The sequence below is a fragment of the Muntiacus reevesi genome, chromosome 3, assembly GCF_963930625.1.
Source record: "Muntiacus reevesi chromosome 3, mMunRee1.1, whole genome shotgun sequence".
Lineage (NCBI taxonomy): Eukaryota > Metazoa > Chordata > Mammalia > Artiodactyla > Cervidae > Muntiacus > Muntiacus reevesi.
This window is the reverse complement of record NC_089251.1, coordinates 115265962-115409287: the sequence shown is the minus strand read 5'-3', so window position 1 is coordinate 115409287 and position 143326 is coordinate 115265962. Positions and strand designations below refer to the sequence as shown.

The following is a 143326-nucleotide window of genomic DNA, read 5'->3' as shown; positions in this document are numbered from 1 at the left end:
TGAAGAAAAAGAGGAAGGACCTGAGGAAGGAGGTGATGGAGGAGAAGTAGGAAAGATGGGGGAGGGAGGATGGGAGAAAGCCTCGGTGCTGGGCAGCAGGGGATGAGGGGGATACAGAAAAGAGGCCAATAGGCCGAGTGGATTTCCAAGCCCTGGGCAGGCCGTGACTTGGACCTGATACCACATCGACCACCAGGTAGTGGAGCATGACCACTGTCTCCCCAGAGAGAGCAGGGGCTGAGGGAACATGGAGGAAAAGCCCTCTCCACCTGGGGGGAATCAGAAGTGGCTTCTCAGAGCCAGACTGGGACCTGGAACTCCTTTACCAACATTCAGGCTCTTCACTCCTGCCTCCTTCCCTGCCAGGTCCACCCCAGCCCAGACCCTGGGACAACTCATGCTCAGTACATGTTTGTTGAATGAATAATTGAGCAACAGGGATACAAAAGCAGGATAAAAGTGCCCACTTCGACAAACGCTTGAAAAAGGCTATCAGGAGCACAATGTGGGCTTTTTCTCCCGAAGGTGAAATAAGGAAAGAAATGAAATCTCTTGTGTTATGGGGAGGAAGGCCAGGCTGCTCCAGGGAGAGGGGTCTCCTTCAGCTGAAAGCTACCAGGGACAAAAGCATCCATAAGGCGTGTCTCAGGGGTGAGAGGCTTCCTCAGCCCCTGCCCCACTCCAGGCTCCCTCTGCCTCCACCCCGGACCCTGGTACCTGCCTCCAGCGGCTGCACCCTCCATTTCATCCTGGAAAATCTTCCCAGAATAATCATCTGACCATGTCACCATTCTGCACTGCTCTGCACCCTCCAACACCACCCCTTGAACAGCTCACACCTTCACCGCCTCACCGCTGCTCAGAAACCCTCCATGGCTCCCCTCTACCCTGAGAACATTGTCTGGTCTCCTGTGCGACTCAAGCCCAGCCCATCTCTCCAAAGCCCACACCCGCTCCTGACCCTCACATGCTCTCAGCACACCAGCCTCTTTTCTCACTGGTCTTCAAACACCTTGCTCTCCTTCTCTGGCTCACACGCCATGTCCTCTCTCTCATGGGCATTTTCACTCCTGATCCGGCCAACTCCCGCTGTCCTGAGAACTGCAGGGGCTTCACCTGCTTGGGGCACTCATGCACTGACGCTGCCCCCATAGACTTACAGCTCCTTAGAACTGGCCTGCGTCCCTGGCCACCGCATCCCAGCCCCCAATGAACCACCCCAGCACGTCAATATCTATCTGTTATCCCCACAAATGAAAGGGGCCAATGACCTGGTGATGGACATCACAAGGGCAAGAACCAGACTCAGGAGCCCCCAGCCAGGAGCTTCTTCATCCCCCTGCACTTGGCTGTGTGCCTTTAGAGACGAGCAGGCTGTTTCTTCTGAGCCTGACAGCCGCCTTTTCCATCTGCTGAATGAGGAGCCAGGGCCTACAGGGGAATGACTTGCCCAAGCCCACAGGAGCCCCATGGCTTTTGCAGTTTAGCGGATCCAGGCCAGCTTGGCCAACATCAGAGAACATACTCTTCCCCACTGCACCCTGGGGCCCAGAGCAGGTGTCAAGTCTACAGCAGAAAGAAGTGGAGCGTGATGACTAGTGCTTCAGCAGACCCTGGAAGACCTCAGGGGGGTGCTGGTAAGATGAGAGGCAAAGACCAGCCTCTCAGTCACTCACATGACCCACCCCTCCCATCTTGACTCTGGCCTCATCACTTAATACTGCTCCAAGGTCCCCTTTTCTGACCACCTAAGGTTCCCTTTTCCCAAAGCCCCTCGTTCCTCTAAGCCCCCACCCTCAGGCTCTCCAGGACCCAGATGCAGAGCCGGGAGCCTTCTGTCTGACCTTTGAGGTCCCCTGTGGTCTGGTCCCTCAGCCCCCTCTGCCCTGACATTGTTCCCAGCCGCCAGAGTGGTCCCCAATCAGGAAGGGGCCCATGTCGAGGGGGAAGGGGCACAGACATGGGAGGCACACATGCTGGCTTCTTTATTGGCGGAGTCTGAGAGAGTCAGTAAGGCACGGAGTCCAGGAAGGGGGTGGGCCGTCCTGGGGTGCGCGGTCTGGAAGGTCGGGGCCTCAGTGCTGGGCACCCCCTCGCGGCGAGCACTTCCGCTCTGAGCGGCTCTCAGTATTTCTCTCCTTCCAGACCCTCTCCTGGGGAGCCTTAGAACAAGGGGCCCTTGTTTCACAAGAGGGTGAGCGTGGGCAAGTAGGGGCAAGGGGAAGGAGGCGGCGGCTCTGGAGTGGGGAGCTGGGGGCAGTGGCGGGGGGATCTGATGCTCATCCTCCCTGAAGGCACTAAGAACAGAGGGGCCCAGCTCAGGGGCAAGCCCTGGAGGTGGGGCGGGGGCTCGGCCTGCTGTCACGAGCCCCAAGGCACCAGGTTGGACCAGCTGCAGGGGCCTGCCTCAACTGAAGTCGCGGTTGGGCAGGAGGAGGGGGGCTACCAGGGTCCACAGATAGAGGAGTAGCCCCGTCCAGCTGGCGCAGATCTTCACCCACACGGCGGTCCACGTGCTGATCATCTTCCGGGTCTCACCGGGTCTGGAACACACCATCATCCCAGTGAGCCTGGCCCCAATCTCTGACCTCAGTCCCGACCCCGACCTTAGGATCCAGTTGTGACCCCTGACTTCACCTCCGGTTCTTACCCTGTATCTCTAGTTCTATCTCTGATATATTTGACACTTGGCCTTGGTGTGGTTGCCATTCAGTTGCTAAGTCTGACTCTACAACCCCATGGATCGCAGCACACCAGGCCTCCTCTGTCCTCTACTATCTCCGAGTTTGCTCAAATTCATGTCCGTTGAGTCGGTGATGCTGTCTACCCATCGCATCCTCTGCAGACCCATTTTCCTTTTGCCTTCAGTCTTTCCCAGCATCAGGGTCTTTTCCAATAAGTAGGCTCTTCGCATCAGGTGGCCAAAGAATTGGAGCATCAGCTTCAGGCCTTAAGACCCTAAACAGTTTTTGACCTTGTACTGTAGACCTGATCCTGACCTCAGTTACAACCCTGACCCTAGAACTAGGTGTGATATTGTGACCTGACACTGGTCACTAACCCTGTGATCCTGATTCTGTGACCTCGCTCCTGGTCCCTGACTTTGGGATCCTGAAGCACCTGACTTTAGTCTTGACTCTGAACCTCAATCCCATAATCCCAAGCCAGAGTTTATGACCACAGTTCTGGTATCTCTGACCTCAATTCTGACCCTTGGCCCTGTCCCCAGAGTCCTGGCCTCTGACCTTGTTACTCTGATCTTCGCTCTTTGACTTGGCCACTTCAATGCTGGCTTTCTGGCCTTGAAACTCCAATTTTAACCAAAAGACCAAATCTGTGACTTTATATGGCTTCAGTCCCAACTCTCAACTTCATGACCCCTGTTCTTGACCCTGTGATTCTGATTCTGACCCCACACCCTGCTCCTAACCCTCCAACCATGAACCCCAAATGGGGTCCCACAACCCCAAACACTGCACCTGATCTGCAAACTTGGTCTGCCCTGCCCAGACCCAGCCTCACCTCCCATGAGCCCCACTTCTCAGGCCCTCAGCGAAGGTACTCGCTACTGAGCAGACGGGGCACTGGCAGGGAAAGTGAGGCAGAGATGGGGCAGGCTCTCTGAAGGGTCCTAGAGACACCTCCCCGCCCACGTCTCGAGCCGGCACCAGGCAAGTCCCAGCACGGGGCCGGAAGGGAAGGCACACAGCTCACACACCGTGGGCGCAGAGGCTCCGTCCACGCACCTGTACCAGTTGGTGAGTGTCATCATGATGTGGACAGAGGCGAGCACCAGGCACAAATGGAAGAAGGAGTAGCTGTAGGTGACGCCGTCCTGCTCGTTGTCGAAGGCCCGGCCCTCGGAGACCACCACCTGCTGCTGCTGCGTGGCGTCCAGCACGGGCGGGCACTCCTCCGTCTGCATCAGGCTGTTGACCTGCCGGTGGTCCGAGGAGCGCAGACTGTGGGAGGCGGGGGGAGAGTGTGGGTACGGCTGTCGGGCCATCACCACCAAGCTGAGCGGCTGGGCAGCACCAGGGAGCCTCACACACCTCGACACTGGGCACAGTGACCCTGGGCACCAGGGTCCCCGAGCCTCGGGAGCCGGTGGCCTGATGGTTAGGCCCTCAGCCCTGGAATTAACAACTTGCCTTGACTCTCAACTCTACCCCTACTTCCTGTGTGACCTCGGGCAAGACACTTAACTTCTCTGAGCCTCTGATTCCTTGCCTATAAAATCAGAGATAACAGTACCTCCCTTACAGGGGTGGTGAGAGGATTAAATGGAATATCAGTGTGAACCCCTAGCACTGTGCCTGGCACAGAGTAGACACCAAATAAACAGCCCCTGTTATTCTGACTGTTTATCTGCCATTTCGATAAGCATGAGTTGAGAATCTAGTATTGCAAAGGCTCATCACAGGTATTACATTCATTAATAGTGTTCACAATAATGCTCACCTGCTGTTACATTTGGTTTCCTTTTATTCATTTTAAGTAAGTAGGGTTACCTATTGCCTCCTCTTCATAATAAAAATAACAGTGATGATTTTTTATCATTGCTTTTCTATAATGAGGTCTTGACATTTCTAACTATACTGAATAGTTTGAGACACATATACAATTTTGAGGACCCAATGCATATCTTGAAAAAAAGTGAATAAAGACCTGGACTGCAGCCCATTCCATCAAATTGAGAAAGCACCCTCTGGTGAGCTTGGTGTCCTGGCTCCCATACCCTCCCCTCACTTGTGGCTCAGGGCTCCCAATCATGAGTCCTTCCCAGAGACCAGTCCCTACCCCCACCCTCCGCTTACCTGATGAAGACAGTGCATAGGATGAAGACGACAAGACCCACGATGCTCGGCGCATCCCACCAGTGGGTCTCATAGCCCTCGGGGCCTGCCAGGACCGTCCCATTGCCAAAGTGGGTCAGCAGATGAGGGTTGCATTTCTGGTCTGGGGATGGGAGCATGGTCACCCTCAGCCCACTGCAGGCCAGGTCTGAGCAGCCAGGGAGCTCAGAGGATGGGCTCAGATGTACAGACAGACACATAACCAACCATCCAAGTCCTAGCGATAGCACTCAGACAAAACAACAGAGGTAGCGCCGGGAACAGATAGGGTCCCCCCACTTCCCAGAAGGACTGAGTCTTGGAATGGGCAGAGGCTGGGGTGTCCCTGACATCTTTGAAGGTCCCCAGCCTAGGAAAAAGACCGGGCCTCCCGGAACCCAGGCCTCTACTCACCGGGGACGTTGGATAAGGCCAGCCAGGTGACAAACATGGTGTAGAGCGTGATGACCGAGGCCTGCAGCAGACCCGAGTTGGGCTGGGCATCCTGGCGAGAGTAGTCCATCAGTGTGACTCCTGTCAAACCTGGTACACCCCACCCCACTCCCACCTAGCCCACTCACACCCAACCAGGGGGGCCTCAGAAACCCCCACCACCCTGGGGCCATCCCACCCCATACCGTTTGGGAGAACATATCATCTGGGCCACCCACTGCCCAATCTCGCCCACCCAAAGGTTAAGCCCTAATTTTTTCTCTTAACAGATGACCCGACTCGTTCCCCCGCTGAGAAAACCCTTCAAGGGCTGCATGTCTTCACACTTCGAGTTAAAGCTCTCCTCCCTCTACCCCACCTTCATCCTCACCTGACCACCCACTCCCCCCACTGTCCCCGCCACCTCCTCCCTGCCGACTACTCCTCAGCCACAGTGGCCACCTCTCTCTCTCAGCCTCTGCCAAGTCCTCTCCAACCTCAGGGCCTTTGCACTCACCATGCCCTCTTTCCAACATGTTCCTCCCTCATATTTCTGCACTGGCAGCCCCTCTTTAGAATTCAGACTTCTGCTTAAACAGGACTCCTCAGAAGGCCCTGAAAACCCTGACTGCAGAAGCCCCTGGCCCTGCCAGCCCACCTCCCTTCCAGCCCACATTCCATTTATTTTTTTACATAGCACTTACTACCCAAAGTTATCTCACCTAGCTTCATTTCCTCACCAGGCTTGTTCTTTCCCAGTTCCCACCACACACGCTTGAAAATATGAATCTGAACTCTATGATTAAGAGCACAGGCTCTGGAGCCTGTCTGCCTGGGTTCAAATCCCAGCTCCACCCCTTACTAGCCATGTGACCTTAGGCAAGGGTTCCTTCCTTCTTTAAGCCTCTGTTTCCTCATCTGGAAAGTGGGGATGATGATGGCGCAAGGACTAAATGACATAATGGATGCTGTTAACTGTCAGCTATTATCATTCCTCCTCTTACTCACAGCTGTATCCCCAGCATCTAGAAGAGTGCCTGGCACACAGTGGATGCCCAAGGGGTATGTGCTGAATGAATACTGATTGCTGCATGACCTGGAACAAAGGCATCACCCTCTCTGGGCTTCTAATTTCTTGCTGGCAAAAGGAAGCTCTGGCCCAAAGGAAGGTTCCCAACCTTTCTGCTGAGGACCCTCAAAGACTATCTAAGCTACCTCTAAAACCACTGATGGGTTGATAGCCCAAGATAAAATACCACTGGACTCAGAAGGCCTCCTTTCTGAAGAACAAAAGATAGCCTTGGCAGCCCCCACCCATTATCCCAGATAGTCTGGGACTGGAAACTGGAACTGCACCTTCCAACACCACTTCTTGAGGTGTCAAGGAATCATCACTTAAGTGACCTTTCCTAATATTCTCCTGATTTGCATAAAAACTGATAACATTGGAATAATGAAAACAGCCAATGTCTGATGGATATCAATAGGCCAAGCACTGTTCTGTGTTCACAAACATGGTCTCCATCTTGAGAATAACTCCAAAAAGTGTTATTGTCCCCATTTAACATCTGAGATGAGAGAGGCACAGGGAGGTTAAGGCATTTTCCCAAAGACAGCCAGTGTGTAAATGCAAGAGTTGAGACTCGAACCCAGGGAGGCTGACCTGGGAACCCACACTCTTGGCCCAAGCCTCTGGGAGAGAGAGAGATGGAAAGATCTGGCCCCCAGCCCCCAGGTTTCCTACAAGGAGTCCCACACACCGAGGGGCCTGATTTCAGGTTGGGCAGAGACAGGCAGGGCTCTCACCTGGATCTTGGGCAGAACAGCAACTATGGAGACGCAGACACAGAGAGTGAGGTTGAGGCCAATGAAAACCTTGCCCTCATAGCAAGAGCCGGGCTGGGTGTAGTAGACGAACAGCAGCGCCACGGCCGCGATCGACAGCGCGTAGAAGAGGAGGGTGAAGAAGAAGAGGCCTGGGAGGGAGGGGCAGCGGCAGCTGGGTCTGGATGCACAAGGACCCCCATCCCTCATCGGGCAGTCATCTGGCCCCAGCTTCCTCCTCCAAGGAGTGTCTGCCAAACTTCCGTCCGCACCCAGCCTTTGTGAGTTCCCGCCCCACCCTGAACTAAAATGATTCACGTGCCGCAAATAAGCTCACCATAAATATAAAGACAATGAATAGAGAACAGTCTTTCAAAGAGTGAACTAGATGCGTGGTGATCAGGGAGGTGTGACAACCAAGCCAACCCCAAGTGGTGAGCCTTTCTTCTTGGCCGATTCAGAAAATCAATCTGAAAAGGGACCCATTCTGCTACTGGGGATTCAATAACCAGGGGTCATTTGAAGTTTGGTCTGGCTAGGTGTGGTCAATTCTGCAGGGCCTGCTCCGCCTGACCCACCTCAACCGCCCTGCCCACACATATCCTTCTCTCCATCTGCCACGGACGGCTCAGTTCAGGTGCTAAGGCAGGAGGCAGCCTGAGATGCCCTCCAGGCCACCGTCCTTCAGGGAGCACCCCCACCTCAGTAAGCCCGGCCCCTGCACGAGGCCACGGGGTAGCACTGACCTGCGTACCAGGCGCGGGAGTCACACTCCTCGGCCTTGCACAGCCACCGCTGGTTCCAGGAGTGCGCAAAGTCGATGAGCAGCAGCAGCTGGATGAGGAGGAAGATGAAGGAGCCCACGACACCAAAGTAGAACCAGACTGGGTGGGGAGAGGGGAGGGAAGAAGGGGGTCCAGCCGTGGGGCAGCAGCCTGGGGTAGGCACCCTCCAGGGCCTCTTCTCACACTCACTTCCATACATTCAACAGTCATTCATGCTACAACCTGTATTGATGTCCCCTCCTTCAGGGAGCCCCAGGCCACACACAGAGATGCCTTGTGGCAGGGTACAGGTTGGGTATCAAGGCAGGTCCCCTTAACCCCCAGAGTTGCCCAAAGGCCACACGGCCAAGCAGCAGAGACCCGTCTCCTGGGTGCAAACAGCAGCACCCACCAGTGTTTGTCCCTCTTGGTAGCCCCCATCCCCCCCCACCAAGGCCACCTACTGTTGGAGAAGGAGCCATCAGGAATGTAGAAGGCGCCCACGGTGATGCCCACGAAAATCAGGAACTTAAAGAACCAAAACCTATGGTGGGGAAATGGGTAGGTCAGACTAGAGAGCTGAGTAGGGGGAGAGGAAAAGCTGGCCCCCCAGAGTCCCACCCCCACAGAACAGGTCCTGGGAGAGATGGCAGGGGCCTTCCAATGGTCTGATGGGCACAGAGAGTCTGTCCTGGCCTTAAAAACAGTCCCAAGGGGCAGAGGGAAGGACCAATAAGGGGTGAGGATGGCCACCTGGGTTCTAGCCCCAACTGTGCCACTAAATTGCTGTGTGACCATAGGCATGCTGTTGTCTTTCCTGGGCTTTACTTCCTTATCTGAGAAGTGGGTACTGCTCAATGAACTGATCTCTGAGCTGCATCCTCCTGGCTTCGGCAGCTCCTGAGTCTGAAGGTAGGGACTGGAGATGCTGGAGACAGGCAGAGGATGGGGAAATCCACTGTGGGAGGGCCTCGGGTAGGGCCCCTCCTCACCCGTTCTGGATGGCAGCCCTGGGGTCTCGACTGCTGCGCACGCAGACCATGAGCAAAGAGAAAAGGAAGAAGAAGGCCGCCATAGCGAAGCACATGCGGTAGACAGCGCGGTGGCCAAGCAGGGAGCCACAGTCGATGTGGCCCTGCAGGACGACATGGGGTCCGGTCCCCTCATTACACACCCAGGGCAGCTGTGGAGACAGACAGAGCAGTTCAAACACCATACCCCACCCAGAACCCAGGGTGACTCTGCCCAGGCCTCCCCCCAACAGGCAAGAGGTTCTCCCAGGAGGCCTGGGCTGGACGGCAGTCTGTGTCTCCCACCTCCATCCACCACCCATCTCCATTCCCACCCACCTCTGCCACTCAAGTCCTGTGAGTGAGCCCCCCAGGGACAGACGTCCAGTTAGATCTTGTTAATTTCCCTACTATCATCTCACAACCCCAGGACTACACTGCACTGTCCAAGGCAGGATTTTCCAAAGCTCTTTCCACCCACCAGTTACATCAGGATCCGCTGAGGTCCCCTCTCCTACGGAACTAGAGTCTCTAAGGTGGAGTCTGAGATTCTGCATTTCTAGCACACTCGCCAGGGGATTCATGCCTCTGTGCACACTAGCGTGTCAGAACCTCTGACCTCATTGTGCCACAGACTATGAAACACTGAGATGAAGGAAAGACAAGACCCTCAAAACTGGGCTTATGCATCGAAGCGGGAAGAGACTGCCCTGGGCCACTGTCTGGAGCAGGGGCAATAACGATTCATGAGACTCCCCAAGGGGACCATGGCTTATGAGAAAAGAGGAGGATCAAACCCTCCTCCCAATGTGAAGAAACAACCCCCCTAATGCTTGGATCATCGGTGCGCTGGACACTCCTGCCCATCTTTTTTTTTTTTTTCACTTTTCGGCTTTTTTATAAGCAGGTGCACCTCGGGCTCAAGGTTAACACGTTCCACCAAACATCAAACTGGTGTTTCTTGAAAACAGGGCGTCTGGCTAAAGCATGTCTCCAGGTTCCCTAGTAATTGACAAGGTAGTCGTGTTCCTTTATGGGCAGACGGGCTAACAGCCACGGATGGTGCCAGGGCGGGGGTGGGATGTGCAAATGGTGCTAAGCGGGAGGTGGGCTTTGGGGAACACGGAGAGGGTTTCATCCTCAGCGGTCCACTGGTTTCCATTTGTGATTCACTCCAAACCCTCCCTGTCCTGCCCACCTCTTGATCAGCTGGGCCCTCTGGTAGCTGAGCCTTCGCCAGAGGCCAGGTCCCGCAGGCGGCTTACCTTGTAGAGCTGGCTCTCCACGCCAGGACTCAGCATGATGACACACACCAGCACCCCGAGGAAGAGGAAGACCGTGAAGAAGAGGCGGCTCAGCGTGGAGTTGTGGCTGCAGGGGCAGCAGCTGCACAGGATGCAGGGGGCAGAGCCACAGAGGCAGGAGGCCTGCGGGGAGGGCGGGGTCGGCCCCTTACTCTCTGCCTCCTCTCCTCTTCCCCGCCAGAGCACGCGGCATCTTCCTGGGGCCCACTGCCTGCCGGCTGGTCAATATCTCCAAACCTACGCAGAGCCCTCCCGTGCCACGCTACGGAGGGATACCTATTCCCCAGATGTCACACTGTTTAACTCTCAAGCCCGAGGGAGAGGCCAAGGAGACCAAGGCTGGAAGAGGCTGGCTTGCCCAAGGACACACAGCCAACAAGCAACAGAATGCAGATTCAAACCTGGATCTATCCTCAGGGGTTACTGTGGCTTCCCAGAGAGAGAGAGCTGAGGTCACACTGTTTCTTATTTCAGATGAAGCAGAGTGGAAAAAGAAAATCTAAAAGGTCAATCCTGTCGCTAGTTAGCCATGTAACCTTATACGGTTCACTTACCCTCTCTTAACCTCAGTTTCCCCTTTCATAAAATGGAAATCAGAAGGGTACCTGGTTCTCACATGGCAGTCTTAAGAATAAAATCAGGATTTTAAATTTTAACTCCCTCAGGCTCCCTGTCCTCCTTGCCTGCTTTATTTTTCTCCATAGGACTTAGACAACCACCTGATTGGCTTCACAGTTGACTCACGGGGCCTGCCTCTCATTGTTAACGTGTGAGCTCCACCAGGGGGGTTTGTCTGTCTGTTCACCGTGGAGGTGCCAGAAATGGAAACCAGGACTGACACATCATCGGGAGTTCAGGGACTATCTGTTGAACGAGTGTAAAGTGTCTGGCATGGTACCAGACATATGTTAAGACCTCAAGAAACAGCAGGCGCTGATCACTCAACATCTGCTGAATGAAGGGAATGAAGACCATGAGAGGGTGGGATTCCCGGCCTGGTGCTGCAGCAGATTGGACAGCAGGGGCGTCCAACCCCTTCTGTCTCAGGCGCCTCTGCCTCCGTCAGCCCTTCCCTTCCGGGGGTTGGCTGAAATCGCTTAGGGGCTGGTGATGCCACTCCATCACCCCACAGAAGCCAGTTCCACAGCCCAGCCTTGGAGGAAATAGGCCCACATCCAGATACCTGTGGGTCACCGTTTCTCTTCCTCTAAACAGCTCTGACTCCTCATTCAGGTATGTGAGAGTCAGGAGGGCTAGAGACACAGGCTCCACCCTCCTGGAGTTTTTGAGGGCAGGAAAGAGGCTCACCACATTCTTACACCTGTCATGGTAAGTGTTGCCATGAGAGTGACCGACGGGAGCCTCGTTTAGACGGGAGGTGGCGCGTCACTGCCCTGAAGGGATGCCATTTAAGCTGAGCTGAACAGTGAGGATGCACTCTCCTGGCCAAGATGAAGAAAGTGTTCCAGACAAAAGGAAGAGAGCCTGCAGTGGCTCTGGGGGTGGGCAGGCGCTGAGTGTTGGAGGAAGGAAAAGAAGGCCTTGTGGCCAAAGCTTCAAGAGCAAGTGGGTGGTAAGGTCGGCCAGGCTGGTGGCCTGCAGCCACGTACAGGACCCTGGAGTTCTTCCTATGAGCAACGGGCCTCCACGGCCACTGGGCACCACCTCCCAAAGTGGAGACGGACAGGAACAGCCTTCTACTGAGTGACCAGCTTTGCAGAGAGAGGCTGAAAGGGTCCCTTGCTCCTCTGAGACCCTGTCCCCTGCTTTCTGGACTGGTCACAGGGGTACCGCACACTCTGCTTGCGGTGCAGCTGCCTTCTCGTCTCCTCCCTCCTCTCCCCTTAGACTGGAAAGGCCCATGGGAATGCTCCTTGTAACCTATCTCTCTCATCCACAAAGCCAACCACAGCATGGATGTTAAATGAAATGCCTGCAGAATGGAATTCTCCCTCAGGGTCCAAATCATAACAATCCACCCATCCATCAATTCGGGTTGTATCTTGCAAACGCTGCCCAGAGCCCTGACTCCTATCCATGGCTACTTGGCGGGGTGGGGTGGTGAGAAGATAAGCAAATGCCAGAAAAAGTGTTTTATAAACCTTAAAGAGCATTCTGAGATCAGAGAGGTTAATAGACTTGCCAGAAATCACACAGCAAGTGAATGGCAGTAATAATAGTGATGGCTTCCCTTTATGATGAGCTACTCTGTCCCAGACACTGGTGAGCACTTTGTCTAGATTAAGCCTCACTGACACTATGAAGTATGCTGTAACCCCCCATTTACAAATGGGAAACTGAAACTCAGGAAGATGACACAACCAAGGTCACGTCTCAAGTAAGCTGAGGAGCTGGGATTTGAGATCAAGTCTGTCTGCACCAGGGTCTGCTAAGTCATGGATGGCAGTATCGTTTAATTTCAAAACACCCCAGTGATGAAAACAATCCCTCCAGTGCCCAAGAAAACCAAGGAAGCCCAACAGGCACTGTTCATGGGGTTAAAAAGCAGAGACATTACTTTGCCAACAAAGGTCCATACAGTCAAAGCTATGGTTTTCCTAGTAATAATGTACGAATGTGAAAGTTGGACTATAAAGAAGGCTGAGTGCTGAAGAATTGATGCTTTTGAACTGTGGTGTTGGGGAAGACTTCGGAGTCCCTTGCACAGCAAGGAGATCCCACCAGTCACTCCTAAAGGAAATTAGTCCTGAATATTCATTGGAAGGACTGACACTGAAGTTGAAGCTCCAATACTTTGGCCACCTGATGCAGAGCCAACTCATTGGAAAAGACCCTGATGCTGGGAAAGATTGAAGGCAGGAGGAGAAGGGACAACAGAGGATGTCATGGCTGGATGGCATCACCGACTCGATGGACATGAATTTGAGCAAGCTCTGGGAGATGGTGACAGACAGGGAGGCCTGGTGTGCTGCAGTCCATGGGGTCACAAAGAGTCGGACATGACTGAGCAGCTGAACAACAACAGACATTGATCTCAGAAACCAAGTACCCAAGTACCCAGGTCAAGGCCTGGCTCTGGCTTGTTACCATTTCCATCTGAGACATTTGAGACACAAGAAAAGCTGCCACACTGCAGTCAGGGAGGGTGGCCTTGCAATTTACTCAGTTCTTAGAGATCAAAATCCAGGTATTTCTGATACCTGAAATCTCAGGTTTCCAAGGACCTGGCTGGTAGCCAGAGAGACCAGGTCTGGGAGACAGAAATACACACAGCCCCTTCCTCCCACCCTGGCTGCTTCTGGAGCATCCTTGCAGTTGTTCATACATCCTAATCTCCACTCCCCACCTCTGGGGATCACTCCAACCACAACTTCTTCCTACACAAATACCAGCCCATGGAGTAAAAGCAGACACACGCACACGCACAGTGACACTGTTCACACGAGGAAAACAATAGGGGGAATTTGAAATTAACTAAATGCCCATCACTGCACCATGGTACTTCCTTAAGAGGGATCTTTCTGCTGAATGAAGCAGATGTGTTGGTAACACTTAAATAGGTATACAAAACTGCTGCTGCTGCTAAGTCAACTCAGTCGTGTCCAACTCTGTGCGACCCCATAGATGGCAGCCCACCAGGCTCTGCCGTCCCTGGGAAACTAAATATAGTTAAATGTAAATTATACCCCAATAAAGTTGATTTTACTATTTAAAAAAAAGAAAAACTTTAAATTAAGAGAAAAAACGAAAATAGGCACAAAGCTTTAAGTTGCATGAGCTTATCAGAATATCAAGAAACCGCAAATGACCTCTTTGCCCCACACCAGCGGACAGTGGTGATTACTAACCCCATGGAATGGTACAGAAGCAGGAAAGATGAAAATCCCTAGATTGACAGCAACACAGGCTATGCTTGGGATGCAAAGTGAAAGAACAAGGTAGGTTATTACACCATTCCTACACTCAGATTACAACACACCCCTCCCCAGATGCACGCAGGGGAAAGGTAGCAATGGAAAAGCACCAGAACTTAGACTGGTAGACTCATAGCATCAGCCAGATTCTCAGAAAGGAGAACTCAGAACTCAGGAAACCCTGGGCCTGAGCGTCTAATAAGCTGCAAGCTTCTGTGGCACCCCCGAACTGGCTGAGCCACCCTGAGAAGAGGGCAGCCCAAGACTACTTCAAGCACACTTCTTTCCCCGATGCAGTGTGAAGAGGAGCAGGCCCTGTCGTGCCCCTGCCGCCAGCTGGCAGGACGACTTTAGACAAGTCTCTTTTTGCCCCTGTGGGACTCAGTTTCCTCAGCTATAAAATGGGCTTCCAGGCAGGTCAGTGAAGTGGCTTGGAGCCCATCAGACAGCCATGGGTTTTAGCAGCTTCCCCACTTCCTCAAATGTGGTGTCCCATGCTTTACCACTGGCGGGAGCTTACAGAGCAGCCGCTGCACGCCAGCTTCAGGCTAAGTCCCACAGAACCCTCCCGACATGCTGAGAGGTGGTACCACAGTTATCTCCACTGTTCAGACAAGGGAGAGGTTCAGTCACGCAGCTGAGAACAGACCAAGCCAGGACCCAGACCAAGCTGTCTGATGCGAACACCTTTCACACTCCCTCGCCTGTAGAAGACCATCCCTAAGTATCTGCCGACTGTCCAACTCGCCCGGTGCTGACCTGCTTGGTGACTTCCATCCCTACTGGGTCTATCTTATCTCCTCCTGGCCAGGACTCACCTTCAGTCCAGCACAAACATTAACCAAGAGAGCCACTTGTGGACTTCCCTGGTTGTGCAGTGGATAAGAATCCACCTGCCAATGAAGGGGTCCCGGGTTCAATTCTGGGTCTGGGAAGATTCCACATGCCACGGAGCAACGAAGCCCGCGTGCCAAAACTACTGAGCCAGTGCTCAAGAGCCCGTGAGCTGCAACCACTGAGTGTGTGTGCTCCAACTACTGAAGCCCGCTTGCCTAGAACCCACGCTCTGCAACAAGAGAAGCCACCACAATCAGAAGCCCTCACACGGTGACTAGAGGGTAGCCTCGCTCTCTGCAACTAGAGAAAAGTCCACACAGCAATGAAGACCCAGCAGAGCCAAAAATAGATAAATAAATAAAACTCTTTTTTTGTTAATAAAAGAGAGAGCCACTTGCATTCCCTACATGCTGTGACAGATTTGCATCTGACCAAGGGGAGCCACGTATGCCAAAATGTTCCCCCTAAAGATGCCTGGCGACTCCCTCATTAGAACTTCAGTCCTCTCGGGCAAGTGTCCATTGAAACATTGCTACTGGTTACCCAGCAGCGCCCAACAGCACCACTTAATACTGTGTGGCTGTGGGGAAATTGTCTTCCCTCTCTGAATCCAGCTTTCTCAGCTGTGAGTAATATTAACTTCCTCACTGGGGTCGCCGTGAGGACTAAATGGAAGGATACATACAAAATGCTCACTACACTGCTGGGCTCTGAGTTCCGGGCCTACAGTAAGGACCCAGTCAATGGTGGCTATCATCAGTACCACAATCGGCAAAATAAGTTAACTCTGCCATGGTGGGGGGTGGGGGGTCGGGAGTGGGGTGTGTGGGTAATCAGATGGCACAGGTGAAGGGTTCAGCACAGCACTTGGCATGCAGTAAGTACCCGGTAAACATCAGAGGTCAGAATGTCAAGGGGAGGCTCTTAATAGGAGGGGCAGGTCCCTTGCAGACATTAGATACCTGCAACCTCCCCAACCTCCCGATTCTACTCTGGGCCAACCTTGCCCCTCAGCACCCAGAATATGAAGGGAGGGAAGATGTGGGCAGAAGCCTAGACTAGGGATCAGATATTAATCCTGACTGTGCAGATCTTCCTCCTTTCACTGTGCAACCTTAAGCAAGTGGGCTAACCTCTCTGGGCTGCAGCTTCCTCATCTGTAACCCATGGGTTGGCGCAGGCCTGTCTGGTGCCTTCTGATTCAGCACTGCAGGAGCCTGACTCAGAGTCCAGCAATTGGCTCCAGAGGGAATTCTCCACCCACCTTTTAAAAATGATAATAACAATAGCTCCTGCTTGGAGAGCTTACTATATGCCAAGAACAAGGTGGGGCACTTTTAAATCTTAAGTGAGGCAGATGGAGAAACAGAGGTACAGGGAAATGGCTGGTCTCCTTTCAACAACCTCCCCCACCCCCTGGCTAGCTCAGCCAGAAGGAATTCTAGTCAACTCCAAGGAAACTCTCCCTCCCCCACCAGGAAGCAAACCCTTTCTGGCCAGAGCTCCAACCCAAAACTTGGTGTCACCGGGCAGGAAGAGATCTCAGTAATCAGCTCCTGCACACGCACACACACACATACACATACACACACACACACACACACACACACCCTCACATATGGGAACATGGAGGCCCAGAGGGGACAAGGGTCCAGGGACCTCCTCTATAGCCTCTCTATGCAGATACCCTTCTCGGAAAATAGCTGTAAAGTACATCTCTCTAGATCCCCAGCTGTGGGCCCCTACACCCCATCCTATCATTCACACACATCGGGGACAAAGGAAAGTTAAGTCTGGGATTCAGCAGCCACCAGAACCCCCTCCCCCTTCCTCTCGGCTCCTCTTTGTGTAGGGCAGAGGGGGAGGGGGCTGCCTGAATGAACCTCAGATTTAATGAAGGGAAGAGGGAAAGGAAAGGGGGCTGGGAAAAGGAGAAGGGGCCTCCCCGCCGGGGTCTGGCTGACGCTCCTCCCCTCTGCCGGCAGCAGTGCCAACCCGGGCTGGCTGCTCCCCAGGTCCCCGAGCAGATGACCAGGTAGTCCCTCCCCCCAGACCCCACCTCCCTCGGTTCCTGGGTGTCCCCACCCAGAGTCGGGCCGGTGTTGGCGGTACCCCGCAAGACGGACTCAAGCTCGCTCCAGATCGGCTTAGAAAGGCAGAGAGGGTCTTCCTCCCCACCCCCCACTTCGGCCCTGGGGCCTAGGAGGGAAAGGTCTGGGGTTCACTGGAAAAGTGCCCAGGAGTCAGGCCGGAGCCAGACTGAAAAGCAGGGACAAGGCACAGACAGACTAACAGACCGGACTGGCAGACAGACCCTGGCGGGCAGAGAGACTCGGGCAGAGAGACCGTAAAGACAGACAATGACAGATGCTAAGAGGCTTCGGACGGACAAAGACAGTCGGACGAACGAACGGACAGATATCAGACACACACAAAGGGACAAACGAGGCAGACGGGCAGGGACAGACAGCCTGACTGACACACAGAGGACACCGGCGGAGAGGGGCAGGGACCGGCAGGCACACAAAGAGAGCGTCGGGGAGGCAGACGCGAGGCGCACGGCCAGGACGGCTCCTAGTTGGGCCAACTGGGGCTGCAGCGCCCATCCCCGCCCCGGGCTCTGGGCCTCAGTCTCCCCAGTTCCCTGGAGGGGCGCCCTTCCCCTGCCCCGGGGCGCCCCACCCCTTCCCCCGCGGTAACCCGATCGCCGGACACCAGCCGTCTCCGGCGCCCGCGGGCCCGGGATGGGGGTGGGGGGACTCGATGAGCCGGGGTACCCGAGGAGCCGGGGTACCCGAGGAGCGAGGAGGCGGGGTGCGGGCCCAGAAAGACAAGTTTGGAGGAAGGAAAAGGAAGAAACTATTTGGAGGAAGAAGATAGGACAAAAGTGCGAGCCCGAAGAAGGGGCAGGCGGCGCGGGCGGGCGCCGGGGTCAGGACTCACGCAGCTGAGCAGGGAGCAGGCGCCCAGGCAGGCCCCCATGTTTGCGGCGGCGCGGGGCGCGGGGCGCGGGCCGAGGGGCGCCGGCTCCTGTCCGGCTCCAGGCGCCGGGGGCTGGCCCCGCCCCTCGGCCCCGCCCCGGCCCGGCTCCGCCCCACCTGCCGAAACCGCTCGCGGCTTTCCGGCGGTGCTCGGGGCCTCCCGGGACTCACCTGGGGCAGGTGCGCTGGGCGGGACCGTAAGGAAAGTGGGGGTACCGGGGATTCCAGCTGCCGCGCAGGCCGCGCAGCTGGACTCACGTCCGGATCTAAAGTGATGGTTTGGAAATAGGGACACCTGGGTTCGATTCCCGGCGAGGCCGCAAACACGACCTCAACAACACTTCTCCCTACCCCAAGAGTTGGTCACACGGGACTCCTCGGCGTTTGGAATAGAGCCTCTGCCCAATACCGAAGTGTTGCATGATTGGACAAAGAAATGGGCAAGTCACTTCCCCTCTCTGAGCCTCAGTTTCCCCGTCTGTGAAATGAGGATACCTTCCTCAAAGAGCCAGGTGTGCGCTCCCCGCCCCCGCTTCTAGGACGCAGCCTGGCACGTTATCATCTGTCCTCCCCTCCATCCACCTGTTCTTCAAGCTCGACTGACTCCTGGCTTGGGCCACGTGCTCCCCAGAGCCCCCTGCTCTTGGTGATTCATCACTCCCCAGGAACGCCCAAACCTGGCCCCCAGCTCAGGAGCTCAGAGGGATGAGTGGGTCCCATTCCTGCCAGACCATCCCGCAGAGAGGTGAGAGAAACTCAGAAGTAGGGCCCTGTAATTACATTCGCTTCACCCTCCAGCCCTCTCTCCTCACCCAACCACAGATGGGATAATGTCAGGGAGGAAATCTGTGTGCTTCGAAGCTGGCCCCAGGGTCAGAGATCTGGGCCTGCCTGCATCCTTGATGACTCACTGGGCGCCAACCTGAGCCATTCATTGTGTTACAAACATACCCTACACTTTCCCTCCTCCACACTTTTGCTCACAGGCTACCCTCCCCCTGAAAAGTCCTTTTTATCCTCCTCTCAACCCTTCAAACTCTTGGTCCTACCCCGTATCTTCTCAGTGAAGAGGGCAGCCACCGCCCTGAAAACACTACCTGGCCCCAGTAGGGATAACTAGCCTCCTGCATCTCAAACATGGGACTCCTCTATGGCCTCACAAATAACTAAAGTTACCACACAGCTAAGCTCATGACAAACTCTTCCACCTGCGTGCTGAGTGCTCACTCTTGTCTGACTCTTTGTGACCCCATGGACTGTAGCCTGCCAGCTCCTCTGTCCATGGGATTATCCCGGCATGAATACTGGAGTGGGTTGCCATTTCCTCCTTCAGGGGATGTTCCAGACCCAGGGATCGAACCCGTGTTTCCTGTGGCTCCTGCATCAGCAGGCGGAATCTTACCACTGAGCCACCTGGAAGCCCTAAACTCTCCCACCTACGTGGTCCCATTCAAGCCCTCCAGTAACCCTGAGAAATTAACTCCCATTTCATCCCGTTTACAGATGAGGAAAGAGGTTCAAAGAAGTAAAGTGACATGCGAGATGTAAACGGAGCACTTAATAAAAATCAACTGTGACTATTGTGGTTGCTACTATTTCTACTCAAAGCCACCCAGCTCATAAGGGCAGCACTAGAAGACCACCCAATCTGGCCCCAATCTCAGAACCCAAGGCCTGTCCCTGACATCCTACTGCCTCTGGGTGAAAGCAGATGTGACAATACCCAGTGCACCTCTTTTTCTGTCTATTCATGTCTTCAGCCCTAGTCTGAGACCCTTAAGTGACTTTGAGCCACCCAAGGACTGTTTGATTCACCTCTGGTGGGTCCCTCCCTTGACCTGGGCACAGCACAAGGCCTGGCACGGTAAGGCAGTGAAAGGGCCCCAAATGAATGAACTCATTCTGAATGTTTCCCACAAGCCCAGTGTCCTCATGCTGCCACTCAGCAGTCTGAAGTGAATCCTTCTCGTGGCCATCCACCCCAGGGTCATCTCCTTTTGACACTTCTGCCCCAAGGGTCAAATTTTCCATCCCTCAACCCCTCCTTTTCCAAGACCGGGTCTAGTAGAAAATGGCCAGTGGTCCAGTGGCTAAGATTCCGTGCTCCCAACGCAGGGGGCACTGGTTTGATCTCTAGTTGGGGAACTAGATCCTGCAAGCCGCAGCTAAAAATCCTGCATGCCACAAAGAAAAGATCCCACAAGCTGCAACTAAGACTCAGCCCAGCCAAATAAGTAAATAAAAATATTCTCTAAAAAAAAGAAAAAGAAGGCCTTCCTTGGTGGCTCAGTGCTAAAGAATCCGCCTGCCAATGCAGGAGACACGGGTTCAACTCCTGATCCGAGAAGATCCCACAGACCTCAGAGCAACGAAGCCCGGGCACCATAACTATTGAGTCTGTACTCTAGAGCCTGGGAACCGCAACAAGAGAAGCCGCCTAGAAGAGAATCCTGCTCACTGCCACCAACAATAGCTCTGGCTGGTTGCAACTAGAGAAAAGCTAGTGCAGCACCAAAGACCCAGCACAGCCCAAAATAAATAAATATAAAATAAATCGCCAAAGACCTCAACAAGCAATACCTGACACCCTGGTTCTGTCACCGCCTCTCATACCCTCTGCCGTCATGGAGGTCACTTCTCCTCTGAATTGGGCCTGATTATCCTGCTTAACCTCATAGAACAGTTGTGAGTGTCTGGAAAGCATTTTAAGAAACAGGCAGTCATCTGAAAAGAGGGAGGGATTAATAAGCTTGCACGTGTAGAGAGACAGCCCCTTCTGACTTTTTTTAGATTGAAACTTTCCAGAACAGGAAAAACAGAGGTCGTGCCCTCACCCTACCCACGAGAGAGGCAAACTGGGCTCTCACATCCCTGCGCTGCCCTGTACAGAGGCGCAGATCCCTCCCCACCCCATGCAATAAACTCACTGTGTTGCTTTGTCCTGGTGCCTCCTCCTCTGTCAGCCTCATCCTTCTCATCTGTAAAATGGAGATAATTGTTTCTGCTGCAGTTATCTCGGGGGACTAGTGAGGAGGTGGATAAAGAGGCTTCATTCCTCAGTATCCTGACCAACCCACCCACCCTTCTCCCCGTCTTAAATCTCTTGCAAGGGACCAGAATCACTCTGTCTTTTACACCTCCAAGGGCAAGATTGGAGTCAGCAGTTGTGTGATTCTGGCAAATCACCCATTCTCTTGGAGCCTCACTGGAGGGTTGGGATTCAGGATCACCACAGCTCTTCCAACCATATAATGCCATGTAAACTATGTCCATTGAGAGAAAACTGCAGTGATCATTTGGTCCATCCCCCTGTGCCCATCACCCAGCCGAGACAGATGCTAAACTGTCCAGATCCCAAGGAAGCAGGCTCTGGCTTCTTGGGCCACTCACCCCAAGAGTACTCTTATCTGATCTCACTGGGGCTCAGTTTTCAAACGTGCAACATGGGAATAATCCCCTGATCAAGCCCCTGGTGCCCCCTAGCATCCTCCCAACCATCCTTCCCATCCCTCTCACCATCCTCCCGTCCATGGGGACTCAGATGCACTCTGGCTTTGAGCCTCCTGTCCCCTTGCCTTCGCTCTCTGCACTGGCCTCTACTTCCTGCTTCTGACCCATTTACAGAGCAGGGCTGAAGCTATTCCTTATGAATATTCATGTAGGTAATGAGGGCTTAGGATCTGGGGAGAGGCATTAATGAGACACCATCCACCTACTGTCCCCACACATAGCCCCCTGTCAAGACTGCCCTCCATCCCAACAGGTGCTTGGGAGTTTGACGCAAAGATTGAAGTAGCCGCAATAATAATATCCACAGCAACCATTATTAAGTGCTTACAACATACCAGGCACCCAACTAAGGGCATCTCCTATAAGACGCTTTAAAGATGGGAACTATTTTCCCATTTAACAGATAAGGAAATCGATGCTCCAAGAAGTAACACTCACATAAGTCATATGTGAAACATGCACAGTGATTACACGCAGAGCAAGGATGGAATCCAGGTTTTGTCAGACTCCAGAACTGGTACTCTTAACTTGTGCCACACATATGCTTGGGGCCAAGCTCAGGAGCACATGGTCACGGGGCCACACCTGGGCCTCACATTCCAGCAAATGTGCTCACAGTGGTCTTCAATGACCAAGGCTTTAGAAAAGGGCTCAAGTGCTGGAAGTAACTCCATCTGGATAATGGGAAGACAAGTAGACGTGTGTGAGACACAGTATGCATTCACACACCCGCACACACAGTGTACCTGTGAGTCTAGAGGGTGTGTATGCCGGTAGAGTGCGTTGTGTGTGCCTGGCAGTGAGTGTGTGTGACACAGATGCCCCTGAGGTTGCCCGGAGATGCACCGTTCTGCCACTGTTGTTCCTTTTCCAATTGACCAGGGGGCCTGCTGGGTGACAGGTCAGGGCGTGTGGTGTGGTCAACACAGTCCATGCCCTCCTGGAGCGACAGTCTGGTGGCTTTGTACCCAAATTTGGCAACACTGAAGAAGGAGCCTTTGTGGGAGGTCTTCTTCATGGGATGCGGCTGGAAGGTAAGGGACAAGACTCTGGGGAAAGCAGAAAAGTAGGCCATGCCGGGCGAGGAGCTACTGAGGACCCCCTGACACTTGCCAGAGGTAAGGGACTCTCCGAGGGTTACAGGTCTGAAAAGTCTCTGGATGCTTCCCTCACAGATATCAAAAGTCTGCCACAAATGCACATGGAGGCACTGTGTGTGTGTGTGTGCACAGGTGATTATGTGTGATATTTCTATATGCGAGTTCATGTCAATAAGGAGAGGACATGCTTGAATTAGAGAACATGGGAGAATCGTGTGTGGTGTGTGTATATGGGTTTCACATATACACAGGGGTGTGTGTGTAAGTGTACATGAGTGTGTGGACAGCAAGGTCTATTACTGTCAGGGAGAAGGAGGAGGGAAAAGAGTGTCATTCAACCCAGGCTCACATTCATGAACCTCAAAATACATCAAAAAAAGATGGATGGGTGGAGGGGTAGAGAGATGATGGACAGATGGATGAATGGATTCAGATGGACTGATGGGTGAATGGAAAGGGAGATAGAAATGTGATAAAGCAAAGATTGCAAAATGTTCATTGTAGATTTCAGAAGGTGAGGATATCGGTGTTCACTGTACAGTTGTTTCAGTCTTTCTGGATGCTTGAAATTTTTCATAATAGAATGTTGGAAAGCAATGTACACACCAAGAAGGCTGGATGTCGAGTTCCAGGGACTCGTGCACAAGATGGAAAGAAGACTCTCATCGTACAATTTGAAACTGTTTCCCATTGCCAGACCACACAGCACTGTGAACTCATCTTTTATAACTCTTGCAATTATCTTATGAATCTCTCAATTGCATTGGATTTGTGAGTGTGTTTGTGCATGTTAAAGATATTAATTTATTAAATAAAAATGTGTGTAGCACACCACAACTGTGGCCAACCTGTTTCAGCATGTCTTCATTTTTAACTAACCAAGAGCCTCAAAAGTCAGGTTCGGGCCTCTCTTAGCCTGTGAGCGTCCCTGCTGTGCGGCGTGTGCGTGTGGGCTTATGCGTATGTGTGCATACAAGCAAATGTAGGGGTGTGAGTGCACGTGAGTGGGTGAGGCTAACACCCATGGGAGCGCCCACCCAGGAGCTCAGCCTCCTCGAAAACCCCATGAAGCCAACACTGTTCCGGGAGAAGGGAAGGGCAACCACCAGCCCCAGGGCAGCCTTGGGGACTGAGAACTCTGTCATCTAAGGCTTGGAAACGCTCAGGCCAAGCGGCGTCCCCTGGGCAGTAGTAGGAGTGTGGGCGGCAGAAGCTGAGACATTTCCCCGGGAGGGCGGGGCAAGGCAGGGTGTCCATCGGCCCCGGGGCGCCTCCCTTCCTCCCCACACTCTTGCTGCCTCCTGTCCAACCACTCTTCCTCCTCTGCGCTGTGCCTGTAGGCTCAAAGGGTCAGCAGCTCCCATTGCACAGAAGGGGAGACTGAGGCCTGGAGGGAGCAGAGCGGCCCAGGCCACACAGCAAGGTAGCAGCAGAGTCAGAACTGAGCTCCAGCCTGTGTCCTGTTCTCTGCGCCACTGCCGGCCACCTTCACGAGTCCCACCTTCCATAGGGGGAGAGGGGAGGGGCAGTCACTGTAGGTGAGGGTCCAGGCCCAGCAGACCCAGCATGGAAGGCCCTAGAATGCCCCTCTGCCTGTGTGGATCACATACAGGATCCAGGAGGCCACGTGGGTACCAGAGACAGCCTGACTGGGAGGCTGGACTTGCGTGCTAATCCCAGCTCTGCCACAGACCCTGTCCAAATGGCCTTGGACAGCTACCTGCCCCTCCAGGGCCTCAGTTTCCCCTGCAAACTGCTCTAGGTGAAGTACAGCAGTGGCTTTCACTTATTTGGAAGCAGAACCTCAAGCAGCAACGTGAGTTGCTGCCCCAATCAATATGCAGGGATGGCAAATAGGTATTCAGTCAGTGGACCCCCTCATTTCCCCTCCACCGAGGAGCTAAAGGAAGTCCCACCCAATCGCAGAACCAGGGGTTAAGAGACCAGGCTCCAGCACAGAACAAGGCTGGGCCACTTACCAGCGTGCAAGGCTCTCCAAGCCTCAGCTTGCTCCTCTGTGAAAGGGGGTTAAACAGTATCAACCTCCTAGGGCTGTGTGAGGTTAAATGAAGTAAGTCACGGCCAGTGCTTGACACGTGAAGAGCAGGTGAAAACTTCAGGCAGGGACTTCCCCAGTGGTCCAGTGGTTAAGAATCCACCTTCCAAGGCAGGGGATGTGGGTTCAATCACTGGTTGGGGAACTAAGATCCCACATGCCATGGGTCAACTAAGTCCGAGCATTCTAGATCCCGCACCCCACAACTAAAGAAGCCCCTGCATGCCACAATGAAGAGCCTGTGCGCTGCAATGAAGACCTAGTGTGCAGCCAAAACTACACACACACACAAAAAAAAACTTCAGGCAACAGTGGCTGTTACTACTAGTCACCCCCAGATGAGAACCATGCATAAGCCAGCTGGCCTCACCGTGAGTTGTATCTATTGTTCTGGCCCCAAAGCCAGTGCATTTTGCAGCTGCTACCCCAGATTCCTCAGCCTGCCTGTCTCTGCAGCTGCTCTGGAATAGCTGGGCAGGCAGAGGCTGCTTTGAGGCCAGGCCTGGCCCTGGGGAGGGGAAGCGGAGGACACCCTGTAATCAGGACGGGCCATGGAGCAGGGTCTGGTTCATCTGGATGACCAAGCCTCCGGGAGGCCATCATTAGCTCCCCTGCCTTGCCCCAGGCCCTGACCCGGCTCCTGAAACCCCAGAGAGAAGGCAACAGGTATTTAGTCAAAGCCTTTCATTCTCAGGGCCGTCCCCCAGCTGCCTAGGGACACAGGCAGGGGGGAAAGTCTCCCTGAAGCCAGGGGCCTCACCCCACCAGGCAGCCATCAGCTTCAGCAAGGACGGGCGCTTGGAACTGGGAATCTTGCGATGTTGGAGCTGAAGGAAACTCAGAACCACATAACGTATAGAAATACATACAGTGGAATATTATTGTCTCTAAAAAGAGGGAAATTCTGACATGCCACAACATGGATGAACCTTGAGGACATCATGCTAAATGAAATAGACACAAAGGACAAAGAGTATATGATTCCACTTATATGAGGTCCTTTGAATAGTCAAAGTCATAAAGACATACAATAAAATGGGAGCTCCCAGGGGCTGGGGAGAGAGGACAATGAAGAGTTATTTAAAACAAACAAAAAAACACATCTAGTGTCTGCTCTTATTTAACAAGTGGGGAAACCAAGGCTGAGATGTGGAAGGAACTTACGTGCACACAAAGGGTGAGTATTAAGAGACGCCCCCTGACTTTCTGATCCTTTCCAGGCAAGCCCCACTCTCACCCCCACCCCCACCCCCAGCTGGCCATTCCACCTCCTAAACCTGACTGCAGCTTCCAGCTGACTCTTTGGCACCCCTTCCAGTGCAATTTCTTCCATTTTTTTTTTTAAATAACTTTCCTCCTTTACTCCAGGTTTTTTCCTCCCAGTTTTAAAATATTCCTGTCCCACAGGAAAGAGGGACCTCATCTGTTTGTTTCACCCCAGGATTCCATCTCCCAGATTCGCATCAGGCAGGACATGACCCAGGGTGAACACATGAATTTTAGGAAATTGGGAAAATACAGGAATACTTTTAAAAAAAGAAATCACCTGTGGTCTCCCACCTTCAACATGCTTCAATGTATCTTGTTCTTTCTTTAAATTTATCTTGTGGAAGTATAGTTGATTTACAATGTTGTGTTAATTTCTGTTGAACAGCAAAGTGATCCAGTTATATATATATAGACATATTCTTTTCCATGTTCTTTTCCATTATGGTTTATCACAGGATATTGAATGTAGTTCCCAATACTATACAGGCTTCCCAGGTGGCGCTAGTGGTAAAGAACCTGCCTGCCAATTCATGAGACTTAAGAGACATGACTTTGATCCCTGGGTGGGGAAGATCTCCTGGAGGAGGGTATGGCAACCCACTCCAGTATTCCGCCTGGAGAATCCCATGGACAGAGGAGCTATACTATACAGTAGGATTTTGTTTCTTATCCATTCTATATATACTAGGTTGCATCTGCTAATCCCAAACTCCCAATGCATTCCTCTCCCACCCCCTTCCTCCTTGGCAACAAGTCTATTCTGTGTGTCTGTGAGTCTATTTCTGTTTCATAGATAAGCTCATTTGCGTCATATTTTAGAATCCACAGATGAGTGATGCCATATGATATTTGTCTTTCTCTTTCTGACTTACTTTGCTTAGTATTATAACCTCTAGCTGAATCCATGTTGCTGCAAATGACATCGTTTCATTCTTTTTATGGTTGAGTAGTATTCTATTGTAGGTATGTTCCACATCTTCTTTATCCATTCTTCTGTGGATGGGCATTTAGGCTGTTTCCACGTCTTGGCTATTGTGAATAGTGCCGCATTGAACATAAGGATGCATGTATCTGTTTTAATGTGATATATCTTATTCTAAGCGCTATTAACACTTAAACACAATTTTAAAGAAAGATTAGCACTCACTACATGAATAGTTTTGTGTCCTGACTTTTTCATGTACCATTTCACCATAAGCATTTCCCTGGTCATTAAGATGTTTTCTTGGGGAGAGACCACTTGGGGTCTGGCGGAGCTGAATTTCTGGCAGTCCTCCAGTTGGGGGCTAAGTTGGTACTATGGAGCTGCAAAAGGAAACTTTACCCCGCCTTGTGCCCCTGGCGGCCTGGGAGTGGAACCTTCCCCTTAACGTGCCCGCCTGTATGGAGCATCCGTTGGAGGCTGGGAGGTACTGGTCGGGTCGGGTGTTCCTGTTCCAGTTTCCAACTTGAGTTTCCAGCTTGAGCAGCCAGCTGCTGGGCTGGCTCCCTCTGGCCATTTATGGACCCTTGTACTGCCCCCAAGGAAGATTTCTACTTCACTGGAGTCCAGGCAGAGGCCAGAGTAGCTGACTCACTTGATACCATCAGAGCCAGAGGTATGCTAGCGGCTTCCAGCTCAGGTGCTGTTGAATTGTGGGTACTGGATAAGAATGAGACATTCATCGGCAGCAAGTTCTACAAGTATAAGCAGATGACCTCGTGTCTACAGGGTCCTGGGCTGTGGCACACACGCTGTCAGAGGAAACAAAGACTTGTACATCAAGATCCGGGACCTTGTTCAGCAGGTGGTTCTGAATCCAGACCGAGTTCACTCTGGGCAGGTCACCTGTGTTGCAGCCTCTCCCCACAAGGACTCCATATTTCTTTTCTTTTAACTATTTTTCACTTATTGGTAACTCACATCATTCTGAATAGCATTTGAAGCCTTGTTTCAAGCAGAATTAGAAGCCAACCCAGTAATAGTTGAGATTTATGATACGCTCACCGTGGTTTTAATTTCGGCCATAGATCAGTTTTGAGCTATTACAGAGAGAACTCTTAGTGTATTCATGATACATAGTAGCTTTCATATTTCCCTTTACTCTAGCAAGGGACTCCGTGTTTCTTTCATGCAGTGAGGACAGGAGAATTTTACTGGGGATACCCCTGTCCCAAGGCAGCATCAGCCTACCTTCCTACCTCCCTGGCTTGATATCCTCGGCAGAGAGAAGTCTTTGTCTCCGGTGATAAGAAGCGATTGTTTCCCTTGTGGACACCAAGAGTGCAAGCTGTGTCCCCAGCACAGGTGCACACTCCCAGGGCGTCACTGGGCTGGTGATCTCCCCACACAGGGCCCCCTTCCCGGCCTCTGTCGGTGAAGCCTGCTCACCCAGGCTGCTCACCTTTCCAAGGTGTTTAGAACCTGAGCCCACAGAGACTTTGTGAGCAGTGCTATTTGGCCCCTGCTCAATCACTCCCTTCTTACTGCAGTGGGCTGGGACCATCAGGTCGGCCACCGTATCCTGCCCACAGAACCCCTCCTAAGAGTGTTGCCAGGTAGACTGGATTTTAGACAGAAAGCAAATCCCCCATGAGTATCCACTCCCTTTGCCCCTGTCCTCTCAGCTTGTGAGACAACACAAGAGCCTTATGTAGTATGTGATTTTTGTTTTTGTTTTGCGATTTATTTATTTATGGCTGTGCTGGGTCTTCATTGCTGTGTGTGGGCCTTCTCCAGTTGCTGTGAGCTACTCACTAGTTTCAGTACCCAGGCTTCTCATTGCAATGATTTCTTTTGTTTCAGAGCACAAGCTCGAGGCACACGTGCTTCAGTAGTTGTGGCATGTGGGCTCAGAAGTTGCAGCTCCTAGGCTCTAGAGCGCAGTTGTGGTTCATGGGCTTAGTTACCCTGCCACATGTGGGATCTCTCTGGACCAGGGATTGAACCTGTGTCCCCTGCACGGGCCGGCAGATTCTTTACCACTGAGCCACCAGGGAAGCCCTATACGATATGTTCATATCCCAGATCTGTGCAGTTAATAGGCATCATCTCTCAAACTGGGGGAGGGCTGGATTCTGGGGTCGTGTAGTCACAGAAGAAAAACATCCTTGAACATGGATATGTATGTGTATGGGTAGATACATAGGTTTTTTTGGCAGGGGAAATAAAAAACCCATCCTGCATCTCTCCCAGACCCAATTCCCACCCCCCCAAAGTCAGCAAAAGGGGTTTTGTTTTGCTAAATAAAAAGTTTTTTTAAGTCAGACCTTTTTTTGTTTGCTTGTTCTGGCACACCGCGCAGCATGTGGGATCTCAGCTCCCTGCCGAGGAATCGAACCCATGCACCCTGTGTTGGAAGCGCAGAGTCTCAACCACTGGAGCACCAGGGAAGTCTCAACAGAAGGTTTCTTTGCTTCATATGTAGCTATGCATGAGGAACTGGCCATGTCTGGATGGGGTATGAGATGTGGGCACGCCTGGGTTCTTGGAAGCAACTCATAGACTACTCATAGAGATAGGAGCAACTTTATTTTTTTTTATAGAGTCGAATTCAGCTCTATCACAAGCAGTGTTTACATTCACTTTCAGCTCGGCTCACCTTGCAGAAAAGCCAGGACACTCACCACAGTTTTGCTCATCTCCCTGCTATTAAACTGAGCCAGAAGCCTAGTTTCTGGCTAAATAAGAAGTTTGGCTGGCACCTATGTAATGTCCACCCCTTACTCCCATGGAGTTGTGTATACCCTCAAAAGAGATGAGTGTATTTCTGCCACAGATGCCATTGAGAAAAGTTTCAGGATGGAGAGCTTAAGGGCATTTCAGTTAAAAACAGACACAGACTTGCTCAGGAATGTCTGCCAACTGCCTGGGCCCTGACCCTCTTTGCCTCTGGGCCCCTGCCTCTGGATACAGGAAGCCTGGATGCTATCTGGGGGGACTCTGAAGATTTTAAATGCAGCATCAGAGAGAATTGGAAGTTCTGGTCAGTGAAATAAAAAGTTGATTTGTTGGTTTTTGTTTTTCAAAGAAAGGATGTTTTCTTAACAGCACCGAGAGTGATTCTGTCCATGGGTGTCCTTCACTCAGAAGTCACCGTCTCAGCAAGCCTCCTGGGACCACTCAGCTTAAAGTGGCCCTTTACTCAATCACTTTATTTTCTTCATGACGTGTATTACTATCTGAAACTATCTTAGTCCCTACTCTGTTCCCTAGTGTCCTTTTTAAATGCATTTAATGTATCTATTTATCTATTTATTTGGCTCACCTGGTCTTAGTTGCAGCGTGTGGGATCTAGTTCCCTGACCTGGGATCAAACCCAGGCCCACTATATTGGGAGCTGGGAGTCTTAGCCGCTGGACCACCAGGGAAGTCCCCTTCACTTGTGTCTTGTTTGCCTGCTTATAAAACTAGCCATGATGCAGTTTAAGTCCCAGGACAAGAGGAACTAACGGACCACTGGCACTTAGCATGCAGCTCCCCTTATCAAACATTCATGGACTGTGTGCCAGGCAGAGTCCTAGTTCCTAGGAGCACAGCAGTGAATAAAACAGACAAAAACTTTACACGTCACTGGGGAATGAATGAACGAAAGGATGAATGAACTGGATGAATGAATTGGACAAATGAATGAATTTACCTCCTGTTGTTAGACATTTAGGTCAGTGCGCCTTAAACTTTCCCCTGATTTACCTCTCAGGAAATGTCTTTAAATTCTCACATTTGATCATTCAAATAAATGTAAAGTTTGCATTCTACACAGAGTGACCAACTTGTCCTGTTTTGCCTGGGACTTTTCTGGTTTTTAGCACTGAAAGGCTCATGTCCCAGGAAAACCTTTAGTTCAGGGCAAACTGAGACAGCTGGTAACCCTAACTCTTCACTCTAATATATTCATGATTTCAAAAAACAGCTTTATTGAAATATATTCCATATACAACAAAATCCACTTGTTTTAAAGTGACAAATCAGTGGGTTTTAGTATAATCACAAGGTTGTACAATCACCACCAATATTTAATCCCAGAACATTTTCAGCACCCCAAAAAGAAATCTTGTGCCCAAGAGTCCTTCCATTTCTCTCCTGCTTTTGGTCATTTGTGGACAACACCTCCTCCTGGATAACACCCAGGCTCACCTGCCACTGCATGGACTCACTGATGGATTCACTGATGGAATTCACAGATTTCATCACAGTCTGAGGGAATCACTAGTTCTTGGGGCCATCTTCCTGGGCACACAACCTCTGAAGAAGAACCCCCTGGTTAGGAAGGGCCCCTCAATTGGTTTAATGCTCTGCTGTCCCCACTTTGAAATTCTGAATGATTTTTTAACAAAGGGTCTCATGTGTTTATTTGGCACCGGGACCTGTCCATTATGTAGCCTGTCTGGCTTGTTTACCTTCCGCCTCTCACACAGGTTAACACACTCTTGACCTCAGAATCTGCCCTACCCTCTTATGCCCTAGTGCCTGGTGGAAGCTGAATGAACGACTACTCAAAATGCATGAATAAAATGAAAGAATCACGGGAAGAAAGGAAGGAAGGGGGAAAGAAAAAGAGGAAGAGAGAAGGCATGGAAGGAAGGAAGGAACAAACGAAGAAAGAAATTCACATGTTATACCTCGAGGAATAAGGTAGGAGGAATTTTCAGTGTAAACAGAAGTCAAAAGAACATTCCAAGCGAGGGGACAGTGTGGGCAAAGGCACCCATGGGTGAAAATTCCCAGAGGGCAGAAAGGACCAGGAGGCCCTGGGAAATGTGGTTGCACTGGCCTCAGCTGGATTCCGGGGGGTGGGGAAGAGGGGGAGGCAATGGCTGCTCTCTGAAAGAAGCTCTTTCCCTGACTGGGGGCAGGGAGAAAGCCCTGGAACCAGGAAGAGGGGTGCTAAATAGTGCCTCCAGAGGGACCTCTTCTGTCATGGGTGGTTGGAGAGGTCAGGCCAGGAAGTCCAGGGGAGCCGGTGGGGGTAGCATGGCTCAAATCTAGGCCATCAAGGCTCAGTGATCTTAATGACTCCAATGGAAATGCCTTTGCCACCACTGGGACAACCTCAGGGCTTTGGCTCAGGGCTCTGCACCTCTTGCCTGGTGCCCTAGAAGCAATAAGGCTTCTCGGGGCCCTGGGCCCCCCCCGTCCAGCCCACCCTTGGCAGCTAGATAGTCCTCAGGGTCCCAGGACTAGTGAGAGGTTAGAAGAAGCCTCGGCAGGAGGGCCCCAGCTGCCTGCAGGGGCAGGAGATAATGACCTCTTGGGGTTTATGGGCATAGAACTTGGCCCTGCCAAGCTCAAGAGAAGAGGCCCAGAAGGGTGCAACCCACTTCCGCCCCACAGAGTTTAATATTGCCAACCTGGGTCCGTCTGCTCCTCCCCTCACCTCCAGACCTCGAAGCCACCGTGGCTTTCTTTCTGGCGCTTGATGAGTCAAGTTCATTCTCGCCTCAGAGCCTTTGCACTTGCTGTTCTCTCTGTCTGGAATGTTCTGGATCCCCCAGATCCAAGCTTGCCTGCTTCTTATCATTAGTGGGGTCTTGCCTCAAACACCACCTCCTCACTCAGGAATGCTGGAAGGGTCCACTCCAGCTGGACCCATGGCCAGCCCTTCTCCACTCCATGACTTGTTTAATTTTCAGACTGCCAGTCTCAGAATCTTACCCCCTATTATCTACTAGCTGGGGCAAGTTACTGAATCTCTCTGCTTCTATTTCCTCATCTATAAAATGGGGGCAATAATAACACTTTTGTCATTATGTTGTTGGAAGGAGTAAGTGTAAGTAAGTAAGTGTAAGTAAGGAGTAAGCACAGGCACATAGGATTCCCTAAATGGTAGCCATTGTGACCATCACCGTCTGCACGCCCCAACTCCCCCTGAGAGGACGGCCTGTGTCGGGCTTGCTCATAGCTGCAACCCCAGGGCCCAGAAGAGTGCTTGGTACAGAAAAGCCACTTCAGCAATAGGTTTTGATGTAACTGATCTCTTTGTTTCTCTCTTAATATTTTTCCCTTTTCCTATTCTCCCCACTCCCCATGCAAGAGAGGCTGTTAAGTGGACTAAAGGCCTCCCAAGGCTAGAACGAGAGGAAGGATGGACAGAGTGACGAGAGCAGAGACATCGTGGCTGCTGAGAGGTCCCTGCAGGTGGCAGCCAGAGCCCAAAGGAGGACCTACCAGAATGACCCCAGACCACAGCGTGACCCCAACTCAGCAGAACGATCCTTGTGCCCTCCACAGAAAAAGTGGAGAGGGATGTTGGCCCCGAAGGCCATTCAAAGCAAAAAAGGACAGTGGTGTCACCAAGGTGACCCATGCAGACCATGGAGACCCACAGGCCTATCCAAGCCTTAGCTCTATGTACATTCCTCTCCCCAACACCAACTCAGACACAACCCTGGGCTAACGAAAGAGAAAGTTCTACTTCTCACACCCTGAGTCCTGGCCTGGCAACCATACCTGGCCGTCAGCTAGGAAGTTGCATCACTGTGGCTCACTGACCTCTCTGGGTCTCAGACTGTCATCTGTAAGGGGGAGGCAGTTTCTCCCAGATGCTATTCAGTTTCCAGGCTTGATGAAAAGCGTGTAAGAACTTTATGTGCTATCTCATTTAAGCCTCTCAAAACTCCTAAGATAAGAACTACTATATTCTCTGCCTGACAGATAAGGGAAATAACGCCCCAAAAGACTCGTAACAAAACAAACCTGGTGTGGGGGTGGAGGGGCTGGTTTGGCTGGAATCCGCCTCACCTAACCCCAGGCCCACCCTGGGTAAGCAGAGAGTGACAATGTTTTCTAAACCACAAAGACCTGTGCTAGCGACAGGAGGCGGGGGAGGGGGTGGGGGGTGGGGGAGGGGGTGGGGGTGGGGGAGGGGGGGTGGCCCCGTGCAGAGCAGGAAAGAAGCGGAGTGTGACTCAGCCCTGGCCGATGTGCTGCAGGGAGACGTGCGGTGTCTGCCACTTGGGGGTGTGGCGCGGCCCAGCCTGGTCTGAGTGGTCAGCAAAAGGGCAGAGAAGCCTCGCCCCCTCCAGGCCCCAGTCAGCTGCCCAGGGAAGGCACCTGACTGGTCTCAGGAAGGCCGGGTCAAGTGCCAGCTCTGCCTCTGGCGCTCAGAGTGACCTCTGCAAGTCCCTCCTCCCAGAGCCTCAGTTTTCCCACCCGGCTCAAGTGCACAAGAACCTTGGCGGGAGGCTGAGTGAGCTGGCCACGCTCCTAGTTGGGCTCTCTATTGCCCCCTGGTGGACAGACTGATGCATGCTCCCATCAGTTCCCAGGTGAGAACCTGCAGAATCGCCCCTCCCTTCTTGATCCCTGACCCTGAGTAGGTAGAGGCGGCACCCACAAGTCTCGCTGTCAAGCCTCAGAGGAAGGCAAAGGTCCCAAGGGGATCTGGATGGGGCAGGAGAATTCCCAGGCCCTGGTTCTGCTCCTCAATCGCTGTGTGAGCTTGTGCTCACCTTCCTCTCTCTAGACCTGCTTCTCTTGTCTCTAAGAATGGGAGTTACAGATGAAGCCTGATCTGGGAAGCATAAGGCTTGGTTTCCATCCTTCTAAGGAGCTGCGTGTGTGTGTACTAAGTCACTTCAGTCGTGTCTGCCTCTTTGCAACCCTATGGACCGTAGCCCATCCTCTGTACCTGGGATTCTCCAGGCTGGAATACTGGAGTGGGTCGCCACGCCCTCTTTCAGGGGTTTTTCTGACCCAGGTATTGAACCCTATCAAATCCGTGTCTCTTATGTCTCCTGCATTGGCAGGCGGGCTCTTTAGCATTAGCACCACCTGGGAAACTCTTAATGAGCCATGTGAGCTCAGGCAATTTCTTGCACTTCCCTGGGCTTCAGTTTCCCCATCTGCACAACAAGCTGATGGGACCATATGGTCTCAGGACCTCTCTGGCTCTGACATTTAGGGATCTGAGTGGGAAACACGTGTTTAGGGAGATTAAAAGGAGGTGCAAGGGGCCCCAAGGAGAGCTTCCTTGAAGGAAGGACTGAGTAAAAATTATCTCCCAGGGCTTATAGACGGTCACATGGCATTGAATATATATTCAGGTTTTTTTAATCTGACATATTTACTGAAAAAACCCTCACCTAGGACCAGATCCTGTACTGGTCACTGGTCACACGATAGCATAAAAGACAGACACAATCCTTGCGCTTGAGGAAAAATTCACAGCCAAGTCACAGGCACTGATTAGTAAGCAAACATTCACACTCTTGTCTGAACAGGGACCATAAGATTATGGACAAGTCATAGCCATAGCAGTGTTGGAAAATGAAAGATCAGAAGGGAGGTGACATGTGAGCAGGGTTTTGAAAGGTGAGGATGAATAAAAGAGGTGCTGAATTCTAAAATTAAACAATTTTTTCAGTCACATTGACTTGTGCAAAGATAGCGATCTTAGTGAAAATTCTGCTTTTCCCTGGGAAAGAGGGACAAGCAAGTTGTTGATGGAGACAGAAAAATAAAACAAACAAAAAGGGCTTCTCCTCTGGGTGCCTAAGTTGAAAATAGGCATCAACAGACGGTGACAAGTGAAGTGAGTCTAAGACACAGAGTGGGATGCAGAGAGGGGCTGAGGTCAAGGGTCAGAGATGTCTGGTGAGCCTTAATAATAAAAGAGAAACCTCATATTTTGATTTGAAGGACTCAAAATGGCCAAGGCAAACTAGCTGCATCTGTGTGGCCTTGAATTTGACAGAGTCATTGCTTCAAGTTTCTTCCTCTGCTCCAAGGCACAAACCAGCTCAGATTTTCCAGGGTAAACAGCTTCACCACAGTCTGTCTAGTCATGGGGCCTCTTTTGTTGACAATGTCCCATGGGGTGTGTTTGGATGAGACAAGAAAAGCAGTACACCAAACCTGCTCACACCAGCTCACAGGAGTCAGCTGCTAGAGTTTTGGGAATTTTGCAATTTCAGGTTGTTGAAGAGTCATTGTTTTAAAAAATTAAATGATATGAGTTTACAATTAAGAGATATTAAAATACAGATAAACAACAAGGTCCTATTGTATAGCAAAGGGAGCTATATTCCATATGCTGGGGTAAACCACAATGAAAAAAAAATATATATGTAATTGAATCACTTTGCAGCATGACAGAAATTAACACATGGTAAATCAACTACAATTCAGTTAAAAAGAAGAAATGTTAAAATAAAGATAATACTCAAAACTCATGACTTCCTAATGATTTTACTACACTTTACTGTTCTTTTAAGGTTATCTGCATCCACTGTAGCTGAATAGCGGAACTCTGGCATAAAGATGTACTTCCGCACACCTCTTTCCAAGTCGGCTTGGTGATTCATTATGTTAGTAACTTGAAGTTGGCCACAGTGGGAATTGGCAAATGTTACAAATTGGGACTTGATTCGCTGTTTTGTTGACTTTCTAGATTAAAGAAAGTGATGGACAAAATATTAACAAAAGTGCTGAAGCTGAAAGAGGTCTCGGTTTAATGAATGTATTTAGAGGGGACTGAGAGAGAGTAGTATAACAGTAGATCTCATATCAGCTTTAATGACAATAAATTTATTGGGAGGACAGTTAGCCCAGCAGGCTAGAATGCAGCTCCATTTCAAACTGTGGTTGAATTGCAACTACAGGTTAACTAGATATATGAGAGTTCAGCAAAAATTAAAACCTGGAGAATCAATTGACTACATGGAATTTACAATCAAGAGTTTCTACACTGTGCTGTTATTTGTACATTGTGTTCTGCACCTCCATTTTATCAGTAAAATTTATAATAAACATATGTGTACATGTATATAATGTATACATTTGGATTTCTGAAGAACCAGTTGTCAAATATTTGCTGGCACACCCTTGGACAGCCCAAGTTTAGTAAAGTCCTCTGCAAAGCACATTTCTGAAACTGAGCAAAGGGCTCATGTGCCAGCAATGCAAAAAGACAAACTCTGACAGAGGAAGTCTGCTGCAAAGTGAGGGTTTATTTCAGGGCATCAAGAAGGAGGGGGAGACAAGACTCAGATCCACCCCAACATGGTCTTTGAGTTAGGGATTCTTTTTAAAGCGGAAGAACAAAGAAGCTGGGATTAATCATTGCCTAGTGAAGATTCTTTGTGGCTCAGCTGGTAAAGAATCCACCTCCAATGTGGGAGACCTGGGTTGAATTTCTGGGTTGGGATGATCCTCTGGAGAAGGGAAAGGCTACCCACTCCAGTATTCTAGCCTGGAGAATTCCACAGACTGTATAGTCCATGAGATTGCAAAAGTCGGACATGACTGAGTGACTCTCACTTTCAGTGATGGTTCTGTAGCATTTCTTAATTAATTGTAGTTTCGGAAGTCAAGATGTCTCCGGTTTATGATTATTTGACCAGGTGATCCACAGCTGGGGTGGAGGTAGGGGTCAGTTGACTCATCTTACCCTGGAAAAACAACCTAAATTTGTACATTAATGAGCATATCTTGTAATGGCAACTGTAATACATTAACAAAATGTTATTGACGACAGCAGTTTTAGTCATCTGACTCTGGTTGATGAGTGTTCAATTAGCACAGGATTGAGGTCAGAGGTAACAAGAAAGGGAATAAAGTTTTGGATAGAGAGATTAATCATAAACTCGGTAAGGGAACTTGGCTTCATTTTCACTTGGGGAAGCCCTCTCCACAATCGGAAGCATTTTCAAGACGAAAGACAGATGACTTCATGCTTCCATTGGGGACACTCCCAGGACATAGCGTAGCTCTGTGGCTTTGGGATCTGTCCTCTTCAACGACGGCAATAAGACCAACACGTTCAGGGGTTTATGGTACTTTTTCATTGTCCAGTTTAAACTTAAATAAGGTTATTTGACTGCACGTAACAGCCATTTCTCAAGCTAACTGACACGACAGCAGGAATTGTCCTAAGGATGAATGTAGGGAAGAGAAATTACAGCCATTAGCAGAAGGGGCAGCTCCCCTTTCCCTCCGCTCATCCCTTGGAGGCTACGTCATCCTTCTCTGCCCCTGTACACAGCTTCCTGCATCTTTTCTTTGGTGCAAACAGCAGTGAATGTGAAGGCAGCTGGTTTACAGTCTACAAGTTTACCAGTTCTTAGGTCAGAGATCATCCTGAGTGGGTTGACAGGCGGGGCCACAATTCTCAAAGGATCTGATTGGCTGGCTTGGAGCGTGTAGGCATTCCTGGACCAGTCAGTCAAGGCCAGGGGTATGGATGGGCGGGGCCAACAATTCAGACCGGCCTCGAGGGCCACCCTGAGTGGGGAGGGTGAGCCGGGGCTGTGCAGACTCTTTGTGATATTTAAGGAGGCCAGTTGGATGCCCAGGACTCACTGGCAGGGCGAGTTTCCCTTCATTCCAGTTGGTGAGAAAGTCTTCTAGATTAATTGGCCACCACGTGGGGTCTCTGATCCAAGCATGTAACTGACACCATTGTCAGTGAAAATGCCTTCATTACATATATGTTTTTCTTTGCAACAAGATTTTTAAAAGGAGTAAGTCTCTAGCTCAGACATCTTCTATATAGTGAGCTTGGAATAAAGACAGTCATCTCTATGTGTCTGCAATCTGGTGACCATCATGGGGTTTCTGGGGTTGCCATGGATCTCAGTCGAGGTGATGCTACAACATAACCATCTTTTTTCTTCATTTCACAAGGGGCCCCAAGAGCCCTGGGTCCACAGTGCCTGGTACGTTCCTGGTCCAGCACCACGGCAACCACTGACAGAGAAGGCTCTCTCGAGCAGCCAGCCAGGGTTCAAATCTCAGCTCCCTTACTAGCTGAGTGATCTCAGACAAGTCACTCAAATTTTCTGTGCCTGAATTGCCTTATATGTAAACTGGTGATACATAACCATACCTCTCGTCAAATTGTGGACTGAATGAGTGAATATAAAGTGTTAGAAATGCCTAGCACATGGTAAATGTTTAACAAGTGTTAGGTACTGTTACTGGCATTTCACCATCAGCTGTGCCCTTGCAGGCCGGCATACAGCGTGGGTAGAGGAGCTGGCTCTGCCCTCGTGTCTATCATTCACCCCCAAGCCTGCAGGCAGGGTGGGAGTATGTGGAGGGGGGAGTTGTGTGGAGTAGGAAGGGTAGGAGAGATTATGCAGCCCAGATGAAGGGCGGCTGGACCTACCCAGCTGGGAGGGCCGCTGGCTCAGCGTGAAGCCCAACAACCCAGGGGCCGGTGTGCCTCGGTGGTGGTGGGTCTAGGCATGCAGCCAGCTTCCCGGGTGTGAGACCTATGCAGCCCAACAGGGCCCTGCACTCAGAAGGGCCTCACTTGTCGTTTAGTGCTTGGAATTCTTACTAATTCTTATTTATTTTTCTTTTTTAATTTTCTTAGCAACTTTTAAACAAGGGGCCCACTTTGCACTGGGCCCCACCAATTATGTCACCAGTCAAGGGTTGGGGACATGTGAGCAGGCGTCTGGATGTGTATGTGAGGTCACATGTGGCTGAGTTACTGACAGGTTCCTGGACTGTGTAATCTATAGCAACTGATAAAGAGGCCAGATGAGAAATTCAGGCAAAGTTTTACTGGGACTTGTGCTGCAGCTAGAGGGAGCAAAAATAAGAAACAGGTTCCTTTGCTCACTCCCTGAAGGAGGGCAAGCTGGTTCCTTAAATGCGGTGAGGGCAGGGGTGGGTTCATGGGTCCGGTCAGAGGGGTGGCTTGGGTGGTCTGCTCACCCCCCTTGGTGGTGCTGTGTGCAGGGACCGTGCACAACACCCTGCTTTTTGCTCTTGACACCTCAGATGTAGCAGCTGGGTTTCTGGCCTTTTTGTATTTTGTTTTTCATAATTTGCCCCAACTGTGCATGTACACAGTTATTTTTAGTCTCTTATAGTTTGTATTTTTTTGTTTGAGGAGACATTTGTCCAGGTATAAGCACTGCAACAAAGGGTCTCAGGTCCCTGGGTCCCAGCAGTGTGTGTCTGCGGTGTCTCTTCCTCTGGACTTGGGGATTAGAATGCTGGTCTTTGTGAGAATTTCAGAAATACACAAAAGAGCTACAAAAAAGATCTTCATGACCCAGATAATCACGGTGATGTGATCACTCACCTAGACCCAGACATCCTGAAATGTGAAGTCAAGTGGGCCTTAGGAAGCATCAGTACGAACAAAGCTAGTGGAGGTGATGGAATTTCAGTTGAGCTATTTCAAATCCTGAAAGATGATGCTATGAAAGTGCTGCACTCAATATGCCAGCAAATTTGGAAAACTCAGCAGTGGCCACAGAACTGGAAAAGGTCAGTTTTCATTTCAATCCCTAACAAAGGCAATGCCAAAGAATGCTCAAACTACTGCACAATTGCACTCATCTCACACGCTAGTAAGTAATGCTCAAAATTCTCCAGCCAGGCCTCAACAATATGTGAACTGTAAACTTCCAGATGTTCAAGCTGGTTTTAGAAAAGGCAGAGGAACCAGAGATCAAACTGCCAACATCTGCTGGATCATCAAAAAAGCAAGAGAGTTCCAGAAAAACATCTGCTTTATTGACTATGCCAAAGCCTTTGTGTGGATCACCACAAACTGTGGGAAATTCTTGAAGAGATGGGAATACCAGACCACCTGACCTGCCTCTTGAGAAATCTGTATGCAGGTCAGGAAGCAACAGTTAGAACAGGACATGGAACAACAGACTGGTTCCAAATAGGGAAAGGAGTACATCAAGGCTGTATATTGTCACCCTGCTTATTTAACTTATATGCAGAGTACATCATGAGAAACACTGGGCTAGATGAAGCACAAGCAGAAATCCAGATTGCTGGGAGAAATATCAATAACCTCAGATATGCAGATGACACCACCCTTATGGCAGAAAGCAAAGAAGAACTAAAGAACCTCTTGATGAAAGTGAAAGAGGAAAGTGAAATAGTTGGCTTAAAGCTCAACATTCAGAAAACTAAGATCATGGCATCTGGTCCCATCACTTCATGGCAAATAGATGGGGAAACAGTGGAAACAGTGGCTGACTTTATTTTGGGGGGCTCCAAAATCACTGCAGATGGTGACTGCAGTCATGAAATTAAAAGACACTTGCTCCTTGGAAGAAAAGTTATGACCAACCTAGACAGCATATTAAAAAGCAGAGACATTACTTTGTCAACAAGGGTCCGTTTAGTCAAAGCTATGGTTTTTCCAGTGGTCATGTATGGATGTGAGAGTTGGACTATAAAGAAAGCTGAGAGCTGAAGAATTTATGCTTTTGAACTGTTGTATTGGAGAAGACTCTTGAGAGTCCCTTGGACTGCAAAGAGATCCAACCAGTCCATCCTAAAGGAAATCAGTTCTGAATATTCATTGGAAGGACTGATGCTGAAGCTGAAGTGCCAATACTTTGGCCACCTGATATGAACTGTCTCATTGGAAAAGACCCTAATGCTGGGAAAGACTGAAGGCAGGAGGAGAAGGGGATGACAGAGCATGAGATGGTTGGATGGCATCACCGACTCAATGGACATGAGTCTGAGTAAACTCCAAGAGTTAGTGATGGACAAGGAGCCTGGCATGTTGCAGTCCACGGGGGTCACAAAAGGTTGGACACAACTGAGCAACTGAACTGAACTGAACAAGGAGGTAACCACCCCACCCCAGACACAGGGAATAGCCTGTTTTCAGTTCCTCCCTACACCCCTGAGCCCACACTCACCCCCCAACCTCTGTCTCTGCAAAACTCCAGTGTCCCACAGCACCCCTCCTCCCGCCCCTGCGGGAAGATAGGAAGGGCAGTGGACCTTCTAGATCACCAGTCCCAGGGACAGAAAAGCGGAAGCCATGCTGGCTGGGCTAACATTATGCACCATCATCTCCACATATGTCACCTCTGTCCTCCCTACCTCCCCAGACCCAGAGATCAGGGAAGGGTCAGTCTCCCCACTTCCCAGGTTGCTCTGTACCTCTTGATCAGGGCTTCTTATGGAGCAAAGCTGAAACAGGCAATCAGGAGTCCCTGTTCTGGGTCTGGCTTTGTCCCCAACTCATTCTGGGACCCTGGCTGCCCTCCTGGAAACCCCAAAAAGGTGGATGTTATAACCCCTAAATTCTTTTCAGCAGTTACATCTTACCTGACTCTTGGGTTCCCATGGCCTGTGACGGCCACTCTCGGCTCTGCACAGTGGGACCCTGACCCCGGGCCAGCTCCAAACCCCTGCCCAGTCTGACCCAGACAGTCACTGCCTCCTGGATCTGAGAGCACCCAGTCCCCTCAGACAGATGGGAAAGTGTGGTCCTGAGAGGGAATGTGGTGGCGGTGGTGTAGCTGCTAAGTTGTGTCAGACTCTTGTGACCCTGTGGAGTGTAGCCCACTAGGCTCCTCTGTCCATGGGATTTCCCAGGCAAGAATACTGGAGTGGGTTGCAGTTTCCTTCTCCAGGGCATCTTCCCGACCCAGGGATCGAACCCACGTCTCTTGAATGGCAGGTAGATTCTTTACCACTTGGCCATGAGGGAAGCCCCTGAGAAGAAATAAAACACACCAATTTAGGTGCAGAGCCCAGGCTCAGAGTAAATCTTCCTGCCAAACCACCTCACCCCACCCCACCCTCTCCAAGCCTCTGATGCCACACCCACCACCCCTGCCTCCAATTCCAAGCAGGATTCCATCTCTCTTGGGAAACCCAGCGCCAATAGCACCATCTTCAGCCCCACCTCCATCTTTCCTCCAGTCACAGAGGGTTTAAGGACATCACTGCATTCATCCTTCATCATACAGATGGGGAAAATGAGACCCAGAGAGGGGCAGTGGCTGCTCCAGATCACTAGTGGGGGTACCAGGAGCCTCCTGACACCAAATCTTGTGGCTCCCCTTTATTTCCCATCTCCTCATCCTTTAATGTGGGACTCCAGACCCAGTTAAGCATCCAGAGACCCTGGAATCCAAATCCCTCCCTCCAGCACAGGGACCCCAAGGGAGCAGGGAACACTCTGTCTTTGGAAGTGGGGCTGGAACAGAAAGGTAACCCGGGATGGGCTCTGCCTCTTCTTTGCCAAAACTCCTTAGACACCCATCTCCCCACCACCATCTCTGCCCCCACCTGCAGGCTGCAGAAAGAACAGGCAGGGTGGGGCAGTCAGCTCTGCCAGGCCCAGAGACCCAAGTGTCCACCCTGACACTCTTTACATCAGCTTCCCTGGCCCCCTGGATGACATAAGTACGTTCCAGGCCCCTTCCCGGCTTCCACCAGTTCGGCTCCCTTTCACTTGTTTCATCTCCTGGACTTCTACCTAAAAATTTGTTTGCAGTGTTCTCTGTTGTAAAATGGCTCTCAACCCACATTGCCCCCTCATGCTATTCAGATGGGGAGACCACTCCAGAAGGCAAGTGGTTTGTCCCAGGTCACAGAGCAGAGGGTGCCTTCCCTGGGACCCCGTCTCCTGCCTCCCAGGGCATTTCTTTCTGCCCGGGGCTGCCTTTCAGATCTTCCCCTAAGCAGAGTCTGGAAGCATGTGTGTGTTTGGGGTGGCAGGGGGCAGGGGGCGTGTAGAGGGCTTCATGAAGGCCAGGGGTGGATGCCGGGTCAACCAACGAACTCTGATAGCAGACTTGTTTTCTGTGGGGGACTATCAGTGCCCTGGAAGGGGACAGAGGGATCAGTGAAGCACAGCATCTACCCTCAGCAAGCTCTGCATCTGGGCCTGAATATGGAGAACACGAGTCCCTCCAAAGCTAACTCTAGACACCTCCCCACTCACACTAAGCTTCTCATCCTTGCCCACGAGCCCTCAACCTTACCACCCTGCCTTTTTCCTGAAGTTGCTGTATCTTCTCCCCACTTCTCCCTCCCACCCCAGTCCTTCTTGGCTCTTCTCCTCTCCCTCCCGCATCAGCGTTTATCCCACCCTGGTTCACAGCCAGCAGCCTGGGAAAAAAGAGCACAGGTCAAACAAGGGAAGAGGTAGGACAGGCAAGTGGCCCAGCAGGACCAGGCTGCAATGCCCACACTTTCCAGGAGGGGGCGCACTGTCGTCCACAGCCACCCATCCCTCCCGGAGCTCAGCCCTGCAGGTGCAACCCAGATTCCAGAGCCAGGACCGACATCTCCTCTTCACAGTCACGTGGCAGGAAGGCAGGGATAAGTGATCCCCAGCTTCCAAATGGGAAGACCCAGGTCCAGAGAAGGGTAATGATGACTGGACAGCTGGAGTCACACAGCAGGGATGAGGCGGAGTCCATGAGCTCTGCTTCTTCAAGTACCATGGACTCAAAACTACCTACCTCCTCCTGGTCCTGGCCAGGTCTGCTCTTGCGAGTGGGACTCCATGCTGGGATGCTTCTGGAGCTCCTGGGTCCAGGGGTAGTTTTTCTTGGCCCACGTATTCTTGAATTTTCTACAAGATTGACCTTTCTTTTCCCAGGACCCCCTGTCCTGCTCCCAGTATCCTCTGCCTCAGCTAAACCATGGGGTTTAAAGGGGCTAAATAGTCCTGGGTACCCCAGGTATACATCAGCCCCCAGGGGGATCTCAGCTCTGCCAGGGGACTCAGGCAGCACCTGTCCCCCAAACACTCCCTTCTCTTTGGCTTCTGCCAAAGACAGCCCTGGGCCTCACTATGTACCAGGCTCTGCTCTAAGACATGGTGTGTTAGCTCTCTGAACCCTCAGGTGAGGCACAGAGAAGGCAAGTGACCTGCCCACATGGCCAGTGAGTGGCAAAGCAGGACTTAAAACTCAAGAAGTCTGATTTCAGAGAAAGACTGTCAACCACTGTATCAGAGACCTCTGGCCTCCTGACACCCATTCTCCCCTTTTTCTAGACTAACAGGTAGTTCAGAATAATGACCACGTTTCTCAGTCTCGCTTGCACATGGATGTGGGTCTAATTTCTAACCCAGAGAGAGGAGATGTGTATAGCTGCCAGGTCATGCCTTTAATTAGGAGAGGTGTGTCCCCACTTTGCTTCTCCCCTTCCGGCTGTCTGCCAGCATGGCTGAGCAGACCATGACGGCTGCCACAGCCTCCACACGAGTGCCAGAAAACTCCTCCCTTAATATGAGTCAGACTGTGGTGCTGCCCTGCCCCAAAACCTTCAATGGCTTCCCATTCTTTCAGAAGAAAAGCCACTTCCTCCATGATGGGCAAGACCTTCTCCTGCCTAGCCCTAAGCTATCCTCCCTTCCCAGATCAATCAGCAGGAAAATCTCACCCTAATTTAACTCTCCCCACTTCCCCTGCTTTCCCACTACCTCTCCCCACACCCGGCAGACTCTAATGTATTCACCAAGACGCAGCCCAGTGGGTATGGTGGGTAACATCTATGCCAAGCCTTTCCGGGCCCCACTGGCAGAATGGGCGGCTCCCTCCTGTGGGTTCTCTTGGTCTGTGTACAGCCCGCTGGAATAGTGACAGTCTTTCTGTATTATCATAATTTGCACATGCATCCACTTCTCCCATCTCTCAAGAATGAGAGTTAAGTCTGGGATATCTGTTGGTTGTCAGTGACCTGCACAGGTCCAGGCATCACACCAGTGGCAGTCAGGTTCAATGAGTGAGAGAGAGAAGGATACAGGGTGTGAGTGCGTGTGTGTGGTGTATGTGGGTGCCCTGAGTTGGCTGAAGGCCCAGGACACGGACACAAGGAGGACGCCTAGTAATAGCCCTATCCCAAGCCCCTGGCCTACTCTTGCCTGGAAAATCCCACGGATGGAGGAGCCTGGTAGGCTGTAGTCCATGGGGTTGCTGGGAGTCGGACACGACTGAGCGACTTCACTTTCACTTTTCATTTTCACGCGTTGAAGGAAATGGCAGTCCACTCCAGTGTTCTTGCCTGGAGAATCCCAGGGATGGGAGAGCCTGATGGGCTGCCATCTATGGGGTCACACAGAGTTGGACACGACTGAAGAGACTTAGCAGCAGCAGCAGCAAGCCCCAGGCCAGACCTGGTGCCTAGATAGACTGACCTCGAGAAAGGAGATGGGGGCCCAGGATGGGTTGGTAGAGAGGTGTGGCTCCAGCAGGCTGTGGCCATGCTGTCCTCTAGGGTCTGCTAGCCAAGGCAGACAGGCCCTGCCTGCCTGCCTGTTGTCAGGCATCCTGGCACTCGGATTTCAGTGATCGCCCCTTCAGTGACCAGCGAGTATTTCAGGCTGGGGCTAAACATCACCTGCTCCCTTGGCCCCACAACTTGTAGGGCAAAGGGGAATCTACCAGTCTATCCACTAAGGAGGGGCAGGGATGGGGCAGAGATGATGGAAAAGTTTGTCCCCTCATCCCTCTAGCCCCACCTCACCCTCTTCCCCACTTGGACGTTCCCTTCTTGAACTACTGACTGCGAAAGGTTGAAGGATTAAAGAGATTATCTGGTCCAACTCCTGCCATGGAGTTGGGGACACTGAAGGGAAAAGACTGACCCAAGTTTGCAGAGCAAGACAGGGCAAAGATGGTCACAGAAAAAGGCAATGTAGAATAGTAGTTAAGTCATACAAACTCTGATGCTGAAGCTCCAATACTTTGGCCATCTGATGCAAAGAGCTGATTCACCAGAAAAGACCCTGATGCTGAGAAAGACTGAAGGCAGGAGGAGAAGGGGGCAACAGAGGATGAGATGGTTGGGTTAAGTGACATCACCAAATCAATGGACACGAGTTTGAGCAAATTCCGAGAGGTGGTGAAGGACAGGGAAGCCTGGCGTGCTGCAGTTGATGGGGTCGCAGGGTTGGACATTACTGGGCAACCGAACAACAACATACAAACTCTGAAGAAAGTATGCCTGGGTCCAAACCCTCACTCTCATGTGTAAACAGGTGATGGGGAAAATGCACCTACATCCCTGAATCGTCGTTAGGGTTGTAAGAGCTGAAAGACAGAAAGTTGTTAAGTCCAGTGCCTGGCACTTAGTAAGGGCTGCACGGACGTTAGTGGTCATCTTCTGCACCACACTTTACAGCATACCAAGCTTCTCTACACCCAGTCTTGTTTCCCCGCTTCCAGCAACCCTGAAAGGTAGATATTACGAGCCCCATCACACAGAGTAGGAAACAGGCACAGACACTGACAGGCCAAGTTCACACAGCTGATACGTCTCAGCTGCCCACCAGTGGGCTTTCCATATCCAGCTCCCCGCCTCTGACAGTTCACACACTGGTTCATCAAGTAGAGATGACATGGCGAGCTGGCCCTTGGCTCCTGACGCCTCCCTGGGCTCGTGTTACCCATGCACTGGATGACCCCAGTGCAGGGAAGGCTAACGAGCTCATCTGACATCCCTCCTGCCTCTGATCCCAGGCTTCTGATTCTTAGTCTTGCCACCCCCCACCCCAGAAGGGGAAACCGCTTGCCACAGGCTCTGGTCCTGGTCGTCCCCCAGCCAACCCAGCCCTTCCCACAAAAGACTCTTTCCTTTTCCTATCTGGTGTCTGTTCACTACAGACCCCAGGGGTGCTGCCCCGCACTGACTCCCAGCCAACCCCAAGATCCCAGGCCCCTAAAAAAAGGCCCAGCCAGGCTGACAGCCTTGGCTCTGTATCTGCTTCCTGGAACATGCCTGGCCCCAGACTCCTGAGGCCAACAGCAACTCCCTGCCAGGCCCCCTGCCATGGCCTGCCAGCTCTCCTCACCTAAGAACACAATCCAGCAGTCACATGTCTGCACCAGCCAGGTTCGCTGGGCCTCCTGGAGCTGCTGAAACTTCCCAGAATCTTGGGCAAGCTACTCCTGAATGAAGTGCACTCGAGGGAGTGACCATTGAACCACCTGTTTGGCACCAGGTCACATGGCACATGGACACGACCCAGGACTCAGGGTGGTGTGAGGTGCTGTTTCATAAGCACTAGGTTTACCTTTCTAATTATACTATACTTAATCCAATCTTAATCATCTGTAATTTTTCAGAGGCACATTTTTCATCTGATAGAGGGGTAATCTGGGGAAGGAGCCAGGAGCAGCCCCAAGTCTGGGATCTGGTTTATTTCCTGGGAGCCTGCCTGTCCCCAAAGAGACTTGGGCTACACCTGTGTGTCCAGAAGGGCACTTCTCCCCTGAGAGGACTTGGGGCCCTACTCTACACCGGAAATGGCCCTCAGGAATGGAATGCGAAAAGAAAGAGGACAGGAGATGGGATACTTTGGCAGGAAGAAAGTTGAGAGCAGTCGACGAGGTGGGGGTGGGAGGGGGACTTTTCAAACAGAGAGAATACTGACAAGGACAAGTGGCTTTCTTTGCTTGAGAGAGCTCGTTTGTCTGCTCTACAAAGCCTTGCCAGTCCCTGCACCAGGCCCTGTGGGCACAGGGGGAGCCTTCACAGGGTTTCTGGTTTAACAGGAAGACAGTGTGCGTGCGTACCACGTCGCTTCAGTCCCGTCTGACTCTTTGTGACCGCATGTACTGCGTCCCGCCGAACTTCTCTGTCCATGGGATTCTCTAGGCAAGAATACTGGAGTGGGTTGCCGTGCCCTCCTCCAGGGGATCTTCCTGACCCAGGGATCGAACCCGAGTCTCTAATGTCTCTGGCACTGGCAGGTGGGTTCTTTACCACTAGCACCACCTGGAAAGCCTCAATAGGAAGACAGGTTCTGAAGCAAAAGGATTCCATGAAATTAGGATAACTGCTATGACAGGGAGGTTTAGGGCTTCCTAGAGGCAAAGAGAGTTAAGCTTAAAAGCTGAAAAGTGAACAGGCATTAACTAAAAGGACAGGGCCTGGGACTTCCTTGGTGGCCCACTGGCTAAGACTCCACACTCCCACTGCAGGGGGCCTGGGTTCAATCCCTGGTCAGGGAACTAGATCCCACACGCCGCAATTAAAAAAATAAAAATAAAAAAAGAGATCCCACAGGCCACAATGAAGACTGAAGATTTTGTATGCCTCAACTAAGACTGGGGGCAGCCAAATAAATAAAACTTGGGAAATAAAATAAAAAAGAGCAGGGCCTGGGCTGAAAGAGTATTCCAGGCAGATAGCAAGCGAGAAACATGGCGCCCCTTCAAGGCACAAAAAGGGCAGAGCGGCTGCTGCGTAGGGGCCACAGCATGGGGGCTGTGGGGCCTGCCTCTCCAAGCAGGCTGAGAAGAGAAATAATTAACCTTTGTAATTGCATGCCCAATCTGACCTTATCGTCCCAGAGTCCTTGGGAGGTCAGCTGGGTGGGGACTGCTTTTTGCATATGGAGAAAGAGACCCAGAGAGATGGTGATCTAAGCCAAAATTAGTAGGTAAATAACAAGGGCAGGATAGGAATGCAAGCGAGTCTCACTCCTGAGACCCTAAAGCTGGGGAGCCAAACAGATTCAATCACTCACTCATGTGTTCATACACTCACTCCCTCAGTGTTCAGTAGTCATTCATTCATGCCTACTATCTGCCAGGCATGCCTCCTAAAGCAGCACTTAAAAGAGTTTGGGCTGATTCTACCAGCAACAGGGAGGACAGCCGGTTTCTGAGAAGGAAGAGTGACTGCCCTCCACCAGGAGCTGCATCCCATCCGCCCCCCCCCCCCACCCCACCTCCCACAAGAAGAGACATTGTTCTCCTTCCAGGGAGCACTCTGCCACAGGCAGCAGTTTCTCAAAAGCAAAGCAGTGTTGAGAAAACCTCTGTCTTCTGCCATCATTTGTTCTCTCAGACTCACAGTATCCAGAACTCTAGGGGAACGAGGAAGTGATTTCCCAGTGACAGAAAGAACACTCCATTCCTCCCACCATGGCAGCTGTCCCCTCGACACTCTGAGTTCAGGAAGTGCAGAGCTGTGGCTCTCCCGTCCCCCCTGGGTCCCCACTGAGCCCAGCAGGGCTCAGGCAATGCTCAATTTATTTAGAGACAGACAGAAAGGGAGAGACGAGGAAACTCCTCTGCAGCATCTGAAGGCCCCCAGTGACATCAATGAGGAGAAATAGATATATTTGGATCCTCTCCTATGGGTCTCAAAGAGCCTTGGTTTATTCTTGAGCACTGCTGGGTCAACTGCCCTGGGGAGGAGACCCAGAAAGGAGAAGGTGTGGGGGTGGGGTCACCATTCATTGTTACTGTGTGTGAGGCTTACCATCTGTTATTTCTTTCCATCCTCATGACAATTCAGAAAAGTAGATGGCCTCCCTCCATTTGGGAAGAAAGGAGATTCAAAAGGGGGAAGGCACTAGTTCGGGGTCTCTAGCTAGTAAGTGGCAGGCTTGGGATTTAGGAGCCAGGCCTCCTCCCAAAGATACTGCTTCTGAACAGACCATGCACCAAGGGAGGAGCATGAGGGTGCAGAGGGAAAGTCTGTCTAAGACTTGATTTCATGGCAGGCAGAAGCAGAGAACCCCGCCACCGTAACTAGCCAAAGAGGAAAATTCCCAGTTATTGGGGGTGGGCTGAGGGTGGTCAGCATCCACAGACTTAGGCCCTGAAGGGGCAAAGGGAGGGTCTCCACGTCCCTGGGTCACTGGAACCTCCGAGCTCAGCTTCTTTGGCCTCTACCTCTCGCATCTCTTCTGTGCCAGCAGCACATCCCCTAGCGGAGGCGTCCAGATGGCAGGGAGGGCCAGGGAACAGCTGAAGATGCTGAGTAGGCCTCCGTCGCCCTCCTTCCCATGGCCCCATGGATCATCCGGTGCTGCCGGCCCATCTCATTGGTTCTCTCCTGGTTACTCATCTCTCCTCTTCTCCATCTTTCCAGCCTGTGGTTGCTGTGGAAACAGAACAGTGACATCACTATAGGGCGAGGGCTGGGGTGATGCTGCTCTTGGCAGGGACTGGTCCCTGCTGCCTGCTAGATGTTAAACCCACATCTGGATTTACCAAGGGCAACAAAACGGGGGGACAGGAAAAGGGACAGGGCTCACACATTCCCTCCCCTTGTCCCGCTTTCCCCCAGTGTAGTGAGCACAAGAGGGTGGGGAGGATGCAGGTAATGAGAGGGATAAGGAGAAGGCCGCATATACCTAGAAGGGAGGATAAAAGTCATGTGGGAAGGAGACAGGGTCTGGCTTGGGAGTCAATTCCAGTGAGCCAGGTCTGAGCATGTGAGGTGTGGGGCGGGCAAAGGTGGGGTAGAGCTGCAAGAATAACGGGTCTGGGGTTTGTCTAGAGTTTCTCAAAGCACCGTGCTGCTCAGCTTAGACAGGGCCCACGAGAGGATGCAAAAGACTTCTGAAGATCTCTAGAGCCCCCTCCTCACAGTTACAGCAGTTTCTAATCCTGTCTCATAAATAAGAAAACTGAGGATCAGAGAAGCAAAGCAATCTGCCTTGTGTGGCCTGGCAGGTCAGGAGCAGAGCTGAGAGCAGGTCTCAGGAGTCCAGAACTAACCATGGAGATAATAATAATTATCCTATAATGATAATAACAGCAGCAGCATTGAACACTGATTCAGTCTACCCTGCTTAGCATTTTAAATGTATCTAAGAGCCTCCAACACCTCTATGTGGTAAATACTGTCATTTCCCCCATTTTGAGAGGAAGCTGAGACTCTGAGTGGCTTAAGTGAATTGCCCACATCCACATAGGCAGCACCCACTGGAATCAAAACTGGAACCCAGATCTCTCTGCCAGCAGCTGCTCACCCAGCCCCAGCTCTCAGCACTGCTTTATAAAGACCATGTAGGGAGAGCGCTCTGGCCCCTGGCTCTCCAGCCACTCCGTGTCTGAGAGAGGAGGCGGCCCTGTGTCTAAAGATTGTGACCTTGGGTTAGAAACCAGCTCGATCCCCTCCTCCTCCTGCACCTGCTCCGGCAGTGACGTCACTGGGGCTCAGTGCCCAGCCCTGAGGCCTGTCCCTGCAGCTTTGGCAGAAATAGGCCCGCTCAGTTCTGGCAAGTGGACCTGTCCAGCAGAACCAAGAACTTGGGGGAGAAAGGGCTCTTCCTCCCTGGCCTGCTTCCCAGAACGTTAGGGGGAGAGAGGCAGATGTTCTCCACTTCCACATAGAGAAGCAGAGGTCCAGGGAGGTGGCCCGCCACACTGTACATGTGTGGCAGAGCTGGAGGGATCCCAGGGCTCCTGGGCCCCACCCTGCAGATCTCTGCTGGCTCAAGTGCAGTTGGGCACCATTCCCTTCCGTTTTGCGTTTTCCTTCGTAAGTACGTGTCATGTTCCCAGTTGTTTCTCCAGAGCCTAGCCCAGGGCCTGGCACAAAGTAGGTGCTTTAATAGCTGTTGGATTAAAAAATGAAAGGGTTCCTCTAAACCTCAAGTCTGCTCCTTTGTAAAAGGGATAATAATAACACCTACTTCAGGAACTTGGTTTTAAGTTCAATAAGACAATGCACTTAAAGCCCCCAGCATGCAATAAACAGCAACACAAGGTGGATCTTACTATTAAAAGTGCTTTGGAAACTGTAGTGTCAAATAAGGTAGATGAATGCCAGTCTCTGAAAGTGCAGGCTGCCTGTGGAAGGCTGCCTGCCGGTGGAAGGTCAGAGAAAGGACGGCAGCTGGGGGCCAGCGGCAGTCAGGCAGAACGGAGCTGTCCTTGAGCCTTGAAAAGCCGGCTGGAAGGACGGAATTTCGGAAGGAGGGTGAGGAGGCAACGGCCGACCGACGGGAGCAAAGGCTCAGAGCTGTGCGCAGAGGTCAGAAAAGCCTGGCGCACCGGCAGGGTGGAGGGGGGAGCTGGACAGCTGGGCGGAAAGGCGCGCGGTAGACATTCCGCAGGGAGGGGCAAGCACGTGTGGGGCAGACGCGGCGCGACCGACAGGGTCACGCTTTTGCCGGGAGCGGGCGGAGGACACACGCTGCCCCCGGTGCCTCTTCCCGCCATCGGGCAGAGTGGGGAGCCGTGGGAGAGCGCGGGGTCTGGGACCAGCTAGACCAGGCTCGCCATCTGGACTCCCCACTCACCGTCTCCTTATTTCCTGCGAACTTGTCAGCCCCACGCTGTCTTGGTTCCCCTCAACTGTAAAATGAAGATCGGGATGATGCCTGCGCCGCGAAGAGTCGGCCAGTGCTTTCCCGGCGTGGGCATCATGCCCAAAGGCGAGTTTCCTTTCTCCTCTGGTCTCTCATCTCTGTTCTGACCCCAAGCTTGGGGAGGGACCAGGGGACAGATGTCGGTGGCCTGCGCCCCAGCTCGCGGCACCGTGCCCCCAACTGCTTCCTTCTCAGAATCCGAAGAGCGCCTTGAGGTCAGGCAAGGGAGCAGGGCTTACCAGCCCGGGGAAGGGACTCGGACCTCGGGACCCGCGCTGACGTAGGCAAGTTGGGTGACACCGGCTGCCCCTTCGCCCCTCGGAGCATTGGGGGATGGGCGACCAGCCCCCGGCGAGAAAGGGCCCGCTTGGGGCTTCCTATTTCGGGCGCGGGGGTGTGGGCCACGCCCCCGTCACGTGACACAGGGGCCTTTTAAAGCGGCAGCGCGGGCTGGGAGCTGCTGGTCCCAGAGTCCTTGTGCGCGTTCTCTGTCGTCTCTTTCGCAACCTAGCCCAGCTTCACCATGGTGGACGCCTTCGTGGGTACCTGGAAGTTAGTGGACAGCAAGAATTTCGATGACTACATGAAGTCACTCGGTGAGGACGGCTCGGGATGCTGGGCTTGGGATGGATGCTGTGTTAGGGAGGGGCTGGCCGCGGGCCCGGTCGGAGCAGTTCTCTAGCCCTGGCTAGATCTTGCATGCCTGCTGCATCCCTCCTGGTCAACGTTGGGGAGCCAGGGGACGCAGAGAAGGTGGCAGCCTGGGCTAGGGCATGCGAGAACTGTTGCGAGGGGGCTTTTTTTATTTTTGCCTTCCCGAGGCGCATGTGGGATCTTGGTTCCCTAATCCAGGATGAACGGTTGCCCCGCTGCAGTGGAAGCGCGGAGTCCCAACCACTGGATCGCCGGGGAATTCTGGGAGGGGACTTATTTAAGGGTCTGAACTTGGTCAGAGAAATTCCCAGGCAAGGAGGCGCCAGGGGGCAGCTTGTGTCCGTTGATGTTGGGGGGCAGGGAGGCACTTTCGAGGAAGTAGGGCTTATGATCTGGAGGCAGGGGTGTGGGTAAAAGAGGAGCACTGATTGAAGGTGAGGAGGAAGGAAAAGAAAAGAAGCATGGGCAGTTTAGGAACTGGAAACTGAACCGTGAAAGGGAATAGAATGGATGGGAAGTGTCCTAAGTAGGTTGTCCCCAGGAGAAAGATGGAAGGGGGAACAGCTGTGAACAGGCTTTGAGAAGAAGGTAAGATGGGCCTGCAGAGTTAGCAAGAACCCCTGCTCCTCTGTGTTGGGTTAGTTAGGGTAGATTGTTGCTGGAGGTTGCCCTCTTTCTCACCAACCAGCCTAGTGGTAGGGTAGGGAAAGAAGCCCCATCACCAGCTGCAGCCCAAGGATAACTGCTAATTGGGGAAGTATCTGGTTAGGGGGTGCAGCAAAGAGGCCTGGAGCAAAGCCAAGACCTAGTAATGGCAGGGAGGGTCTTTGGCCTAGGAGGGTGTGGTGCCAGGATGGAGGAGAATGAAGATTCAAAGAATCTTGCAGAGAAGGACTCCAGAGGTCCCCATACCTTGGTTCAACAGATGGAGAAGCCAAGATCCAGAAAGAGTAGAAACTTGTCAAATCAATTCCACAGCAGAGCTGATGTGAATACCTAGATTTCTAAATCCTAACAACTCAGAGCAGTTCCCACTATAGGCCCTGGGGGTGGGAGTAGTAAGAACTGCTTAATCCATCATTGACCTCAGCCCTTCCCCTTCTGATATGAGCTAGACGGAGAAGGTCGTATCACTTCTCTGGAATCTCCAGCTATGAGATTATCCCAGTTCCCCAAGCTGGGATGGGGAAAACTGGAATGTTCATGGTTGAGCTAGGTTCCACACCTTCCTCCCAGGGGACGCCTGGATTATAGCAGTTAACCAAGGAGGGAGGGGGTGGGTGCTTGACCCCAGGCACTTCCCACCTGTTCCTGACCCCTGAAATAAGGACCACAGGTGTTGACTTTTGAGGCCAAAGTGCTCAACTGCCCCTCTATGCTAAGCACTATAACCAATGACTCCAGGAAGGCAATAATTTTTGGAGAAGTAGGAGGCCCAGGGCAGTTGTTAGGGAAGATGGGATGCCCAGAGCTAGCTCCACATCCCCAATCCCCCTAAGTCTTTCCCAGCAGACATTAGAACTGAAGACCTAGGTCCCTGAAGTGAGTTGCACCATCCTTACCACCCTGGATCTCTTATTTTCTCCCAACTTGGGTTAGGTCTAAGAATCCACCCAGCCTGTTTGTTGTACAGATGGAAAAAATGAGAAGCTGTAGGGGAAAGAAGACTCTCCTCAGCTCTCAGTAAACAGCTTCAGCTTCATTTCTAAGTAGAATCCATCTCTTCCTGAGTCTCCTAATTCTGTAACTTGTTCTTAGCTCAGTCCCTCCCTGACTCCACAGTGCCTTCCTTCCTCAAACACTCCACACCTCTGGGTAGGTCCTAAATAAACACAGCTCCTTGCACAGTGACAAGGTCCTGCTCTGTGCTGGGGAGTGGGATTAGCCTGACTCACTCTGATAACAGGTGCGTGATCAGTCGTGTCCGACTCTGCGACCCCATGGACTGTAGTCCACCAGACTCCTCTGTTCTTGGGATTTTCCAGGCAAGAATACTGGGGTGGGTTGCTATTTCATTTTTCAGGGCATCTTCCTGACCCGGGGATTGAACCTGCATCTCTTGCACCTTCTGCATTAGCAGGCAAATTGTTTACCATGCGCCACCTGGGAAGCCCCTGATAACAGGGGGCAAGGCCAAATCCCTCAGTGGCCAGGCAGGGTGGGCCAGCAGCAGCACAGCTGCAAAGGGTGCCTGAGCCCCTCTTATGTTAAACCAAAAGTTCTCAGAGGACGAAGAGGCCCAGCCTAGTTAGTGTCAGTGATCTCAGGCACACTTGGCGGCCTCAGGACCTGGATGAAGTGCATGCTGGGAGACAGGATGGCCCAGGAGGAATAGTGAACAGTTTTGGAGCCTAAATTCAAATTTCGATAAACCACTGATCCTTTCACTTTGGACAAGTCACTTCACTCTCAAAGCCTTGTTTGTAAATTGGGGATAATAAAGCCAACTGTTGAGGGCTCTTATAAATATTAAGTAAAACCAGCCATGGAGCCAGGCACATCCAGGGACTTTCCACCCACCACCTCACCAAAGCCTCTGCCCTTGGAGAACAGCTCAGCAGAGACCGTTGGAAGGGGAAGTTGGAGGCAAAAGGCCAGATACTAGGGAAACCACGACCTGCAGGGCTCTTTGTTCCACGCTCTCTGCAGCATTGGGGAAGCCTTGCTGAGGCCGAGGGGAGTCCCCACAGGAGACCTGGACTGGAGGTCTGACTGCCTACCACTTCGGGTCTCCTAAAACTGCACACTGAGACCAACACTCCCTCCTAGATCATGAAGAGGTTTTGAAAATGTCTTTGTTATCATTTATGGGGGATGAGCACCAGTGCATCTCAGAGCAAAAGCTTTCAGAAGTGGAAAATCCTTGTCCATAGGTTCCAGAAAGCAAAGTCCACATTTCTTTTCTTTCTCCCTCAGCCTGTGCTTGGAAAGCTACTCAGATGCCCTGGACGAGAGCCTTTTTAGCTGAGCAGTAAAGTGAGCTCTGCAGTCGAACATTCTGGATTTGAATTCCAGATTTGTGACCCTGGGCTTCAACTCACTCTCAGTTTTTGCATCTGTAGAGATACTAGCATCAGTCCTGCAGGGAGACTGGAAGGACTGAGTGAGACTTACATGTGTGGTTTTCACCACACAGGAGGCACTTCATGGTAGCTTATTTTGCTCTCCGCTCTGCCACTGACTTGCTGTGAGGCACGCTTGTCCGTTAAGTTTCTCATGTCTCGGGGAATCAGCAATGTCTCTTTACTGCACAGAGCTAACGGGAAAAACTGAATTACAAAACAGCCACGCAACGTCTTTTGAAAGTTCTCACCCGCCTCTTCTCCCTTCCCCACATTCTGGTCTAAGAGTTGGTCACTGAGCCCCTCGTACCTGGCCTCTCACTCCAGCTCATGCTCATACCCTTCCCTCTGCCCTCAGGTGTCGGTTTTGCTACCAGGCAGGTGGCCAATATGACCAAGCCTACCACAATCATCGAAGTGAATGGGGACACAGTCACCATAAAAACACAAAGCACCTTCAAGAACACAGAGATCAGCTTCAAGCTGGGAGTCGAGTTCGATGAGACCACGGCAGATGACAGGAAGGTCAAGGTGAGTTGAGGAAGGGGCCATGGGGGATGGAAGGCCCTGAAGGGGAATAGGGCAGCACCCTATTGCTGCACCTTGAGGGGTGAGCTGTTGTGGGGGATTGAAGCTGGCCTGTGGAGTGCTGGGATGTCCCAAGTGTTAAAGAAATGTGAGTCCTGTCCTCTTGTTCTCTTCCCTCTCTTCTTGGGAAGCATCTACCTGTTGCCTGTGGGACTGGATTGCACAGAGCCAGGATATTCTGACCTCAGAGTCTACACTAGCTCCAGCTGGGTGACCTTGCACATGGCCTGCAACGGCTCTGGCATTCCTTCCCCTTCCATAGATGGAGGGGAAGTTATGTGGACATGGCTGTGACCTCAAGTACTTTAGGAACAATGCCCAGAAGTCAGGGTCCTCAACTGAACAGGTGATCCTGGCTACCAAGAGCCAAGGAGACAGCTGAGGACAAGAGGTAGAGACCTACTCAGATGCTTCTTCAGCCTCCACCTCCCGGGCTTGGTCAGTGACCCTGAGAAACCATTTCCAGTGCTGCCAGCCTACAAGGAAGAAAAGTTATCTTCTGGATGGAGCACTGTCTTTGGTGTGTGTGTAGTATCTTCTTGCCAAGGCTCCACCCCTCTCCTTCGAGGGAGGGACAGGGCATCCACCTCCAGTCTCAGGACTTGTCTTGGCAGCTTGCCTCAGGCCTCCCAGCCCCTGAGCCAGGCATGGAAGAGAGAAAACAAAGGGGTTTTGCCCTTGACATGGTGTTCCTCTAGCAGTACCTTTCCACTAGACCCTATCTCTTCTTCCTCACAGCTGCCCCTGAGGACAGGAGAGGGTCTAGTATCCTCCCTGTGGAGGAAGCTGGAGCCCAGCCCAGGATCACATAGGAAGCTGGCAGCATAGAGGGGATGGTACCCCAAAATCACAGCCCACCTTGGAGAGAAGTGCTTACCCTAACATATACCTTCACCTCCTTGAACTAGCCTATCTTTTTGGAGGGCAAGAACTCCAATTAAACCCAATAGTAGTTCTCTGGGATGCCTTGGCTAAAAGTAACTTGCTCTGAATGAACCAAAAACTAGAGGTATGGGAATGAGGAGGAAAGTGGTGGTAAGGGTGCACATCTACCACCCCTCAAGCCCCAAACACATACACACAGCCTCTTTAGATCTGCTGGTCAGTCAGGGTCCCCCAGCCTGCCTCAAAGCCCCCAAATTTCTAGAGAGACCTGGGAAAAGTTGCCAGATGAGAGCCAGCTGATGTAGGCTGGCAGCACCCAGAAGACAAAGTGGACATTGACCAGGGCTGTGGAACACCCCAAGGGACCCAGTCCCAGGACCTGGCAGTTGATGCTTACTTAGCTGGAGAGGAGAGGTCACATGATATGGACCAAGGGGCATAGGAATACGGACAGGACAGTCTAATTTTCCAATACCTCGCATCCCCAAGGTTCTTTTAGACACTATGTGTGATCACCATCAGGGAGTCTCAGGATTATTCCTCCTCACCGGTCTTTCCCAGGGATTAGGCTGGTATCCACCTCCTGTATCTTAGAGGGACTGGGGCTGTGGGCATCACCCAGGGTGTGGGATAAGTGCCCATCTTGAAGGCTGGTGGCACCTCTCAGAGCCAGACTGTCTGACTTCACTGTACTGCCCACTTCTCCCTTCTTGCCCAGCAGCTGAAGGCCCCCCTTCCAGCCAAGCAGCAGTGGTGAGCTAGATGGCTTGTGGGACTAGGCTGGAGGTGGGCTGGCTGAACTCTGGTTCTCACACCATCGATAGTTTGGATCAGAGGCTAAGTCCTCTGTGGCCCCGGTGACCAGACCTCTTCCTGCCCCTCAGTCCTAGCTCAGATCTCAGCTCAGGCCTCTACCCTCTTTCCACAGTCCATCGTGACGCTGGATGGCGGCAAACTTGTCCACGTGCAAAAGTGGAATGGACAAGAGACATCACTTGTGCGGGAAATAGTTGATGGGAAACTCATTCTGGTAAGACAGATTAACTTTGAAGCCTTACCCAATTGGTTTCTACTGTCCCTTCAGCCAAGCCTATTGTGCAAAGCCAAGGTCATGCCCCGTGACCAATGGAGAGTGGAGGCAGGCCTGGGTGGTATTAGGACTCGTAATACCGTGGCTTTGGGCTTGTACATGCCTCTGCGTAAATCTCAGCTTATAGGGTACATGATTTTGGACAAGTCACCTTCTCCAAATCCAACTGTAAAGTGGGTTCTAATAACGGCAACCTTGTAGGACTGCTGGGAAGTCTGAAGGAGAGAGTGGTTGCAGAGCACAAAGCCTCGCTGGTGTGGGAGGACTACAGTAGGCACACTCTACAGCCTTCGTTTCATCCTCTGCATGGCCCCACTGCCTTGCCCAGGGAGAGGTAGAAAGCATGGCCAAAGGTGATTCCAGCCCTGTAGGAGAGGCTCCCATCTCCTAACCCTTTGGGCAGGGACAGGCTGGTGATGGGTTGGGCCCTGACAGCACAGTCCTTTCTACTTCATTCCAGGCTCACTCACCTCCTCTCACTGCTTTCCATGCTCGGCCTATTCCAAGTACCTGACTGAGGCCTGGGTTGAAAGCAACAACCAGGCTGTCAGATCTGTCTGTTTAAGGACCTCACTCAAAGAATGTAGCCTTGACTGAACACCCCCCAAGGGTAGAGACAGCAGCCACTTGTGGTCTCTGCCTCCTTATCCTGTAGGGTCTCAGGTTTTCGCCTCAGCATCTTCATTGCAGACCTTCTTGGGTCAGTGTAACCTGCTCACTGCATTCTTGTACTCACACAGGGCAGGGGTCCCTGCAGTTTAGAATGAGGTACCTGGCTCTGCTGGGAATGTGATATACAGGACTAAATACTCGCTGGGCAATCAGGCGATGGTGAAACCATGGGCCTGGCTGTATGATGCCAGGCAGGATGATGGGGGCTCTGGCCTCTGGCCCTGGCACCACCCTAAGTTTGGGAAAGAATGGAGAATAGATGGCCTAAGATAGTCCTTTCCCAAGAGTCTCTGGACATTTTTATTCACCTTTTTATCTACTATGTGCAGGCTCCTTCTTAGGCACTAAGGATGGAAAGGAATGGTACAAGGGAAAGAGAAACACTCTGGGGTCTTGAAGTTGCCTCCTCCCTGAAAGCTCATTTTCCCAAATCTCTGCAAGAGGAATTATGATACCTAACTTAAAGACTTGGGTGGATTCCCTGGCAGTCCAGTGCTTAGGACTCAGCCCTTTCACTGCCGTGGTCCAGGTTCAATCCCTGGTATGGAACTAAGATCCTGCAAGCCACGTGGCACAGCCAAAGGAAAAAAAAACGCTTGGTGTAAGCATTAAGATAAAAATATCTGCCAAGTACCTGGCATATAGTAGGTAGGCAGTAAATGAAAATTGTTAATACAGCAGCAGCGGGTTCTCCCCATCAGAATGGAGTGTTCCCAGTACCTTCCATGCCCACACCCTTGCCCTAATCTGACTGTCTTTCTTTCAGACACTCACCCATGGCAGTGCAGTTTGCACTCGTACTTACGAGAAAGAGGCATGACCTGCCCTCTCCTTCCACTGACTGCTGTTCTGCCAGTTGGCTGCTCCTGGACTCGGCACCAGACTGCCTCATTTTTCTCCTCTGGCATTTTGTATAAATCCACCTTGACTGGAGAAATTCTCCTGGGGTCAGGTGGCACCAGCCTGGATCCAGTTCCGTTCTCATTGTGTCTGTTTGTTTTTTTAACTGCATCCAAAGGGTGCTCTGAGGTCAATAAAGCAGAGCCAAGGCCACCCAGTTGCCTTTCCGCCTTTGGTGACATGATTCTGGGAGTCTCAGTTTCTGTGTGTGTCAGAGAGTAGGCAGAAAAGACTGCTACTCAGAAAGCAGCATCAGATGAGAGACTGAATGGACAGCCTCAGGGACAGTGACAGCTGATCACACGTACAAAAAATAAAACAGCTGTACCTACAGCCTGCCTTCACAGTGCCCCACGCCCCCAAGTCCAAATGAGCTAGTCCAACCTGGACTAATTGCTCAGTAACAGGACTTCTGAACCATCACCCCTGGCCCCCCTGCACTGAATGCTGGGGGTCTGGACAGTTGCCCCTCTCTGTGGAATGCTGTGGTCTCTCTTCAGAACACAAGATCCAGGCTTGTGCCAGTGGTGGTGGGAGAAAACGCCCACTGGCCAAGATGACTGCTGAGCTTCTGCATATGTGCCAGGCCAGGACTCATGGTTACAAATTCTTACTGGTTCTCCAGTCAGCCCTGGGGGAGAAGTCATCTGATCATTACAGAAGTGAGGGCTTATAAGTGATCTCCTAAGAAGGCTGTGACCTGCTAGTGCCTCTGGCTCTGTACCTTAGCTGGGCCGCTCTCCAAGGTCTAAAGTGACATATTAAATGTTTTCCTGTCACCTAATGCAGCCTCAGTGACTTTTAAGTCTGTAAGTTTACAGGAAGAAGGATTATACTAAAAAGGACTCTCGGCAAGTTTAAAACCAGACACACTTGCATTTAGTACCAGGAATTTAAGCAGAAACCTGAAATGGAACCAATTGACTCACACTGTAGTAAATACAAAGTAAAGCAATGATTTCGGCTTGAGCTGTCTGGTTCAGTGGTCTGGCGGAATGTCACAAACAAGCTAAGTCACTGCAAACAATGTTTTTCTGGCTATGACCACTGGCTGTCACTTCTAACATAGCAGAATCATGTTGGGGGATGGAAAAAGTGAGCACCACTTCTTACCGCGTTCTCCCTCATACTGCCGATCTCCCTCTGCCCGTGTGCTGGATGTAGCAGAGACCATCCACCAGTCAGGCCAGGGTAGGCAGGCCAATAGGAGGGGCCAATCACTCTGTTCAACTATAGCCAGACTCACCCCACAGCAGTTCCTGTGGCTCTAGCCTGGACTCCTCTACAGGAATCTGGCTCTGGCAGTGGCAGCTGGAGAGGGTAATACGACCTCCTGCTGAATGAAGTTGGGTGAATGAATGGGTGAGCTGCAGGGGTCACTTGCAAAGGGACCAAGAGTGATAAGGAAACAACTCATTCAGGCAGATGCTTTTGATACCTAACTCCCAGACTTGCCTGTGGCACAAGGGGACGCCATCTCCCATGGGAGAAAAGAGGGTGGGAGGCCATATTCTCACACTGAGTCTTTCTAGGAGCCAGGGCTTCAAAGCACAGGCTCCGGATTCCTTCTCTCAGCCACCCTCTCTACTCTCCACTCTCACTCCTTGTGCTTCTTCTTGTGCTTCTTCTTCTTTTTCTTCTTCTTTGCTGCCTTGCTATCCTTTGATGTGTGCCTTGCCCTCTTGCCTGTATCACTCTCAGAGTCTGAGCTGTCAGAGTCAGATGATTTCCTGTCTCTATGTTTCTTTTTCTTTTTTTCCTGAAAAAAAAAAAAAATTAAGAACTCAACATTATATGTGTGTATTTGCTTTAAAAAAACATGGCATGTAATCATTAGGGGATAACAATAAATTAGAAAACATTTATAATAAAATAAATTACATCTTTAAGTACTAACAAGAAAAAGTGCTCAAAACAAATGGAAAAGGATCAAGTCATAATGCAGTATGTATTCTAAGTGCTAAGGTATATAACATATATACATACATATGTAATATACATTTACATATATAAATTATAATATTTTGCACAGTAAATTATAATACACATATTTAACATACTTGAATATACTTAAAATCACAGAAAACTGTGAAAAGGACACAAACAGGCAACAAGTGTTAGTTCAGGAATGAACTGAATACAGGGAAGCTGGAGTCCTGCACTGTCCTTTTCCATTTTTTTAAAATAAGCATTGACTACTTCCATTTTTAAAAAGCACAATATATTAATGCTGAAAGTCAAGTCCTTAGAGATCACTTGGTCTCTCAAGAGACAGTACCTCACACGTCTGAGAATAAGAGAATAATAGATTGAGAACTCCTGACTCCCAGGCTGGTTTCTATCAGACCCAGCTGCCCGGGGAAATAACCGCCATCAACTAATAAGGCCCTACCTGCTAGCCTTGAATATTTATCATCTCTAACTTTCACAATCAACCTTACAAGAGTAAACTGATATAGAACTTTCTCAACACTCCACCTACCCCACCATGCTGCCAAATTAACAGCACAAATGCACACACAGAATGAGACACAGACCCGCGGGCTTCTGTAGGGTACTCAGAGCAATTTTTAAGCATTGCATAAACTTTTCCTTGGATTGCAAATGTGTATGTTGCCTTGATAAGGTTTCTAAGAAGAAGAGATTATGGGAGGAAAAAAGACAGTAGAAGAGGACAAGGCTGCTGCTCCTCCCATAGGCTTCCAGTCACATCCTGAGAGCTGTGAAGTCTACCTGACAGACCAGGTCTTGGGAGCTGGCTCTGAGAAAACAGTGGACCAAACACAGAACCAGGTGTTAGACCCAGACTTGAGTTCTGGCTTTGCCACTTACATTACTCTTATGTAACCTTGGGCAAGTCATTTTACCTCACTGTGGCCTAGTTTCCTCAAATGCAAAACAGAGATAAGACCAACACCTATGTCACACGGCTATGATGAAGATTTAAAGAGACAACATCTGTGGCTAGAGAAGCTGAAAACCACTTGCCTCTGATCACACAGGCAGGGTTGGGATCTGCATATAGATCATTTGACTAGAAATCTGAATTTTTCTCTGTAGCACATGGTCCTCTTCCTGTACAGTGATGGGAGGCCTCATGGTAAATGGTGGTCAGAACAACAATTTTGGAACAAGACAGAATTAGGTTCAGATTTCAACTCTGCCACTTACTATGTGACTTAGAACAAAAGATTTAACTTTTTTGAACTTAAGTTTTCTTTTTAGTAAACTACAAATAATAAATGCCCACTTCAAAAGATGCTATGAGGATTAAACATGGTAAGAACAGTCATTAACTATAGCTCCTGACACACAGTAAGTACTCAGTGATAGCCAGAAGTATCATACTATTCTCTCAGAGAATTCCCAGGATGTTCTGACAGTCTGGTCAAGTATCTACAGCAGATAAGTCAAAGTTCTGAGAGAAAATTTTGGTTTAAAATTCTTTCTTGGAGTCTCCAGTGGAGCAGAGAGAGGGGAAGTTTGCCAAGTCCTGTTACCAAGCTGTTACCAGGTTACCAAGCTGTAGGAACCGTGGCTGGGAGAAGCTGAGAGTCGGCAGATCCATGGTTTGGCTTATAGTGTTGCAATCTCCTGGATGGCAAAATCATGGACACCAATCACAGGCTATATAGGCTTGGTAGCCTTGTCAGTTTCTGCCCCTCAGGTAGGACAGAGTCCTGGAAAAGTAAATAAGCAAATGCAGAGTCTGGCACCAACTCCCCCAAGCCTGGCCCACCCTGGATAAATAAATGAGAAAGGAGAGTAATAATGCTACTTTACAACCAAATAGCACTTTAGTTTATCTAGCTTTCCACATCTCATATCTAGTAATATTAATCTGGTAAGGTCAAAATTCAGGAATTATTATTGCCATTTTACAGAGGTAAAAACAAATGAGAGGTGAATTGAGTTACACCAAAGACAAGAACAGGGCTTCCCTGGTAGCTCAGCTGGTAAAGAATCTGCCTGCAGTGCAGGAGACTCTGGTTCGATTCCTGGGTCAGGAAGATCCCCTAGAGAAGGGATAGGCTACTTACTCCAGTATTCTTGGGCTTCCCTGGTGGCTCAGACAATAAAGAATCTGCCTGCAATGCTGCAGACCTGGGTTTGATCCCTGGGTTGGAAAGATCCTCTGGAGGAGGGCATGGCAACTCACTCCAGTATTCTTGCCTGGAGAATCCCCATGGACGGAGGAGTCTGGCAAGCTGCAGTCTATGGGGTCGCAAAGAGTCGGACATGACTGAGCAACTAGGCATAGCACACACAGCAAAGACAAGAACATTAAACTTTCAAATCCAGAGTTTAGCATTATTTGTACTTTGCTTTCTCTCAATGATGAATGCTCAAAAGGAGGAAAGAAAACAAATCACTAGAGAGCCCTGGCATACTAGAATGTGGCCTCTAGCTAGCAAGGAGGACTCAGGGAGATGGTCTTCTCCACCTCAGTCTTGACATAGAGGCTCTTTTGCACTTGACATAGAGGCTCTTTTGCACTCTGAACAAAGAAAATCTAGTCCTCCACCAGGCTGGCACCATTTTCACTGTGTGTCTAATCTTCAGCTGGAGAACAAAACTTACTTCATATGTTGTAGTTCAAGAGAAAAGTTGGGAGTTGGGGTAGAGACGAAGATGGAAAGTCAGGGTAAAACTAGCTTCTGGTCCCTCAACTGCATTCAATGGGAAAGAGGAGCATAAGATAAAGGGTAGTGAACCAGGGGTGTGAGCTCATGGCAGACAGGCCAGAAGGACAGGGGAAAGAAGGCAATGCTCAGAACCACTCTCAGAAAAGCACACACCCTGTGCTACAGCAGTTAGTCCATCCATGTTCTCTATAGTTCTGAAAAAGGATAGCAGTGACCTAGCGTGAGATAAAAACAAAAACTGAGAAAGGGGATATAACAGCAGTTAACACTTACTGAATACCTAGTTTTCTAGATATCGGGCTGGGCACTTAGCGTATGTACTTCATGACCTTCACAACAAACCTATTAAGTGGGTATAATCATCTCTATATTTTCAAAAAAGAAAATTCTAACTTCAGAAAGGTTTACTGAGATACAGTGCCTTGCCCAAGTGGTAGAACCTGGATTCAACTCAGGCTGGGCCCCAAATCAGATGTTCTTCACATGGCTTCCCAGCTGACTCAGTGGTAAAGAATCTGCCTACCAACGCAGGATATGTTGGAGACTCGGGTTCGATTCCTGGATCGGGAGGATCCCCTGGAGGAGGAAATGGCAACCCATTCCAGTATTCTCGCCTGGAGAATCCCATGGACAGAAGAGCCTAGGATGCTACAGTTCATGGGGTTGCAAAAAGTCAGACACAACTGAGCAAATCAGATGCTGTTTATAGCTCTGTGTATATTAAAGGCAGTACCTAAATTAGCATTTTTTAACCCAAAGGCACTGATTAGCCAGAAATCAAGCAAGCAAGCATATTATTCTTTTTTATTCTCTCTTTTTTTTGGTTGCACTGGGTCTTCGTTCCTGCACACAGGCTTTCTCAAGTTGCAATGAACAGGATCCGCTCTTTGCTGCTGTGCGCAGGCTTCTCATTATGGTGGCTTCTCCTGTTGCACACAGGCTTTAGTGGTTGCAGCACAGAGCCTCATTAGTTGTGGTCTGTGGGCCCTAGAGTGTGTGGGCTCCCGTAGTTGCAGCTTGCAGGCTCTAGAGCGCAGGCTCAGTACTTGTGGCACCTTGGCTTAGCTGCATGTGGAACCTTCTGGGACCAGGGATCAAACCCATGCCCCTGCACTGGCAGGCCGATTCCTATCCACCGTGACACCAGGGAAGTCTTTTTCTATTTATTCTTAAGAACTATTCTTGAGAAAGCACTGGTTATTTATTCTCTTATTCTTGAGAAATTCTCAAGAGAAAATTTGATTCTCAAACTGCTTCTCCAGGGTGAATTTCTGTAAAGTAGGATGGAAGGTGATTCCTGGTTAGAATTTGCCTATAAGCCCCACTTTATCAAAGCTGGAAAGGGTAAGACCGGAAGGAAAAAGTTTATTAATCAACTCACAAATATTTACTGAACTTTACTACCTACAAAGCATTTTAGAAAGCCATAGTTACATACAATGTTGCTTAGGAGATAAGAACAGACAGATTTTTAATATAATTCAGACAAACAGAGTACCTTCTAAAACCATAGTAGCAGATGCAAAGTAAACACATTTAGTAGCTCAGTAGTAGTGACGGGCACCATTCTTCCAAACCTGAGCCAACCTCGTCAAACAAGGGAAAGAATAACTCCCTATAACCATACAGTACACTCATTCAACAAATATTTGTTGAGTACCTTCTATAAGCCAGGAATATCTACTAATTTGTCTCTTGTAATACTTGAATGACGTTAGAAATCAGGGATCAGAAGCCTTCAAGGTACACACTAATCAAGGAGAAACACTAATTAAGATACTAGGCAGTCAATGGAAGTGATGTAAGAAAAGTACAAGCAACATACCACGGACACATAAGGGAAGAAATCAATTATATCTGAGGAATTTGGAATGGTCTCATGAAGGATAGGTAATGTGTTGTACTTCTAAAGGATGAATATGGCTTTGGCAGGTGGAGTACTGGTGGTAATGCTGACGGAAGAAGGGAAGTGAGGGTCTTCCAGACAGAGGGAAGACAGATGAGGTAAATGCTTGAAAGATCCCATGTGGCTTATTTACCATGTACTGGGTCTCATCACTTCTTTCTTACTCAAAGACATCAGTCCAAGAATTGTCCCCTCTCCTCTGCATCAAATTTTCCTTTTTTAGTGGCTCATTCCCAGCAGTAAACAAATGTGCTCTTATAGTTCCCATTAAAGAAAAAACCAAAACCCTCCTAAGCAATTTTAACCAGGTTAAAATTGTTAACCTGGTTAACACCACTCTACTGAAACAGGTTTTGTCAAAGTTACCAATGATCTCCACACAGCCAAATTCATGATCAATCCTTAGGCCTCATTTACTTGATCAATCAACTGCATTTGACACAGTCTATCTTCCATAAAACACACTCCTCACTTAACTTCCACCACATTCTCTCACTCTCCACCAACCTCCCTAGCTGTTCTTTTTCAGTCTCCCTTGCCCGTTCCCTTGCTTTATAACCTCTAAAAATTGAAACACTCTGGGGCTCAAGTCTTCCAACCTGTTCTCTTCCCTACATTTACTATCCAGGCAATCTCATATGTGAACTCAAATACCATCTATCTATAGATGGCTCCCAAATTTATATCTTACCTGAGCCTTTCCTTTGAACTCCAAAACTACACATCTAACTGCTCACTCTACACATCCATGTGTGTACATGATAGGCTTCTATGCCTCACCCCCACCCAAACCTACTCTCCCGCCCCCAGTTTTCATTGATGACAACTAAACCCAACTGCTCTCCATTCCCAAACTTACTTCTTTATTCCTTCTCTCAGCTCAGTTAGTTAACCGAAAACCTTGCAGTCATCTTCAATTGTTCTCTTTCTTATCTTACATCTGATCACTCAACAAATTGTCAGCTCTGCCTTCAAGATAAATCCACACTTCAACTCCCTTCTCACCACCTCCACTACTATCATTCTAGTCCAAGCCGCCGTCATCTCTCATGTGGATTATTGATACTGTCTATTATCTAGCTTGCTACTTTCACCTTTGCCTTTTGACCATCTAATTTCCATACAGTAGCCAGAATAATTCACTTAAAAGAGAAGTCAGATCATGTCATCCCTCTACTCAAAACCCCTAATGACATCCATCTCATTCTAAGTGAAAGCTGAAGTCCTCATATTCTCATATAAGGCCCCGATTTCCTCTAGCTCATTCACTTCCGATACTGGCCTCCTTGCTGTTCCTTAAAAATGCCAAGTTCATTCCCAGTACCTAGCTATCGTACTTGTTGAAGGGCTCTCTTACCACTTCTGTGAGTAGCTTGCTTTCTCACTTCCTTCAAAGATCAACTCAAATGATGCTTTATGAGAAAAGCCTGCCGTTACCATCCCGTCTAGAATGGGAAGTCACCTATTCCCTTACCCCATTCTACTATTCCCTATCTCTCATAACCAAATTAATTTTTATCCATAGCACCTATCGGGCTTCCCTGGGGGCTCAGACAGCAAAGAATCTTCCTGCAGCGCAAGAGACCCAAGTTTGATCCCTGGGTTGGGAAGATCTCCTGGATAAGGGAATAGCTACCCACTCCAGTATTCTGCCTGGAGAATTCCATGGACAGAGGAGCCTGGAGGGATACAGTCCATGGGGTCGCAAAGAGTCAAACACAACTGAGCAGATTAACACACAACACACAGCACTTATGACTACTTGAAATGTTAGTATTTACTTACTACGTTCATTATCTGTAACCCTCATTAGAAAGAAAGTGCCATGAATTTTACCTGTTTGGTCACTACTGTACCTGCAATGACTAGAACAGAGCTTGGCATATAATAGAAATTCTTTTAATGAATGAGGTTGGAGTAGAGTGTGTGACAGAAGGGATTGGTAAAGAGATGACACTGGGATGTTGGACAAATTTTCCATAGAAAAAAGGGAATCATAGAAGGCTTTTGAGCAGACTACACTGGATGACCCTCTGTGCCCCAGCAGAACAGGCCCAGGACTGGCAACCTCTCTCGAAGGTAGGCACCAGAAGTTCTCTGGACAATAGAACAAAGCCAGCACTGCAGCCAAGGGATGGCATTTCTATTTCTGTTTTCTATATATAGTACAGCAGAGAGTAATTATAGTAGCCGAATCAGAAGAAAATTATATTCTGGATCAAATATAGATAAACTTCACTATAATAAGTGGGCAGCCTAACCCCAAGGTAGATGCTTCCTCATAATAGAGCCTGATTTAGAAAGACTCATGATGGCATATGATAAGTGAAAAAGGCTAGCAAAGCACAGACCACAGGTTCATGGAAAGAGTATCCAGGGCTTCACGATAAAAGCCTCTATTCCTATTTTACTAGCCTCTTCATGGCCCATTTCCATTTGCAACACAGAGCTTCCTCTTGTTCTAATTATGGCCAACAAAAATGACTTGCAATTTTCAGACACTGGGATGAAAACTGTCATGTAATGAATAGGTATAGCACTGAATTAAATCAATGCATACTAGATTTTTGTACAAGGCTTCCCTGGTGGTCCAGTGGTTAAGATTCAGCACTTCCACTACAGAGGGCATAGGTTTGATTCCTGGTCGGTTAACTAAGATCCCACATGATATGCAGAGTGCCCCCCAAAAAAAGAAAAGGAAAAAAAAGTAAGATATTTTATAAATTGTAAATACTAAACAAACATAAGGCATAAAAGATAATGAAGGAATTAATGACAAGGCGAGAAGACAATGATGCTAGCTGTTTTCTTGGTAGAAACAATGGGCACCAAGGGGGAAGATTTTACAATTTCAATTCCCTTAGAGCACTTTTTAATCAAAGAGGACTCATGAGTCAGAAGTTCATATACACAAAGGTACTTTAAAAAGTAGTAAGGTATGATGACTATTACTGCCACTGTTCATCAGACTATTTCTCTACTAAGTGAAGAGCAACGGAAGGTTGGATAATGGGTTGACTAAGCAGGTCATAAAGAGCCTCATACCTAGCAGATCCTTAATAATTATTTTGGAGAACTAAAATACACATCTCAAAGCAGCTTTAGAAACAAAGCAATAACTAATTGTACCAGCTGTATTAAGAAATGCAAAAACACTCAAAGACCCACAGCAGTGTGAAAACCACAGAACCATTTTAGGAATCTGACAAACACCATTTAAACTCTAAAAGGTTAAAAGAAAATGAAAAAAATCCCTGCAACATACAAATAGAATTCAGTTTAAAATCAAGCTCTACTAAAGAAGTAAAATTATCTGTCTATAGATACGATCTTTATGTAGAAAATCTTTAAAGATTTCACAAAAAACTATTAGAACTAATCTATGAATTCAGAAAAGTTGCAGGATACAAAATCAACATACAAGAATCAGTTTCTAAACACTAACAACTAGCAATCCAAAAAGGAATTAAGAAAACAATTCCATTTATAATAGCACCAAAAAGAATAAAATACTTAGGAATAAACTTAATCAGCAAGGCAAAAATATTAATAATTCTACACTGAAAACTATAAAACAATGCAGAAAGAAATTATTCCAAGGCAAATAGAAGGGGAAAAAGTAGAAGCAGTGATAGATTTGATTTTCTTGGGCTCCAAAATCACTGTGGACAGTGACTGCAGCCATGAAATTAAAAGACGCTTGCTCCTTGGAAAGAAAACTATGATAAACCTAGACAGCAGAGATTAAAAAGCAGAGACATCACTTTGCCAACAAAGGTCTGTAGGTCTGTATAGTCAAAGCTATGGTTTTTCCAGTAGTCATGTATGGATGTGAGAGTTGGACCATAAAGAAGGCTGAATACTGAAGAATTGATGTTTTTGAACTGTGGTGATGGAGAAAACTCCTGAGAGTCCCTTGGATTGCATGGAGATCAAACCATTCGATTCTAAAGGAAATCAACCCTGAATATTCATTGTAAGGACTGATGCTGAAGCTCTAATACTTTGGCCACCTGATGCAAAGAGCTGACTCGCTGGAAAAGATCAGGATGCTGGGAAAGACCGAAGGCAAAAGGAGAAGCAGATGACAGAGGATGAGATGACAGATGAGAGAATATATCACCAACTCAATGGAGATGAATTTGAGCAAACTCCAAGAGATAATGAAAGACAGGGAAGTCTGGCATGCTGCAGTCCATGGGGTTACAAAGAGTTGGACAAGACTTAGCCACTGAACAACAATAGTTACAGAAGAGAAGGGAGTAATAAGACAGCCACAGCTTCAGAACAGTCCACATTCAGAGTTAAAGCAGAGGGCAAAAGAGAATCAAGCATCGAGATAAAGAAGGGTTTTTCCAGAAAAAATCAGATGTCCAGACCCAGGCCTGTGAACTTGGTACTCAAGAGGTAGAAGGGAAGCATGTATTTTAAAAGTCTCTATGGGCTGGGACTTCCCTGGTGGTACAGTGGTACCAGAATCTGCCTGCCAAGGCAGGGGACTTGGGTTCGATCCCTGGTCTGGGAAGATTCCACATGCCACAGGCAACTAAGGCTCATGCGCCACAAATATTGAGCCTGTGCTCTAGGGCCCACGAGCCACAACTACTGAAGCCCACACACCTAGAGCCTGTGCTCAGCAACAGGAGAAGCCTGCACACTGCCAACCAAGAGTACCCCCCACTCACTGCAACTAGAGAAAACCTGCACGCAGCAAGCAAGACCCAGGGAAACCAAATAGCAAAAAAAAAATGTTTTTTTAATCTCCTTGGGCTAGTTCAGTAGTCAGAATGTAAGTGAGAGAGGTAAGGAGGAAAAACGAACAGTAGTAGGGCGAGTGGGAGGAAGGAAGAGAATTGAGATATTATAAGGCACCACAAACAGGACTTGGTGACTGATTATGTACGGGATAGAAAGGAGAAGAAAATTAATTGCACATTGTTCCTTTCTTGGAGACTGGAAGGTTATGCTGTCATTAAAACTAGAAATACAAGATAGAAGGATAGAAGCAAGGGTTTTGGTGGTTGTGTTTTTACGGGGGTTGGGGTAGGAGGGTGTGTATAGCGAGAAGGGCCAAAGAAGAGCTAATGATAGCTGTGACAGGTAACATTAATTACAAACTTACTGATCAGTGCTTTGTATTTAATTTGAGGAACTGGGCATCACTCTGCAAGGAGCACAGTTATCATAGATCACAACAATCCTACTTTGTCAGTTAAGGAACTGATGTTAGCAAACAGCACAGAAAGGCGTTATACTAGGTCTGACTGGCTCCAAGCCAGAGTTTGAGGTACCACTGGGATGTTACTTAGTGACGTCAAAGTTGTCAGGGCAGCTGAAGTTTTAGAAGGGATGTGATCACCCAGGGAAAGAATATACAGATTGATAAATTATCACCCACATATTGGGGTAATTCTTAATAATGATACAACGGGCCTTTTTCCTTGTCCAAAAATGAAGAAAATACTTAAATTTTTAAATAATGCCCACTGAGGGCAAGGACCTTATCACAGTTTTTATGTTCCTAGGTGTGCAATGCCTAGAACAAAATGACCACTTAATAAAAGTTTGCTAAAGCTTTAAAACAAAACCAAAGAAAACCCCAAAATTTAATAACTGGCCACAACTAAAAAAACACTGCACTATATGAGTACAACTATTTCTGACCTAATTATAGCATAGTTTTTTTTTTTTCCCATTTCCTCTCTATGCTGTATGCTACAAATGCACTGGTTTTTTTTCTGCACTACAATAATGTCTGTTTTATGAATTATATAGATAGAAGACACAACTCAGTGAGACAGGCACTCTTATCCACTGCTGGATGCAAAACAAGTACTTTTTAGAAAGACAATTTGATAAGATGCATAGTCTTAAAGCCCTTATTCAGTAATCTTACTTAGGAATTTATCCAAAGAAAGGAATAAGAGACATGGCCAAAGACTAGGTTGAAGTATTCAAAATATCCCACAAAAAATACAATAAATGAACCATCATTTAGCCATAGGATAGAGTATCGTATGGTGCTCTTAAATCAAGTTTTTTTTTTTTTAAAAAACAAGTTTTTTTAAATACTTAGGGCTTCCCTCAGAGAAGGCAATGGCACCCCACTCCAGTACTCTTGCCTGGAAAATCCCATGGACGGAGGAGCCTGGTAGGCTGCAGGCCATGAGGTCGATAAGAGTCAGACATGAGTGAGCGACTTCACTTTCACTTTTCACTTTCATGAGCTGGAGAAGGAAATGGCAACCCACTCCAGTGTTCTTGCCTGGAGAATCCCAGGGACAGGGGAGCCTGGTGAGCTGCTGTCTATGGGGTCGCACAGAGTCGGACACGACTGAAGTGACAGCAGCAGCAGGGCTTCCCTGGTGACTCAGATGGTAAAGAATCTGCCTGCAATGCAGGAGACCCGGGTTTAATCCTTGGGTTGGGATGATCCCCTGCAGAAGGGAATCACTACCACTCCACTATTCTTGCCTGGAGAATCCCATGGACAGAGGAGCCAGGCAGGCTACAGTCCATGGCATTACAAAAAGTCGGACACAACTGAGCAACTAACACACACAAGAACACTTTAGGATACTAGAAAATGCTTTTGATAAATATAATGAAAAAAGTAGGATACAAACTATACCTAGCAAGATGATGATTGTGCATTTATATGTAAACACATACATATATATATGTGAAAATCATATATATATACATACAATTACATAGAGATTATATATATATTATATATATTATATATATATATTATATATATTATAATATATATATATACCTAGAAAAATATAAGAATATTAAGAGTCTCACTGGGTGGAAAGATTACAAGAGATCCTAATGTTCTTTATGTTTCTTGGTATTTCTAAAATTTCTGCACAAAGTATATTTTTATTTTAAAACTCAAAAAGTATGATAAATAAAAGCAAGATAGCACTCACCTTCTTTCTTTTTCTAGAAGAATTTCTCATGGGGTCAGGCTTTTCAAACTCTGCTGACTTTGCCTCTTCTTTCTCCTCTTCCTCATCGGGTATCAGAGAGTACTTGGTCCCACCTGGTTGCATGAAACAATCCTTTGCAAAGTGGCCTGCAGAAGTAGAAAAAGTAGGGAGGGAAGATGCAATCTCTCCTCTTAGCAGGTGGATCTTCCCCAGAAGCTCCTGAAGGGCTGGCTGGTTCAGGAGGTACTACTAAGTTCATTCACAGCAGTTGCTGCATTCAGAGCAGCTTGATGGCATTGTTCACTCAACCAGACTCAGGCAGCTGGTCCTAGAGCTGTGGGAAATGCTGGCACTGCTTTGGAAATCGCAAAGAATGTGAGGATATAGGCTTGTGCTGCTCTCATTTGCAACTGGGTTCAGTAATTTTTAAAGGTCTTGTTGTTACTGTTTAGCTGCTAAGTCGTGTCTGATTCTTTTGCAACCATAGCTATGGACTGGAGCCCACCAGGCTCCTCTGTCTGTGGGATTTCCCAGAGAATACTGGAATGGGTTGCCATTTCCTTCTCCCGGGGATCTTCCCCACCCAGGGACTGAAGCCACACCTTCTGCATTGGTTTTAAAGGTCTATTTGGAACCCATTTCTGACAGTGAAAGGCTGCTCCAGAGAGCAGAATGTTTGCCAGAGGGAGCCAAGTGGCAGGCAAGGAGGCCCCAAAGGAAGACAGCTCTTAGGCAGCAGGCAGGAACGCCGCACTCAAACTCAAGCCAACACATACAGAGCCAGCAAAGCCACCTAGGGGCAGTCAACAGTCACAGCCTGTCAGGTCCGGCAAGGCCTGAGAGGTCATCAAATTCAACACTGCATTTGCAGAAGATATGAAGGCCCAGAGTAAAGAAGTACCTCAAGGTCACACAGACAGCAGCAGAACTAAAACTTACCCTGGGTCTCATGTCTCCCTGCCCTGTGCTCTTTCTGTTGCACCCAAACCAACCACCTTTGGCCTGCCTGGGCCAAACTCCAATTTTCATTATTCTTTTCTGCCTCATGTAACACCTGGTGGAAACAAGTTGAAGGTAAGAGAACCTCACTCTCCCTGAGCCTACATTACTATGAAAGGGCCCTGTAACAGACGCTGGGCTTCCCTGGTGGCTTAGGGGTGAAAGTGTCTGCCTGCAATGCAGGAGGCCCAGGTTCCATCCCTGGGTCAGGAAGATCCCCTGGAGAAGGAAATGGCAGCCCACTCCAGTACTCTTGCCTAGAAAATCCCATGGATGGAGGAGCCTGGTAGGCTACAGTCCATGGGGTCCCAAAGAGTCGGACACGACTGAGCGACTTCACTTTCACTTTCACTTTCACTTTTTAAAAAACTTTCACTTTTAACAGATGCTACACAGCTGGTTTTATATTAGCTTTTTGTAGGCCCTGCCTCAGGGGCACAAAGAATTTGATAAAATCATCAAAAGGCTATGTGTAAACTATACATTTTTCCCCTCCTCCCTCTACATTAATGATAAATCAGGACAAACCCCCAACCTCAACCAGGGCACAAATCTGCTACCACTCGTAGAAAAGTCAAGAGAGCAAGGTAGATGAAAGGCTAGGGAGACCTGGTGACAAATTGAGGTCACTCTGAAAATGAGAAGATGGCAATCCCTCTCATTATAGCTCCAACAAGGGAAGTCAGGCTGAAAGAGCTCTTTAATATTTGAGTAGGAGTGGAGGAAACTTGAGGAAGCAAAGCTAAAAGGAAGTGACTAGCCTGTACTCTTTACTACGAAAAAAATATTGTACTCAGAACTCGGAAGTTAGAGAGATAAAGGTAAAATAAGCAAGAAAGGATTGACTTGGATCCTTAAAAATATATTTCCAAGTCACTTAATTTTTGCAACCAAACAATAATGGTCCTTAGAGATAAAATTTAGATTGTTGATAATAATCCAACACTCTTACCCCCCCTGTCATAGTATATGGGGGTCCCTGCCCAGGCAGGGCATTGCCTATGGAGAGAGAGAAGGAGTGGTAATAGTGTAGTATCCGGCAGGGCAGCATTCAGAAAAGGAAACAGAAAAAGCAGCAAGTCATGAACTCTGATGTGAGTCTAGTAGGAACAGCAGATGAATGAGCAGGGGAGGCCAACACTTGGCTAAAACCCAGGGAGCTCTAAAGGCACACTAGGGGGCCTCCCTCATCCTGTAAAGGGTTCATCCACAAGGAGAATAAAATTGAAATGGCAGAGGCTTCACCTTACCTTTACAGCCACACTTCTTGCAGGTGGTGTTCAGGACAGCCTCAAGGGTGATCTTCTGCCCAGTGTAATCCTGGAAGGACCGCCTCCGCCTCTCTTCTTGCCTGTAATGAAATGATACTGACTGTTGGCCCTCTTAAGAGATGTGGCCAGAGATACTACTAGTTAATACTCTATGTTGGTTTTTTGTTTTGTTTTTGGCAGGTAGAAGGGAGAAAGGAAAAGCACTGGGCCTAAGGAGATAGGCAGTGAAAGCAACAACATGAACTAGACAATTTTTTCATTCAGGACAAGGCTCTGAATTAATTACTATGAATAAGACCAGATTTCATCTCACTGATGCACAGGGGATGAAGATACAATTACTCACCTTGCTAGGTCCCCTACAACCCTTACAAGGTCACTCCTGGGTGACCATCAAAGATTTCTTAGAAAATCAAGTTCAAATTTCTTATGTTGGTATTCAAGGCCTTTCACAATCTGTCTCTAACCTACTTTTCTGGCCTCATCTTTACTTGTACAATATGCTTGAGCCAAACCACAATATTTTACCTTCCCCGGATGGCTCACTGCTTTTGCTTAGGCCCCTCCCTCTTTCTGAAATGCTTTTCTTCCCCTCTTTACTCCCACCTCACCACCTAACTACACCCAAACATGTCAAGGCTCGGCTTAGTTATTGCTCCTCCTTCTATCAAATTCTCCTCCCTAAGTCCCTCAGCCAGAATTAATCTTTTTGTTCATAGTCCCATAACACTTTTTAAAAATTCTAAATATATGACCAAAGAATAAAATACACACAGAAAAGTACTCACAAGTATACAGCTTGACTGATTTTTCACAATTTGAAATATCCACATAATCAGTACTCAGAGAAACAGAACATACCCAACACCACAGAAGCCCCTCCAGCCACTGTGCCTCCTCCAAGAACAACCACTCTTCTAGTTCCTAACAGAATAGATTAGTTTTACATATTTTTGTAAGTTATATCAATAGAATCAGAGTATGGACCCTTCTGTATCTGGCTCCTTTCACTGCTTTGTGAGATCCATCTAAGTGTTGTGTGTGGCTGTGGATCATTCATTCTAATTGCTATAAAGCATTTTTCTGTTGACGAATATTTGAGTAATTTCTACTATGAGAGTGCTTCTGTGAACTTTCGAGCACATGTCTTTTGGTGAACTTATATATGTACATGCATTTCTTTTGGGAAATGCCTGATTCCAGGTAGGAGGGGAACTACTGAGTTACAGGGCATCTGTCCCAGTAGACACTGCCATACAGTGCGTTTGCCAATTACACTGCGGCCAGCAGAGCCGAGGCGCCCCGTTGTCACAGCTTTGTCACCTTTACTGTAATACGCGGGACCGACACAGGGTATTCTTAGAAAATGCTTAATTGAAGAGCATTTTCTGATCACTCTTGAGTGATCACCCCTGATCACTCTTCCTTTCAGACTCAAACTGCATCCTCTATACACTTCAATCCTAGCACATATCACACCACATAGTTATTTCCTTCTAGATCTGGGCCCATTTAAAAAATATCTTACTTGTCTTTGTTTCCCTGGCACCTCAGCCCAAGGCTTGGCAAGCAACAGCATCAATGGATGCTTGCTGAAATTTCTTTGTTCTTCATCCAAAATAATTTTCTTTACCTGAATGTCTTTAACTTTGAACTCTGACTTCACCTAGGCTTTTCTAACTGTTCACTAGCAGGTCTCTCCAGAGTCAGCAAAAGTAGAGAAATATTTTGCCAGAAGAGCCACATTACCCAGAGCAATGCTGAATAATCAAAGCAGAACAAAGCTACTCACTTCACAAATTCTAGTCAAGTTTTATGGGCTATGAGGGCTTAAGACAGCAAACAAAGAGGATCAAGAAACTCCATATTCTGTCCCATTCATTCTTCAAAGTTCAGCTCAAATATCACATCTTCTGTAAAATGCTCCCTGTTACCACTGGCAAAGTTAAATACTCATTTTATTTTACTAATTTGTTTATATTTTGCCTCACCGTCTATTCCACAACCTGAAGTGAAAAGCCAACTCATGGGAAAAGACCCTGATGCTGGGAAAGATGGAAAGCAAAAGGAGAAGGGAGCGGCAGAGGATGAAATGGTTAGATAGCATCACCAACTCAACGGACATGAATTTGAGCAAACTCCGGGAGATAGCAAAGGACAGGGAAGCCTAGCGTGCTGTAGTCCATGGGGTCACAAAGAGTTGGACATAACTTAGCAACTGAACAACAACTTTATCACAACCAGGGCTTGAAAGGTAAAGTCTATGTTATATTCTTTTCTATATCTGAGCAGACAGCACACCATCTAGCGTATTGTTGTCAAAAAAAAAAAAAAAAAAAAAAACATGCAAAGCTGTAAAGTTCTATAAATTTATGTCTGTACTGCTGACTATTTACGTCTGACTTTATGTCTATGGCTAATGAGCACTTCAAATGTGGTTTGTGATTGAGGAATTAGATGGCAAACTTTATTTACTTTCAATTAATTCACAATTAAATCGCCTGTGTGACTAGTGGCTTACCAGTTGGGACAGACCACACAAGCATATGGTTTAAGTTCTAAAGTCTGTTCATATCCCTAGCTTGTGACCTAGAAGAATCTTACTCAAATGATAGGTCAGCTGTCTGGTATGGGTCATAGGAGAGGGTCCATTCAAAGAGTGAAGCTTGAGGAACAAACACCAAGGTGAGGAGCATGAAGAAGTAAATAGTGAGTTACTCACCTAGGGTAAAAAGTTTCAATTAAGTAAGATGAGTAAGTTCTAGCGATCTAATGCACAGCATTGTACCTACAGTCAACAATACTGTTAACAATACACTTAAATATTTGTTAAGAGGGTAGATCTCATGTTAAATGTTCTCACCACAATAAAATTAAATTTAAGAAAACAAGGCAGGTTCTTGGGGACATAACTTGAACAGTCACAAAAACTCCATTGCTTTCAGACGTCATTTGTGGAGTTCAGTTTCAGGTGGCTACGAGCTGCAGCCTAAGCAAACCCTCATTATAATCAATTCCAATCTGCTGTAGAGTCAAACGTACCATAAGCCAAATCATACCTCCCACCTAACACTCAATTCAACAAATATGGCACTCACTCCCCTTCTGTCCTTACTGCCATCAAGCTAGTTTAGGCTTCAGTACATTTCACTTAAACAGCAATAACTCATTTACTGGTCTCCAGCACACATAGTAGGATTAATCTTTCATTTTTAAGTGTAACTAATAAGAGGCAAACACCAGTGCTAGTACTAATGATGTGAGGAAGTATACTAAAGTGATAGGACATGGTAGAAAGAGACATACAAATGGATAATTACAGTGTGGTCATACATAAACGCTCTTTCTAAAGACTATACTATGCTGGTTAAACCCAACTGGAAACTGTATTTAGCCCTTTTCCATTTGCAGATTCACTTATTAGATGACGTTATTAGTATTCAATATTTTGGGGCCTGAGGGAATGAAATATAAGACCGCTAGATTTTGATGGAGAATGAAAGGTAGTTGTCAAGCAGTGGGTAGCTGGAAACAACATGAAGATATTGAGCCTAACAGGGTGAAGCCAGAAAATGGGGTACCTGGAGAGAATCATCTACTCAGGAGTCTCTCCCATTCAAAGGCTTTAAAAACACTCATATTCTTTGACTGATATGCAAAGCTGTCCACAGTCTGACTCCAACCTATCTTTCAAGCCCTACATTCTTGTACCTAACAATACCCTCTTACTTCCTTAAACAAGACTCTTAAATGTGTCACATGCTTTCCTGCCTCATGCCTTTACTGAAACTGTTCCTTCTGCCTGGAATACTATTCTTTCCCCTGCTGCCTGACAAAATCTTACGTATTCTTCAAGACTTAGCTCAACTGTCCCCTCTTCTCTGACCATCAAGGCCTGATATCAACTCTTCCTCTTCAAGCTATTTCCTAGAATCCTTCCTTTAAACCACTCTTTTAGTATTTATTACATGTTGCCTTGTATCAAAGTTATCTGCATAATTACTTCATTACACTAGGCAGTAAGGTCCTTAGAAACCTTGGTATTGCCATTGTATTTCAAATAGAATAGGAGTCCAAAAAATATTTGTCAAATAATAAGTAAATGGATACACTAACTAAACAACTACTATACATCAGGCATTATGTGAGACAAGAAAGATAAGAGGTGGCCTCTGCCTCATGGCTTTTATATAGTCTTTCAAAAGAAAGAGTGTGGGGGACTTCCCAGGTAGTCCAGTGGTTAAGACTCCATGCTTTCACAGCAGGGGGCATGAGTTTGATTCCTGGTCAGGGAACTAAGATCCCTGCATGGCATGCAGAATGGCCAAAACATTTAAAACAAATTAAAAAATAAAAAACAAAAGAAAAGATATGATAATCTCAGATACTAGAGGAAAAATGAAGAAATATTTAAAAACAATAACTACAAGTAGCTGCTATATGTTAAATTTCTACTATAGATTAGACAAGAAAGTGAAAGTTGCTCACTCCTATCTGACTCTTTGTGACCCCATGGACTATACAGTCCATGGAATACTGGAGTGGGTAGCCTTTCCCTTCCCTTCTAAGCTAAGGCTCTTTCTAAACAAGATTTAATTTAAACCATACCATCATTTCTATTACACCAAGATGTAGGTGCCATTCTCTTGGTACAGTGAAGATATACCTTCACTGAGGTTCAGAAAGCCTAGGTAATCTCTTCAGGGTCATACACTAGCTTGGGGCAGAACTAGGGCTCTTTCTGATTCAAGTCTAACTCTAAAACCTGTCATTATTCCACTACAGTCTACAACAAAATACAAATAGTTTACAACAAAAGTTATTGTTCAGCCTTTTGGTTATTACTAGAAATAGCCCATACATAGAAACATGTACAACATAAAACCAAGGGGTCCTTTCCTTTCGATTTTCTTCCCTCGTTGTAAGAAAGAGATGCAGCTCTTTTATCTTGTTTTATATTTTTACCCTTATAAGAGTGGCTTTAGGAAATTTCATTGCTTTTTAATGTGTCTGTATAGACAGGACTCTTTGGAGCAGAAGTAATTTATTACAATGCAATCAGTAAATATCACACTTAACATTTCTGAGCTCAGAATTATAAAAAAATTCAAATGTAAAGTATTTGTCAATAATTAGCCCTACCAAAAAACAAAAAATCAGTCCTTCAAACCTGTCAACATTTAGAGACTAAACTACAGTAATATGAAAAATTCTAAGTCACATGCAACCCCTAGAAGCATCATGTGGGGAAAACAATATTAGTTTTAACATCAGAGAGACCTGGATTCAACCCACCATAACTTGTTATACAATCACAGGCAAGTTATCACCAAGTATCAAGCTAGAAACTAAGAAAAGAAAGTAAAATGGAAATAATGCCCACTTTGCAGGCTGTTATAAGAATTAGACACATTAATGTACATGAATCACCTTGCCTAAGTCTGACATATAGTATGTATTCAATAAATATTACTTCCCTTCCTTCATATTCAAAATTATTTTTTTTTCAGAACTATAAACATAAGGGCTTCCAAACACTGCGCTGCCAAGACCCCACTCAAACAACACTTTTTTTCTTATTTAAAAAAATTAAATAACATTAAGGCCACTAAGAGCACCAAATTAGCATGAAATAAACAATGTGATATTTTATGTAAGAAGCAATAAAATAATGTCATGGTCACCCTGAGGATAAACATATGATTTTAGTTGGCTTTCCGAAACACTAAAAACAGTTCATAAACCCCTCAGCCTCCTTCAAGGGATATTAAGGATCTAGGAACCCCTGATTAGAAACCACTTGTGAAGTGAAAGTCGGTCAGTCGTGTCCAACTCTTTGTGACCCCATAGGCTATATAGTCCACGGAATCTTCCAGGTCAGAATACTGGGGTGGGTAGCCTTTCCCTTCTCCAGGGGATCATCCCAGCCCAGAGATCAAACCCAGGTGTCCGGCATTGCAGGCGGACTCTTTACCAGCTGAGCCACAAGGGAATCCCAAGAATACTGGAGTGGGTAGCCAATCCCTTCTCCAGCGGATCTTTCCAACCCAGGAATCAAACTGGGGTCTCCTGCATTGCAGGTGGATTCTTTACCAACTGAGATACCAGGGAAGCCCTAGAAATCACTGGCACACCCTAATTTTACTAAGCTTCACAGATACTATGTTTTCTACAATTTGAAGGCAACCCTGAATTGAGCAAGTCTACTGGCATTATTTTTCCAACTGTATTTGCTCACTTTATGTCTCAGTATCAAATGAGGTAATTTGGCAGTATTTCAAACTTTTTCATCATCATTGTTATTTCATTTATTATAGTGATCTCTGATACTACTATTGTCATCATTTCAGCACTTTTTAGTAATAAAGTATTTTTTAATAAAGGTATACATATTGCTTTTTAGACACTGTGATATTGCACACTTAATAGACTACAGTATACTTTTATATGCACTGGGAAATCAAAAAATTCATGTGACTCACTTTATTAAGGCATTTGCTTTATGTGGTGGTCTGGAACTGAAACCACAGGATCTCAGAGCTATGCCTGTATTCAAGAAAGATTCTGAGACAGCAAATTCTATGCATCACCAGATAGTATCCTACAGAGGAAATCTATTCTTAAATGAAAAGTCAGAAGAGGCTGATTCATGTCAATGTATGGCAAAAACCACTACAATACTGTAAAGTAATTAGCCTCCAACTAATAAAAATAAATGGAAAAAAAAAAAAAAAAAGTCAGAAGAGCTAGTGAAAGTAAGGTGTTGTGTTCGGGACACAGCACATCCCAAGATGCAGGAGTCTAAAACCCCACTGGAGTTGTCCCTCGTACATGGTCTCTGCCTTTTTTCAGTCCCAGAGCTAGAGGAAAGGCAATTAACAAGTACCTCACGATGAATGCTTTTTGGCTAACTGGTTAAAGGGCAGAAGCAGAAAAAGAATAAGGGAACGGAAACTAAATCATTGACAGAGCACTTCTATGCTAGGTGTGGCATATTTGCATTTAATCTTAGTGTTATCTACAACACTTTCTGGGCTTCCTTGGTGGCTCAGATGGTAAAGAAGCTGCCATCAATGCAGGAGACCTGGGTTCGATCCCTGGGTCAGGAAGGCCCTGGAGAAGGGAATGGCTACCCACCCCAGTATTCTTGCCTGGAAAATCCCATGGATAGAGAAGCCTGGTGGGTTATAGTCCATGGGGTCACAAGAGTCGGACACAACTGAATAACTAAGCGCGCGCACACACACACACACATAACACTTTCTACCTCTAAAAACCAAAGATCACATAATTCATCAATATCACAGTCTACAAACAGTGGAGTTTCCAGGTGGGCCTGATTCACTATATCATTCTGTGGTTTGAAAAGTTATTTTAACCATTCCAAACCTTTTACCTACTCAATGATAACGTTGTTGGGATCAAGGTCCTTCCCAGTCCCTTGGTTGACAACCTTCATGGAGAGGGATACTTTTATCCTATCATTTTTCATCTGAAAAATACAAAAGCAAAATCGGCAAAAGCTCAAAGTACATCATTTGGACTGTTGGTCTAAAATTATCTAAGAATTGGAAGTTTTTATCATATATCTAACATTGAGTTCCTCTAATGGTCAAGGTTCTGTGCTAGGAATATTTTGGGTACTAATAGGCATAACAGGCAAATTCTATGGCAAAGGCATTTCTGGAAATGGTTTTCTTATCATTCTTGACCCTCCTTAGGGGAAAGACAAAAATGATTGCTCAGAAAGCTGGGGCCTGTGTAAGTAACCAGGCAAAAATTAAAGCCGTTTTTTTTAAATATAGTTCAGTGTAATAATCGGTTCAGAGATCCATGAGCATAGAATAGATTTCAGAACATTCCAGTGGACTAGATCTCCTTTTGGACTTTGTCTAAAAGCTTCTTAAACATGAAGTCAACTAACAGTGTCTTTAAATATGAAGACAGTTGTTAGCCACATTGGTCTTCTTTTGCTTCCTTCAGCACTTGAAGGCCTCTACAATTTTGGGTCTTTATCAGTTACTCTCTTTGCCTGGAATATGCTTTTCTCAACTTTTCACATGACTGGCTCCTTTTCCTTTGGGTCTCAGATCATATACAACCACCACTCCCCCAAAAGTCTGTTTCTGACCATTTTATCTCAATCAACCTCCACATCATTTGACCCTACTACAGCACTCACTGTAACCTGTAGTTACTTTTAATTATTTTAGTTTGCTTACTTATCTCCTCTTGTATAGAATGTATATTCTACACAAATTCCATAACCACTGAAGTCATTTATATCTGATTTACTAACTCTTGTATATTGTTGTACTAACTCTTTACTAACTCAGACCTAGTATACATTAAGCACTCAAACTGTTGAATATCTCTTTCAGGACTGTTTCCTCTGCCATTCTCGGGGAGAAGAGCAGGTCTCAGTGTACGTGAACATCACTCCAGTGGTCTGAACAGACCCACAAACCCTCAAGTGAGCTGCTGTTAACAGCGTCCTGCAGCATTTTCTCACTTCCCCTCACATAGCACGGTGACAGGTATTATGAAAAATGACTGTAAACTCTATGTTCTTTTTTGTTTTGGTCCAAATTGAAGTGTATTTGGAAGTTTTCTACTAAAAGACAGTTTCATAGATTTAAGTTTTCTTCTCTCTTTTTGATTCTTTTTTTTCCCTCCACATCCATCATTTGGATGAACTACAGGGAGGGAAGTCTTATAGACAAGTACTTATTGGACCACACTTATTATAGTTCACACTATCCTTCTGAGTTTGCATGACAGACAGATAGCCAAAAGGTTTAAATTCAGGTCAGATTATCAGACACAGTTAACAACATATACACACTCATGAAATATCACCATGAAAAACTTAGAAAATCCCAGCTTTACTTAATAGCTTCTGACCAGTTAAAGTTGCACAGAACTTTACCTCTCGGCCAATCAGCTTCACCCACACTTTGTCTCCAACATCTACTATCTCAGAGGGCTTGTCCACGCGACAGGAGGACATGTGAGTTCGATGGACCAGACCTGGGCACAAGAAGAAAAAAAGCAGTGGGCATGTCTGGTATTCATACTCTAAATAACACAGTCAAGAGACAATGGGAGTTGGGGATTCACTGAAAAAGTTTTCATTAGTTTAAAACTGCAAATTAAAACAATTTGAGATGACTTTTTATACCTAATCAACTAACAAATATTCTTTAAAATAATGCTTAATTATAGAGTAGAGATGTAGAGATGTGATACAACAACTATATTTATATAATACTGGTAAAAATACAAGTTGGTAAAATTCTCTGAAAACAAAAGGCATAAAGATGTTTATACCTTTGGTGCAAAAAAATACCACTGGAATTTTTCCAAAAGAAAAATTCAATAGAGGCAAAAATTTATGGCATATAAAAATACCTGCAGTATTTTTATGCAGTATGGAATTATTATCTATAAAGGTTAAAAATAAAAATTATGACAAAATGTAAATGACCAATACTTGGAAAACAGCTTGATAAATTATGATAAATCTTTCATAAAAGAGTAAGCAGCCATTTAAATTAGTTATAAAAAATAATTATGATGTTAAGTGAAAAAAATAAAAATAAGGTTGCCATTTTGATCTATTAAATTAGCAAAATATTTAGAAGAGAATAATATCCACTGTTGATATAAATATAGTAAAATAAGAAATCCTGCTGAAGCTAACATAAATTTTTAGAAATCACTTAGCAGTGGCTATCAAAAGTGATAAAAATGTTTAATAAAATTAACAGACATCCTTTTCCTTGTCTATCCAAGGTCATTTTCTGGCAGAACCACCTTCCTTACATTCTGAAATAATCTGGTCAGTCCTTGTAGTTTGGTTGGAGCTGATCCAACCCCCAACTGTGGGGATATGACACAGGCATCAAGGTACTTCATTCCCCAGGCCACAGCAACTGATTGGTTCAGGGACAGATAGATACTAGCTAAATCAAATCTTTCTCAAGACTTGTCAGGATTATAAATTACAAGAAGTTACCAATGCCCATCTTTACCACCAGGTGGCAAGAGTCAGCCAGACGGAAGCAAAGAAGAGCCTGCATAAACAAGAGAGACAAAGCCCTGAAGGCAGAAACCAAGCACCGGATCCAGCCCTGGTGGAAGCTAGATTTATTAATATCTTACACTGCCCAGGGAAATCAGCCAGAAATTTGCAAAATGTTTCTCCTGCATTTCTGTCCCTAGCAACCAAGAGTTCCAATAATTAACTTGTCCCATAATCACTTCTGAGACCAAGAAAAAAATCTTATACATAGAAAAATCTACATGTACCTAGAAAAGCGATTTACATCAAAATATTCAATGTATTTTTAAGACAAAGAAAAAAATGGAAACAACCAAATATCCAGCAATAGGGTAACGGCTAAGTCAACTACGGTATAACTACTTGACAGTCCATTAAAAACAATGTTCAAAAGATTATGTAAAAATATATCAATAATTCATTCTCCTGCAAATATGTGAGTGCCTACTATGTGCCACTATGGCTTCCCTGGTGGCTCAGAGGTTAAGGCGTCTGCCTCCAGTGCGGGAGCCCTGGGTTCGATCCCTGGGTTGGGAAGATCCCTTGGAGAAGGAAATGGCAACCCACTCCAGTATTCTTGCCCGGAGAATCCCACGGTTGGAGGAGCCTGGCAGGCTACAGTCCAAGGGGTCGCAAAGAGTCGGACACGACTGAGTGACTTCATTTTCACTTTCACTATGTGCCACACACTGTAGGAAACAGCATTTCTCATTTAAATAATGAAAATGCTTAAAACAGATTCCAAAAATTAGAAAGGAATAATCCAAAATGCTATAGCAATGGTTATACTAGGGTATAGCATTACAGGTTAATTTTTATTTTCAAATGTTCTAATAATAGAGAAAACACTATTCTGAGGGAAATGAATATAATAAATACTTATTCTGAATGAAAATAAACCTGGAATCTAAAGAAAAAATAATAAGTCAGAGATTTCTGTCAAAAAAACTTGTCCTCCCTGAAGTTTCCTGAGAATTAATAACCTTTATTCTCAATCTCTGTCACACACAGGCATACACAAGGTTGTCAGCACATGCCTGTAACAAAGTATCTGCCATCTGTGTTTGGAGCTCCTGTGGGAAGCCACTCCTTTCTCTGCTCATGCTTGCTGCGTCTCTCAGACCTACTTCAGCTGATTCCGGAGGAGGACAGTCTATCTTTCAGTACTGCCAGAGCCAAAATGCTTTATATACATTATATAACCCATGTTTTAAATTTTAGACCATCATATAATCTTTAAATTGGATAAAATTCATGGATCTGGGATCTTTTCTTTTTCATGATCAAGTAATGAGCAGAGTAACCTAATTAGAAAACCCAGAGGAAATTCAGATGCCCTAAAGGAAAGGGAAACCTTTCATTTTGACATCTTTTTGGCTGCAACTGTCCTCTAATTCTAAACTTCACTTTTTTCCTGAACTGCAAATGGAAGTTGTGAAGGAAATTAATGGTGAACCTAATATACTTGAGAGAACATTTTCTTTCCTGAAACAGGTCTATTTATTGGAATATCACAAAGAAAAACTGAGTTAACCATTTGTTCTCCTATGTGATTCCAAAGTAGGATATTTTTTGGCCCAAGCATCTCTTAAATATGGCATTTTGCAAAGCATTAATAATGAAAAATTATAAACAACTTAAAATGATTATATGATACATGTGAATGATAAACTAATGCCATTTAAATGTTTACAAAAAGTACTTTAAAAGACAAAAAAATGTTTAACATTCATTAAGTGTAAAAGCTACAAAATATATACACAGGATATAATCTTAATTTCAGTATGTTCATTTCTATGTACATATGTGACTATAAAGAAATACAGTGAAATGTTAACAGCACCTATCTCTGTGTGGTAGTAATGATATTTGCTTTGGTAGGTTGTCTCTTATTATTCCATAAGATTGAATATTTTTAACCATAAAAAATGTTAACTATAAAAACCCAATATATATATATATATATTTATAAACAAAATCTAAACATGATATGTACACTATGATTGAAATTATGTAAAACTATGTCTCATGGACACAGATGAAAAGGGAACATAAAAATTGTTATACTGGTGTGTAGGATTTTTATAGTTGAAACTTAATGGCTTATTTCCTTCGCTTATTGGGTGAATTAAACAAGAGAAATGGTCGAGCCCACAGTCTTGAATGTAAACGTCAGGTAGGCAGTTGGATATGTAAGTCCATAGATTAGAGGAAGGGTATAAACTGAAAATACAGTGTAGGAGTCTTCAGCATGCAGATGCTTATATACCAAAATACATTAATCAGACTGTCAATTTAGTGATTGGTTCAGAGATGCACACAATTCACCAAGTTATTAACTTACAATAGAAGATATACTTTTCTTATACCTGGAAGGTTCCAAGTCCTTATCTGGGAAAACTACTCACTGACCCCAGTATCAAATACCTAAAAATCATATTAATGATTGGAAATTACTTCAACACGGAATAAGAACAAAAGGGAAACAAACGTTTTGCGAGATGTTTCCTGTCCATGAAGGTTTGATGGATTTCCTCATAAAAGAATCCATCTCTCTAATTCCTATCATCAGATTCATTTCTTCCTTAATAAGGTAGGAAATACTGCCAACTTCAGACTCTCAGGCTTTCTTTTACTATGTTCCAGAGACTGAAATCTGCTCATATAATCTCTTCCTAGTAGAAAGATACAATCAATTAGATTTCAGTCTATTAAACTGCAATTTCGTTCCAATTCTTTTTCCCTGGAATTAAACTCAGATTACCTTGTGAAGTCTTGAATGTTACCACCTCTTCAGTCACAGATTTATAGGCAATTACCTGATATATTTCTATCTGTGGCTAATTCTATAGTCTGTATGGGGGATTCATCATTAGTTTCATTCTCAGCCTGAATTCTTGGTAAGTATTTCATTGTTAACCACACACACCAATAGTTGGATTAAGTATATATGGTCAGTCAGTTTAGTTCAGTCACTCAGTCGTGTCTGACTCTTTGTGATCCCATGAATCGCAGCATGCCAGGCCTCCCTGTCCATCACCAACTCCTGGAGTTTACTCAAACTCATGTCCATCGAGTCAGTGATGCCATCCAGCCATCTCATCCTCTGTCGTCCCCTTCTCCTCCTTCCCCCAATCCCTCCCAGCATCAGGGTCTTTTCCAATGAGTTAACTCTTCGCATGAGGTGGCCAAAGTATTGGAGTTTGAGCCGCAGCATCAGTCCTTCCAATGAACACCGAGGACTGATCTCCTTTAGGATGGACTGGTTGGATCTCCTTGCAGTCCTAGTATATATGGTAGAAAACCAAAATAAAACATGAGGCTCCCTCAGTTCATACTGGATACCTCACTAGATAGAGTATGTCCATGCATCCATTTAATCCTTCCTCACATTAGCCCTGTAACATAGGTTCACATGAGGAAATAGTCTAGAAGTAAATTGTCCAAAGTGACAAAGCTGATAAAGAACTGCAATTCAAATGTCTTTGACGTTGATATTGATACTTCTCCATTATTTTCTTTATTATCAATCTGTTATCTTTTCAATTAAAAAGAGAAAGACGATCCGCAACAGTAGAAACACATCTAATTCTTTTCTAGCAGCCTCTAAAACAGAAATCAACAAAAATGCTTTGCTCATTGTGTCACATGGAGGAAGCAGGCTGTATCTGGATCTCTGACATTAAATCATAAATGCCCAAAGGGCATATCAAGTCCATCACCATATTCAATAAACCCACTATGATACTTAAACAGAATGAGTCCCAACTGAGTGTCTGTTGGTAAAAGAAAAAAAAATTCTGACAACTTGGAAAGAGTTAGAATCTCAACTGCCATATGAAAAAAACAGAATGAGCCTACTACAGTTCCCTTAAAAATATTCTCCAAACTGTTTTAGGTTCACCATTAATTTTACAAACTTCACTGACAATAAAGGAAAGAGGTAAAAATTACAAACCATTAGAAGTCAGCTGCAGTCAAAAAACATCAAAATAAGGTTTCCTTTACCTCTGGGACATATGAATTTCCTCTCTAGACTTTTCAAGTTAAATTATTGAGCTGGTAAAAAAGTTCGTTTGGGTTTTGTTACATAAAAACCCAGAATGAACTTTTTTGACTGAGTATCTTCAATCAGTGATTTACAACAATAATGTAAGCACATAAATTAAGTGCTTGCACATGCTTTATTTTGTTGGTATTAGGGATTCATTCAGACATTTACTAAACATCTACCATACTATAAACAAAAATGGATCCAAGGATGAGTAAGACATGATCCTGCCAGTCAAGAAACTCTAAAAATAACACACATGGTCCCATTTCACAGATAAGGAAACTAAGGCTCAAGGACTAAGCAACCTACTGTAGTCAAGAAGCTACTAAGCGGTAGAGCTAGGACTAGGATTTATTGTTTCATTTAATAAAACTGGCTGAACATCCCTTATATCTCAGGCACTGTAGCAGGCCCTGACCCATCCCAGTAGCCTAACTATTACACAGCTCAGAGGATTAACTGAAACTTCACTCATTTTATTACACTATATTGTAATTTCTTTACACCTCTTGACTGTGAACAATCTGAGAGCAGCAGGGACTATGTTTTCTTATCTCTGTTCCCACATAACACAGTGACCAAAACATAGAACTCAGTAATCATTTGTTAAACCTGAATTCACTGCTAAAAATATTTGCACTTCTACCACAAGCAAGGCACTTTAAAAGTGCAACAATAAATAATCTCTACTCTCAAAATTTTGTAGTTTAGTGCTGGTGGGAAGAGGATAGTAGAGAAAGAAAGAACTTCATAAACATATAGGGCTGCACTGTCCACTACAATAGTCACTAGCTACAGATGTTTTAAGTTTGAATTTGATCAAAACAAACAAAATTTAAAAGTCAGTAGGCTACTGTATTAAACAACAGATGTGGTATAATATAAAAATATATTTGGTCTTTGTCCCTGCTCCCTACACAGAACTCTTAAAACTCTTGGAATTTCCCTATAATAGTGGTGTCTTTGTAATTCATAATAAGCCTCTTTTGATCATACTAGAGCTTATGCTAAAGAGGGGGCTTTTCTGTGGGGACCCTTGATAATTCTTGGATGGAGCTGTCACCAGAAAGAGCAAGTGATGAAAGGACTGGAACTTTCAGCTCCACTGATCTCCAGGAAAGAGGGAGAGGGGCTGGAGACTGAGCTCCATAAAAACCCTTAAACAATGACAGCCAGAGAGTTTATGGGTTGGTGAACACATCAGCTTGTTGGAAGGCGGTATGCCAGAGGACATGGAAGCTCTGTGTACTCCTCACTCCTGTATCTTGCCCTATGCATCTCTGCCGTTTGGCTGTTCCTGCTTGCATTCTTTATAATAAACTGGCGAACAAAAGGAAAGTGTTTTCCTGAGATCTGTGAGCCATTTTAGCAAATTATCAAACTCATAGAGGGGAGGTTGAGAGAACTCCTGATTCACAGCAAAGTATTGACTGGAGACATATTTAATATGTCTTTTGTTACCCAAACATTATTGACCAGAAATGTTTCAATTTTCCAACCAGTTGGTGCCTGGAGAACTGGCTGGTGTTAGACAACACATCAGATAAAGAACATTTCCATCATTGTGGAAAGTTCTATCAGACAATACAAAAGAGGGGAAAGAAAATCTAGTTTAGATCTGAATACTAGGAAGCAGTCTTTAACTCAGTAGTGATTTAAAAACTCTAAAAATAGAAATTGGAGAAAAATAACTCAAATTAGAGTCAGATGTTAAAATCTTCCTGACAGATGTTAAAATCTAGAGACCATTTATTTCATAACTAGTCTTTTCAGGACTGGACTTAATAATCTTCTTCCATTTAAGGGCAGAGAAAGTACACTGTGGAAAAGTTAACTGCTCAAGTTACACAATGAACCTACAGAAGTGCCCAGGATTAGAACTTGTGGAGTTTCCATCTAATGGTTTGGCTCCCTGAGCTCTCCCATCAAGACTTAGCACAGTTGTCAGACTGACAGATTCACTTGTAAACTGGCAGCCACGATCTGACAGGCATCATTCGACAGGGTATGGATATAAGTGGGTTGAAGACTAACTGCTGGAAGGTGGCAGGCCTTTAATCCTCACACAGTCACCAAAGTGTCACATAAATGCTCAAGTAAGGATGGGACTTTCAGGTACTGGTGGCTATGGCAAGTACACTGACAAGAAAATCTGTCTTCAGATCTAAAGAGGTGCATACCATACAGGGATGAGGATGAGTTTCATGTCACTAAATCTCAGCCAACATGAAAGAAGAAATTTTATTACAGATTGCCGATTGCTAGCTTGGAAACTATTAGAAAGCTATTTCTAATTAGCTAAGATGCAATTTGCAGCAGAGTAGTCTCCAAAGCTAAAGGCAAGGCCAGCTTTTATAAAACAAAAAAAACAAAAAAAATTTTTTTTAATTACAAATAGCTAAAGGTCCTTTTTAAAAAATAATCTTATAGTATAGTTGATTTACAAAATTGTGTTTAATTTTTGCTGTACACAAACTGTGACAGCTTCCTTTCCATCTCTCCTTTAGCAAACCAAGCTCCCCAGAGGTGACCACAGCTAATTTGTTGACTATTCTTTCAGACTTTCTTCTAAATATATACAATGACATTTAAAATACATAAATATATGTTGTTGTGATTAAGTCACTAAGTTATGTCCGACTCTTTTGCAATCCCATGGACTTTAGCCCACCAGGCTCCTCTGTCCATGGGATTTCCCAGGCAAGAATACTGGAGTGGGTTGACCTTTCTGCCTCCAGGGGATCTTCCTGACCCAGGGATGGAACACGGCACTTGCATTGGCAGGTGGATTCTTTACCACTGAGCTACCTCAGAAGCCATAGGCATATGTGAACATGCCTTAAAAGGAGGAGAGGGAGATAAGCAATTTGGAGTGATTGATAATAGGTTATTGTCACATAAGCATGCTCATGCTCAGTCGTGTCCAACTCTTTGCGACCCCACAAACTGTAGCCCACCAGGCTCCTCTGTCCATGGGATTTCCCAGGCAAGAATACTGGAGTGAGTTGACATTTTCTTCTCCAGGGGATCTTCCCAACCCAGGGATTGAACCTGGGTCTCCTGCACTGCAGGCAGATTCTTTACCACTATACCACCTGGAAAGCCCAATAACAGGTACAGAGTTTCTTTTGTATGACAAAAATGGTATCAAACTAGATTGTGGTGATGGCTGCAAAATTCTGTGACTATACTAAAAACTACTGAACTGTGCACTCTGAATGAAATGTAGATCTGTGAATTATATCTTAATAAAGCTGTTAGAAATGTTATATAAATGGAACCATAATACAGGTAATCTTTTGGGATTAGTTTTTTTCACTCAGTATGATTCTTTGGAAATTAATCTAGATCATTGCATATTTTGATACTTCATTCTCATTCCTTTGTATTGCAGAGCAGTATTCCACTGTATGGATATATCACAGTTATATTTTTAATCAATATCGAGAATGAGCATCTTCTAAGGTATTTATTGTTCAACTGTTGTTTTTTCTCCTATGAATTATCCTTTCATATCCTTGGCCCCATTCCTACTTTCCTCTTTTCTATTAGTCCTGTGTCACATGGACTGCAAATTCTTTTTTCTCATTTAACTTTGCTTATGATGATGTTTGCAATTATGTTTTTTACTTTTATATAGTCAAATATACCTCTATATTGACTTTTATGTAGTCAAATACTCTTCTATATTTTCTCCTAATAATATATTTATGTACATCTTTTACATTAAGATCTTTAGTACATCTGCATCAGGAGGTCTGGGTTCTAGTCCTGACCATGCTATAACTTAGCTCAAACATTCTGAGCAGGTCACCAGTCTATAGAATCTACTTAACACAATTATTTAGAGAAACAAATAAAACTATAGATACAAAAAGGATTCTCTAAAAATGTTCAATAGATACCTATCAATTATGAAGAAAATTTAAAGCATTTTATGTATATAAATTTGTACTGGTTACAATACTATTTCCTTTCCCCATGCCACACACTAGAAAACTCACAGTGTTGGTTTCAGAGAATAAGTAGCTTGCTCTCCCCCAAATCCTAAGTCTAAAGAGGTCAAGTGACTCAACCAGGATCACAGGAGAAATTTCGGGAAGAGTTACTTCTAGAAGTGAACACAAGTGGTTATGCCCCCTGCCCTCCCCAGAAGTCAGAAAAACACCATTCTTCAGAGTTAAGGCTTCCTAAAAATGAACTTTAATCAATTGTCTGTATTTGTATCTTTACACTAGAAACAAAAACAAACTACTATCTGAAAAAAGTAGAGCTTATAATTAGAGGTGAAAGTAGACAGAGCCAAATGAGAGTGCTGAATTTCAAGTTATTGGTTCCAACCTTGCTTCCGACAGCCTGGGATTTTGATAAAGGCTCCATAGTCTGTGACCATAGCAACCTATAAAAACAAACAAAAAAAGAATCTTTGTCACACAAATGAGCTCTCTCCTGTAGAATTTAACCTCATCTCTTTGAATTTTCACTTGGTACTGACTGCCTGTGTCTGTTGCAAAACTGCCTAAAAGTGATATTCTGTCAAATATTTTTCTGTTCTTTTTGAGATTTAAACTGACAGGTATGTGTGATTCTAATAAAAACATTGGTGAGACTGGAGTTATGTCAGATGGTATGATAGTACTTGTTGTTCAGTCACTACGTCATGTCCAACTCTTTGCGAGGCTTCTCTGTCCTTCACTATCTCCCCGAGTTTGCTCAAATTCATGTCCATTGAGTTTGTGATACCATTCAACCATCCCATCCTCTATCGTCCCCTTTTCCTCCTGCCCTCAATCTTCCCCAGCATCAGGGTCTTTTCCAGTGAGTCAGTTCATTGCATCAGGTGGCCAAAGTATTGAAGCTTCAGCTTCAACATCAGTCCTTCCAATGACTATTCATGGTTGATTTCCTTTAGGACTGACTGGTTTGATCTCCTTGCTCTCCAAGGGACTCTCAGGAGTCTTCTCCGACACAATTTGAAAGCATCAATTCTTTGGCACTCAGCCTTCTTTATGGTCTAAGTCTCACATCCATATAAAGTTACAGTTTATATTATCTGGAACGGAGGTCCCCAATCCAAATAGAGAAGTTTAATAATTTGGGTTGGATTGTGTAAGACATCTCTTTTCCGTGAACTCTGAACCAGGAAGACCATACAGCTTGCTCTATTTCACTCCAAACCAGAGTCTTGGGTTTTATCAAGACAATTAAAGAAAAAGTCATTACACAGACAACATCTGACAGAACTTGAAAAGATATAATCAGAAAAAGAGTTGTCTTTTGCAGAGTTGACCTAAAATAGAGAAGTAAGAGGCTTGATGTTAGTCGCTCAGTCATGTTCCACTGTTTGTGACTCCATGGTCTATAGTTCACCAAAATTGATGCTTTCAAACTGTTGCTGGAGAAGACTCTTGAGAGTCCCTTGGACAGCAGGGAGATCAAACCAGTCAATCCTAAAGGAAATCAACCCTGATTATTCATTGGAAGCACTGATGCTGAAGCTGAAGCTTCAATACTGTGGCCATCTGATGCAAACAACTAACTCATTAGAAAAAACCCTGATGCTAGGAAACACAGAAGGCAAGAGGAGAAGCGGGCGACAGAGGATGAGACGGTTGGTTGGCATCACTGACCCAGTGGACATGAGTTTGAGCAAACTCAGGGAAACAGTGAAGGACAGGGAAGTCTGGTGCGTGGTGCAGTTCATGGAGTAGCAAAGAGTCAGACACAACTTAGCGATTGAATAGCAACAACAAAAGAGGCTTGATGGATCTATGTAATATGCAGGCCATAGGTAACAGAAACATAAGGCCCAAAAGCCTTGTCAAATAAATCATCATCTCAGACTCTACCTCTACTGCTGTCCTCCCCTCTATCCGCTAACCCCTGCTTCCAATTGTGGATTGGGATTAAAGTTGCCACTAAATATTGTATTTATCACTAAACTCATTATTATTTATAAAATATTCAATACAATGTTACATACATAAACTTTGTTCTTTCCAGTGATTTTAAACTTAGTTGTTTCATCTTGGGCAATCACTGTTTACGCTTAAACATAACTAAAACAAGCGGAGCGAAGAAGGGAAAGGGGAAGATAATTTTTGCTGCACCTCTATTCACTGCTACTGCTGCTGCTAAGTCACTTCAGTCGTATGCGACTCTGTGTGATCCCATAGAGGGCAGCCCACCAGGCTCCCCTGTCCCTGGGATTCTCAAGGCAAGAACACTGGAGTGGGGTTGCCATTTCCTTCTCCAATGTGTGAAAGTGAAAAGTGAAAGTGAAGTCGCTGAGTCATGTCCGACTTGTAGCAACCCCATGAACTGCAGCCTACCAGGCACCTCTGTCCATGGGATTTTCCAGGCAAGGGTGCTGGAGTGGGGTGGCACTGCCTTCTCCCTCTATTCACTAGCATATACTAAATACTCGCTACATGCAAAACACTATTCAAAGTGCTTTACATAATTCTCATGACACCATATAATGTTGGACTAATATTACTCTCATTTGATGGATGACAAAACTGATGCATGGAGAGACCAAGTGTTCAAATACACAATGTTCAAAGCTAATAAGTAGCAGAGCTGTAATTTGAATCCAGGGAGTCCTTAATGACACTACAGCTGCTTATGGGTTCCCTTTAACTATAAAACTGTTAACAGCCAAAAGCAATGTGACATTTGTTATCTTATCTGCTCCTGGCAACAATCTTAGGGGTATATACAGTGGGCCCCCATGTTCCAGATAAGGCAAAACAGTTTAGATATAGGAAGAGCCCAGGCTTTGAAATGAAAGATGTAGCTTCTAATCCCAGCTCTGCTACTTCTTACCTATAGAATCTTGAACAGAACTTGCCTTCCCATTTGTACTCATTTTGCTGCTGCAAATAACAAATAAGGTACTGGTACCCAGCATCCAAAGTACATTCAATAAATTGTAGCTTTCTATTAATTTAAAGTCTAAAACACTGAAGCACAAAAATTCGAGTGACTACTGGAACAGCAAAACAATTAACTTAGATACAGTAGGCACAGAATCTATATCCTTTGACTCATAATCCAGTGCCTCATAGTCCACCAAACATTATCACTACTCACTTCAATGTTAGGATAGAAATAGATAAAAACTTCCACTCTCCTCATTCTTAAATGGGTACTTAAACTAACTCTCCAAGATATAGCATTAAGAATGGGTTAAGAACCAACATTTCTAAACTCCTGTTTTAAAATGACAAATATACTATGTTGGGGTAGAGACCAGGTATTCCCAAAGAAACAGGACAATGAGGCAAATACTGTACTTAAAATCAAGGCAAGGTGGGCTTTAGAGATTAGTTGATCCAATCCTGTCATTTTTCAAATGATGAAAGTGAAGACCAGAGACATGAAGTTCTCTATCCAAGTTCATAAAGCAAGTTGTTCTCTGTAAAAAGGGCTGCATGGATAAAGAAGATAAAACTTAATATTTTTAGCTACAATAAAAGAAAATCTCTTCTTCTTTCTGGATCAACTAAAGGCACTCTGGCTTTTGCTACAGGGTTCTAGATAGAGGGCTGAAATGCTTCATATTGTGAAACATCATTATTTAAGGGCATAATTATCTAACTTAAAAGCAGCATCTGGAAACTGAGGCCCAAATCACCTTACTGCTGTAAAAACAGTATCACCTTTCAGTCCTGAAACTTCACTGTCACATTATGATCTTTTGTGGAAATATCCTAACAGATCTTAATTTGGCCTATCCCAAAAGAGAAGGTTAATGTGCTCCACAATGTATGCACTCAACTGTTTAGTTAGGAAAACACATTCCTGCCCATTTCTAACACCAGGTGTTTCCATCACTGTGTCTCTTAGGGTGCAGTTAAGACTTGAAATTAACAGAATGGCACCTGCCTTAGATGATTACACAGTCTGCCTGGTGTCCCAAGAACAATTAATCAAACAGCTCAGGGGAGAAAATTCAGTAATTATCTCAACTGAACTCAGGGCTTGGGTAAAATGAATTTACCATCTTCAGATTAGACGTTGCATCAGTCTTAAAAGTAGTTATTCCCATAAGGTAAACGATGAATCTGAGGCTCAGAGACATAAGTTATCTGTCTAAAGTCACAAAGTTAGAAAGTAGCAGGAACAGGTACAGAAGTGTTCTGACTTCTAGTCCAATGTTATTTCCAATTTACCAACACCAATCTTGCTTCAGCATTTCTTTGGTTATGGCTGGGTTAAACCAAATCCCAAATCTCATTGCTATGCTTGTACCCTCTACCATGCTTAATGGACTCTGGCACCAAGATGCCCCCCAGAGGACAAGAGAAAGGATGAATATTAGCCTGTCAGCAATCCTGCCACTGGGACCCCAACTATGCTGAGCCTGCTAAAAGAACTGCTAGAATATGGGCCACACCACCAGTTTCTTCAAAGGGAACTGATCCTAAAGGGCTTAGATTCAAATTTAATTCAAACATTTATTTACCAAGCACCTGTATGCAAGATACAACATAAGGCACTATGGAATAAAATACAACATTAAATAAAAGAGATGCTCAGTCTATTTTTAAATAAATTTGAATTAGTTACCAAGATACATAAGATAAACATAGCCTCTACTCTCCAGTAACACACATTCTTGTGGAGACAGACATATACACAAGTAACCATAGTATAATATAAACTATAAATGTCATGATAGAGGTACAAACAAATGATGGTAAACAGCAAGTTTACCATCTACCTTCCTCTTATACTATCCAATTTAGTCAAGGGTTCTCTTTCGGATCTTTTGGTTCCACCACACATGTATTGAACAAACCCAGCTGCAGACTTGGAGAACTTGATTTAGAACTTGCCATTTATTAACAATCCAGGCAATTATTTAACTTCTAAGAAGTTTCATTATCCATAAAAATGGGATTAACAATTTCTTCCAAGAAAGTCAATGACACATAACGTGTCAAATTCTGACATACATCAGGCTTACAAAATTCTTTTGAATTTTAATGTAAATACTTCTTTATAAATATTAGGCACTCACTGAATGTTTGCTGGATGAATATTCTGAAAAAGTTTCTTCTTTTTAATTTATCATGAAATTGCTTTTTCTCTAATTCCAGTCACTTCTAGGCATTTTTCAAAATGTGTTCCTGAAATACTACAACTATAGTTTTAGTATTACAACTATAAAGTTCTTTCTGAACATTACTCTAGCCCATCCATCCTTGACCAATAAAATATAAAACCTACACTCAAGCCCTGTCTCATATAAAAAGATAAAGGTTAGGAGCCACTTTACCGGAAATCTGAGTCAGTTTGTGGAAAGAGCTCCTCTTTCCTTTGTGCAATACCTGACAAGTGAGGCCTTTATGATCAGAAAAATCAGTTTTATCCCCTGAGCTACCATTTCTTCTTTTTGTGTTCTAGTATCTCACTGACCTCTGGAGATACCATAGGCCCTAAAGAAAGAGGAGAGAGGTTCTGAAGAGCAGTTGTTTGCTATTTGTCAGAATGTTATCATCCTTTCTATCTTGACTTATACATTACAAGTTGGAATCCACTTAATAGAAGTCTAGAACCACATTTATCTATAATCAACCAATAGTCACCTACTCTGTCTTCAAAGGCCTCACATTATAAGGTGGTAAAACTTTTGTCAACCATAAAGTATGAATGCCATAAGAATGATATAGTTAAAATAGGTACTCATAAGACACTGAAAACAATCTCTTTTGCTTTGAAAGAAGGGAGATAACATTAGGGCTGAGACCTAAAAGATGAGAAGTTGGTGAGAAACCGGGACGGTTAGAGACAACTGCATGTAGAAAAGTCCTGAGAAGGAAGCAGGCTTAAGAAGGTTTGAAGCTTAAGGAGCCAGAGTTAGAGCTGTTGTTTTAGTCACTAAGTCATGTCTGACTCTTCTGCAACCCCATGGACTGTAGCCCGCCAGGCTCCTCTGTCCATGCGATTTCCCAGGCAAGAAAACTGGAGTGGGTTGCCATTTCCTTCTCCAGGGAATCTTCCCAACCCAGGGATCGAATCCGCATTTCGAATCCCTTGGACAGAGAAGCCTAGGGGGCTACAGTCCATGGGGTGACAAAAACATCAGATGCGACTTCACAATTCAACAACAACAGCAAGACAATGAATAGAGTGCAACAAAACAGCACTGCCAGAGTAAGCAGGAGCCAAGTCAGGTAAGGGTCATAAAAACAAATCTGGATATATTTAACTGTAACGAGAAGCCGAGAGGAGCTTCAAGAAAGCAGCTTTGTCCAATCTGTTTTTAAAATGATATTCTGCTGGTTCATAATACATTGGAATAGCTGGATCCAAACTAGAAAGAATAAGCTGTACAGGAATTAGTGCTCAATGTATATTGTATAAATTTGTTGAAATCTTTTGGAAAAAAATAAAATAAAATTATATTCTGGGCAATTTCCTGGTGGTCCCGTGGTTAGGACTCTAGGCTTTCATTCCCAAGGGCTTGGGTTCAATCCCTTGTCAGGGAATTATGATCCTGTAAGCTGTGCAGTGTGATCAAATAAATAAATAAAACGTTATTCTGGTTACAATGTGGGAAAACAGATGGGAAGGGAACTACAAAAGAAGTTGAGAACCCAGGAAGGGCTAGGAAAGAGATGAAAAACTTAAACTAATGGGGTGCCGCAGGGATAAAGAAGTATAGACACAAGAGACATATTTGGGAGGCAGAAAGATAAGACTTGCTAATAGACTGGAGAGAAGAAAAAGGACCAAATCAAGCGAAGAAATCAAGGATGATGCCTGCATTTCTAGCGTGGGTACCTGAATGAATACTGGCTTCATTTGCTGAGATGGGAAAGATCGAAAGAACAGATTTCTTGAGAAAACCAAAAATTCAGTTTAAAACATAAATTAGAGGGAGTTCCCTGGTGGCCTAGTGGTTAGCATTCCAGGCTTTCACTGCAGTGGCCCAGGTTCAATCCCTAGTCGAGCAACCAAGATTCCACAAGACACGAAGCATGACCAAAAAAAAAAAAATCCCATAAATCAGAGATGCTATGAGGTATCCAAATGAATACGTCAAGTCTGTAGTTAAAAGTCTGGAGCTTAGAGGAGGTACATGTGGGAGTCAGATGTTCTACTATCCCTTCCCATTTAAGCTGTAATGTTCAAGGCATTCTCAAGTACTCAGGAGCTCCAAATCCCGTTGCTTTTCACCCTTAACCTATGCTTAATGTAAATGGTAGGTTTTCAAAGACAAGAGACTATACCTCTCCTTGGAAAATAGTGTAGAGAGCAGGCAAGTTCTCCATGGTCTCGGGTCTTCCTGAATTCATCCTTAATGCTCTATGGTTCCTCCATTTCTCTTCTACTAAAGCTAACTGAAGTATTCTGTTACAAAGAAATAAAACAAGCAACAATGAGAGACATATTTGTATTAAAAAAAAAATGTGCTGCTGATCCATAGGTTGTCCCTACAGAATAATACCATTAGAGTTAACACCATGTACTTTTATGTAAACCTCTTTTGTCCACCGTAATTATGGGGAGTTTTGGAAACCTTGATCTTACTTCTTTTCAGTTTGATACTTACCCAAGGCCATTAGCCTATTATTTTTTAACTGTTATTACTGATACTCTTTTGCCAAGCAAAGGCTTTTGGTGGGGGAGGGGGGCAGTGAACGGATCTGTAAAAAAAGGAATAATAGTAATAAAAGCTAACTTTTATCAAGCACTTACTATGTCCAGGCTCTATGCTAAGTACTGAACATCCAATATCTAATTTAATTCTCAAAATTCTCAAGATGTAGGTTCTATTAATTATTGTATACATGGATGAGATAATCAAGGCTTCCAGATGTCAACTTAATAGGTCTATGTAAAAAAGCCAGAAAATGGTGGAGTTAAATTCTGGCTGACATCAGAGTCTATGCTTTTAACAATAATGCTGTGCTGTGCTCAGTTGTTCAGTTGTGTCTGACTTTTTGTGACCTCATGGGCTGTAGCCCACCAGGCTCCTTTGCCCATGGAATTTTCCAGGCAAGAATACTGGAGCAGGTTGCCATTTCCTACTCCAAGGGATCTTCTTGACCCAGGGATCAAACCTGCGTCTCTTGCATTGACAGGAAGATTCCTTACTACTGTACCATCTGGGGAACACTTTTAAAAATGATACTAGGCATTGAAATGACTACAAAAAGAGAGTATAGCTTACTTTTTTCCCTAGTGAAATTAAAAACATGCATACTCACATTAAAAGTTCATATAATACATTAATAATGAAGAAAAGAAAATCATCTTTAATTCAGCCTGATTTATATCCTTTCAGACTTTTTATATGTACAAATGGGTTTTTTAATGGAATCATGAAGCCATTAATTAATCTTAATTAATAGTCATTTTCTTCTATATTTTAATAATTCATACACAAATACACACATCTTTTTTTAACGCCTATATAATAATCCCATTGCTGGATGCACTGAACTTATTTATCTATTTATGAATCATATCAAAATGCAGATTGCAATTCAGTAGGTCTAGGGTGGTGCCCGGAGAAGGCAATGGCACCCCACTCCAGTACTTTTGCCTGGAAAATCCCATGGATGAAGGAGCCTGGTAGGCTGCAGTCCATGGGGTCTCTAAGAGTCAGACACGACTGACTGACTTCACTTTCACTTTCACTTTCATGCATTGGAGAAGGAAATGGCAACTCCACTCCAGTGTTCTTGCCTGGAGAATCCCAGGGACGGGGGAGCCTGGTGGGCTGCCGTCTATGGGGTCTCACAGAGTCAGACACGACTGAAGTGACTTAGCAGTAGCAGGGTGATGCCCAAGAAAGGGCATATCTAACAAGCTCCCAGGTGATACTGGTGCTGCCAGAGTAGCAAGTCTCAGGACTCTGAAGTTGGAAGAGATCTTAGAGGTACTTTTGCTCAGCTTTCTGGTTTTAAATAGAGAGGAAACTAGCAGCCTAGTGGCTCTTAACCATGGCTCTTTACACTGCAGGATAAATCACTGCTGTGCTGTGTGCTGTGCTAAGCTGCTTCAGCGGTAAGTTGGACTCTCTGAGACCCCATGGACTATAGCCCACCAGGCTCCTCTGTCCATGGGATTCTCCAGGCAAAAATATTGGAAAGGACTGCCATGTCCTCCTTCTGGGGATATTTCCAACCCAGGGATCAAACGTGCGTCTCTTATGTCTCCTGCATTGGCAAGGAGGTTTTTTTTTTACCACTCGCACCACTTAGGAAGCCCACAGTGCAGTATGATCAGTGCTTTAAAAAAAAAAAAAAGTGATTAGGTTTAAAGTATTAAGAAAACAAGAAAGAGAAGAGAGGCCTGGGGGAAACAAGGAAGTTTAAAAGGTGACAAGTAGACCTTTAAGAATAAATGGAAGTCCTCTAGCAGAGAATACTGTTTGTTGGCCTCAGTAAGCATGTTTGATTCTTTGCGACCCACTAGACATTAAGACCTGAAACTCTATTTCCCTTGAGTTTTCATAAGCAAATACTTCGTCTTCTCCTGAACCCTGAGCACATCCCCATACTTCCAGATGATTACTTCAGGTCCTACTTTTGGAAAATCTTCCTGATTTACAATGACCATCCAGTAACTGAACAGTCTCAATTAAAACAAAAATGAAAGAAAATTCTGTCAGCCTTTCAAATCCTAGTTCTAAAACATCCCAACACCCAGGAACATCCCTGTCCTTGAGTTCCATAAGACAACTCATATCCTTATAATAAACTTGCCCTTTTTTGGTTAGGTCAGCCAGAGATGAGTTTTATTACTGATTTGACAGTTGCTGAGAAATGGCTGATAAATAGCTTAAATCTAAGCATCATAGCCTGATTGGATCCTGCCTCTTCCAATTTCCAAGCTATGCAGTCTCATCTCTAGTCCCTCCCTTCCCTCAGCCCAGCTTCCTCACCTCATATCATAGAACAAAAGTTAACCTGAGGCCAATGACTCTATCAATAAACCTCAATTATCCCTTCAACTCTTGGACCACTACTGAGGTACAGACTCCATACAGGCATCAGCAGCTAGGACATCTAAATTAAATTCAAACAACCTACTGTATCAACTGTTCTTCTCTAAACAAAAGTCACAGAAAGAGCTATACAACTTTAAGTTATTTCTTACAGATTTTGCTATGATAAGAGTATGAACAGGTAAGCGTAAAGCTCTCCTATTTGCTCCTTTTTTAGAACAGTAACTTGAGAAACCCTATGAAATTCTTCAAGCAGGAAACTGGGATGCATTTTTGAGAGAAATCTTATTATACAACAGTAACCGGCTTACAATTTCAGGGCTGTAAAGGGTTGCCATTTTTTTAAATGGTATTTAGATTTTTTTCAAATTATATTCTGCAGAAACCTAGGGTTTTATAATGGTTATTCAAATGGAATACAAATTGGAAAAGAAGTAGAACTGTCACTGTTTGCAGATGACATGATACTATACATAGAAAATCCTGAAAATGCTATCAAAAAACTACTAGAGCTCATCAATGAATTTGGTAAAGTTGAAGGATACAAAACCAATTTAATACAAAGTAATATACAGAAATCTGCTGTATTTCTATATGCTAACAATGAACTATCAGAAAGAGAAATTAAGGAAACAATTCCCTTACAATCGCATCAAAAATAATCAAATACCTAGGGAAAAATCTACCTAAGGAGGCATGGTAGTTATCTAGAAGCTTCTCAATAACTCAAGTTCATTTTTAAAAAGTCTGTTCTGAGATATCTAAGAACCTCAGAAAAGTACGACCTAGGCCAACCAACCAAAACAGAGTCTCCATACTATAGATGAGGAAGCACCAGCAAAAAAAATCAGAGAGGTCCCACCCCAGCAGTTGGGAAGCAAGGAGCCTCACCCCAGTAATTAGGTAGATGCTGATCATCTTTTTTATTTTTTTAAAATATTTATTTACTTAATCTATGGCTGTGCTGGATCTTCCTTGCTGGGCCTGGGCTTTCTTTAGTTGTGGCACAGGCTTCTCACTGTGGTGACTTTTCTGTTGTGGAACACCAGCTCTAGGGCCAGGCTTAGTTGCCCCACAGCATTTGTGAATTTAAGTTCCCAGACCAGGGAGAGAACCCGTGTCCCTGCATCAACAGGCAAATTCTTAATCACTGGACCACCGGGAAGTCCTAAACACTTGATTATTGCTGATTCCTACTGATTCCTCCCAGCTTTGAGATGTGTTATGGTGGGGCGGGGGGTGGATTATAAGATGGGGCCTACTTTTAACAGTATATTCTGCTTTGATCTGGTTTACCTATTAAGCATTTTTTTTTTAATGTAACATTTCATTTGGAAAAAAAACAGTTCTGTTGCTTTTAAAAAGTTTATAAAACATTGAGATAGGTTAGTAGTCTAGTTCAATAGGACCAAATCTGTGGACTTAAAAGGCCTAGTAAATTGACAAGGAATGAGGTATATCATTTGGAGTTGCCTTGCAATAGTTCTAAAGACAGAAAATCTCCCTTAATTGTTTCATTGACTGCTTTAAGTAACTATGATAAATAGGGAAGCAATAGGGATCCAGTTATTTGCCACTTCCTTCCCAAAACAAAGGGCAGCAAAGAAAATATAGTGTGGGAATGGAAATGGGAACAGAAGGTGTAGCATGGGAATGGGAGGTGTAGCAGGGGAATGGCAGCCCAGAGTGAACTTAGAGCCTATGCTGGGTGAAGAGGAAATTTGCAAAGAAGAGCAATCCAGTGTGGGGAGAAGCAGTATGATGAGGATGTCTGCACACTGGCGTAATCCAATGGAGCGTCAGTGCCCAAGGATGGAAGAGCAAGGTGTGAGGATTTGAGGTAGTTAGGTAAGGTTAATTTTCTGATTTTAGAAGTTATATTATAGTTACACAAAAGAATGTCCTTGTTTGTAGAAAAACTAATTCATGGGAGACGGGGCAAGAGTCAGCAACTTAACTTGCAAGTGATTCATTAAAAAGTGTTTTTTGTACTGCACATCCATAATTTTGTAATTTTTCAGGCTTTTTTTCATGTGCCTGCAATTGGGGAAAAAAATAACTACATCCTCTTCTCCTATCTCTCAAGCAATGAGAAGTTCATAGAATATTAAATTGGAAAGATACTACTATATAGCCACTTTGGAACTTGATTTCATATGTCGCCTTACTGATCTGGCTCAAGATTACAAAACCATGCATGATGGAAATGGGATTCAAATCCTATTTACTAATTTTTTTCTTTTTTTTTTTTTTTCTAGATTGTGAAATTCTAAGCATGCCCTTGTCTTGATCATCACCAGATCCTTCAAATCGTCAGTGCTTATCACAGTATGGAGCACACAGAAATGTATAACTGTCAACTGAATTACTGAAGTACTTAATTTTACTTGATTTTAAATTGTTAGTTAATTTATCAATTCAGCACCTTCATTGATTTTATATGTCAGGCTCTGTATTAAGCACTTCACAAACCTCCTTTCAATTCTTATAACAACTCTACAAAGTAGATATCTCCATTTTAAAGGAATGAAATAACTTGTCCAAAATTCATAGCTAGTGTTGGTCATTCAGTCGTATCTGACTCTTTGTGACCCCATAGACTGTAGCTTGCCAGGCTTCTCTGTCCATGGGATTCTCCACACAAGAATACTGGAGAGGGTTGCCATTTCCTTCTTTAGGGAATCGTCCCAACCCAGGGATCCAACCCAGGTCTCCTGCATTGCAGGTGGATTCTTTACCACCAGAGCCACTACAGAAGCCCCAAAATTCATAGCTTGAAAGACACAAACTTTAGGCTGTGCCAAGAGACACACATACTTGCCACTAAACCATCCTTTTCATCACCATCTCTGTCCTCAGAAACTTCCTAGTCATGTAAGTAAGGATAATGGTGACCAGTTACAATGCAGTAGATCAGTGCTTCAAAAAAGTGATTAGGTTCAAATTATTAAGAAAACAAGAAAGAGAAGAAGGACCTGGGGAAAACAAGTAAGTTGAAAAGTTGAAAAGGTGACAACTGAGTAGACCTTTAGTGATAAATGGAAGTCCTCTAGCAGAGAATACTGTTTGTTGACCTCATAAACGTGCATGCCTGCATACTCAGTTGTGTTCAACTCTCTGTGACCTCGGACAAGTTATTTCATTCCTTTAAAATGGAGATATCTACTTTGTAGAGTTGTTATAAGAATTGAAAGGAGGTTTGTGAAGTGCCTAACACAGAGCCTGACATATAAAATCAATGAAGGTGCTGAATTGATAAATTAACTAATAATTTAAACTCAAGTAAAATTAAGACCCCAAGGACTGTAGCCCACCAGGTTTCTCTGTCCATGGGATTATCCCAGTAAGAATACTGAAAGTGAAAGTCACTCAGTTGTGTCCGACTCTTTGCAACTCCATGGACTATACAGTCCAAAGCAGATTGCCATCTCCTCCTTCAAGGGGATCTTCCCAACCCAGGGATGGAACCTGCATCTCCTACCATTGGCAGGCAGAATCTTTACCACTAAGCCACTTAGGAAGCCAACCTCCTAAGAAACCAGGACCTACTGACCTCTATTTTCTCCCAATCTATCAGCCTTCTCCTTTTTCTTCAGTTTCTTCCTTATCCAGCTTAGATTCTATAGTCTATCACTCAAACAACAGCCTAACTTCCCTTTAACTCTGTCTTTATAGCTCACCTAACCAGCAGCACCTCTACGCTGATGGAATGCAGCAGATATCAGAACCCATTCTAACTAGGTTAAGCAGAAAGGGATTTACTGCCAGGTATTATGCGACTTACAAAATTACTGAAAGGGCTATAAGAAGTATTGAGAGAACTTCCCAGGAACAACTCTTAACCCACAAAACAACAGTTTTCACCATAATAAGAAAGTTATGGCTCTCACTACAGAAACTCACAGAACCAAAAAGCCTCTGCTTTATTTGTCCCCAAAACGGGACACCTTTCACCCTCCTCCTCTCACTTGTAAATTCAATTCTCATCTTAGGTGCAAAGAAGGCCAGGAAATCTCTGGCTCTCAGTTCCACCAATATCCCAGTCTTCACTAGGCATCAAGCTGCCTTCCCCACACCACCACCCTCTCCAACCAGCAAAAAAAAAAAAAAAAAGAAAAGAGAAACAATCCTGTGATTGCCCATTAATCTTAAAGTAAAAGATACAAAGTCTGGCCTCTACCCGCCTCCAGCTTCATCTTGTACCACACTCCCCTTCATTCTCTGTCCTGGCTACAATGGCCTCTTTGTGCCTTTTAGTCATTTTTCTCCCATTTGCCACAGGACTTCTGCACATGCTGTTCTAGATGGAACATTCTGCCTTCCTCGCTTCACCCAACTAATTATAATTCTTCCCTGAGGCCATCAGTTCAGGCATATTTTCCTCAGAGAAGCCTTCTTGTTTATTCAGGCACTCATAATACCACGAACCTCTCCTAGGTAGCACAAACTTCGTACTTTACATTTCCTAGTGAGATCACAGGTGAGCATCTATTTTCCCCCAACCCCGGACTCAAAGCTCTGAAGTCAGGGGCCATGTTTGGTTCACAGTGTCTCCCCAGCGCTCTGCATTAGTTGGACGACGGGGAAGAAGGCCTAGTTCACAGGTCTGAGTCCGAATTTCTCAACAAAACTGTACTCTGGAGGCCAAGAGTCGGACATTTCCTTCATCTCTATCTTTCTCAGGGGCACAGAGGAGGCGCTAGTAAAGGCTGCAGAATCATGGCAGTGACAAGTCGGCCTCCTCAATCAGAAAAGACCCTGGCGGAGGTTAGGAGATGGGCCTTTTCTCCCTGGGAGCGCCTGGCTCAGGGCTCTGCACGGAAGGTACTGTTGAAGAAGTCAGCCATCGAGGGCCCCAGGCTGGTGCAGAGGCTCCCAAAACTCGCTCCAGGCTAGAAAGGGAACCCAGGCTATGTCCTAAGTCGCTTCAGTCGTATCCGACTCTGCGACGCCGTGGACAGTAGCCTGCCAGACTCCTCTGTCCGTGGGATTCTCCAGGCAAAAACACTGGAGTGGGTTGCCATGCACTCCCCTAAAGGATCTTCCCCACCTAAGGATCGAACCCGCGTCTCTTAAGCTTGAAACTCAGGCTACTACACACCAGAGTTAGGAACTCGAGGCTCCCCTTTGCTCCTTGCAATCAAACCTGCAGCTGAGAAGGGCCAGCCTCAGACCACACAATGGAGGCGCCTCCTCCAGATCCCACAGCCACCCGCCCCTCGACCTTCCTTACACTCACTCGTTGTCAGCTTCTGGTCTTCCTCTCGCAGCATTGCACGAAACACCAAAACCCAGTCAGTGAGCTTCCACCCACAAGACACAGCGCGCCTAGGCGGGACTCCAGCTCCACCCACCAATCCTAAATTCGTACCCTAGTGATGTCAGAAAGAACTGACCAATAACAGGAAACTTCTCAGGGGGCGGTGCTGAGAGGTATATTGGAAGTCGATTGGGTTCTATCGGCCGGAAGTTCTACGGGAAAGACTAAGTCGGAGCCAATCGTGAGGTGCCTGAGGGTGTCGGCGCGGTCAGTGGCGGCCTGAGTAGAGCGGCTGCCGCCATGATAGAACAGCAGAAGCGTAAGGGCCCAGAGTTGCCACTGGTCCCAGTCAAGCGGCAGCGACATGAATTACTCTTGGGAGCGGCAGGGTCGGGCCCTGGAGCCGGGCAGCAGCAGGCGGCGCCGGGAGCTTTGCTGCAAGCGGTGAGTATAAGGAGCAGGCGGTCTTCGGCCCTCAGCTCATCTTCCTCTCTCTTCAGCGCTTGCACCTAGTGATCCTGCGCGGCCCTTAACCCGCACTCCCGAGCGGAGCGGGACTCTCCTTGGAGTTAAAGCAGAAAAACACAGTAAAGGCGGCGTACAGCCTGCGGTTCTCCCTGCGTTTTTCTATTTGACGCTCGTTTTCAGCGTCTTGACCGCTCTGTGAGGAAGTGTTAGAATTAAGAGTTAAGGATCTTGAGCTCAGAACCGGGATCAGGGTTTTGACTTCTTAAATGTTCCAGGGATCCAGTGTAGAATAAACAATAAACGTTCAGAAAACTTGGAAGATTGGATGGATGGATGGATGAATGAATGAGCGAACGAGGGAAGGGAGGAAATGAATGCCGCTGGCTCGTTTCGGGGACTTGGGACACTTGCTTTTCCCTGTGTTTCTCTGCACTGGTATTAGTAATAACCAAAGAATAGTTACCATCTATTAAGCCCTTGTGCTGTGTAAATGAAAACTCCATTAATCTCGGTAACTTCCTAAGAGTTAGGAAATATTATTATCTTATTTTGTAGACGGGGAAACAAATTTATATAGTAAGTGATAGGACTTCCCTCATAGCTCAGTTGGTAGCGTCTCCCTGCAATGCAGGAGACCTGATTTTGATTCCTGGGTCAGGAAGATCCCTGGAGAAGGAAATGGCAACCCACTCGAGTATTCTTGCCTGGGAAATCTCATGGACAGTGGAGCCTGGCGGGCTACAGTTCATGGGGTCAGAAAGAGTTGGACATGACTGAGTGAGTGACTAACACTTTCTACCATCTCCATCACTAGCTCCTGGTTTAAGCCACTATTATCTCATCCGGCATTATTGCTGTAGGGTCCTAATGGTATTCCTGTTTCTGTTTATGGATGTTCAGTCTGTTCTCAACCCAGTAGCCAGAGGAATCCTTCTAAACATAAGATCATATTACCCCTTGCTGAAAACTTTCCATGGTTTTTCACATCAGTCAGAGTAAAACTGAAATCTTGGTAGTCTTTTGCCCTCTTTCATTTGCCCTCTCTGATCTGCCAATTTTCCATTGCTCACCTTTAACCAGTCACAGTAGCTTCCACACTCCTGCTACAAAGTCTTTGCATTTGCTGTGCTCTCTACTGAAATACTCTTCTTGTAAGTGTCCACATGGTTTATACACTCAGCTCTTGCCAATCTCTGCTCAGATAACACTTTTCCACTTTCCCGACCAGCCTATTTTAAATTGCCATACCCTGTGCTCACCCGCATTGCTGCTTTGTTTTTCTCCATAACACATGCCACCGTCTATATGTTCTACTTGTTTCTGCTCACCCTCCCTCCTTTCTGTCCTTCCCACTAGAATACAAGCTTCATTTTTTATTTTGTTCAATACTGTTTACTAAGTGCCTGGGACAGTATCTGATACAGTATTTCTTGAGTAAATGAGTAAGCTGGAAACTGCTAAGGAGATTTGCAGATTATTAATAGTGTACTTCTGTCTGACAAGAATATCAGCCCAGGTTTCTTTGAATTGCCCACAACTATGACTGGTCTTAATGTCCAAGACCATAATCAAAACTACTTTCTTTAATAACCTGTACCTTGCAGAGTTGTTGGAAACCTTAGTTCAATCATTCATTCATTAAACCAACCAGAGATTGGGAAAACAGTGTAATGTTACACTGGTAAGTTTCCTGCACTACAGAGCTTTTCTTGTGGCAGAGCAGGGGAGACAAATGGTAAACAAATACATAAGAAACATAATTTCAGATAGTGATAAGTTCTTTGAGGGAAAACAGTAGTGTTGATCAAATGCGAAAGAGAGGTAGGGTGCTGCTTGGGCTTGAGTGTTCCAGGAAAGACTTTTTGGAGAGAAGGCGTTGGAAAGGAACCATACACAGAAAGCTCTTGGAGAAGAGGCCTCCTGTCAGGGGCAACAAAAGATCCTGAGGCAGAAATAAGTTTAACATGTTTGAGGAATTAAAATTTGGCTATGGGAGAGCAAGTGAAGGAGGAGAGTTAGTGTAACAGACACTGGAAACTTCAGCAACAGAGTATCAGATCGGAGGCATAAGTTATGTGAGAAGACTTGCTATTCTCTGAATCAGGAGAAATACACTCCATCATTGTTTCCATTGTCTTTTCCTTGTACTGCCCATTCCCCAACTTTTTAGTCTCCTTTTTTTTTTTTTTTTTAGTCTCCTTTGTATGTAATGACTACCCTGTACTTCTCTCATTTGTTCAGGGTCCTCCAAGATGTTCCTCCCTTCAGGCCCCAATCATGCTTCTCTCAGGACATGAAGGGGAAGTGTATTGCTGCAAGTTTCACCCCAATGGATCCACCTTAGCATCTGCAGGATTTGACCGACTGATATGTAAGGCATAATTTTTGAATCTGGAGTAGTTGCTCTCTGCCAAATACTGATTATTTTTTAAAACTTTGAGTGCTATATAAGGTATCAGTCTAAATTGATCACATAACAAACTGTGTGGCTGATATGCTAAAAGAGAGTCATGAAAGTACTGAATGATTTTGGGTGTAGAACTTAGGGTCCATGTGGTAAATACAGTAGGAGTTATATCACCTGCTGGAAAGTGAGCTCCTCTAGTTTGGGAATTTCCTCTTCATGGAGGCAAATCTCAAGCCGATTTAGCAAGCCTAAACTTTAAGATCTATACTTTAAGGCTAATGAGAGTAAGGAGGAGAGAGAGAACTTGTTCCCCAAATATATGAGGCTCTCTTGATCCATAGCCTCTGAATCTTAGCATTCAGGAAGGAAGGAGGAAATCCTAACAGGGCAACTCACTTGGATAATGTACTTGTCTCTTACTTGGATCTGCTACCAGATTCTCAGCTTCTAGTCAGGAACACCCATTTGGGGAAAATAAGTAGAAATCATATTGAAGAAATCATGAGAAAAAGCAAAAAAGAAGGTAACAGAAACATCTGACACTTTTTCCTCTGGCATCATTTGCCACATTGTGAGATGAAATGGGTCCTTTGACTCTGTCCTTTTAACTGTGCCTCAGGGTGAATGATGTCTGTTTTGATTTCAGTTTCTAGTTCTCTGTTCCTTAAACTTACTTGTGGCCAAGTCTCTGGAAGGCTTAGGGATCTTAGCTGAACATATGTTAACTACTGATATACTTAATTTCATCAAACAGACTAGAAGCAGTTTTATCACCAGGAAAATAACTTAAGTAGCTTATTATATATATAGTGTTCCTTAATAATATTCATCAAACTTCACTCTGTGTTGGACCAAGCCCCCTAAGAATTGGAACTGTCTCTATTCATTTACCTTCTTTTACCCCAGCACTTGGATAGGTATTTAGTACATGTACACTAAGTAAATGTAGTATAAAGTCATTGCCATGTGACCTTCAAGTCAGTTGCAGCTTCCAGAGTTTCCCATAAGTACCATCATGTTGCAGTCTGCTTCTACTCATAGGAGACAACTAGCTGTGAGTGCCAACTTTTTTAAAGTATGGGAGAAAAATTAAGATTTAAAAAATTATATCCATTATCTAAAATGTTTTTATTTTATGAAATGTGAAAATGCTGCATTATTTTTGTTCTAATGTAAAGAAGATTGATATTGCCGATAGAATTAATAGTGTTTCAAAGGAGTATAATTTCAGAATTGCTGTTCTAGTGAATTCTTAAGTACCCTTTCCATGGCCAGTAATAGTTTTATTTTGCCTAGTAATGTTCACAGAACCCCGTCTCCCTAACAGTGTTGTGGAATGTCTATGGTGACTGCGATAACTATGCTACATTGAAGGGACACAGTGGAGCAGTGATGGAACTTCATTATAACACAGACGGCAGGTGAGTGTTTCGCATAGTCGATGACAACTGCTTCTTATATTAATTCTTCTTGGCGTCCTTTCATATTTAATCCCTGAATTTTCTCTTAGGAGCTTGTGCTATCAAAAATTACTGCATTTTGGACAACCACTTTATCATCCTATCACTGTCTCCCCAAGTAAGGTGTTTATTGTTTGATATGAAAGTCACTGAGTCACATCTGACTCTCTGCGACCACATGGACTATACAGTCCATGGAATTCTCCAAGCCAGAATACTGGAGTGGGTAGCTGTTCCCTTTTCTAGGGGATCTTCCCAACCCAGGGATCGAACCCAGGTCTCCCACATTGCAGATGGATTCTTTACTGTCTGAGCCACCAGGGAAGGCCATTGTTCCATATATGCATTTATAATATCTATCTAACATTCAACAGCCAGAAATTTTTTTCTTTTTTAAGACATAAAATATAATTTCCTTCTGTAGAAATTAATTATTTTTTATTATAAAAGTAATGAAACAATCTGTTTCAAGAAAACTAAAAAAAAGGCAGGAAAATGACAAAGTACACCACATTTTTACCTTTCCAAAGATAATCACTGTTAATATTATGGTATATTTCTCTCAAGATTTTTTCCTATTCAAAACAGCTTGATTTTTATGTACGTATTAGAACTACTTGTGTAAGTTCCCTGGCAGTCCAGTGTTTAGGATTCAGTGCTTTCACTGCCATGGCCCAGGTTCAGTCCTGGTTGGAGAACTAAGGTCCTGTAAGCCATACAGTCAAAAAAAAAAAAAAGAGCTCTTGTACAATACAATCTATCAATTGAATAACTACAGATGATATGAAAATGTAATTCTACAAAGTTAATTAATCCCATTCAGTATTTCAGTAGACATTTATTGTCTTACAGCTCTTATCTCTAAAAATTTTAGGGTTCCTTGAATGACTAGGTACATAGCCTTGTGTGTAGTTTTCCTGTTTGAGTAAAGAAATCATTATAAAATCAATCATAACTTAGAAGTCATTCTCAGAGGCAAAATAAAAGCTTTGATTTTTAGAGAAAGAGTTAGATTTACTGAGCCAGGAATTGCTACTATCTGTCTTACTTCTGCAACGGGGAGTGATTATACATTTTCAAGTGGAAGGATGTGTAAAGTGTAGTATATCACAAAGAAGGGAATGATTGAGAAGACTGCCATATTAGATGTACAATATGTCATGCAGACTGACAAATGGAAAAATTTTTTTTACATCTCTTAGAGTAGACCTTATAACTGGGTCGAGACTGCCATTAGGATTTCGGTACATTGGGTGAGACATTCCCGAGGCAGGTGCCAAGCTGTCGGAGCACAGCATGTTAGTGATCTTGAAGACTTGGGTGCATTTTGACAAGTGAGGAAGATAGATTGCTATTCCTCGTCTTCATTTTTTTTCCTTCCTCTTGCTTTCTAGTATGCTCTTCTCAGCGTCCACAGATAAGACTGTGGCGGTGTGGGATAGTGAAACAGGCGAGAGGGTGAAAAGACTGAAGGGGCACACTTCCTTTGTGAATTCCTGCTACCCGGCCAGGAGGGGCCCCCAGCTTGTCTGCACCGGCAGTGACGACGGCACAGTTAAGGTGGGTGTTGTCTGCCTCTGTGTTGAGGGTCTCTGAGGTGACAAAATGTGAAACTTACCTTGTCTCCCCACCTATGCTATACCCTTCTCTCCACAACTTTGTTTCATCATACATTTCCAAAAACAGACACTCTTTAAAATACATTTCAGATAATAAGCAGTTGAGTTTTTTTTTCCTTCTTCGATGAATCCTACAGACTGTTACAACCATGTAGAACAGTTGTTACTTGGAGTAAAGTAGACCACCATCCAAGAATAATTGGATTCTTGACTTAGTGTTTACTTAATTATGTGACACTTCTGATCCTCAGTTTCTCAGTCTTTACTGACAATAATACAAATTTCTTATAAGGATGTTGTGAAATTTAAGTCAGTATTTAAAAAGGTCAGTATATGGTTTTAGTTACAAAGGATGGGATGTTAAAAGTCATTTAACCCAATGAGTTCCAACCTTTGTGAATATCAGAATAACCTGAAAAACCTGTTAGAAATACCCAGATTCTGGTTCAGTAGGTCTAGAATGGATTTTTTTTTTTTTTTAAGACTTTTTGTTTTTTTTTTTTTGGCCACACTACCCCGACCAGGAATTGAATCCTGGCCCCTTGCATTGGAAGCATGGAGTCTTAACCCCTGGACCACCAGGGAGGTCCCAAGGCTTTAATTTTTAGAGTAGTTTTGGGTTGACCACAAAATTTAGGGGAAGGTACAGAGATTTCACATTTAACTGCTACCCCTGGCATGCGTTGTTTCCCCTACCAGAATGATATATGTTTTACAGTTGATGGACCTACATTGACACATCATTGTCACCCGAAGTCCATAGTTTACATGAGGTTTCACTTTCAGTGTTGTACATTCTATGGGTTTGGACAGATGTGTAATGACATGTATCTGGCACTATTGGATCATACACAGTATTTTCAATGCCCTTATGGCAGAAAGTGAGGAAGAACTAAGGAGCCTCTTGATGAAAGTGAGAGAGGAGAGTGAAAAAGTTGGCTTAAAGCTCAACATTCAGAAAACTAAGATCATGGCATCCGGTCCCATCACTTCATGGCAAATAGATGGGGGAACAGTGGCTGACTTTATTTTTCTGGGCTCCAAAATCACTGCAGATGGTGATTGCAGCCGTGAAATTAAAAGACGCTTACTCCTTGAAAGGAAAGTTATGACCAACCTAGACTGCATATTAAAAAGCAGAGACATTACTTTGCCAGCAAAGGTCCATCTAGTCAAGGCTATGGTTTTTCCAGTCGTAATGTATGGATGTGAGAGTTGGACTATAAAGAAAGCTGAGCACTGAAGAATTAATGCCTTTGAACTGTGGTGTTGGAGAAGACTCTTGAGAGTCCCTTGGACTGCAAGGAGATCCACCCAGTCCATCCTAAAGAAGATCAGTCCTGGGTGTTCATTGGAGGGACTGATGTTGAACTGAAACTCCAATACTTTGGCCATCTGATGCGAAGAGCTGACTCATTTGAAAAGACCCTGATGCTGGGAAAGATTGAGGGCAGGAGGAAAAGGGGATGACAGAGGATGAGATGGTTGGATGGCATCACCAACTCGATGGACATGGGTTTGGGTAGACTCCAGGAGCTCGTGATGGACAGGAAGGCCTGGCGTGCTGCAGTTTGTGGGGTCGCAAAGAGTCGGACACGACTGAGGGAGGGAACTGAACTGAAAAATGCTTTATATTCTGCCTAGTCATTTCTCTCAACCCCAGGCAACTGTTGATCTTTTTACTATCTCCATAGTTGTGCCTTTTGCAGAATGTCATATAGTTAGAATCACAAAGTGTATAGTCTTTTCATTTTGGTTTCTTTCAACCTAGTAATACCATTTAAGATTCCTCCGTATTTTTTCTTTCTTTTTTTTTAATTTCTTTGACTGCGTCAAGTCTTAGTTGCAGCATGCTATGTCATTCGGGATCTTTCCTTGCAGCGACTTACTACTTCATTTCTTTTTAACACTGAATAATATTCCTTTGTTGGATATGCCACAGTTCATCCATTCACCTACTGAAGGTCATCTTGTTTGCTTCCAAGTTCTGGCAGTTATGAATAAAGCTGCTCTATACAGCTGTGTAGGTTTTTGTGTGGACCTAAGCTTTTAACTCACCTTATATGGCCAGATAGCATCACTGACTCAATGGACATGAACTTGAGCAAACTCCAAGAGATAGTGGAGGACAGAATCCTGGTGTGCTGCAGTCCATGGTGTTGCAAAGAGTCTGATATGACTTAGCAGCTGAACAACAACAAGTGTTTAACTCCTTTGAGTAAATACTGAGGAGCACAATTGCTGGGTTCTATAGTAAAGGTTTGGAGAAGGAAATGACAACCCATTCCAGTACTCTTGCTTGGAAAATCCCATGGACGGAGGAGCCTGCTAGGTTACAGTCCATGGGGTAACAAAGAGTTGGACACAACTGAGTGACTTCACGTCACTCATCTCACTCATTTCATATTTATCCCTGGAGAAGGAAATGGCAGCCCACTCCAGTATTCTTGCCTGGATTATCCCATGGAAAGAGGAGCCTGGCGGGCCATAGTCCATGGGGTCACAGAGAGTCGGACACGACTGAAGTGACTGAGCACGCACGCATATTAAGGGTTTTGTAAGAAACTGCCAGTCTGTCTTCCGAAGTAACTACACCATTTTGTCTTCCTACCAGCAATGAATGAGCATTCCTTTTTTCCCCATCCTTATCAGCATCTGGTATTGTCAGTGTTTTGGATTTTGACCTTTCTAGTAGGTGTGTGGTTGTATTGTACTGTCGTTTTTACTGTGCATTTTTGCAATGATATATCATGTAAAATACCTTTTTTTCCAGTCTTATTGAGAAATAATTGACATATATAACTGTATAAATTTAAGGCATGCAGCAGGATGGTTCGACTTAACTTTATTGTGAAATGATTACCACAGGTTTGACCAGCAGCATCTGTTTTCTTACATAGATACAAGAAAAGGAAAAAATGTTTTTCTTTGATGAGAACTCTTAAAGCTCAGTTTTTGACCTGGTTGTTTGTTGTTGTTGAATTTAAGAATTCTTTATACTTTATTTTCGATAACAGTCCTTTAACAGATGTGTTTTTTGCAAGTGTTTTCTCATAGTTTGTGGCTTATCTTCTAATTCTCTTAACATTTTCTTTCACAGAAATGTTTAATATTAGTAAAATTCAGCTTATCGATGATTTCTTTCATGGATTGTGCTTTTTTTTTTTTTAACATGTGAATGTACAGTGCCAGCACAACTTGTTGAAGTCATTTATCTTTGTTTCCCCCCCAACCTTTTTTTTTTTGGCTGAGCTGGATTTTAGTTGTGGCATGCAAACTCTTAGTTGCAGCATATGGGATCTAGTTCCTTGACCAGGGATCAAACCTGAGTCCCCTGCATTGGGAGCGTGGAATCTCAGCCACTGGACCACCAGGGAAGTCCCCTTTGTTCCATTGTATTGCCTTTGCTTCTTTATCAAAGATCAGTTGATTATGGGGGTCTATTTCTAGGTTTTTTATTCTCTTTCATTGATCTATTTGTCAGCTCTTTTGTCAATATTGCACTGTCTTGATTATTTCCTTTATTGTAAATCCTAAGGTTGGGTAGGGTCAGTCCTCCAGTTTTGTCATACAATATTGTGTTGGCAAATTGGGATCTTTTGCCTTTCCAAGTAAACTCCAGTTTGTTGATTTCCATGAAATAACTTGCTAGAATTTTAGTTGACATTGCATTGATCAGTATGATTGATCTATAGGCCAAATTAGGAAGAACGAACATCTTGATATATTGAGTCTTCCTACCCATGAACGTGGAATGTCTCTCCATTTATTTAGGTCTACTTTTATTTCATTCATTAGCATTTTTTAAGTTTTCCTTATAGAACTCACATACGTATTTTGTTAGATTTGCACCTAAGTGTTTCTCTTGTTGTTGTTTTTTTTTGGATGTTAATATCAGTGGTATTGTGTTTTTAAGAATCAGAATGTTAAATGTGTTCTCAAGTGATCTGATATAGCAGGTATGACATTCTGGGAGCCACTGATCTCCTCCAGCATCCTCACTTTATGAAGGAGGAAAATGAAGCCTAGAAATAGTAACTTATTTCAAGGGTACACAGGACACACTGCTTTGTACACTTTATTCTTTCTTTGGTATTAGTTTTTGACTCTGGGTTTTTTTAAATTAATGATTAAACAAAGGGATTTCAAAAGGAGTACATGTGAAAAACCACACTAAACTTTTGATGGTTGCTTTTTTAAATGAATTTGCCTTCAATCTTGTCCAGCATCAGGGTCTTTTCTAATGAGTCAGTTCTTCCTATCACGTGACCCAAGTAATGGAGGTTCAACTTCAACATCTTCCCCCGCCCCCCGTGAATATTGAGGACTGATTTCCTTTAGGCTGGATTGATTTGATCTCCTTGCAGACCAAGGGACTCTCACGAGTCTTCTCCAACACCACAGTTCAAAAGAATCAATTCTTCGGCACTCAGCTTTCTTTATGGTCCAACTTTCACATCCATACATGACTACTGGAAAAACCAGAGCTTTGATTAGACATACCTTTGTCAGCAAAGGAATGTCTCTGCTTTTTAATATGCTGTCTAGGTTGGTCATCATTTTTCTTCTAAGGAGCAACCATCTTTTAATTTCATGGCTGCCATCTGCAGTGATTTTGGAGCCCCCAAAAATAAAGTATATCACTGTTTCCATTGTTTGTTTCCCCATCTATTTGGCTTTATCATGTGTAGACATTGAAATCTCTATTTCGTCAGCTCAGTGGTTCACAGATGATTCAGAAGAAATATCCTTAATCGCCTGGTGGGGCAGGGAAGACTCTGCCAGTCTTTGTGAATTGGCTGTGTGGGTGTGTAGGGGCCTCCTCTAACCTCTCAGCCTGACAGATTATAACACTGTATTAGCCTTCACATCCTCTTGTGGTCAGCAAGAGGTGAGAGGTTAGGGCCTTCTCAGGTCTTTCCTAAGCTTCAGTCCAGCCATGGGCATTCAGGTGGCCTCCTAGAGTTCCAAGTATATGTCAAACCTTTTCAAAGCGTTTACTCTCCAAACTGTCTCATTCCCCAGCTTTTCCTATTTGCCCCAACTGTTATCCATTGCCTAGCCAGCAGAGGCTAATGTATTTGCCTTTAATTGTTTTAGACAAATGCCTCTGCCCTGGGAAAGTTCCACAGTAGGCAAAATAAAGTCAAGCCCTTTAAGTTAGGAATGTACAGTAGTTTCAACATTCTTTGGCATTGCCTTTCTTTGGGATTAGAATGAAAACTGACCTTTTCTAGTCCTATGGCCACTACTGAGTTTTCCAAATTTGCAGGCATACTGAGTGTAGCACTTTAACAGCATCATCTTTTAGGATTTGAAATAGCTCAACTGGAATTCGAGTACCTCCACTAGCTTGGTTCATAATAATGCTTCCTAAGACCCACTTGACTTCACACTCCAGGTTGTCTGGCTCTAGATGAGTAAACACACTATTGTGGTTATCCAGGTCATTAAGACCTTTTTTGTACAGTTTTTCTGTGTATTCTTGCCACTTCTTTTAGTCTCTTCTGCTCTGTTAGGTCCTTGCTGTTTCTGTCCTTTATTGTGCCCATCTTTGCATGAAATGTTCCCTTGGTATCTCCAGTTTTCTTGGAAAGATCTTAAATCTTTTGCATTCTGTTGTTGTTCTCTATTTCTTTGAATTGTTCACTTAAAAAGGCTTTCTTACCTCTCCTTGCTATTCTCTGAAACTCTACATCCAGTAGGGTAATCTCTTTTCCTTACTCCCTTGCCTTCTTTTCTCAGCTATTTGTAAGGCCTCTTCAAGCAACCACTTTGCCTTCTTGTATTTCTTTTTCTTTGGAAAGGTTTTGGTCAGTGCCTCCTGTACAGTGTTACAGACCTCTATCTATAGTTCTTCAGGCACTCTATCAGATCTAATTCCTTGAAATCTATCTGTCAGCATCCACTGGATCATAGAGAAAGCAAGGGAATTCCAGGGAAATATCACTACTGCTTCACTGACTACATAGGCTAAAGCCTTTGACTGTGTGGATCACAACAAACGAAAATTCTTCAAGAGATGGGAATACCAGATCACTTTACCTGCCTCCTAAGAAGCCTGTATACACGTCAAGAAGCAACAGTTAGAAACAGACATAGAACAACAACTGGTTCAAAACTGAGAAAGGAGTATGACAAGGCTGTCTGTTGTCACCCTGCTTATTTAACTTGTATGCAGAGTACATCATGGAAAATGCCAGGCTGGATAAAGCACAAGCTGGAATCAAGATTGCTGAGAGAAATACCAGTAACTTGAGATATGTAAATGACACCACCCTAATGGCAGAAAGCAAAGAGGAACTAAAGAGCCTCTTGAAGATGAAAGAGGAGATTGAAAAAGCTGGCTTAAAACTTAACATTCAAAAAACAAAGATCATGGCATCTGGTCCCATCACTTCATGGCAAATAGATGGGGAAACAGTGGCAGATTTTATTTTCTTGGGTTCCAAAATCACTGGACGGTGAATGCAGCCATGAAATTAAAAGAAACTTGCTCCTTGGAAGAAAAACTATGACAAACCTAGACAGCAGATTAAAAAGCAGAGACATCACTTTGCCAACAAAGGTCCATATAGTCAAAGCTATGATTTTTCCAGTAATCATGTACGGATGTGAGAGCTGGACCATAAAGAAGGCTGAGCACTGAAAATTTATGTTTTAGAAATGTGGTGCTGGAGAAGACTCTTGAAAGTCTCTTGGACAGCAAGAAGATCAAACCAGTCAATACTAAAGGAAATCAACCCTGAGTATTTGTTGTAAGGACTGATGCGGAAGCTCCAATACTTGGGCCACCTGATGGGAAGAGCTAACTCATTGGAAAAGACCCTGATGCTGGGGAAGATTGAAGGCAGGAGAAGAGAGTGACAGAGAATGAGATGTTGGATGGTATCGCCGAATCAGTGAACATGAGTTTGCGCAAACTCCAGAGATAGTGAAGGAAAGGGAAGCCTGGTGTGCTACAGTTCATGGGGTTCCAAAGAGTCAGGCATGGCTTAGCAACTGAACAACAAAAACTTTGAGTTCATGTATCAGGGAGCCACCAAACAGTTAAAAAAAAAAAAAAAATTTTTTTTTTTTAAATTTAAACCCACAATATTTTGAAAGTAAGAGTCATTCTTCTTCCTTGGGTACTTAGGAACCTATACTAGGAATGTAGGCTATTGTTTTCAGATCTATTGCTGAGTGAGGATGAAGCCAGGGTAAGTTAAAGAACTACAAAGCCCTCTTACTAGGACCCAGCTGGTTTTTATCCTCAGTAAGCATTTACCTAGTTGCTGTAAACTTTTAGTTTCTAGAGTTCTGATGCAATTCATTCTGAAAGATTTTTTGCCAGTTTTCTGCTTTTGTAGAGGGACAATCTTTAGGCACTTTGTACTCTGCCATTTTCACTGATGTAACCTCGTCTCCATATGTATATAAATATATATTTTTTAATGCAAGTTGTAGCTGAGTAATGAATTAAGATCTACAATTTGAAAACATTGGTCTAATATCCTTTGTGTAGAACAAATGAACTAATAAACAAACGGTGAAGATGTCCTCTCTAAGGGCATTTAATTAACTGCATATATTCAAACTTTTAACAAAGTCTGAAAATATAACCAAAGTGATTTATTCCACCGGCATTCAGATACTTTGGCAAAATTATAGTCGGTTCTTATGACATTGATGGGATATTCATTCAGACAAATTTCTGAACAGGGTACCTTTACAGATGTTTTCACTTCCACAGTCCTTAGATTTATGGGTGTACTATGCAGTTGTTTCTTAGAGTGATGTTACTATAGACTCTCTTGTCCTCTTTTTCAGCTTTGGGATATCCGCAAGAAAGCAGCCATTCAGACATTTCAGAACACCTACCAAGTGTTAGCTGTGACTTTCAATGATACAAGTGATCAGATTATTTCTGGTGGAATAGACAACGATATCAAGGTATTTTAGATGTTTATGTTCTATTTACTTTTCACCTGTCTCCACTTACGGAGGTAAGTCTTTCCAACTTCCTAACTTTGCACTTTATACCAGCTAAGTGAAAGATAAATTAGAACTTGTTTTCTTTCTGTCTTTATTGACTTTCTAAGTCAGGGTTGCATTACAACTTATATGGTCCCTGCCCATCAGGGACCAGGCAGTTTATATGAAGTGAGAAGTCCCTGTGTGGGAACTCTGAAAAATGAAGAGTGCGTTCCCTGAGTGACGGCATTTGAAACTTGTTCTTTTTTTTAAACCTGTATTGGCTTCATTGAATTAGCAGTAAATGAGTTTGTGATTCTGTACCTAATCTCTCAGAGTGTCTTCATTTTTGAAACTGTAGAAAGGAAGTTTTGGTGGGGGTTCATAGCTAAGAATGTAAGAAGGTAGTGATGTTGAAGAAAAGAGGCAATAGACTTCTTGATAGTATAATATAGCTCAAGCTTTCAAGTAATTGACTTCGGGTCTAATCTTAGTTCTGCTGTTCTCTAATTTTTTGTGACTTCACACTAGTGACTTCTTTCAACTAGTGACTAGACTTCTTTCAACTTCTGTTTTATCATGTGTGTAGTAGGGGTTAACAGTATCTATCTCATAGAGGTGTCATGGGCATTAAATGAGCCAAATGCATTAGAGCACCTAGCAGAATTTCTGGACATAGCAGATGCCAGTAAATATGAAATGTGTTGGGGCAGGGGGAGGCCTGTTCAGTTTGTCTCTGCTTTTACTTATTGGCTTCCTTAGGTATTTCAAAGACTTTGACTTACCTTATGCTTTATCATGAGAGTAGTAATTATTGGGTAAATACTCAACTTGCTATGTTGTCTCTATCTAGAAATTGTACTGTATTCCCATCTCTCCTTGTCTCCTTTCTGTTACTATGGTTGGAATGTCCATTTATCTACAGTTCAGTTCAGTTCAGTCGCTCAGTTGTATCTGACTCTGCGACCCCATGATCTGCAGCACGCTAGGCCTCCCTGTCCATCACCAGTTCCCGGAGTCCACCCAAACCCATGTCCATTGAGTTGGTGATTCCATCCAACCATCTCATCCTCTGCCGTCCCCTTCTCCTCCTGCCTTCAATCTTTCCCAGCATCAGAGTCTTTTCAAATGAGGCAGCTCTTTACATCAGGTGGCCAAAGTATTAGAGTTTCAGCTTCAGCATCGATCCTTCCAATGAATATTCAGGACTGATCTCCTTTAGGATGGACTGGTTGAATCTCCTTGCAGTCCAAGGGACTCTCAAGAGTCTTCTCCAACACCACAGTTCAAAAGCATCAATTCTTCGGTGCTCAGCTTTCTTTATAGTCCAACCCTCACATCCATACATGACCACTGGAAAAACCATAGCTTTAACTAGACGGACCCTTGTTGATAAAGTAATGTCTCTGCTTTTTAATATGCTGTCTAGGTTGGTCATAACTTTGTTTCCAAGGAGTAAGCGTCTTTTAATTTCATGGTTGCAGTCACCATCTGCAGTGATTTTGGAGCCCAGAAAAATAAAGTCAGCCACTGCTTCCACTGTTTTCCCATCTATTTGCGATGAACTGATAAGATGCCATGATCTTAGTTTTCTGAATGTTGAGCTTTAAGCCAACTTTTTCACTTTCCTCTTTCACTTTCACCAAGAGGCTCTTTAGTTCTTCACTTCCTGCTTACGGGTGGTGTCATCTGAGCTTATTGGTGCATATCTGAGCTTATTGATATTTCTCCCAACGATAAGGGAGTCCCTTAAATGGAAAGATTTCAACCTTTCTTTCCTGTCTCTGGGACCTCATGCTGTCAGTTTTCTCAAATCCTATCCTTTTAACCAACTGTATTGCTTCTTATTAGCATTTCATCATGCTCGGTCTTCTCTTGGTAGGGGAAAGAGTTTTCCTTCAGTTCCACATTGTCTTGTTATTGCCCTGTCAGTCTTCCCCTTTACAGCCAAACTTCTTTAAAGATGGTGATAGTGGTTATGATCATAATACAGTTATCATCATCCTCTAACCCTCAAGTGTGTCAGGCATTGTTCTCAATGCATGCTGTGCATGTTTGTCCATAAGTCGTGTCCAACTCTTTTGCAAACCCATGGACTAGAGGCTGCCAGGCTTCTCGTCCTTGGAATTTCCCAGACAAGAATACTGGAGTGAGTTGCCATTTCCTACTCCAGGGGATCTTCCTAATGTAGAGATCAAACCCACATCTCTTGCATCTCCTACATCAGCAGGTGAAGTGCTTACCACTGTGCCACCTGTTGTTCTTAGAGCTTTACATTATAGTTATTTTAAGCCTCACAACAGTCCTATGAAATAAGTGCTGTTAATGGGCTTCCCACAAAGAGTTGGATAGGATTGAGCAACTGAGTACACACACAATGCCATTTTACCAATGATTCAAAACCTAGAGTTTGGGCCCAGAGTCTTGCTCTTATTTCCTGTGAGAAATCCCCTGAATATTTTCTACACTCAGTGTCTTTAATACCTTATCTACCTTTCATTTCTCGATTCCATGCCTTTTGACCACTGCTCATCAGTCTGGCTTCTGCCTCAGTTGTTTTACTTGCACTGCTCTCTTCAAGGTCACCAATGATCTCCCTGTTACTAAATCTAGTAGATCCTTTTAGTCTTTGTTTTTTTTAAACTTGCTCTGACAATATACTTTCCTACCTTTTCCATCAGGCATAGCCATCAGATACCTCTGCAAGCTATTCTGTCTATGCATTCGTTAAATGTCGTTATTCCCCAAGGTTCTTTCCTCAGTGCTTTTATTATATGCCTTTCCCTGGGCAATTCCCATCTAATACTGTGACTCTATTGTGATTTCTATGCAGATAACTCGATGTTCCCAACCCAGATCTTCAGCTCCAGACCCATATATACAGCCAGCTACTCAGCATCCCCATTTGGAGTACCTAAAAATTCACCATTTCCAAAATTCAACCTCAATGTCCCTTTTCCACCATGTAACTCTTTGGAGACTAAAGTCAGAACGTGGGTGCTTAATTAGATCACCTTAATAGCAAATACATTATTTCCCTGAGTGAAGTTCGGGAACCCACTATTATTAGAATCACTAGACAGCTTCTAATACACATGGAAGTGGATTAGTGTCATCTAGCCATGGTACTTTTCATACTTTTAAGTTAGTATCATAAAAATTTACATACTGTGAAATTAGATGCTCCCCAGTACTCTAGTGGTTAGGATTCAGTGCACTCAATGCTGTAGCCGGGGTTCAGTTCCCAGTCAGGGCAGCGTTCCCTCTGAGCTTCCCAGGTGGCACAGTGGTAAAGAATCCTCCTGCCAGTGCAGCAGACTTAAAAGACACAGGTTCAATCCCGTGTTGGGATTCAAACCTGTGATCCCAGGTTGGGAAGATTTCCTCAAGTAGGAAATGACAAGCCGCTCCAGTATTCTTGCCTGGGAAAATCCATGGACAGAGAAGCCTGGCTGGCTACAGTCCATGGAGTTGCAAAGGGTTGGACACAACTGAGCGACTGGGCGCACATATGAAATTAGCCTTTTTTTGGTATACAGTTCTATGGATTTTAATGCTTATGCAGATTCATGTAACTACCACAGACAGGACAGAACAATTTCCATCACCCCAAAAAACTTTATAGTACTCTTCTGCATCACACCCTTTACCCATTCCTAATCCCTCCAAACCATTGATCTCTTCCTTGTCCTATAGTTCCTATTCCAAAATATCATATGAATAGAATCATACAACGTATGACTGTCTGAGATTGACTTTTTAAACTATGAGAATTTGATCTTTGTGTATCAGCTGTGGGGATAGACTAGCCTAAGAATAATAGTCTTGTGCTAGTAAGTCCTTCTTACCACAAATAGTGTGGCTTATTCTGGGCTCTTTGTCTAAACTGTTTTGGGACCTTCTGTATTCAAGTATGCTTCCCTGGTGGCTCAAACAGTAAAGAATCTGCCTGCAGTGCAAGAGATCTGGGCTCAGTCCCTGGGTCAAGAAGGTCCCCTGGAGAAGGGAATGGCTACCCACTCCAGTGTTCTTTTCTGGAGAATTTCATGGACAGAGGAGCCTGGTGGGCTACAGTCCATTGGGTCACAAAGAGTTGGACACAACTGAATGACTAGCACTTTTAACTTTCATAAACAAATATCTTCAGTTGTACTAGAGTTCTGAAGGAACTGAGTTTCTTGGTTTTGAAGGTTTTCCATGTCTTTTCAGATACATATGTGTTATACCTTCTCTTGAATCAGTTTTTTCCTCACATAGCTAGTCTCAGTCTTTGTTGATATATACCAATTTTGTTCTGAAATCCAAATTTATCTCAAATATGAGAAATATATAAATAGAGTCCTATGAGTGCAGCACTTAATGACTCTTCATCATAGCGTTGTAGGCTTTTTTTTTTTTTCTCTGAAGTATAGTTGATTTACAATGTTGTGCTAGTTTCTGGTGTACAATAGAGTGTTCAGTTATACATATATGTTCTTTCTCATATTCTTTCCCATTATGTTATATTACAAGATACTGAATATAGTTCTCAGTGCTGTACAGTAAGACCTCATTGTTTATCTGTTTTCTATATAATGTGTGTGTTAGTCACTCTGTCATGTCCAACTTATTGCAGCCCCATGGACTGTAGCCCAGCAGGCTCCTCTCTGCATGGAGTTCTCCAGGCAGGAATATTGAAGTGGGTTGTCATTTCCTTCTCCAGGGGATCTTTCCTACTCAGGATTGAACCCGTGTCTCCCGCATTGCAGATTCTTTACCGTCTGAACCACTAGGGAAGCCTGTGGGTGCCATGCCCTCCTCCAAGGGATCTTCCAACCCAGGGTTCAAACCCAGGTCTCCCACGTTGCAGGTGGATTCTTTACCAACTGAGCCACCAGGAAAGCCCAAGAGTACTGGAGTGGATAACCTATCCCTTCTCCCGGGAATCTTCCCGACCTGGGAATTAAATCAGGGTCTCCTGCATTAAAGGCAGATTCTTTACCAGCTGAGCTACCAGGCATATAGTAGTTTATATCTGCTAATCCCAAACCCCTAATTTATACCTCCCCCACTCCCTTTCTTCTTTGGTAACCATGAGTTTGTTTTCTATGTCTGTGACTCTGTTTTGTAAATAAGGTTATTTGTAGCATAGTTTAGATTCCACACATATGGGATATATATATATACACACATATATATGGCTAGTCCTTTGTCTGGAATCCCCGACATTGGATATTGCCATGACTGACTTAGTCACTGAGTTAGTGTTGTCTTTAAATATGAGCTCAGACATATCCTTTTTATTTTTTTCCAGCTGCCCTGGGTCTTTATTGCTGCACTCGGGTTTTCTCTAACTGTGGCGAACAGGGCTACTCTTCATTGTGGTGCCCAGGTTTCTCATTGCGGTGGCTTCTCTCGTTGTGGAGCATAAGCTCTAGAGCGCATGGGCTTCAGGTGTTGTGGCCCACAGGCATAGTTTCTCCATGGTATATGGAATCTTCCTGGACCAGGGATTCATCCTGTGTCCCCTGCATAGACAGGTGATTTATTTAGTATTTTTGTCTGTTCTGGACCTTCGTTGCTGCACAGGCTTTTCTCTAGTTGCGGCAAATCGGGGCTACTCTCTTGTTGCAGAGTGTGGACTGTGGGGCTCTCGGGCTTCAGTAGTCGTGATGCACAGGCTTAGTTGCTCCACGGCAACTAAGGGATCCCTGATCCCTTCCCAGATCGGGAATCACACCCATGTCCCCTGCATTGGCAGGTAGATTCTTTACCACTGAACCAACAGAGAAACCCAGCTCAGACATATCTTCAGAGAGGATTTCTGAGATGAAAGTAGGTGCTTCTCACTGCTATCCATCATATTACTCTTTATTTTCTTCTTAGCGTTGTAATTTGGATCATTTTTCTGTTTCTTTTTTTTCTCTAGTTTTATTGAGATATAATTGACGTATAACATTGTTTTAGATGTACAGTATAATGACCTGATATATGTATATATCTCTGATATTCCTAACACCATAGCAGTTACATAGTAAGTCTTCAATACATGTTGGCTGCCATCATCATTATTTTACTTTTATATATTATTAAAATATTCTATAGTTTAATAAGTGGAAATCTTTTTTTAATTTATTTATTTTAATTGGAGGCTAATTACTTTACATTATTATAATGGTTTGTGCCATACACTGACATGAATCAGCCATGGGTGTACATGTGTCCCCATCCTGAACTCCCCTCGCACCTCCCTCCCCATCCCATCCCTCAGGGTCATCCCAGTGCACCAGCCCTGAGCACCCTGTCTCATGCATTGAACCTGGACTGGCGATTTGTTTCACATATGATAATATACATATTTCAATGCTGTTCTCTCAAATGATCCCGCCCTCACCTCCCACAGAGTCCAAAAGACTATTCTATACATCTGTGTCTCTTTTGCTGTCTCGCATACAGAGTTATCGTTATCATCTTTCTAAATTCCATATATATGCGTTAGTATACTGTACTGGTGTTTTTCTTTCTGACTTCACTCTGTATGATAGGCTCCAGTTTCATCCACCTCATTAGAACTGATTTAAATGTATTCTTTTTAATGGCTGAGTAATATTCCATTATGTATCTGTACCACAGCTTTCTTTTCCATTCTTCTGCTGATGGACATCTAGGTTGCTTCCATATCCTGGCTATTATAAACAGTGCTGAGATGAACACTGGGGTACATGTGTCTCTTTCAGTTCTGGTTTCCTTGGTGTGTATGCCCAGCAGTGGAATTGCTGGTTCATATGGCAGTTCCAGTCTTTTAAGGAATCTCCACACTGTTCTCCATAGTGGCTGTACTAGTTTGCATTCCCACCAACAATGTAAGAGGGTTCCCTTTTCTCCACACGCTCTTCAGCATTTATTATTTGTAGACTTGGATAGCAGCCATTCTGACCTGTGTGAGATGGTACCTCATTGTGGTTTTGATTTGCATTTCTCTGATGAGTGATGTTGAGCATCTTTTCATGTGTTTGCTAGCCATCTGTATGTCTTCTTTGGAGAAATATCTGTTTAGTTCTTTGGCCCATTTTTTGATTGGGTCATTTATTTTTCTGGAATTGAGCTGCAGTAGTTGCTTGTATATTTTTGAGATTAATTCTTTGTCAGTTGCTTCGTTTGCTATTATTTTCTCCCATTCTGAAGTCTGTCTTGAGTTTATTTTTGTGTATGGTGTTAGAAAGTGTTCTAGTTTTATTCTTTTACAAGTGGTTGACCAGTTTTCCCAGCACAGTAAGTGGCAATCTTATGCTAGACATTTAGACTGTTTTATGTGTCACTATCACAAATTATGCTGCTGTATGCAATGTGTCCAATATATCTGCTTGTGAAGCTTTCCATATTTAATTACTTCCTTAGAATAGATTTCTAGATGAAAATCATTGTGTTAACAAATACAAGGATATTTCATGTTTTGGATACAGTTGCCAGATTGATGATAGCAGTTAATAAAGATGGTATTTGAAATTAGATTGCTTTAGTTATTTTATTTTGCTCCTGTAAAACTAAGGCATATGCTAGAGAAATGTGAAACTATCCATAGAATTTCAGTCTTCCCCCTATTTAACAGCATCCTGTTCTGATATGCTTAGGGATGAGTAACTGTTCTTGGACCCAGAAAGCCTCTTAATAGTACTCAGGCCCTTATAAGTTTCTTTTAAAAATGCAAAAGGGAGGCTCCTTTTCCATCAGAAATAGACTCAGAAAATGTCAAACCTGAAAGGGACTTTAGACATCTCATCATCTCTCTTATTGTACAGATGACTAAAGCAAAACCCTAAAAGGTTAAATGATTTAGCCAAGATCAAAAAGTCTGTGGTAGAGCCAGGATTCTCCAGAGGGCCCGTAGTCTTACAGCTCTATCATATTGCTTCTACTCAATTAACAAGTATCCTTTAAGCAGTCAGGGGCTTACCATCTTGAGCTAGTTGACAGATCCCTGCACCGCCTTGCTGTATTAGGGAGTACTCCTGAAGAGCCTGGTTTCTGTTAGCTTCTCAGTCTCTCAGAGAGCACTGCCTATTCTGGGAAAGGAGGAACAAATAGGGAATGGAAGCCCCTCTTAAAATCTGGAGTGAGCAAATTCTGATTATAGTTGTGAACAAATAACACAGTTCCTGTTGGGCTCTTGAGATTTTCTTCCTAGGTATAGGATTGTGGAGTCAGAGGAAAATGAATAAAAGAAGAACATGTGCTTCTACTTGGTGGCTTGAAGATCTGGTTGGCATTTCTTGTAATCTTGAGCTCTAGTCAGAATGGGAGGTCAGCTGGTGATTTATTTTATTATTTTAATGTAGTCCCATCTCTGTTCTCATCCTTTCCAATTATTTGGGCCAGAAGGCTCTTTCTAGAATCTGACCAACTCATTCCACTACTCTACCCTTCTGTGGCTCCCCAGTGAGGGAGGTAAAATCCAAGCCAGTCATTCAAAACCTTTCGTGAGCTGCCCTTTGTCTGCCCATCAACTCAGGCATTGTCTGCTTCCTCTCTGCCCATTTCCCAAAACCCAGCAATTTTTTCATGTCGCTCTGCTTTCATGCATCATCTTTGCCTGGGAATAACCTTCTACTTTGTCTAAATAAAGAAGTACTTCTTGGGAATGCCCTGGCAGTCCACTGGTAGGGATTCTATGCTCTCACTGCCAAGGACCTGGGTTCAGTCCCTGATCGGGGAACTAAGATTCCACAAGCTGCGCGGCTTGGCAGTAAATCAGTCAATTCTTTTTCCATTCCCTGCTCAAGTGCTTTATTCTTTGTGAAACCTTCCCTTTCTCACTCCCATCCTTGTACCATGGCAACATTAATCCCTCTGCCCTCTTGGCTGTTGCCCCTTGTACAGGCCTCTCCTCACTTGTTTAGCTCCTTGAGAACAGGAACAACATTTGTTTTATCTCCAAAAGTGCCTGCCACAATTACTGAACAGCTGATTAGGACATCTGCAAAATATTTTGCTTAAATTACTGCCCTACTCACTCGTCCTCTGGCAAATCCCAGATACATTTTGGGTATACAAAACAACCTGTGCAGGCCCCAGAGTGGAAAGTCTGGAAATAGCTCCCAAGTGCTGTGAAGGATGATGAATTTCATTCTCCTAAAGAGCTAAAGGTTTCAACAATGCCTTCTCTGAAGAGAAGGAACAATGGCTTGAACAAAAAACGTCAACCACTTCAAGCTTTCCTGATTATTGAGGCAGCAAACATCCTGACACAAAAATGATTGTGTATAAAGTATGTTGGGTTCCACACATGAATGAGTTATTGATGGTGAAAGTGGAGTTGTCTGCCGTCTGTATTGCTTTGACAAACTCATTTCTAGATGAGGAAAGTGCCTTGCTTAAAGGGACAGGGGAATATTTAAGTTAGAAAAACTATGTGGCAATATTAAATCAAATTTGGATGAAATTTTGTATAATAACAGTGACCTTAACAGAATTGCTGTTCTTTTTCCATATGACATTCCAGGCCATTTCTATTGCCTTTATTTCTTTTATGTAATTATAAATAACTGTTTTATATTTTCCTTATTTGCTTAATAATAGTTTATTTATAAACATTTTTACATTCAATCTTCAGAGTGTTTTTAGGATTTGCTTAATAATAGCAACCAATTAGAGGGCCTGCTGTGTACCAGGCATTCTATCTGTAATCCTCACAGAAGCCCTAAGAAGTAAATGTTATCCCTATCTTACAGACCAGAAACAGGCTCAGAAGGGTTAGTGGCCCAATAATATAATACATAAGTCTTTAAGTTGCAGTGACTGGTTCAGTCTGGCCCTAAATCCTCACTCACTCCACTCTGCTCTTCAAACTCTAGCATGAGAGCTCTTAGTGTTACAGTGTGTTTATGAGCCATAACTTAATAAACTATTTTTTTCTGTTTGACATTAGGTTATTTTCAGCTGAACTGTTTCTCTTACCTTTCCTAACCAGAAAACCATGAACTTAGAGTTTATTTTTCTTTTAATAAATATGCTTTTCCATTGTATGTATGTGTGTATATGTATTATGACATTAAATGAACATTTTTAAACCTCTGTTTTTGCATATTACTGTTATGTATGTTTTACATGCAATCAAAATGCCTTTTTCAAATGAAGTCATTTAACTGTTTTTATATAGTTGTTTGAAATAGTTTATTTCTAGTTGCAAAGAATCATAGATTGTATTTTAAAAGCTACTTTGTTTTTTTTAATTCCTAGTACATTTTGTTATGAATTGAAAATAACCTCTTTAAATCCTCTTATATTTTGTTAAACTTAATATTTGACATTCATTAGTTTATATTTTTCTAGCCACACTTAGTAACTTTAACTCTGTTTTTAGAAAGACAAGAGTTTTTCCTTCTTTGATAGAAATTCTGTATTTTGTGGTAAAGTAGTGCTTGGCCTAGAGGCAAATTAAGAAAGGATACCAATTTTCCCAGGCAGTTGACTCTTTAATAACTCCGTTTCTTTGCTGTTCACCGTTTGATTTCTGGAAGTGTCACGTTGTTTTGTTTTGTAGGTCTGGGACCTGCGCCAAAATAAGCTGACCTACACAATGAGAGGTCATGCAGATTCAGTGACTGGCCTGAGTTTAAGTTCTGAAGGCTCTTACCTCTTGTCCAATGCAATGGACAACACAGGTAACTTTGGAAAGGAAAGCGCTCCACGTCAGTCGCTGTAGACCCTAAATAAAACGGGCATTAGGTGCTGGGAATATGTGCCGGGGTAAAAGAGAGTCCAAGGAAAGAGCCCAGGATGGCTTGCAGGTGTCCACCAGGGCAATTAGGAAAACAAGTTGTAATAGAAAATGCTTTAGAAGAAATGATCAAGAAGCCAGGATGAAAGTCCCAAATCTTCCATCTAATCCCTGAGCATCTTTACACATAGCATTTGTTCTTTCTGGGCATCAGTTTCTATACTGATGTTGTAAGAGAATTAGATTTTACTTTTCAAGCCCATTTCAGTTCGGTATGCTATGAATCCAAGGCTGTGGATTCAAGCATTGCACAAAAAACTCATAGAGATTAGTTTATTGAGAAAGATGAGACTCTGAAGATCCATCCAAGGCAGTTCTGTAGCATTTTCAGAGAGTACCAAACTCAGATAATCAAAAACCTATTGATATCTCAGTTGTACTTTTTCTGCCAGTCTGTCTTCCCTCCCTACTCCAAAAGCATTGATGTGACAAGAGGTCCTCATTAAAACACCTCAATATTCTGGATTTACACTAACACACTTGTCCTTTCTTCACTTGTTTTTGAGTTGTTGGGTGGGAGGATGTGTTTTCCATAGCAGGAAAGGAAAATGACATCTTGGATTATATGCTTAATATTTTTTGGAAATGCCCCTCTGGTATACTAAAATGTTTTCACTAACATTTTGTAATGAAAACTGCCTAACACCCAAAGTGAAGTGGAAGTCGCTCAGTCGTGTCCAGCTCTGCAACCACATGGATTGTACAGTCCATGGAATTCTCTAGTCCAAAAAGCTGGAATAGGTAACCTTTCCTTTCTCTATGGAATCTTCCCAACCCAGGGAGTGAACCCAAGTCTCCCACATTGCAGGCAGATTCTTTACCAGCTGAGCCACAAGGGAAACCCAAGAATACTGGAGTGGGTAGCCTATCCCTTCTCCAGGGGATCTTCCCAACCCAGGAATCAAACCAGGATCCCCTGCTTTGCAGGCAGATTCTTTTCCAACTGAGCTATCACGGAAGCCTAGCACTCAAGGGTTACTCAATAAATACTTGCTGAATGAATGAACTTCCTTGCCTTCTGGCTGTATTCTCATCTGAATAGCAAACTTTAATGTGTAGTTTTGCCTTTTTAATGCCTGTTTGTCTTCAAGGATTGTTGGCTTTTTTCCCATACTCAGGTAAAATGACATCACTCAAATTTCACTGTACATTTAGCTTTAGTTAACAGCAGCTGTGGCCACTGCTTACTGTGGGTATTTATATCCTACTTCATTAGATTTTCAATTGTCTAATTCTAGCACTGTTTGTTATAAGGAAAGGGAAAGAAAGAAAGAAAGTGAAGTCACTCAGTCGTGTCCGACTCCTTGTGACCCCATGGACTATAGCCTACCAGGCTCCTCCGTCCATGGGATTTTCCAGGCAAGAATACTGGAATGGGTTGCCATTTCCTTCTCCAAGGGATCTTTCCGACCCAGGGATCAAACCTGGGTCTCCTGCCTTGTAGGCAGACGCTTTACCATCTGGGCCACCAGGGAAGTCACTATAAGGAAAGGTGAGATTCCCTAAATGGTTATTAAAATAAAAACAAGAATTTCTCGTTATAGGTATATAGTAAAAATTACAAATTCTTTTTGTTTATTATTTATCGCTGCCAGTCTTAAAGCCCTTTCATGTATCATCTTATTTGACCTTTAAAATATTCTTATTTTTTAAAAAAAGAGCAAGTGGCATTCTCATTTTACAAAGGCACCCAAAGCACAGAGAATCTCACTATTTTCCTGATATTTTCCCCATGTATATATAGCAGAGCTAGAATTGGATTCAAAGTTCACTTTTTCTATATTGTTCTTGTTTACAATTAAACTGTCAGATTTTCCTGTGAGCATAATTGGAAAAGTTTAGTCCTGAGTTTGATTTTTATAGATTGATTGTCACAGTAGTCAGTGGTATTTAGATTGTCATGTTGAAATTTTGCTAGATGTGACTCAGGATTGGCAGAGGAATCATTTGCAAAATGTTTTGTTGAAATCAGTATCACACTCAACTACTTTCTGTTGCAAATCCCCAGCAGTGTGTTTGACATTTTCCTTTCCTGCCTTCTCAGTTTTCCTCTGTGTCTTTAGTCCCTGTTAATGGAACTTGGATGCATTTCATTCCCGTTAGAAAAAGAAAAAAGACTTATCAAGTAGCATTGTACGATGTTGGTCTTTCTCCACCCAGGAAATAGCATCTGTCATTGACATGATACTGATTTCAGCTGGGTTCTCAGGTATCTGAGAACCCAGATATCTCAGATATCTGGGTTCTCAGGTATCCCGCTGTCTGATAATTGTTTTGTTTCGTTTGTTTGAATTTGCAGTGCGGATCTGGGATGTCCGGCCATTTGCACCCAAAGAGCGATGTGTGAAGATATTTCAAGGAAATGTGCACAACTTTGAAAAGGTGAGGGCTGCATAGTAGAGGAATTTTACTATCCATTTGACTGAAAGAAACATTTAAGATGATGATAAGGATATAGAGAGCAATAACGCTACTGAGAAAGAGCAGAATTCCAGTAACACTTTTGTCCATCAAAACTGCTCTTGCCAGAAATAAAACTGACAGCAGCATAAGCAAGAAGGCAATCACATAGGCGGATAGTGATGGAGTCCTCAAATTTAGGACTTCCCACTTCAACAGGATGCTTCTGTTTTCTTAATTTTTTGGGAACTTTGACTCTCACAGGTCATTGTTCCATATGGAACTCAGACTCCCATGGCTGCTACCCAGATGACCTCTCTCACCCTCCCAGTGACCAGGTATTAAAGTCCTGAGATACATTCCCTCAGTAAGAACCACAGGCCAAGCTCTGAGAGACTGAAAATTTTCCTAAACTCTCAGATGAGCTCTTCAAAGCAGCTTTTCCTTCCAGACAGTTTGTTAACATAGACTAATGTTTTCCTTTTGAGAACCCATTAAGGTTCAGTTTCACTGAATCTTTTATTTGATTTAAAAATCAAAGAATTTTATTTAAAGATAAATCAAATTTTATCTTTTGTTAGAATTGATTTTATTTTTATTTTCCTTCAAGGTAAGCAAAAAAATTTAATGAGGATCCACGTAAATGAGCAAAAGAAGCCCCCATTTGTAGGCAGAACAAAATTTTATAGCCAGGTCCACTGTTAATTTACTGTAAATTAAGCAGTTTCTCAGTTGGTTTTTATATGGTTTGAAATATATTAAAATAGGCTGTCTTGGGCCACATAGTATAAGACAATTGTTGATTATATGTCGCAGAGAATACTCCGCTTAAGAGGGGGAATTCTCTAGCAGTCCAGTGGTTAAGACTCTGCACTTCCACTGAGGGGAGCACAGGTTCATTCCCTGGTCAAGGAACTAATATCCTGCAGGCCATGCAGCACAGCCCCCAAAAAACAGAAAACAAAAACTGTACTTAAGAATTTAAAATCTCTTTGTGATGCTATAGTCTAATAAAGAGGGGTACATACATTTGGTACATTATTGTATTCATTGGATTCCTGCCTATTCATCATTACAGAATCTTCTGAGATGTTCTTGGTCACCTGATGGAAGCAAGATAGCAGCTGGCTCAGCTGACAGGTAAGGATTACTGGACGTGAGGTAAAGAATGATGTAGTTATGCAGTTATCTTCTCATGTTTAATACATTAAGTGCCAGAACTGAGCCAGAGCAGACATGGAGTTATAGCTGTACTCAGAGATGAAGCTGTATGTAGTGCATTCTGAAGGGTTTAGAGATCATGTGGACAAATACATCATTTCTACCCTCTTTGGATACATTTTAAACCTGGAAGATAAACAGGTTTTTTTGGTTGTTAGATTGCCTTTGCCAGTGAAATAAAATTCAGACTCCTAATCTGGCTCCAGTTCCCTTCATGAGATTCTTCTGCCATGCTTCAGTTCATTCACATACATGTTGTGTTATTACTTACTCCTCCCCCACCATCAGTCACCACAGTGCTTCACTCACATGGAACTTCTCCTATTCTTACATCCCTTCTGCCTCCTCCATTATCCAAACTCCTATATCTCCCTAGTAATCTACCTATATTGTATCTATAAACTTACCTGGCCCTCTCTCTCCCTTACCTGTTGGGCATTACTAATTGCTCTTTTTCTGGGTTGTAGTAACATTACATACACCTAACCTTTATTAGCAGTTATTGCATCTTACAGTAAGAAAACATAGTGGGGCAACCCCTACTAAATTATTTGCTCCTAGAGATCAGGAGATGAATCTTACTCATCTCTGAATCCAGGGCAGTGCTTGACCTATTCTAAGCAATATTGCATGAATGAATTCCTAGCTCAAGGATGGTCAGATTTTGCCCTGCATATCAGCTCAGCTCTTGGTAATAGCCGACTATGTTGCGGATGATTCAGACCTGGGTCTGAGTTCAGTGGAAAAAGTGTCAGGATTGCTTGGTGAGGGTGTGGCGGAATGTGGGCTAGATATTTTCCAACAACTGAGCGACTTCACTTTCACTTTTCACTTTCACACATTGGAGAAGGAAATGGCAACCCACTCCGGTGTTCTTGCCTGGAGAATCCCAAGGACGGGGGAGCCTGGTGGGCTGCCGTCTATGGGATCGCACAGAGTCGGACCCGACTGAAGTGACTCTGCAGCAAGCTGAATCAATTTAAACTGCCTGAGGAATTAAATGATGAATCAGAAACAGAGAAGGTAGAGAATTCTTCATTTGGTATGCCTACGGTGACCTTATTTGGGAGGGAGTCGGATGTTGAATAGGAATGTTCAACTGCCCAGGCTTTTGGGACACAGTGTGGGATGGGTGGTAAATAATGACGAAGCCCTGGGGACTTACCTGGAGGCCCAGTGGCTAAGACTCTGCTCCCAGTGCAGAAGCCCGGGGTTCAATCCCTGGTCGGGGAACTGGGCCCCACATGCTGCAACTAAAGATCCCTCATGTCACAACTAAAACCTGGCGCAGCCAAATAAATAAGAATGACTATTTTATTTGAAAAAAAAGAAAATGATGAGGCCTTCAGATGGCAGACTCCAGGTTTAGCTCCCATTGGAAAACGTTGTTAGCCCTCTTCTGCTTAACCCCATCTTTCTCCCAACTTAGAGATTTTCCTGCTACTCAAGGAAAACAGGCATCATCCTATAAGCATTAAGCCTTTCCCAGGCTAGCTTGGGCTTTCAGCATATTCCGGAGTTTTCTCCTACTTGGGGCTCTGGCACAACCCTAAAGAAGCCTCACTTTGATCTGTTCCACGCCTGACTTGTGAACAATTCTAAATATATCCGGAGATTCCAGAATCCACTTTTTTTTCCTGGTGTGTTTAACGCCGGGGGAAAATGGGTAAATATTTGAGTATTTTATGGCAGGGGAAAGGACCCAGGTAAAACTGTGCCACATTGCTGGTTTGAGTCCTGGTGGTTTAGCGGGTGACCTTGAAGAGGGAATCTAAAGGATTTTCAGTTGCCAGGTTTCTAAAGAAGACCTTGAAAAACAGGCCCACGGCTCAGCAGTGTTACATTCTGACAGAGTAAGAACCATTCTAAGTATTTGTACATGATTTTCAGCAGAGATATATCTTTCCTATATGATTAAGCTTTTAAATGATACCTACCTAGCTGTTCTGAGCAGTTTGTTTCTGACACTGGCTCTTTCTAGCTTTCAGTGTCCTCTCTTCCCTCTTTCCCTCCCCACTGTTCCTTTAAACCTTGCATGTGGAAGCATGGCTCTGGTCTAGGGAAAAGCCTGTCTGTCTACCTGCTGAGGGTTGGCCACATTTCACAAGCCACCTCACCAATTAGCCTCAAGTCAACAAGCACTCTGTTACATAAGGAGCCTGATTCCTGCCGAATGTTGCCATCCCAGAATAAGGAGAGGATAAGGCCCCTCTAAATTTAGTATCTAATTGGCAGCCATGGAAAGTGAGGCCTTAAAGTAAACCCTTGGAGATCTGGGCTTCTGCTGGCTTTTATGTGCCTGGATAATGTATCCTTCTCAGAAAACTGCTTTTCAGCTTGGCCTGAATTTGGCAAATTTCCCCTCCCTACTTGCAATTCACCTAGCTCCTCCTGTTCAGATTTGAAACCTTTGAAGAGTTCCTATCAAGGACTATGAAATGACTGGTCAGTCTTTGCTGTGAGTGATTTATTCAGTGTATTGATTTCATGTGATTCTGTTTTGACAACAATTTATTTATTCATCATAACAATAGCTATCATTAATTCTGTGTGCTGGGCACTTTACATACATTATTTCATTATTTCTCTCAACCAAACTGTGAGATCAACATTGTCGCCATCATTTCTCCATCATTTGTCTAAGAAAAGAGACCCTCAGAGAAGTTAAATAAATGTCTAAAGGCTACGTAGCTATTAAATAGTTGAATTGAGACTTGAACCCAGAACTTAACACACTTTTTCACTATGCCACATCACCTTAGCTGGATTAATGAGGACAGTTAATGTGCGTGGCAAGAAAGACAGTGGGGGAAACCTGAGCATTAGAACCAAGGAGTCTGTAGACAGACGGGGTTCCCTCTCTTCCACCTTGCATGGAGTTTTTATTTAGCTCCTGTGGAACCTAAACCTTATGAGCTGCACTGTAATTAAGAAGTTCTTTTCTTTTTTCTTCATTTTAAACTAAAAATATAATGTTCAGAACTAGGCATTTTATAGTCATGTACTGATGAGTGTACCCTTTTAGGTGTTGATTGAACAAAACAAATATGTGAATAATTGGTATAACCTGTTTGAAAATCATCAGCTTTTTAAATTTACCAGCAGATTTTCTTTGCATGGTCTTGTGAAGATAATATCTATTTATTTTACCTTCAGCTTAAAATGACCCAAGCAAGGCTGAAGGTCAAAAAAACTTATTTTGGCAGGGGTAAAGGGAGTGAGAGGTGGCAAGGGACACAAGGCATTTGAAGATGGTAAGAGAAAGGAGAGTACTGGAATATATATTAAGAATGTTAATTTTAATTCTGCCACTGAGCCACTGATGAACTGTGTAACCTTGGAGAAGTCACTGTACCTTAGTTTTCTTTTCTGTAGAATAAGTTTAGACTAGCTAATATCTGTTGGCCCTTTCCCATGCTAGAATTCAGTATTCTTTCTGCCCATGAGTTCAGTGTAAGATCCGGATCGAGTGTGTATTTGGGTTTTGTTTATATAATGCAGAAATTTCCTGTCCCTTCTCTGGATTTTGTGATTTGAATACAATACTAAGAAGTTCAGGTGAATCTACAACCTGGTCTCCCAACCTGCCACTAGTTAGATTACTTTTAGGACATTCCTAGGTATATATGAAGTTAACTACACCCTAATTATATTCGGTGCTCTTTTTTATTTAAAGTATTTATTTATTTATGGCTGCGTTGGATCTTAGTTGCAGCCCTCGGGATCTTCATTGTGGCATGCGGGCTTTCCAGTGGTGGCATGCAGGCTCAGTAGCAACAGCACGTGGGGTCTTAGTTGCCTGATTGGGGACTGAGCCCATGGTCCTGGCACTGGACGGTGGATTCTTAACCACTGGACCACCAGGGGAGTCCCTGGGGCCCTTTAAAGATCTCTGTGTGGGAGCTGTAGGAAGAACCGTGTGTCTGTCTTCTCTGTGTTCTTTCCTACTTTAGAAGCTTGTGTTGGAAAATGCCGATGATTTAGCTATTCCTATTTCTCCACTCAGTTGCTCATGGGCAGGATCCATGCCTTATTTGTAATCTATATTCCTAGTTTCTAAACATCAGAGCACAGTTCAATAAGTATGGAGTGACTAAATAAAAGGTTGCTTCCACTTCGCTTAAAAACCATACTTCTTCCTCACCCTCAGTTCCAGGATGCCTTAGCCTTGCTCTTCATGATATTTGCAGGTTTGTCTACGTCTGGGATACCACAAGCAGGAGGATTTTGTATAAGCTACCGGGCCATGCTGGCTCCATCAATGAAGTGGCTTTCCACCCCGATGAACCCATCAGTAAGTCTGTCCTGACTGGGAGTTCATTTGCTTCAGGTCTATGATTCAGTGATATAGTTGGATAAAAGAATGATGTTTCTTAATGTTCAGCTATAAACTGGAACTTAACTTACCTTTTATTGGCTAGCTAAGCTAAATAATGGGACTTGAATTTTTGAGAAAATATAACTTTTTCCAGGGCTAAGAATAAAAAGCAGAAGCATATTTACAAAATGACTGCCATAGACATTGATTCTTCTCTTCTAGAATGACTGGGGTCTTTTTCTTAAGGCTTGACTGACAAGGAAAATCAAGATTTAGACCCGGATAATGTATTTCCCATAGCACGGTCCACCCTCATGATTTTGAAAGAATTCAGATTGAAGAGCCAAGCTCTAGTTTCCTGTGAATGGTGATTAGGAGGAGGGGAATTTAAGCTAAATCCAGTTGCTGTTTTATACCAAAATTGCCTCTTGACATAAGAGCCCTTAAACACCAAGTCTCCTTGAGCCTTCATTATTTCCAGTTATCTTCTCTGTTCTCTTCACCTCAGTTCTCTCAGCATCCAGTGACAAGAGACTATATATGGGGGAGATCCAGTGAAGATACGGAATGAAAACTCCACAAGGCTACTTGACCCTGAGACCTCAGACAGCATAAGTGGCATCAAATGATGTCCAAGCCAGCATCCTCCCTTCAGATGAAGATTGTTAGCAGCAAGAAATGAGGAGGAGGTAGCCGTGTTCCAAACCACCAGTGTCCCAGTTCACCAGGATGACTAAGGCAAGCTTCCAGTGGCCTCTTAAAACCACCTGCCAGATTTCAGGGATTGTTTGATTTTTTTCCTCTTTTTTTTTTTTTTAAATAAGATTTCTTCAAAAGGACAGACATTGGTTGGTTCATCATTTCCTGTTTGCTAATCCAGGCTGAAGACAGGGAATGTGACTGAAATGTATTTGTCGGGGTTTTTTTTTTTAAGTTCAGTAACTTGTATGATATTTTCCTTCTTTGTTTCTCTGACTCATTTTGTATTAAAAGCCAACTAGATGTCTTTTTACAGGAGCCATGTGGATTGAATTTATTGCTGTCTTTTCTCTGAGGCTTGATCACTGTAAATCTGAGAGCATGGTGTGACCAGAGGATGCATACAACCCACTTAAACTTCCAAGAAGCTGAGCATGGGCTGTGTCTACACTGCCAGGAGCACTCAGCAGTCCCTACCCTCAGAT

At 45.0% G+C, this 143326-nt stretch overlaps 4 protein-coding genes and 1 pseudogene across 6 annotated transcripts; 3 read left to right on the top strand and 2 right to left on the bottom strand.

The window, feature by feature from the left end:
* Positions 1–1963: 1963 nt before the first annotated feature.
* SERINC2 (serine incorporator 2) lies at positions 1964–17943 on the bottom strand. The gene is made up of 10 exons (XM_065930273.1): positions 17825–17943; positions 10131–10292; positions 8848–9038; positions 8320–8399; positions 7838–7975; positions 7074–7243; positions 5250–5340; positions 4818–4959; positions 3747–3962; positions 1964–2543 (listed from the first exon to the last, which is right to left on the bottom strand). Exons 1-10 carry the CDS (start codon positions 17861–17863, stop codon positions 2408–2410), a joined length of 1365 nt encoding a protein of 454 aa, XP_065786345.1. The 5' UTR covers positions 17864–17943; the 3' UTR covers positions 1964–2407.
* A 9153-nt stretch (positions 17944–27096) lies between these two features.
* LOC136164090 (methylosome protein WDR77 pseudogene) lies at positions 27097–28373 on the top strand (annotated as a pseudogene).
* A 23800-nt stretch (positions 28374–52173) lies between these two features.
* Positions 52174–60581, top strand: FABP3 (fatty acid binding protein 3). 2 transcript variants are annotated; one of them, XM_065930271.1, is made up of 6 exons: positions 52174–52240; positions 52773–52861; positions 53089–53173; positions 56652–56824; positions 58695–58796; positions 60295–60581. In XM_065930271.1, the coding sequence occupies exons 3-6, from the start codon at positions 53101–53103 to the stop codon at positions 60346–60348; spliced, it is 402 nt and encodes a 133-aa protein (XP_065786343.1). In that variant the 5' UTR covers positions 52174–52240; positions 52773–52861; positions 53089–53100; the 3' UTR covers positions 60349–60581. The 2 variants fall into 2 exon arrangements, with proteins under 2 accessions (XP_065786343.1, XP_065786342.1); XM_065930270.1 differs by lacking the exons at positions 52174–52240; positions 52773–52861 and having other exon boundaries at positions 52950–53173.
* A 698-nt stretch (positions 60582–61279) lies between these two features.
* ZCCHC17 (zinc finger CCHC-type containing 17) lies at positions 61280–109618 on the bottom strand. 2 transcript variants are annotated; one of them, XM_065930269.1, is made up of 8 exons: positions 109517–109618; positions 101552–101672; positions 94650–94707; positions 85121–85221; positions 83592–83683; positions 76171–76271; positions 73922–74067; positions 61280–62187 (listed from the first exon to the last, which is right to left on the bottom strand). In XM_065930269.1, exons 2-8 carry the CDS (start codon positions 101615–101617, stop codon positions 62026–62028), a joined length of 726 nt encoding a protein of 241 aa, XP_065786341.1. In that variant the 5' UTR covers positions 101618–101672; positions 109517–109618; the 3' UTR covers positions 61280–62025. The 2 variants fall into 2 exon arrangements, with proteins under 2 accessions (XP_065786341.1, XP_065786340.1); XM_065930268.1 differs by having other exon boundaries at positions 109511–109603.
* A 169-nt stretch (positions 109619–109787) lies between these two features.
* On the top strand, positions 109788–142957 carry SNRNP40 (small nuclear ribonucleoprotein U5 subunit 40). Its single transcript, XM_065930267.1, has 10 exons — positions 109788–109981; positions 112247–112376; positions 113740–113833; positions 115267–115432; positions 123304–123426; positions 133967–134087; positions 136503–136585; positions 137682–137743; positions 142015–142118; positions 142651–142957. Exons 1-10 carry the CDS (start codon positions 109838–109840, stop codon positions 142698–142700), a joined length of 1077 nt encoding a protein of 358 aa, XP_065786339.1. The 5' UTR covers positions 109788–109837; the 3' UTR covers positions 142701–142957.
* Positions 142958–143326: the final 369 nt, after the last annotated feature.

Bases quoted from the DNA above. Each gene is read 5' to 3' on its own strand.
- SERINC2 (XM_065930273.1), bottom strand. From the start codon at position 17,863: ATGGGGGCCTGCCTGGGCGCCTGCTCCCTGCTCAGCTGC. The intron at 10,293-17,824 runs GTGAGTCCTGAC...CCCTCCCCGCAG, and splicing joins CCTGCTCCCTGCTCAGCTGC to GCCTCCTGCCTCTGTGGCTC. The intron at 7,244-7,837 runs GTCAGTGCTACC...CCTCCCTCCCAG, and splicing joins CTCCCGCGCCTGGTACGCAG to GCCTCTTCTTCTTCACCCTC.
- FABP3 (XM_065930271.1), top strand. From the start codon at position 53,101: ATGGTGGACGCCTTCGTGGGTACCTGGAAGTTAGTGGACAGCAAGAAT. The intron at 53,174-56,651 runs GTGAGGACGGCT...CTCTGCCCTCAG, and splicing joins TGACTACATGAAGTCACTCG to GTGTCGGTTTTGCTACCAGG. The intron at 56,825-58,694 runs GTGAGTTGAGGA...CTCTTTCCACAG, and splicing joins CAGATGACAGGAAGGTCAAG to TCCATCGTGACGCTGGATGG.
- ZCCHC17 (XM_065930269.1), bottom strand. From the start codon at position 101,617: ATGAATTCAGGAAGACCCGAGACCATGGAGAACTTGCCTGCTCTCTAC. The intron at 83,684-85,120 runs GTAAAGTTCTGT...TGTATTTTTCAG, and splicing joins TGAAGCTGATTGGCCGAGAG to ATGAAAAATGATAGGATAAA. The intron at 62,188-73,921 runs GTGAGTGCTATC...TTTTTTTTTCAG, and splicing joins CTTCTAGAAAAAGAAAGAAG to GAAAAAAAGAAAAAGAAACA.
- SNRNP40 (XM_065930267.1), top strand. From the start codon at position 109,838: ATGATAGAACAGCAGAAGCGTAAGGGCCCAGAGTTGCCACTGGTCCCA. The intron at 115,433-123,303 runs GTGGGTGTTGTC...CCTCTTTTTCAG, and splicing joins GTGACGACGGCACAGTTAAG to CTTTGGGATATCCGCAAGAA. The intron at 136,586-137,681 runs GTGAGGGCTGCA...TCATCATTACAG, and splicing joins ATGTGCACAACTTTGAAAAG to AATCTTCTGAGATGTTCTTG.